The sequence below is a fragment of the Jaculus jaculus genome, chromosome 7 (assembly GCF_020740685.1).
Source record: "Jaculus jaculus isolate mJacJac1 chromosome 7, mJacJac1.mat.Y.cur, whole genome shotgun sequence".
Taxonomy (NCBI): domain Eukaryota; kingdom Metazoa; phylum Chordata; class Mammalia; order Rodentia; family Dipodidae; genus Jaculus; species Jaculus jaculus.
The window spans coordinates 150195116-150317011 of record NC_059108.1 but is presented as its reverse complement, the minus strand read 5'-3'; the positions used below and the strand labels follow the sequence as shown (position 1 = coordinate 150317011).

Sequence of the window (121896 nt, the reverse complement as noted above, 5' to 3'; positions counted from 1 at the left end):
AAGGCTATGCTTCCCAGGCCCACTCAGCCGCCCCTGCTCCTTCAACCCATGACAAGCTGGTTGAAGCCAGAGAAGGAAGAAGCGAGGTATCCTCCCCATTGTCTGTCTCCGCGGCGGTCTCCTGTTGTTAGGCTTGGGGCCCGGCTCCAGCAGGTGGTCGCATCTCCCTGAGTCCACATCTCTGCGCGCCCGAACTCCATGTTGCCTCTGTGTTCTCGGCCTGGGCTTCTCAGTCTCTGTCACCAGTTCTGGATTAAATGCACTCTGTTTTAAATACTCGGAGATGTTTGGTCTTATGTGGAGACCCTGACTCATCGCTGTTCCTGTTTAGGCCCCAGCCCCAGCCCTGCTGAATCTAAGCCACCCAGCCCCACCAAGCAACTCTGGCACCAAGACTCAAACTGGTTCCCCAGAGCAGCCTGGAGAAACGGAGGACAGGAATGTGAGCTGCAGCCACGAAGGACCCTATAGAAGTCTGGGAGAAAGGGTGGCTGGGTCCTCTTGGGCAGGGCCAGGGGGCTGGGTATGGTGGGGTTCAGGTGCATGTCTGTATATACATGCATATTTGTATTGGCGCATATGGGGGGAGGGTCTGCAGCTGGGCAGCAACTGCATATGGTCTGAGTTGGAAATTAACCCCGGGGCCACATCCATCAGGGCTTCCTATGGAAGGAGAGAGGCCTTCTGGGTCCTGGGCTGTGGAGGGCTTTGTTCCTTGATCCAGGAGAGGACGGAAGCCGGAGGCCACCTCTTCCCTCCCACTCCCAGGCTTCACTTTTTGTCAGACCCTGAACTCCAACACAGCCTGCCTTTTACACGACGCCCCCACTCTCACACTCCTGATCACCAGCTCCATCCTGTCCTCTGGCCCCGGGAGAAGTGGGGCTGGAACGCCTGGGCCTCCTGCTCCCCCCCTCCCAGGTGGTTCACTAGGGCTCCGGAGGAGGAAGCTGATTCCCAGAGGCAGCACCGCGAACCCAGAGGCCAAACCATTGCCACTGAATTTGGAAAGGCTCTGGGGCCCCCGGGGAGCTGCGGAGCCCGCCTTCTCCTCCGGCCCTGCGGGGTGCTCGCAGGCGGAGGTGACCCCTGGCGGGCAAGTCCCCACGCTCCAGCTCATCGGCCCCCTTCCCGGTTAGGCGGGAGGCGGGCTCTCGGGGCGCGGCGGGCGGCTCCCCCCGAGGCCGCACCGGCGGCTCGCGCGCGCCCTGCGCCTCCTCCTGCTCCTCGTCCTCGGCGGCATGGCGGGGCGGCGGGCCGGGGCCGGGGCCGGGGCCGGGGCGCTGCTGGCGCTGCTGGCGCTGCGGGCTCTCCGGGCCGCCGCGCACCCGCAGTGCCTGGACTTCAGGCCGCCCTTCCGGCCGCCGCAGCCGCTGCGCTTCTGCGAGCAGTACTCGGCCTTCGGCTGCTGCACGGCCGAGCGGGACGCGGCGCTCGCCCGCCGCTTCGGGGCCCTGGCGGCCCGCGTGGGCGCCGCCGTGTGGGCGCCGTGCGCCGGCTACGCGCTGGACCTGCTGTGCCAGGTGAGCGGGCGCGCGGGGCGGGCGGGGGCGGCCGGGCAGACTCGCACCCCCAGGCCGGCTCCGGGCGTGCCGCTCGTTGGAGGCGCGTCTCGGGCCTTCTTGGGGTCTGCGTCCTCCTCCCGGGATGATGCCACTACACCCCGAGAGGCCGGGGCTGTCCTTTCCCTCGACACCCGGAGGGGGCACCCGCTGTCCGGGTACCAGGGTGAGAAACGGGGCCGGGCCGGGCAGAGGGCGTGGTCCAGGTGAGGAGGGCGGCTTTTTCTGCGGTCTGGGGCCGCTGCTGCAGGCGAGGGCTCCCTCCTGGGCTCTGACCACTTTTGAGACCTCGTTTCTCAGAGCCAGGGGCTGCAGTGACCCCAGTGTTTGAAGTCCTCACCTCAGTGTCCTGCCCCCTGACCTGGTAGAGGCCAGGTCTCAAGGCCACCTAAGTGCCAGCCCTTTGGTGGCCAAACCCATGTCTGAAGGCAGAGAGCATGCTTAGGAGGTCACAGGACTGTGCCACCGTTTTTCCTTTCCGTGCGGGACTGAGAGCGAGGGACTGAGCACAACGCCCTGGGCCATAGCCTGGCTCGACACAGGAATGGTGGCCTGGCACTGCTGCCCTAAACTGGGCAACGAGGGGTACCGAGAGGTGGAGTCCCAGTTCCAGTCCCAGCCAGCAGGGGGCAGAGCATCGGGCAGGGCAGGAGGGCCGACTCGGAGGCCCACGTTTCGCCCTTTGCTCCTGGCTCTGCCGCTTCGGGGCGGTGTGACCTTGAGGCATGCAGGGACAGATTTCTAGCTCCCCTCCCCTTGCTGCGCAGCTTAAATGACCCACGGTTAGAACACCAGCAAGGCTTTGCAGGTTTTCCTCTAGCGCTTTCACCGCCTCTCCTCGCAGTCCTGGGAGGGCCTGAGTGGGGACCAGAGGCCAATTCTGCGAAGGCAGACACTTGCCCAGTGGTCATGGAGTCCAGGGGTGCGTGGGGGACCTGAACCACAGTCAGTGCCCCTGTGAGGAACACAGCTGGGTAGGAAGTAAGAGGCATTAGGAGATGAGGAGAGGGTTCAGGGAAGGCCGCAGTCCTCTACAGGGTGGCCTGTTCACCTTCTGGTGGATTCTGCCGAGTTCTTCAAGTTGTGCATCTCAAGACAGCAGGGTGGTGTGGCTGACCACTCACCTCCCTCCCCAGACCAGGCCCTCTGTTCTCCTCACTGGGCCCGGGTCACAAAGCAGGGTTCCCACATTCTTGTCAGTTACTGTGTGGTGCCCCCAGCAGGGCAAGAGGAGAGGAGCAGGTCCCAAGGAGGAGGGAGGTCCCTCTCTTAACTTGGGAACCTGCCCAGGACAGCCTGGCCTGAGCAGCCTGTGGTGGATGGAGTGTCTGCTCGCACCTCCAGCTGAGGCGTCTCTGGGGGTGACCTCATGTCTGGAGTGAGCTCGCAGCAGGCAGAGGGCCCAGGCTGGGGCAGGTCTCCCTGAGGGACCTCGGAAAAGTACTGGCAGGAGCACCTTGCTCATTGCCGCCAAGGCCAGGCCTGATGCAGACTGTGATGCGGAGAGTGACCTCCACACGGGGAGGCCCCATGGTGCCTTACCTACAGTTTTCACTCTGTGGCTCCATCGGGCCTCATACCCATCTTGCAGAGAGGCAGGAAGCTCTTTTCTGAGGCTTTGCCCTCCTCCAGAGAGGCCCGGGTCCCTGAGAGAAGACCGTCCGAGCGGGGTGCCTGATGGAGACCTGCGACGGGGCTTGCGGAGCCTGGGAAGGGGTCCTCCCTGAGCTCCTGCGGAGGCTCAGAAGCAGCTGACAAGTCACGGGCCGGCCTCAAACGTCGCCCCACCCAGTCCAGGAGACAGACATGCCACTTACTAGAACCCTCTGAGGGTACCACAGCGGCAGAGCGAAAAGAAGTCCGGTGTAGGCTGGACTGCAGGGGCCCTGGAGCTGCTTCCCATCACCTCAGCATTTACTAAACAAGCGTCCAGCTGCGCGAGGACGCTCACAGATGTGGGGGTAAGCACAGGGGGTTTAAAACCCGCCAGACATCCCACGGCGAAGGCGAGCGGTGCCTTCAAGTCCTTCCTCCTCGCCACCTCCGGATACTTCTTCCTGCCTTGAAGCCAGACTCTGAGCTGAGGCTTGACACGCCTGCCTTCAAGGGTCCCACAAGTTTGTGGGATGGACAGTCAGGCAAAAAGACAGTCAAGCCCTAGCCAGGCAGCCCTACCAGGCCACCTCCGTCGGACAGCTGCTCCTAAAAGTGACAGGGTTCCCACGTGGAGAAGCTGTGTGTGAGCCATGGGTGGAGTTTCGTGAGCACCCATGCAGCAGGAGCTGGCTCTGGGAGAAAGGGGGAGGGAGGGGACTGGTGGCCTGGGCCTCGCTTCAAGAAGAGGAGTTTGCCAGATGTAGAAGTGGAGGAGGAGACAACAAGCCACAGAGGGAACGTTGTGTACAAGACTCCGTCTTCCTGCGGGCGCTGTGGGGGGGTATAAGAAGCCTTTGGGGCGTGGGGCCATGCGTCATGAGTGTAACTGGCTGTTCGGTGGCCTCCTTGGGACAGTCAGGCGGCAGGTGCCCTGCTCTGGACACTGAGGCTCGGTGGCTGCCCCTCCCCCCCCAACAGCAGCAATCACTGTCCTCTCTTGTCATTTGTGAATTAAGGACTGCTGTGGTTCTGAACATCCTCTTGGCAGTGTGTGGAAGGCAGAGTACACAGGCCACCCGTAAGAGGCTGGGCCTGGCAGTGGCATGGATGTTGAGGTCTCCCCCCCCACCCCCCCGCCGCCCCATCCGTGTTTCTGGAGCCAAGAATAGTGCCTGGCCCACACACTGTGTTCAGCAGACACTGGTTGCTGAAAAAGACACCAGGCTGAGTGTCATGAGGCCTAGGAGTGACCCCTGTCTGGCTACGTTTTGGCACATCGCCTCTGCTAATGTAACTTCCTCATCTGTAAGACGGTCACAGTGACAATTGCTCTGCACAGAGGAAATGACACATCCCTCTCTGGCCCACTTGCAGCTACTGCTGACCACTGGGCAAGTGTCTGCCTTCGCAGAATTGGCCTCTGGTCCCCACTCAGGCCCCGGGGGACTATGGGCGAGCTGGCCCTGCCCAGAGCTCCTAGGCCTGGCCATCTGGCTTGTCGTCAGCGCTGTGGAGCATGTGAGATATGATCGTGGGCTAGGGGCAGTGACTGATCAGGCCCTCGGGCTGTCGGGTGGGATTCAACCTACAGCAGGCAAGGGAACAAAAGGACAGGCTGTGGAGTTATCAGAATCACGATCATGTAACAGTCCTAAGTGGCTTCTGGCCCAGAGCTTGGGAACAAAACCAGGAGGCTGCTGGTCTTTCCCTGCCTGCTAAGGTCTCCTGCCGAAACCAATCCTGCCACCCCCACCCCTGCCCACAGGAGACGACAGTGTCAGGCCTTCAGGGCTTCCTGTGTCCTGGAGCTGTGTCCCACAGTCCTCGCCCAGTAAAGACAGCATGCAGGTCAGGGTTCCACAGAAGGAGCCCTGGCCTGCTAAGAGCTCTGCTGTGGCAAGGTGGGGACAGGGAGGGATTCATATAGTGGGGGGTGGGATGTGGGTAGCTAGGAGCAGAAGCGGCACACTTACACCCTGCCCCCAAGCACCCTGTTGCACGTCACCTTGGCTAGTGGCTTCCTTCCTCCCCTGTCTAGTGGGAATAAGAACAGAGCCCCGGGCTGTAGAGATAGCTCAACCCAGGAAAGTACGTCCTGCACAAACACGAGGACCTGAGTTGCACCCCCAGAACCCACACAAAAGCAGCAAGGCATGGTGGTACACGCTTGTAGTCCCAGCACTGGGGAGGCAGAAACAGGAGGAGCCCTGGGTCTTACTGGCCAGCCAGTCTAGCCTACTGGTGAGCTCCAAGCCAAGAAAGTCCCTGATTCGAAAAAGGTGGACAGCCAGGCGTGGTGGCGCACGCCTTCAATCCTAGCACTTAGAAGGCAGAGGTAGAAGGATCGCCGTGAGTTCAAGGCCACCCTGAGACTACATAGTGAATTCCACGTCGGCCTGGACTAGAGCGAGACCCTACCTCGAAAAATGGAAAAGGTGGACACCAGAGTTGGGGAGGTGGCTTAGCAGTTTAAGGTGCTTGCTTGCAAAGCCTCTGGTCTGGGTTCAATTCCCCAGCACCCATGTAAAGCCAGATGCAAAGTGGCACATGTGTCTGTGACCCCAATGTGCCTATGATAGTGGGAGACAGTCGGGAAAATCTGAAGCTCAAGGACAGTTCATTTGCAGTGCTAAGAGACCCTGACTTGAAGAAGGTGGAGTACAGACACTTTGGAGCTGTCTTTTGATCTCTACACTGCTCTGTGGCTTGAGTACACACACACACAATACTAATAATTAACAATAATAATTATTATTAATGATTATGATGAAGAAAAGAAGATGGACAGCACCTGGGAAATGACACCCAAGGTTGTCCCCTGGACTCCATCTGTACACACGAATGCGATACAGCGTCCTCTGTGGATGACCTAGGGGGTCAGTGAATCCACGCAGAGCCTCCAGGGACACATATAAAAGCCAGGAGTCATGCAGGTATAGGTAGAGGCATGGCGTGAGAACGGAAGGTTCACAAGTAACCGCGGACTCCTCCCAAACACAGCGGTGCCTGGCTTATACAACCACCCGTGTGCCGGTAGTACTGGTAATGGCTGTGGTTGTGACAAGAACAAGCTCAGGAGATGAGAGTGAGGAGAGGTGATAATGGGCCAAGGGCTGCTGTCAAATTGAGGGTAATGATGGTGATAGAAAAAAATGCCCCTACTTGATGGATCAGAGGCAGGATGACCACCCGTGACCCCCACCCGGCATCTCTGAGTCCTCTCGTCTTTGCAGGAATGCTCACCCTACGCAGCCCACCTCTATGATGCTGAGGACCCGGCCACCCCCCTGCGGACAGTGCCTGGCCTTTGTGAAGACTACTGCTTAGACATGTGGCAGACGTGCCGGGGTCTCTTTCGCCACCTCTCCGCTGACCAAGAGCTCTGGGCCCTCGAGGGAAACCGCGCCAAATTCTGCCGCTACCTGTCGCTAGACGATATTGACTACTGCTTCCCAAGACTGCTGGTTAACGAGAACCTGAACTTGAACCTGGGCCATGTGGTGTCTGATGCCAAAGGCTGCCTGCAGCTGTGTCTGGAGGAGGTGGCCAACGGGCTGCGCAACCCCGTGGCTATGGTGCACGCAGGCGATGGCACCCACCGCTTCTTTGTGGCTGAGCAGGTGGGGCTGGTATGGGCCTACCTGCCCGATGGCTCGCGCCTCCAGAAGCCTTTCCTGAATGTGAGCCAGGCAGTGCTCACATCACCCTGGGAGGGGGATGAGCGTGGCTTCCTGTGCCTGGCCTTCCACCCCCGCTTCCCACACCCTCCCAAGGTCTACGTCTACTATTCAGTGGGGGTTGGTTTCCACGAGTGGATCCGCATCAGTGAATTCAGGGTCTCTGAAGATGACGCGAACACGGTGGACCATAGCTCAGAGAGGTGCTTCCATGGAGCCCCAGCCAGGGGAGGGCTGGGCAGCCACTTGGGAGGCCGAGGGAGGTCTGAGCAGACAGGCACCGGAGTGGCTCTGTGAGCCAGTCAATTGGAAAAAACTGGGAAGGTTTACTGTGCCCAGTTGGGGCTGAACTGCATGCTCCAGGGCCTGGGGAGGCACAGGTCTGCAAAAGAGACATCGTGTGGGGTCATGTCCTTACCCCTGTATCTGGATCTAAGGGCCAGACACTTCTTCCTAGTGCTTCTGGCCCTAGGTTCATGTCATTTGACTCTTATTTATTTATTTATTTATTTATTTATTTATTTATTTATTTATTTATTTATTTATTTATTTGAGGTAGGGTCTCACTATAGCACAGGCTGACCTGGAATTCACTCTGTAATCTCAGGATGGCCTCGAACTCATGGCAGTCCTCCTACCTCTGCCTCCCAAGTGCTCGGATTAAAGGCGTGTGCCAACACACTCATTCGCATCTAAAACATGAGGAGGTGGGAGCTCAGAGAGAAGTGACCTGTTAGGTCACACAGCTAGGAGGTACCGGAGCTGGCGCCCTGTTCTATCCCCAGAACACACCCCACTGCTGGGTCTTTGGCTGTAGTCCAAAGTCACCATTTGTATCAGTTACTTTCTGGTCACTGGAACAAAATACCTGGCAACAAGTATCTTATGAAAGGAAAGGATTTATTTTCGGTTTACAGTTTTTTTAAAAAAAATATTTTATTTATTAGCGAAATAGAAAGAGAGAGAGGCAGATAGAGAGCCTGGGTGGGTGCACCACGGCCTCTGGTCACTGCAAACGAACTCCAGCCATATGCACCACCTTGTGCATCTGGCTTACGTGAGTGCTGGGGAATTGAACCTGGGTCCTTAGGCTTCACAGGTGAGTGCCTTAACCGCTAAGCCATCTCTCCAGCCCTCAGTGTACAGTTTTGGGAGGAAGTCCATGGTGGAGGAAAGCATGGCAGGAGCAGGAAGCCAGTCACAGCATCACACATCACATCAGCCAGGAAGATGCCCGGAGTGATGGATGCTGCTTGCTCATCTAGTTCTCTCCTTTTTATACAATCCAGGAACCCAGACCATGGATTGGGGCCTCCCACTTTAACTCATCGAGTCTAGAAAATCCCAAATAGACACAGTCGGAGATCTGTCTAAACCCTGTCAGGTTGACAACCAGAGATACACCATTAACGCCATTCCTGACCCCACTGTCACCTTTTCCCTTCCTGACACCCTCTGTCTCCTGGCAGCTGGCTTTCCTGCCTCAGACTTAAAAAAAAAAAGATCGCAAGTAACCCAGGCTGGCCTCAAACTCAATACGTAGTCAAGATTAACGCTGAACTCTGATCTCCTGCCTGTACCTCTCAAATGCTAAGACTACCGGCGTGTTTTACCACACCCAGCTTCTGCTCATGGTCCCTCACTGTCTCCACACTTGTTCTCTCGTGTATTTCTGCCTCAACTGTTTTCAGAGTGGAGTTGGCCTGGCTTGATCACGGGGTATCATGTTAGCCTGGGTCCCTTGGAAAAATTACCCTGCCCTAGGGACTCCTGGCAAGACTGGATACTGAGGAAGAGGCCCTCGGGGATCATAAGTGATGGAAGAACAGCCTAGGCAGGGAGGCACCACTGGACAAACTGCCTCCAGCCTAAGGCTGGAGGGACAAAGGGAAAACTGGAGCATCAGAACCCTAGAGCCGGGGCCACCCAGTAGAAGCTGGATCATGTTAAGTCTGGGAGGAGAGTTGAGAACTTGAGACTCTGTAGGGCCCACCGTGTCAGGCATATTGGCCTCACCATGGAAAAGCTCCCAGCCTTGGCTCTGAAGGACCCGGGTCCTGAATTGAGTAACTTGACCTTTCTGTGTCTTGGTTTTTCTCACCTGTTTTGAGATACCTATCCTGTTAAGCCCAGACAACTCTGAGGCTCGTTTTTTATTTTTTTTTATTTTTTAAAATTTATTTATTTGAGAGCGACAGACACAGAAAGACAGATAGAGGGAGAGAGAGGGAATGGGCGCGCCAGGGCTTCCAGCCTCTGCAAACGAACTCCAGACGCGTGCTCCCCCTTGTGCATCTGGCTAACGTGGGACCTGGGGAACCGAACCGAGCCTCGAACCGGGGTCCTTAGGCTTCACAGGCAAGCGCTTAACCGCTAAGCCATCTCTCCAGCCCCTGAGGCTCGTTTTTATTGGAGGGAATTAGTATAGGGAGATGGCCAAGCAACATGCAGGAGGGCAGGGGAGGGCCAGAGACTCGAAGTACTGACTGCCACAAACAGCCGAGCTTCTGCTCTTGGTCAGAATGTCCCCAGCAGCCTCTTTGGCTGTCTGCACACCTGCTGCTTCTGCTGGAGGCAGAGCTCGAGGCAGGGAACAGCAGCCTCTTCCCCCTGCCTCCCCCTCTCCATGGCAAGCCTAACAGAAGCAGTTGACAGCGCAGAGTGGAAGCTGCAGTCGGGAGTTCCTGGAGTGTGGCGCTGAGGGCCGCCCACAGCACCCAGTCCACTGTCCTGAGAGGTTCACGGTTAACAAGCGAGGGTGTGCTTAGAATGTGCTTAGCTTCACACGCTGGCATGTGAGGAGTCAGTGTACGGTGGTGAAGTCAACAAGTTCCCACCACCATCACAGGACAGCTGCTGGTGCTGGAAAGCAGTAGAAAAACGCCAGACCACATTCCCAGTCCCAGCAATATGATGCCAACAGTCTGTGGACCTACAATAAATCTCTCAAGTTCTCTGAGTCTCCAAGTTCTTCTTGACACAATCCCTGCTTGCTTTGGGGTCATGTATGTATGGAAGGCTGATTTTTTTTTTTTTAAGAAAGAAAGAGAGAGAGAGAGAAAATAGGCACACCAGGGCCTCAGCCACTAAAATCAAACACCAGATGCTGCGCCACCTAGTGGGCATGTGCAACCTGTGCTTACTTCACATTTTGTGCATCTGCCTTATATGAGATCTGAGGAGTGGAACATAGGTCCTTAGGCTCTGCAGGCAAGCGCCTTAACCACTAAGCCATCTCCCCAGCGCCTGAAGGCTGATTTTTAAATTGGAGAATCTTCTTTCTTTGTAGGATAATACTGGAAATTGAAGAACCAGCCTCCAACCACAATGGAGGCCAGCTGCTCTTCGGGAATGATGGGTACCTGTACATCTTCACTGGAGATGGTGGGATGGCTGGAGACCCCTTTGGGAAGTTTGGAAATTCCCAGAACAAGTATGTCCTGCTTTTGCTTGGCTGGGACATTAGTTATACACTTGTGGGTTTCCTATACATTTCTGGAGGGGGATTTACTTCTGCCACTTGGGGACCCTAGGTGAGTCACTTACTCCCATTGATTCAAGGGAATAGACAACCTCAGGATCAGACACAATGACAAGATCAGACACAATGACCGGTATCAACGGTGCCTGGGAAGTGACAGCAGTGCACTCTGGAAAGATTCGGTTTTCTTCAAGGCCATCCTAGGGAATGCTCTCAGCCCAAACAGGGTGGGAGCAGATCTTTACAGCCCCATGAGATCCCGATGCTAAATGCAGTCTCACCTTCATTTACACACTTCCTGGCTTGAGGAAGCGGCCCACCCTCATCTCCCTCCTCACATGCGTGTTACACACACACACACACACACACACACACACGGAGTGCATATAAAGTTGGCTATACAGGAGTATCCAGCCAGCCTCCGCCATTCCCTTTGCCAACACGCACACTTGGCCCAGAAAGTAGCAATAGCAAAGGCAATGTGGGCTACAGTCTGTGGTTCGTGCCTTCCAGCGTGAGGGCGAGAAGCTGCCCAGGCTTTTCATGTTAGTGATGTTTGGAGCTGAGGCCGAGAAAGCAGAAATCCAGGATGTGGATAATCAGACAGACGCTAGCAGCCTTGTTTTACTGCCAGCGGTTTTTGCCTGTGCTTACGACAGCCTGGCGCGGGCGTGGGGCTTGGGAGTGAGCCGCTGGGAGTGCCTGGTGAAAGGGAGGCTTATTGCTGTGAAAGAGGTGTCTCCGATGCTCAGAGACACACTCGGGTGCTAATGCTGCGCGCCAGTGACAGGTACACAGATGTGCTGCCTGGGCAAACTACACCAGCCCTGCCTTCAGGGAAACAGGCAGCCCTGCTAGCAGAGGCAGGGGGAAGGGCGCATTAAGAGGGTGGCAGGGAAGCACCTTAAAATTTTTTGCTTACTTTTCTTTATTTATATGAGAGCAACAGACAGAGAAAGAGGGAGAGAGAGAGAGAGAGAGAGAAGGAATGGGCACGCCAGGGCCTCCAGCCACTGCAAAGGAGCTCCAGACGCATGCACCGCCTTGTGCATCTGGCTTACGTGGGTCCTGGGGAAACAAGCCTGGAACCGGGGTCCTTAGGCTTCACAGGCAAGCGCTCGACCGCTAAGCCATCTTTCCAGCCCAGGGAAGCACCTTGAACAGCCTGTTCTCCTCCACGCTGGCAGCAGGGGCATTGTGGATAGTTGCCCGTGTGTACCACTCTTGCCAAGTGATCAGTGAAGCCAGAAGGTACTCATGTCCACCACAGCCTGGGCTCTCCCCACTACTCTGGCGCAATCCGGCTTTGCCAGCGTTGCTTCACTGGCTCAGCTATACTTTTCATGGTCACGCACTGTGTGTCACCACCAGGCTGAGTATTGGAAAATAAAAGACACAAAAACCTAAACATGAGTCATTTCCCCAGTACAAGCTTCGCCCCATGTAAGCAGGCGGCACTGAGCAGCCCCCGGTGTTGCAACTGAGGACACTGGCCTTCCATACAGGGCAGCGATATAGAGCTTGGATTTCTGGGGTCGGGCGTCGCGGGGGGCCCCATCGCTACCAGTGCCCGGCTGTAGAACGGGACCCTGGGAGCACTGCCCGAGAAAAGCTGTGCGTGTGCGCAGTAGGAGGCGGGTTAGGTCCAGGGTTTCACACCCGACATGGGGAGGGAGATGAGTGAGCCGGAGGGTGCCGGTGGCCGAGGGGTCTGGACGTGGGGGTGGCTTGTCACTGCCACCAGCCACCGTGAGCGGGGGAGGGGGGACGGAGCCCGTGCCCCCTCAGCCCCCCACCCCCGCCGCACAGGGTGCCTGACCCCTGAGCCGGTTGCTCTCCTCTTGGTCCGCAGGTCGGCGCTGCTGGGCAAGGTGCTGCGCGTGGACGTGGACCGGAACGAGCGCGGCCCGCCCTACCGCGTGCCCCCCGACAACCCCTTCGTGGGCGAGCCGGGCGCGCGGCCCGAGGTCTACGCCCTGGGCGTGCGCAACATGTGGCGCTGCTCCTTCGACCGCGGCGACCCGCTCTCGGGGGCCGGCCGCGGGCGCCTCTTCTGCGGCGACGTGGGCCAGAACAAGTTCGAGGAGGTGGACCTGGTGGAGCGCGGCCGCAACTACGGCTGGCGCGCGCGCGAGGGCTTCCAGTGCTACGACCGCAAGCTGTGCGCCAACGCCTCGCTCGGTGACCGCGCGGCCCGCCCCCGCCCCGTCCTCCGCCCCTCCCCGACCCGGACCCGGATCCGTCCTCCCCATCCTTCCCCGCCCCGTCCTCTCCCACCCCATCCTCTACCCTCCCCCGTCCTCCCCGTCCCGGACCCGGATCCGCCCCCCTCCGTCCTCCCCCACCGCATCCTCCACCCACCCCCCCCCCGTCCAGGACCCGGCTCCAACCCCACCCCTACCCAGTTTCCCCAGATCTCCCCCAGCCCCCTACCCGAACCCCGTTATCCTTCTCCCCGTCCCCCAGCCCTACCCCACACCGTCCCGACCCGAATCCGTCCTCACCTCATCGCCTTCTAACCTCCGCCCCGTCCCCCATCCCCCGGGACCTTTACCCCCCACCTACCCCGCCAACCCCCACCCCGGATCCCCGACCCGAATCTGCCCCTGACTACTCTCCCATCCCCTACCCCTGACCGGGAACCGTCCCCACCCCATTCCCCGAGGACCCCACAACCCCAGTAGCCCCCACCAGGTCAGCCCTCCGCCTGCTGCGCGAGACCCAGTCTTCCACCCTCCTCCACAACTTAGTTATCTCCGACCTCTGATCCAGGCTTTGCGCTCCTTCTGGTGACCGCTTTTTGCCTCTCTCCAGCCATCGCCGTGGCTCTGGGGCCCCTCCTAGTAACTGTCTAGGACTTCCTCCCCTGACTTCTTCCCCACACCCCTAAATGCACCCTGTCCCCTGTCCTGCCCGCTCTGCGCGCAGCACCTCCTCCGAGTGCGCCTCCGCGGGGTGGCTCAGGCAGGGGTCCCTTCCTCTGGGCCTGGGGAACGACTGTCCTGACGGGTGCAGAGCCAGGCAGGCTCACCCGTGTCTCCTCGCTCCACAGACGATACGCTCCCGATTTTCGCCTATCCACACAAGTTGGGCAAATCTGTCACAGGGGGCTACGTGTACCGAGGCTGCGAATACCCCAACCTCAACGGTCTCTACATTTTCGGTGACTTCATGAGCGGGTAAGTGCCAAGTGGCCCATGCACCCAGTGCCCAGGCTGCTCCTTGACTGGAGCGAGTGAGCAAGAGAGAGAGAGAGAGAGAGATGAGAATGATGAGAGTGTGTGTGTATCCCAGTGCACACTTTGTCACGGTGAGCCCAGGCAGAAGTAAACAGGCTCCTCCACACCCAGGGCCACCTCACTCCTGTGGAAGCCAGAGCCTGTCACGGTGCTGACTGGCGGGACCAAGGAGGCCTTGCCCACCCCATCCTAGCCACAGTTGGAAATCCCTTGTACAGTTAACAGATTAGGAAACTGAGGCCAGAGAGGACAGCGAAGCCACTGTTCCGGGGAGAATGGGGCTGGCCTGCTGACCAGGCCCGGCCAGCATGGCCTGTGGAGCCTTGCCACCCTGCTCCCATGCTCACCCCAGAGCTACCCCCGCCAAGGCCACAGTGTGTGTGTGAGGCAGGCATGAGTAACACCCTAGATAGGGTGGTGGTGGGGGGTGACATACTTCCTAAACCTGTTGGGAATCAAGTTGTTCTCAGAGTTTATGGAGATCCACTACCACCCTATAGTCCCATTGTAAAGAAGAGAAAACTGAGGAGCAGGGAGGACCTGGGAAGAGATTAACCGTGCAGCTGAGGTGGCAAAGTCTGCATCCGCCCCCCCCCCCACCCCCATGCCACGCTGACTTGTATGACCTTGAGCCAGTTCCTTCACCTCCGAGCTGCCCTTTCTCACCTGGAGAATAGACCTGGTAACAGCACCCACATGCCAGGGGCATGCCGGGATGGAATCCACAGTATTTAGAAGCGATTTAGAGTCTGGCCCGGTGGTGCACACCTGTGATCCGAGCAAGAGGGAGGCTGGAGCACGAGGATCTCACGGGAAGAGCTCACCAGGCTGCACAGTGACACCTTGTCTCAAAAGGAAGAAATAGGGAAAGGAAATATGACTGGTCACACGCAGGACACAGTAGCTATGGCTGGTCACGTTCAACGCAGAGGACCGCAGCTCCCACTCTGGCCTCTCCAGTGCAGGAACCTAGAGCACCTGGTGTCTCCGGAGATAAGGAAGCCTGAGGCTTGCGGGGGGCTAGGACGTCATACCTCATCTTTTGGGGTTGTATATGTGATGCATGCGGTGTGCATCATGAATGCGTGTTTGCTCCTCCCCACTCTGCCCCCTCCTTGGAAATAGCATAGATACAGCCTTTGTTTTTTACCTGGGCTCGCCTTCCTCAGGAGTGGCCAACTCAGAAATTCACCTAGTTTTGCCAGCATTTCCCAAGTCCCTCTGCTTGGTCCCGAAGATTATACCAGAGCCAGGGCATCTTGCATGGTCATCGAGACCAAGTCAGGCCATGCTGTGTTCAGGTGGGACAACTTCAAAGAGATGGGGTAGCTGGCACTGGGAGCCAAGTGTAGGGGACAGTGAGGAGGTGCTTCACAGAGGAAGCAAATCTAAGCAGCGTCTGGAGGTATCTGTACGTACCAGCCAAACAGGAGGGAGTATGGGAGAGAGTGGTGGGCTGCTAGGATGCCCAGCTCCTTGTCATGCTCTGAATGAGAGGCAGCCCTGGCAGATGTGCAGAGTCCTGGGCTTCAGTCTTGGCTCTGAGCAGAAGCCAGCTCTCCAAAGTGCTTTGTCTCCTCCTGGCTAGGGGTCTAAACTGAGCTGAGGGGCAGGAACCCAGCTCATCTTGCTTTTGTGTTAATACTTCCTTATCACTATCTTGGAATTCTTAGTGACCTTTTGGACAAAGTGCCCTGCATACTCACTTTGCACCTCACCCTGCAATTACATGTGGTCATGTGCAAGTATGGAAAGGTGGTGGGTGGGTAGATGGATGGATGGATGGGTGGATGGGTAGGTGGGTAGATGGATGGGTGAGTGAGTGAGTGAGTGGATGGATGGATGGGTAGGTGGGTAGATGGATGGGTGAGTGAGTGAGTGAATGGATGGATGGATGGGTAGGTGGGTAGATGGATGGGTGAGTGAGTGAGTGAATGGATGGATGGATGGGTAGGTGGGTAGATGGATGGGTGAGTGAGTGAATGGATGGATGGACGGGTAGGTGGGTAGATGGATGGGTGAGTGAGTGAGTGGATGGATGGACGGGTAGGTGGGTAGATGGATGGGTGAGTGAGTGAGTGAGTGAGTGGATGGATGGACGGGTAGGTGGGTAGATGGATGGGTGAGTGAGTGAGTGAGTGGATGGATGGATGGGTTCTCCTGTGCACCATTCCAGGCATGACTTCACTGCTCATCTTCCTTTGCAGGCGACTGATGTCCCTCCAGGAGAACCCTGAGACTGGCCAGTGGCAGTACAGTGAGGTCTGCATGGGCCACGGACAGACCTGTGCATTCCCAGGCCTCATCAACAACTACCACCCCCACATCATCTCCTTTGGGGAGGATGAGGCTGGTGAGCATCCTGAGATGGCTCCATGCTGCGGTCCGTGCCCAAGGCTGGTGCTTCCTTTCCCCATGCTTCCAGCCCCTCATGTGAGAGATGGAGCTCAGGCCCAAGTGACTTTCCTTTTTTTTTTTTTAGTATTTTATTTTTATTTATTTGTTTATGAGAGAGAGAGAGAGAGAGAGAGAATATGGGCATGCCAGGGCCTCCAGCCACTGCAAATGAACTGCAGATGCATGTGCCTGCTTCAGCAGCTGGATAACGTGGGTCCTGGGGAATGGAACCTGGGTCCTTTGGCTTTGCAAGCAAACGCCTTAACCACTAAGCCCTCCCTCCAGCCCCCAAGATGACTTTCATGCTGGAGAGGGCACACTCTGTGGGCTTGGCAGCTTGCCCATGCATCCTTGGGTCCACCTTACCATCTGTTTCGTTGTCTGGGAAGTGGGATTAGTGACCAGCTCCCTTGCCTGTGGAGTTGCTGGGTGCGCTGTAGAGAGCTGATGGGCCTGGGGACATAAGAGTCACCATTGTTAGCAGGAAGGACTTGGAATGTAGGATTGCAAGCAGGTAGGGGAAGATCCTCCTCAGAGACCTCCACTGTTGTAGGTTCCTGATGGCAAACACATGTATGCCTTTGAGGGATGCCACCTTGTCGTTTTAGAGAGGACAGACGCAGCTTTCTTGCCTGTTACTGGACAACTCACTCGTGGACTTGTGTCCTCAGTGCAAGGAACAGAGAGGGGAGGGGAGAGGAAGAGGGGCCACGGAGGCTGGATCCCATTCCAGCCTCTTGTCTTTGTCCTTGGCCCCAGATTGTTCCCTGATGAAAGGCTGGGTGGGGGGGCAGAAGCCTCCGGTGCATACTTGTTGCTGTTTCTAGGCAACGCCCACCCGGGGCCTTTATGGGTATTCCCTGCGGGGCTCAGTGCCCAGAGCGCCCGAGACCAGATCTGGGAAACCTTTGTTGAACCGACTCTCCCTCCTCCTACATCATAATCTGAACTTCCCAAAGGGTAGCCCACCCCAGCCACAGCCGCAAGCTCCCTGGGCCCTTGGAAGCCCTTTCTTTTGGACAGTAGTGTAGGGGGGAGGGGGGACTTAATTTAGAAGCAACCTCCCACTCCAAATGCAGGGCTTTGAAGAACCTTTCCTTCAAAGTGTCTTTTGAGTGACACTGAGTGACAGGCAGCCTGGAGGAGGCGCCTGTGAACCTGCCAGCCCAGGAACAGCTTTGGGAAGTATTAGTGCCAAGGCAGAGACAGTGTCTCCTGCTCCTGCCCGCTAGCTGTGCTTTGGACATGTGCCATGGCGAAACAAGGAGCTCTGCTGTCCCTGTGACCTGCAGGAGTGTCCACGGCGTAGAGACCAAGGGGGCAGGACCAAGCTAGGCAGACTTGGTGGTGCCATGGACACCCTGGGCCGGTAGAATAGGCCTGCCTCACCCGTGTTACTTTCCACGTGGAGAAACGGAGGCTGACTGTTCTCATCCAGGGTTGAGGGCAGAGTACTGTGCCCTCCCAAGGACATAAGTTATGCATTGTTGGCCAGATAAAGATGGAGAAGGTCTGGAGAGATGGCTTGGCGGTTGGGGTGCTTGCCCGCGAAGCTAAAGGACCCAGGGGTGCTTTCCCAGGTTCCAGGTTCGCTTCCCCAGGACCCGTGTGGGCCGGATGTACTTGGGGGTGCATGTATCTGGGGTTCATTTGTGGTGGCTGGAGGCCCTGGTGTGCCCATTCTCTTGCTCTCTCTTTCTCTTCCCTTTCCTATTTCACTCTCTCTCAAATAAATAAATATAAATAAAATATTTTTTAAAAAGGTGGAGAAGGGCATTCAGGCTGAGGGAGCAGCATGCTTGGAGCCTCAGTTCTCCAAGAGGAGACCGTGGCTGCTCCCAAGGCCTTTGCAGAAAGAGGCCAGAGGAAGCAGGGGATGACTCCGAGTCACACAGCAAGTCCGTAGCCACACCTGTGACTCCGCACTGGGGACAACTTGCCAGGGCTTACATCATTGCCACCCACCATGGGGGCCTGCGCGCTGGCCCTCACTGCCCTCGTGAGGGGTTGGCGCTCCTGTGGAGGGCCGTGGTCTTCTCAGGGACCCCCTCCTCATGCTCCAGGCACAGCTGGGTTCACCCCAGTTACACAAGTCACTCCTGGAGGGTCTCCCCCTTGAGGAATCGACCTTGCCTCTCCGATCCCACCACAGAGAGACCCCCTGAGCGTGCCTGCCTGGAGGGATGTGCTTCCCTCCAAGTTCCTACCTCTTGTCTGCTGTTGCCTCTCTGGTGCTCCCTCGGTGCTGGGAGAGCTCTCCACTACCCTCTTCTAAGGACCAAGGTCTTAGTGCGGCTGTGGCTGGGACATGGATCTTCAGTCGGTGTGCACTTGACTGCTGAGTTCTGGGCCTGGCTTCACCATGCACCAGCAGCTGTGTGACCTTCTCTGAGCCTGTTTTCTTGCCTATTAGGTGGGAAGAACGCAGGCTCCTTTCTGGACCATGGGTGCCTCTGGCGGCAGGGGCTGGGGTAGGGCGAGGGAGAGCGTTCCCCAGAATGACTTCGTAGCACCGACACTAATGCCCTGAGGAGTGAAGGGAAAGGCTTAGAGCAGAGCCACCCCAGAGCTGCTGGGCACCACAGGCTATGTGGGGTTCAAACTGGAGACTCTTGACCAACTGCTCTTTAACTTTGCCTGGGTTGGCCCACTGGGCAGTGGAAAGGCCCTGGCCTCAAGCGTTGACAGGGCCCAGCCCCAAGTAACAACGAGAGCCAATAGTGCCCAAGCGTGTACCATAGCGTCTTAATCATGACAGCCCTGAGTCATGCCTTTTTTTTTTGGTTTTTCGAGGTGGGGTCTCACTATAGCCCAGGCTGACCTGGAAGTCACTATGGAGTCTCAGGGTGGCCTCGAACTCACTGCGATCCTCCTACCTCTGCCTCCTCAGTGCTGGGATGAAAGGCGTGCGCCACCCTGCCCGGTGACCCCATGTTTTTATGTAATGTAGTGTGTGTGCGTGTGTGGGTGACATGGGGTAGGGTGACACCTGACACTCTTTCACCAATAGCCACGGAAGCTCACCTTCAGTGGCCTGTGCAGAACACTGAGTGTCCTGGTCCACTGCCCCTCTGGCTGGTCTTTTAAAAAAAAATTTTATTTTATTTTATTTTTTATCTTTTCACAATTTTTATTGACATTTTTCATGATTACAAAAAATATCCCATGGTAATACCCTCCCCCCCCGCACTTTCCCCTTTGAAATTCCATTCTCCATCATATTACCTTCCCATCTCAATCATTCTACTTACATATATACAATACCAACCTATTAAGTACCCTCCTCCCTTCCTTTCTCTTCCCTTTATATCTCCTTTTTAACTTACTGGCCTCTGCTACTAAGTATTTTCCTTCTCACGTAGAAGCCCAATCATCTGCAGCTAGGATCCACATATGAGGGAGAACATGTGGTGCTTGGCTTTCTGGGCCTGGGTTACCTCACTTAGTATAATCCTTTCCAGATCCATCCATTTTTCTGCAAATTTCATAACTTCATTTTTCTTTACTGCTGAGAAGAACTCCATAGTACAAATGTGCCACATCTTCATTATCCACTCATCAGCTGAGAGACATCTAGGCTGGTTCCATTTCCCAGCTATTATAAATTGAGCAGCAATAAACATGGTTGAGCATGTACTTCTAAGGAAATGAGATGAGTCCTTAGGATATATGCCTAGGAGTGCTATAGCTGGGTCATATGGTAGATCAATCTTTAGCTGTTTTAGGAACCTCCACACTGTTTTCAACAATGGCTGGACCAGATTGCATTCCCACCAGCAGTGCAGAAGGGTTCCTCTTTTTCCACATCCCCACCAACACTTATGATCATTTGTTTTCATGATGGTAGCCAATCTGACAGGAGTGAGATGGAATCTCAGTGTAGTTTTAATCTGCATTTCCCTGATGACTAGTGACGTAGAACATTTTTTAGATGCTTATATGCCATTCGTATTTCTTCCTTTGAGAACTCTCTATTTAGCTCCATAGCCCATTTTTTGATTGGCTTATTTGATTCCTTATTATTTAACTTTCTGAGTTCTTTGTATATCCTAGATATTAATCCTCTATCAGATATATAGCTGGCGAAGATTTTTTCCCATTCTGTAGGTTACCTCTTTGCTTTAGTCACTGTGTCCTTTGCAGTGCAAAATCTTTGTAATTTCATGAGGTCCCAGTGATTAATCTGTGGTTTTATTGCCTGAGCAATTGGGGTTGTATTCAGAAAGTCTTTGCCAAGACCAATATATTGAAGGGTTTCCCCTACTTTTTCCTCTAGCAGTTTCAGAGTTTCAGGTCTGATGTTAAGGTCTTTAATCCATTTGGACTTAATTCTTGTGCATGGAGAGTGGGAAAAATCTATTTTCATCCTTCTAAAGATACATACCCAGTTTTCCAACACCATTTGCTGAAGAGGCTGTCTTTTCTCCAATGAGTATTTTTGGCATCATCTTTATTGAATATCAGGTGGCTATAGCTACCTGGACTTACATTTGGGTCCTCTATTCTGTTCCACTGATCTACATGTCTGGTTTTGTGCCAGTACCACGCTGTTTTTGTTACTATCGCTCTGTAGTATAGGTTAAGATCAGGTATGGTGATACCACCAACCTTATTTTTGTTACTCAGTATTATTTTAGATATTCAAGGTTTTTTGTGATTCCAGATGAATTTTTGGATCTTTTTTTTCTATTTCCATGAAGAATGCCTTTGGAATTTTGATGGGGATTGCATTAAATGTGTAGATTGCTTTTGGTAAGATTGCCATTTTCACAATATTGTTTCTTCCAATTCAGGAACAAGGGATGTTTTCCCACTTCCTAGTGTCTTCTGCAATTTCTCACTTGAGTGTTTTAAAGTTCTCATTGAATAGATTCTTTACTTCCTTGGTTAGGTTTATTCCAAGGTACTTTATTTATTTATTTATTTTTTTGGATGCAATTGTGAATGGGAGTGATTCTCTGATTTCATTCTCTGTGTGTTTGTTGTTAGCATATATGAAGGCTACTGATTTCTATGTATTTATTTTGTATCCTGCTACATGGCTGTAGGTTTTTATCAGCTCTAACAGTTTGCTAGTAGAATCTTTAGGGTCCTTTATGTATAGAATCATGTCATCTGCAAATAATGATAACTTGATCTCTTCCTTTCCAATTTGTATCCCTTTTATTTGTGTCTCTTGCCTTATTGCTATGGCTAAGACTTCCAGAACTATATTGGCTGGTCTTTTAAAAATTATTTTTATTTTTTATTTTAATTTTTTTCCGAGGTAGGGTCTCTCTCCTGAGTTTCCTTACTGACTCCAGAGTGTGCAGGCTTATGGTCTCCTCTGCAGGACTTGTGTTACAGGTGTGGGTGACCACGTCCAGCTGTTTACTTTGGATCTAGATTCAAGTTCTGGTGGTCTCAGGCCCTCATGCTTGTGCAGGAAGCCACTGAGCTACCTCTCCAGCCCCATTATGTTCATTTTAAAGAGGACAAGCCACACAAGCCTGCAGTACACCAAGAAACAGTTGGTGGGGAGCTGGGCCCTGAGTCCGCATTGAGCCTAGCGGCGTATGGCATGAACAGGCAGGGAGCAGAGTGGCTCCGGGTGGAGGTGAGGTCGGGGTGGGCAGGCATCACGATGGAGGTCCCTGGGATAGTGCTGTAGATGGTGAGGGTGTGTCAGGCTCCTCCCAGAGCCCAAGTGGAAGCTGGGATGAGGCAGGGATGGCCTGCACCATGTTCAGGTAGCCTGTTCACTTCTGCCCTTCTCTGTCCCAAGGGGAGCTGTACTTCATGTCCACAAGTGTGCCCAGTGCCACAGCTGCACACGGAGTCATCTACAAAGTCATTGACCCCTCCAGGTGAGTCCTTGCACTGACCCCACACTTTGTAAGGCACTTGTTCCATTTCTTCACCGCCCCCCCAAGTGGAGAAAATTAATTATCTCTATCCTCCATCCCTCTCCCAGCCAGCCTCTCACCTCACCTACTTCACTTCTTTAAAAAAATATTTTAGGGCTGGAGGGATGGCTTAGCAGTTAAGGCATTTGCCTGCAAAGCCAAAGGACCCAGGTTCCATTCCCCAGGACTCACGTTAGTCAGACGCAGAGGGGGCACACGTGTCTGGAGTTCGTTTTCAGTGGATGGAGGCCCTGGTGCACTCATTCTCTCTTTCTCTCAAATAAATAATAATAAAAACATTTTTTTTACATTTTATTTTTATTTATTTATTTGAAAGAGAAAGAGAGGAAGAGAGAGAGAGAATGGGTGCACCAGGGCCTCCAGCCAGGGCAGACAAACTCCAGACACATATGTCACCTTGTGCATTTGGCTTATGGGGGTCCTGGGTAATCGAACCAAAGTCCTTCGGCTTTGCAGGCAAGTGCCTAAACCGCTAAGCCATCCTTCTAGCCTCTGCTTCATTCTTGGCATGAGGTCACTTCCTTGGGACCAGGACCATACACAGAGCCACTTCTGTGTGTAATAAGTTTTCTCATCCACCCATTTTATGGGGGGGGGGCATAAATGAGTGCAAAGATAATAGTGACAGGCCAGGGTCTGAAGCGCCCTGCCCTAAACTCCTGGTGGCCTCCAGGGACTTTGCCCCAACTTACTTGCCTGCCTGGACCTGTCTCCATTGCCCTCGCTCAGCAGTAGACTCACCCAGCGCAGTCCTGTCTCTCACCTGCATGAGTCTTGAGGACTAAGGCTCTGTCTTCTCATCCCTGTTATGGCTCTGCAGAGCAGATAGGGGTGTGTTTGATGAATGAATGTGTAACGGGCTCTCTAGAATGCTTTTCCAGCTCATATGTTTTTGCTTTCCTACCAGTGAATCAATCCACTTATCCTGAACTTAGTGACATACTAGGTTTGGAGAAGTCCTAAAACGTTTATTTCACTTTTAAAATTTATTTTATTTGAGGGAGGACGAAGAATGGGCATGTCAGGGCTTCTAGCCACTGCAAACAAACTCTAGACACATGTGCCACCTTGTACTTCTGGCTCAGGTGGGTACTGGGGAATCAAACCTGGGTCCTTGGGCTTTATAGGCAAGCACTTTAACCACTAAGCCATCTCTCCAGCCCCTGTTCCACTTTTTAAAAAGTGGTTTTCTGCTTTATAGTGTTCTCTAAAGTCTCTGGAACTGAGATGTCTGAGGGGCATTTTCTCTTCCGGATGAACCTTCCAGGAGGGATGATGTGTTTTTTATTCTTTGCTAGAAAGACATGTCTCTCCCACAGCCAGAATTGACCCCAGTATTGTTAAAGCTATCTGTTTTTAAAGTGCAGAATAGTTTCACTTACCCACTTGTAGATTTTTTCTTTCTTTCTTTCTTTTTTTTTGGGGGGGGGTTTCAAAGTAGGGTCTTATTCTGGCCCAGGCTGACCTGGAATTCACTATGTAGTCTCAGGGTGGCCTTGAACTCTCAGCAATCCCCCTACCTCTGCCTCCCAAGTGCTGGGATTAAAGGCGTGTGCCACTACGCCTGGCACCAATCCCATTTTTAAAAGACTTTTAAAAAAATATTTTATTTATTTATTTGAGAGACAGCAAGACAGAGAAAGAGCAAGCAAGAGAGAGAGAGAGAGAATGGGTGAACCAGGACCTCCAGTTACTGCAAATGAACTCTAGACACATGCACCACATTGTGCATCTAACTTACATGGGTCCTGGGGAATTGAACCAGGGTCCTTTGGCTTTGTAGGCAAGTGCTTTAACCACTAAGCCATCTCTCTAGCACCTCCAATCCCATTTTTGTGAGATGGTATCTCAGATAACCCAAACTGACTTCAAACTGGCTGTATAGCTAAGAAAAACCTTGAATTCCTGACCTCTGATTCCTTGGTGCTGGGCTTACAGTGCTGTACCACCACGCCACTGTGCCTGGCTTTAAATAGTTTTAGATTTACATACATGGATTTCCAAGATGTCTTCTGCTGATACCATCGTCGTTATCATTTATTACTGTGGAGCATGTTTCAACTAATAAACTCAGAGTGGCACATTACTATTAACTAAGCTCTACTGACTTTGTTTTAAAAAAATATTTTGTTGTTTATTTTTATTTATTTATTTGAGAGCAACAGACAGAGAGGGAAAGAGGCAGAGGGAAAGAATGGGTGTGCCAGGGCCTCCAGCCACTGCAAACGAACTCCAGACGTGTGTGCCCCCTTGTGCATCTGGCTAACGTGGGTCCTGGGGAATCGAGCCTCCAACCGGGGTCCTTAGGCTTCACAGGCAAGTGCTTAACCATTGAGCCATCTCTCCAGCCCGTCTTTGATTGTTTTGAGACAGAGTCTTGATATGTCGTCTAGATTGGCTTCAAGCTATCCTCCTCTGTCAGCCTCATCTGTGATTACAGGGACTGCCAGTGCGTGGCAGCCATGGTAGTCTCTCGGCTTTTCTGAAAGACTCATGTCCTTTCCTTTGCATGTGTGTGCATGTATGCGTATTGTACAGTGTGTGTCGTGTGCTGTGTGTGGTGTGTGCACATTCGTAGGCAGATGCATTTGTCTTTCTGTTGTTGCTCATCTGCACGTTTCCTTGAGATGGGCTCTTCCATTGTTCAGGCTGGCCGAGCAGTGACCCCAGTGATTCTCCCGTCTCCACTCCCTGCAGGACGGGGGCTATAGGCCTGTGTGGCCCACACCTCGCTCTTTATGTGGGCGTGGGACTTGAACCCAGGGAGCACTGGGCCCTTGTGGCTGGGCGGCAAGCCCTCTTACCCGCTGGTCTGTCTTCTTAGCTCCCTGTGTGTCCTCTTCCTTCTCCCTTCTTCCTCTTTCCCTCCCCTCCTCATGCTCTCATGTGGCCCAGGCTGGCCTCGAACTCCATGTGCAGCCAAGGAGGGCCTTGAACGCCCGATGTGCCAGCCTTCCCCTCGAGTGCTCCCAGTCTCTTTCATGCCCTTCCTGTCCCGGGACCCCATAGCACAGCCTTATAGCACCTTGGCTTCCTCTGGGCCCCAACCTGTGGAGCCAGCTCCTCAGACTTCCCTTGCTCACTACATTTTACTTATTTAATTATTTAATTTATAGTGGTTTTTCGAGGTAGGGTCTCACCCTAGCTCAGTATGCCCTGGAATTCACTGTGTAGTCTCAGGGTGGCCTCGAACTCATGGCGATCCTCCTACCTCTGCCTCCCGAGTGCGGGGATTAAAGGCGAGTGCCGCCACGTCCGACTACATTTTATGATTTATTTTTTAAATCACGACTCACTGAAGTTCAAATACATGAATCAATGACATAAATTTTTATCAGAAAAACTGCTAGCTCCCTCTCTCCATGCCTCTGTCCTGGTGTCCCTGTGGTCCCATCATCCCTCGAGCCTTGTGTTCGGACCACACTCGGCCTTGTTCCCTTCCTTGTTTGTCTGCCTCTGTTTAACTGTTTCCACTTGGCAGCCTCACCAGCGAAAGGATGGTCTCGGATGCTTGGTCATGTCTACTGAGTCACTCAGCTACGACCTCCCACTGTTTCTAAAGAATGCTTCTCCAAGGACGCATCGCTCGTGCTGAGCACCCGAGGTCTACCCGATGTTGCCTTGGGTGCGCCAGGGCCTGTGGCCTCTGTGCTGCCCTCTCCTCTTGGCTCACTGTGCGGACAGAGGGCGCCCAGCAGGACCTAGGTGTCCTTCTGCTCAAAGTCCTGGGGCTAGGAGGCGGAAGTAGTATGCTTCCTCCGTCTCCCTAATCTTCCTCCCTGTATTTTTCTGTTTTGGAATAAGTGTGTCTTCTGACACCCCACACAGACAGCTTAGAGACCCAGTAACAAACATTTGGAAAATGAAAAAGGAGAAGGAGGGCTAGGGAAGAAGGTCACCCCTCAGTGAATAAACAAGAACCCCTGTGTTTTATAGTATGTCTCCCACTTTGTCATATACATTTTGTTTGTTTGCTTTTTGAGGTAGGGTTTCACCCTGGCTCAGGCTGACCTGGAATTCACTATGTAGTCTCAGGGTGGCCTCGAACTCATGGTGATCCTCTTACTTCTGCCTCCCAAGTGCTGGGATTAAAGACATATGCCACCACGCCCAGCCTCATATACAATTTTTTTTTAGGTTTTATTTTTTCTCAATTTTTATAAACATTTTCCATGATTATAAAAAATATCCCTTGGTAATAACCCCCCCCCACTTTTCCCTTTGAAATTCCATTCTCTATCATATCCCCTCCCCATCTCAATCAGTCTCTCTTTTATTTTGATGTCATGATCTTGTCCTCCTCTTATGATGGTCTTGTGTAGGTAGTGTCAGGCACTGTGAGGTCATGGATATCCAGGCCATTTTGTGTCTGGGGGAGCATGTTGTAAGGAGTCCTACCCTTCCTTTGCCCCTTACATTCTTTCTGCCACCTCTTCCGCATTCGACCCTGGGCCTTGGAAGGTGTGATCGAGATGTTACTCAGTACTCCAGTCACTTCTTTCCAGCACTATGATACCTTCTGAGTTATCCCAAGGACACTGCCATCATAAAAGAGAAGATTCTGTACCCAAAGTGAGAGTAACGTTAATATAAGGGTATGGATATTAAGAGAAGTGCTTACTGGGCAGTTTGATAAGCACAGTATATACATTTTTCCAGGCATCAGCAGATGTTACACCCCCAGGGCTCATGACTACCCCTGTTTTAAGTTTTCAGTATCAGGGATGTATTCCCCCCATGGAGCGGGCCTCCAGTCCAATTGGAGGGCAGTTGGTTTCCACCATGACAGAGGTGCCACTATTGCACCCGTTGGCTCATTTGTCCTGGCTGGCCAATTATTAGGCTTTCAGTGTCCTCTGTTGAGTATCTTCACTGGTGGTATCTCTTTCTCCCATTGAACTACATGTAGAATGGCTTCTTCCAGCTTTCTGTCAGCTGGTCTACATGGAGAAGGTTATCAGCTCAGTTCCAGTAGGATTTCTCAGTGGCCTTGCAGCCCAAGTATGTGGAGTCTTCAGCAATAGGGTCTTACCATCTATTTCTGGTGGGAAACCAAGGGCCTTGGCAATGGCCTATAATGTTTTGGGGGCATCAGGGACTTCCCTGGCCAACAACTCACTGGAGGTATCCCATCCCTGGCACTGAAAATTTCTAACAACGATCTATGGCTCCTGAGTGTTTCCATTGTCCAAAACCAGAGGATTCCATATGATTTATTTGCATCCTCTAAGATTTTGATTAGCCCTCCCTCCACCTTTCTTTTACTCAATCTCTTCCCCTGACCTCACTTTGGGCCTTTCCACCCCTGTTAATCTGTCACAGTTTTAATGAATATTCTGTTTCCTAAATACTAAAGTTAAATTTAAGCACCTTCTATGTAAAATAAAATACAAATAGAAGGAGGAAAATAAAAAAGGAACATGAAAAAGGAAACATATGTATAATAAGCAAATAATAATGATCAGTGCATGCAGTTTTTGTTTCTGAAATAGATGAGGCTTAGACTGAACTCCACTTTAGATTTGCAATGGCTGCCTATCACTGGAGGGTAGGCCATATAAATCAAGGAAATCATCCATTTCTTTCAGATTTTCATACTTTGTGGAGTAGATGCTTTTATAGTATGTCCCTATGATTTTTTTGAATTTCTCTGAAATCTGTTGTGATGTTACCTTTTTCTTCTCTAATTTTATTAATTTGTGTCTCTTCTCTCTTTCTTTTGGTCAGATTTACTAAGGGTTTATCAATCTTGTTTATCCTTTCAAAGTACCAACTCTTTGTTTCATTAATTTTTTGGATTTTTTTTTGTTTCTATTTCATTAATTTCTGCCCTAATCTTTATTTTTTCTTCCCGTCCACTGATTTTTGGTTTGCCTTGATCTTCTTCTTTTTTTTAAATATTTTTTATTTATTTTTTTTTCGAGGTAGGGTCTCACTCTAGCCTAGGCTGACCTGGAATTCACTATGTAGTCTCAGGGTGGCCTCGAACTCACGGTGATCCTCCTACCTCTGCCTCCCAAGTGCTGGGATTAAAGGCATGCGCCACCACGCCTTGCTGCCTTGTTCTTTTTCCAAGGCTTAAAGGTGAAGCATTAGGTCGTTTACTTGTGACCTTTCTAATTTCTTAATATAGGCACTTAAAGCTATAAATTTACCTCTTAGAACTGCCTTCATTGTGTCCCAGAGATTTTGGTATGTTGTGTTCTCATTATCGTTTGACTCTATAAATTTTCTGATTTCCTTCTTGATTTCTTCATTGACCCATTCATTGTTTAGTAGTATATTGTTTAGTTTTAGTTTCCATGATTGTGTGTATGCTCTATAGCCTTTCTTGCTATTGATTTGTAGTTTAATTCCATTGTGGTCAGATAGAATGCAAGGAATTATTTCAATTTTCTTGAATTTGTTAATATTTGCTTTGTGTCCTAATATATGGTCTATTTTAGATAATGTTCCATGTGCTGCTGAAAAGAATGTATATTCTGTAGCATTTGGATGAAATGTCCTGTATATATCTGTTAGGTCCATTCCTTCTATGACCTCATTTAGTCCAGATGCCTCTCTGTTTATTTTTTCCCAGGATGACCTGTCAATTGATGAGAGTGGGGTGTTAAAGTCACCTACCACCACTGTGTTTGGTGTTATCTGTGACCTTAGTTGTAATAGTGTTTGTTTGATGAATTTAGGAGCCCCCATGTTAGGTGCATATATGTTTAGGATTGCAACATCCTCCTGTTGGAGTGTGCCCTTAATCAATATAAAGTAACCTTCCTTATTTTTCTTGAGTAACATTGGACTGAAGTCTACCTTGTCAGATATTAGGATAGCAACCCCTGCTTGTTTTCTAGGTCCATTTGCTTGAAATACCGTTTTCCAACCTTTCACCCTAAGATAATGTCTATCCTTTGTAGAAAGGTGAGTTCTTTGGAGACAACAAATTGTAGGATCCTGCTTCTTAACCCAGTCTGCAAACCTATATCTTTTCGCTGGGGCATTGAGGCCGTTGATATTAAGAGATATTATTGAAAGGTACGTGTATTTATGTTTGCCACTATGTAGTCTCAGGGTGGCCTCGAACTCATGGTGATCCTCTTACTTCTGCCTTCCAAGTACTGGGATTAAAGACATGCGCCACCACGCCTGGCCTCATATACAATTAAAAAATATTTTTTTTATTTGTCTACTTGCAAGCAGAGAGATAGAAGAGAGACAGACCAAGTGAATGAGCATGCCAGGGCTTCCAGCCACTGCAACTGAACTCTAGATGCATGTGCCACTTTGTGCATCTGGTTTTACGTGGGTCCTGGGGAATAGAACTCCGGCTGTTGGTTTTGCAGGCAAATGCCTTAACTGCTGAGCCATCTCTCCAGCCCTCACATACAATTTTTTATACATTTTGTTTCTCTGTTTGCATGTGTGTATGTGGATGTCTTTGCACCAGCACGTGTGTGGAGGTCAAGGGAAGACTTTGAGGTGTCTGTGCCCCACCTTCTTTGAGACAGGCTCTCTTGCTGCTGCAAACCACCTGCCAGACTGCAAGTTGTCACAGTAGCTGCCCGTCAGCTTTAGAGAAGCCTTGGACTGGCCTGGCTCAGCCTCCCTTTGTCAGGGGCCATTTGAGATCATAAATACATGTGCCACTTTTCATCTGGCTTTGAGTGGAGATGCCGGGGAATCGAACCTCGGCAGTCAGGCTTTGCAAGCAAGCGCTTTTAACTGCTGAGCCATTTTTCCTAGCCTGAGATGTTTTTTGAGGTACAGTCTCACTCTAGCCCAGGCTGACTGGAGCTCACTCTGTAGCTCCAGGTTGGCCTTGAACTCATGGTGATCCTCCTATCTCTGTTTCCCAAGTGCTAGGATTATAGGTGTGAATAACCATGGCTGGTTTAAGATATTTTTAAAGAAATATTTTATTTTATTTTATTTTATTTAGTTATTTGAGAGAAGAGAGAGGGGGGAGAGAAAGAAAGAAAGAAAGAGAGAGAGAGAGAGAGAGAGAGAGAATAGGCACGTCAGGGCCTCTAACCACTGTAAATGAACTCCAGACACATGTGCCACCCTGTACGTCTGGCTGTATGTGGGTACTGGAGAATTGAACCTGGGTCCTTTGGCTTTGCCAGCAAGCACCTTAACCACTAAGCCATTTCTCCAGCCTCTGGTGTAAGATTTTTAAAAATATAATTTCTTTAGGAGACAACACTCCTGCACAGGCCTGTGGCAGTCAGAGCACGGAAAAGCTATGCCTCTAGCTTTGAGATGCTTGTGTACCTCATAATGTCTTCAGCCTCTGGGAAGCTCTGTGCCCCTCTTCTGCCAAGTTTGTCTGAAGGCCATCCCCCTCTCACGTGGCTGCTCCCACCCCTTGCTGACAGGACCCTATTGAATTCCTTGGCCCACATGAGGTAGTCTGGGAATAGGGTCGAGTCCATTCAGAGAATCACAGATCAACAGCCAAAAACTAATTAAAATGGAATTCTAGTCCTTCTTGTGTCCCAGAAGGATGGTGGAGGAGGCCAGTTCATACCCTGGCAACACTTCTCAGACTCTACATGCAGTTTTCTGAAACCCCAGGCCCTGAAGCTGTGCCCCAGCCTCCAGAGGCTAGCTTCCCACAGTTCCTTTCTCATGCCCACTCTGTTTTTTTAACTTGCCTTAACTGTCCCCAAGTCCTTCCAGGCTGAGGCCTGGCCAGAAACCCAGTGGAGAGACGGGCAATCCATAAAGTGGAAGGGGAGGGTGAAGGACAGGGCAAGAGTGGGCCAGCTACTGGACTGGAGCTGGCACTGTGGGGAAAAGATTTTCCATCTCCCTGAGGACATGGAGAGGCAAGGGTGCTGAAGGGCCCATGGTAGCAGGCACTCAAAAGCGGACATTTGTTACTGCTGTCCCCATGCACACGTTGCCCTCTCTGCCTGGCTGGGAAGGAGGATGGTAGGAGAATCATCTCCCAGGGTGGAGCTCATGACATATTGTGTGTCCTTGGCAGACGGGCACCTCCTGGCAAGTGCCGGATCCGCCCAGCACAGGTGAAGGTGAAGAGCCGTCTCATCCCTTTTGTGCCCAAGGAAAGTAAGTGCCTTCCCGGGGCTGTCGGGAGGAGCTCCTGCTGTCCCTGGGGCCAGACCTGGGATCCCAGAGGGCCCTTACACCCATCACTGTGTCTGATGCCCACTGGGCCCTCAGTGAAAGTCGGTGGGACTCTAACAAGTGCATCTTGGTGGACTGGCCTCCACTCCCTAAATCCAGTCCAGGTGGTGGGTAGGTGGCTCCAGGGGGCTTCAGTCTCAGGCAGGACATGGCAAGGGGGAGAGATATCTGTGCCAGCATGGAATGCTTGTAGAACTTGGGAGTGGCAGAGAGACGGTGTCTCCGTGAAAGCATAGGATGGGCTCACCCCACGTCCTGAGGGTCAGGCACAGCTGAATTGACCACCCAGGCCTGGAGCCATGAGAACAAGGGTATGTCTGGAAAAGGAGCCCATTTCCCTGTGCTCAAGCAGGGGAGGAATAACAATATGGTGTCACAAAACATTTTGCATTTTAAAAGATGGAGAAAATCTATCTGTTCATCCACCCACCCATTCATCATCCATCCATAATTCACCTATCCATGTATCATCCACCTGCCCATCCATTATTCATCCATCAATCCAGCCATCAGTCACCTATTCATCCATCCTTTCATTAGCCCACCCACCATCCATCCATCCATGTGCTCTGTACACTCCGGGGATATAATGCTGAGCAGCACAGCTCTGATCTTGCCTTTTTGGGGGGGTCTTGTCCCATAGAATTTCCCAGTTTGAAAATATTCCTCTAACTAGTTCAGAATTTAAAACTCCACTCTGTCGGCCAGAGGAACTAATTCAACAGAGCAGGCTGCAGGTGGGAGCGCTGGGCACGCAGACAGACTGGGGGCGGGGCTCCCCGTGGAGGGGCGGTTGGAGGTTGGAAGGAGCACGGAGGCTGGAAGATAGCCAGCTTTCCCTCACTACTTCAGCAGCGTCTTGAGTCAGCCACGTGGTGCTGGGTGCAGGAGGGCACAGGGAGAATCAGACAGGCCTTGTCCTGGTTGGGAGACACAGGGACGTCATCGACAGGAATCTGGGGAGAAGATGAGGGGCACATGGGGCAGGGTTGGGGAGGGCGTAGGTGGGGGTGGGCTGAGGGTGAGGGTGGTTAGGCAGTCTAGGTAGAGGGAAGGCAGGAGCAGAGAGGGAGAAACACGGCTCTTTGGGGACCAGAAAGCCCTCTTTTGCGGGTGGAGGGCAGCTGTACGGCAGTTGGAGAGGGTTCCTCAAGACTTGGCGCTCGGAGCCCTGGCCGGTGCCTGGCCTTTATCCTCAGAAGCATTTCGTTGGTTCACATCTCTGTGGTTTTGCAGTGGAACTGACTGAAGGGAGGGTGGAGATTGTAGGGACTTAGTGGTTCCAGGGTCCTTCCAAGGGGAAGTGACTGTCGTTTGGGGGTTCAGCGGTCCTATGAATCACAAAGGGCGGCGTGTGGACAGTGTCTGATACGGACTGCAGCTTGCCAGTGTGGCCTGTCTCAGGCCTCCAGTAACTTCCTGTGGCTGCCCAGGAAGATAGATGTGCTTGGAGTCCGGCTTTGGGCCACTCCTACCACACACTCGGATTGTTCACATTGAGTCTGTCGTGGCAGGCGACAGGGCCAGCAGCCTTGGGATCCCAGAGGAGAGAAAGCCGTCCTGATCCAAGGAGGTCGCTTTGGGTCCAGTAACCTAGGATGTGCTGGCTGTGGACCCTCAGCAGCTCCTGTGTGCCTATGGACTCTGCTTCTGCACCCTGAGAAGCCACTGGAAGCAGAAAGGGTCCTCTGCTCTTAGAAGCTTTCCAGGCACCACTTCTCCCACTGTGCTCCAGTTACAGGGCCTGGCTATCTTCTCATCACCTTAGTGACTCCTGGAGGGCAGGGTTGGGGGTGAGAAGACCCACTAGCAGACTGGCACAGAGCAGCTCCCATCCAGGGTTTGCTGAATGAAGAGCCTGGCACAGTTCTAGGTTGGCATCCTGTAGGGCCAGGATGACCTGAAAGTACCGCTGGTGCCTGAGAGTTGGGATGTGAGTGGGGTCCTCAGTCCCAGGGATCCACGTGGTGCTGAATGCTGGAGGTCACAGAGGAAGCAGACAGACCTTGTGGTGGTTGGGAGACACGGAGAAGTCACCTGCCAGGAATCTGGGGCCCTTGGTCTATTCCAGAATCACCAGGGTCCCTGGTGGCCGCTCCTCCTCCCCGGGGTAGGAGGGCAGCGTGGGAAGGCAGCTGAACCGGGCTGGGGCAACTGGATCCCTCTGACGGAAAGCTCTTCCTTTGCGCAGAGTTCATCAGGACACCAGAGAGCACCCCGCGCCCCACAGAGCGCCCCAAAGCGCGCCCCAAAGCGCCAGCATCTACCAAGTCACCCCGCCGCAGCAGTCCCATAGCCACTTCCCCGTCGCCCAGCCCGCCTCCTGCCCGACCCACGCGGCGGCCAGGGGGCCGGAGGGGCAGCGGGCGGCGGCGGGGTCGGCCGGGCACCACGGACCTGTCACTCCCAAACGGCGCGGTGCGCCTGGTGCGGCCCTCAGGCCTGAGCTCGGGCCGCGGCCGCGTGGAGGTGTTCGTGGACGGACGCTGGGGCACCGTGTGCGACGATGCCTGGGATGACAAGGCTGCTGCTGTCGTGTGTCGCCAGCTGGGCTTTCCCCACGTGGTGCGCGCCGCCAGGCGCGCAGAGTTTGGCGAGGGCCGCGCGCTGCCCATCCTGCTGGACGACGTGCGGTGCTCCGGCGATGAGCACAGCCTGCTGGGATGCAAGCACGCTGGCGTGGGCATCCACAACTGCGGGCACCAGGAGGACGCGGGCGTCGTGTGCAGCCACCAAGACCCTAACTTGTAGGCAAGCCTGACCCTGCCATCCGACAAGGCTAGAGCCTAGCAGGGTCCCTTCGCCTGGTTCAACCCACACAGGGCGTGGCGGAGGTCGTGTGGCGCATGTGCAGAGCTGTCCCATTGGACCCTGTGGGCATGCAGGACACTGTGTCCTTGGCATCGCCGCCCACGTGCTCCATGGGCCAGAAGAGCTCTTACCTGCTGGCAGGAATGATCTGGACTCGCAGGCAGAGGGCATCTGTGTCAGAAGCAGACACACCCCCGTTTACCTTCACAGATACACAGCTGGCAGACTGAGGGAGGGGCCAGGCTTACCCTGCCAGGGCCTCTAGAGTGATAGGTGCCAGACCAGCTGAAGTATGACCTGAAGGATGTGGCTGGAGGAACAAGGCCCAAGAATGGACAGGTGATGCAGCAGTTAGAGTCTCTAGAGGGTAGGAAAGCAACTGGGGGGAGGCAGAGAAGACATCAAGACAAGTCCAGTGGGGCCTATGACCATGGCTGCCCACGAGGCATGAGGCTGCTAAAAGGAATCAAGCACCCATCTCCTGGGAGAGCAGACTGAGAATCCTGGATGACCTCTGAGGCCACTTAGGAGACCTTCGCATACCTGGGGAAGCTCTGGACCCCCTTCATCCCCGAGACCTGGCTCCTGCTTTGTGGACAGAAATCCCCTGATAAGCCCACCTGGCCTCTCTGGTCCCTGGGTTCCAGCAAAGGAGGCCCCTCTACTCCCATGGTTGTGTCTGGGACCTTTGGGGGCTCCTGTCATGTCCCCATCAATGCTCTGAAATCTCAGGGGACCCTCTAAGGCCTCCAGCCCCACCTAGGGGCTTCCTAGGCTATAGGGCCAAAAAGACTACTAATTCTGTCACCATGGCTGTGCCAAGAATGTGACTGTTTACAACCCCTCCCTTCCTCGGGACCCTTAGCCTCCCTTGCCTGGGAGTTGGGGTACAAGGTTAAGGGGGTCAGCAGATTGGAGGCAGGGCCTGCAGCCAGCCTGCAGTTAGGAAGGTCACTTGTTCAAGGAGGTCCTCAGCCTTTGACCTGTGCCACAGCGCTGGACGGGGAGCTCAGGACTGCTGAGCTTAAGGTCAGATGGGTGCGGGGCTGGAGAACAGATGAGTCACTGGGCAGTGAGGGCAGGATGTGGTCTGTGGTGGGCAGGAGTGGCCAGGGGTCTGAGTGAGACTCCCTGCCCAGCCTTGTGGGAAGAGGCCCCATCCACACTGAGTTCTGAGTTAAGCAGGTCTGGGTGGTATGCCAGGCAGAGGAACTGGCGCAGGTCTGGGTCCAGGCTCGTCAACGCCTGCTCCTGTTCTGTGCAGCTGAGTGTGGAGCGCTGGGATGTGGAGTGAGGTCGAGGGTCACCCTCGCTAGAGCAAGCCTCTGGAAGCTGGTATTCTCTGAAATAAAAGGGTTTTCTGAGCAGTTCCAGAAAAGATTACATCCTGGAGCAAAGCTGCTCAGCCTCCAGCCCTAAGACCTCGGAACAGGGGAGTCTGTGTCCTCGTACCTGGGGTGAGGGCCGCCCTTATGATACAGTGAGGGAGGAGGCCGGGTTGTCTATACCAAGCCATCCTGGCACAATCCAGAGCAGGAGACTTGGGCTCAGTGGACAGTGCACTACACGGATCCGCTCAGTGCTTCAGAAGGGGTTGAGGCTAACAGGAAACTTCCCTGAGGTTGACCACTGTGCCCTTGCCTCTGGCTGGGTCAGGGCCCCAGGTGGCAACCCTTTTCCCTATCTCCAGCACCTGCAGTCTGTGGCTCACGTCAAGCAAGCTAGTGTGAAACCTCGAGCTCCCCAAGGTATTGCATCTAACCCCTTGCAAATTTTCAACTGGGATGTCTGACTAGTAGGTTCAAGGAGGCTGGAGAGACAGGGACCAGTCCTGACTGTGTCCTTGTGACAATCACACTGTCTTATCCTCAGTGGAAATTGGAAGTAATCAGCAGGATTACTGGAAGGTAATACTACACATGTTCTCAGGATGTCCCAGATAGCTCCTGGACAGAAAGCTCTGCACTAGGCTGGTGGCATCCATGCTGGCAGCTGCCACCTATGCAAGACAACGGGGGAGGCGTGCTCTTGTGAAAGAACCAGCATCAGATCAGAATGACTGGAAGGAATCCCCAAAATGGGGAAGAAAGAAGCCCCCTCAGCCTCAAACGGGACACCCAAAAGTGGGCACTTGTTTTCTCATTGCTTTCCTGTGAAGCACCCACCTGTATGTAGGTAACACCCTTCTCACGCCACGGGCTTTGGTGTGTTGGCTCACTGCATCCCAGACACCCCCAACATCGCTATCCCTCCCTCTGTCCCCAGGGTGGCTACTGGCTGGTATCCAGGGCTTTGGAAGCCCTTCTAGCACCTGCCCCGCCCCCTTCCCCTGGGCTCCTGCTGCGTCTCCCCAGTTCCTCTCAAGGAAGCCATGTCCTACAGCATGTCCACATTGTCGTTTGTTTGCAGGTCTGAGCAGAATCACCACCACACAGGTGACAGGACCCCACTGCAGCTTTGAATCCGGAGGCCTGGGGCGGGCTGAGGGCTCGCTGTTTTAGGGCCTGGGTGACGTGGGGATAGACTCTGGGGCTCGTTATTTATGCTAGCGCTGCCCCACAGAGACACCATGTTCCCAGAAGCCATATTTTAAAAGTTTTTTTTTTAAAGGTGCAGGTAAAAGTAATTTTATTTAACTTATTCAAAATATTTTAACAGGCAGTCATATGAAATGTAATTGACTCAATATTTTTATGGGTGTCAAATTTGTGAAATCTTTTTTTAAAAATTTTTTTGGTTTATTTTTATTTACTTATTTGAGAGCGACAGACAGAGAAAGAGGCAGAGAGAGAGAGAGAGAGAGAGAGAGAGAGAGAGAGAGAGAGAGAATGGGCGTGCCAGGGCCTCCAGCCACTGCAGACAAATTCCAGATGCGTGCGCCCCCTTGTGCATCTGGCTAACATGGGACCTGGGGAATGGAGCCTCGAACCGGGGTCCTTAGGCTTCACAGGCAAGCGCTTAACCGCTAAGCCATCTCTCCAGCCCAAATTTGTGAAATCTTAAGTGCACCTGACACATCCAATTTGGGATAGCTCTGAAGCACTGGACAGACTCATGTAGTCTGTGGCTACTATATTGGATGCTGTTAGGGTGGTCTCCGGGCCTTACCCTTCCCAGAGAAGGGCCAGGTGGCTGGTCATGTTGCAGGCATTGCTGCCCGCTGGCTGCTGGCTGCCTGTCCTGGGGAAGGGCTGTCAGTCAGTCCTGGAACCTGAGGTGTGTGTCCATAGCTAATAACAGAACAGGAACTGCAGCAGGGAAAGCTGACACACCTTCATGCGAGGACAGGAACGGGGGAGCAGGTCATACCGAGCCACATCACTAATGTCTCCTGCCCCGTCCTCTCAGCCCTGGCTGGACAGGCTCAGGTTGATTAAAGTACCTGATGCTTGCTCGATTCAGGCTTCATAAGGACCCCAGTCTGTGCTCAGAACTGGTTAGCATCTGGCCCAAGAAGCCATGTTCACGGTACAGAGAGACAAGGCAACAAAAAGTCAACTTCACCCAGCCCGATACATCTCATAAGGCCAGGGTGCAGTTCCATAAACCGGCTTACTAAAAGCATGAATATGAAGACATATATACATATATATATATGTTTTTTCTTTTCCTTCCAGTACTGGGTGTTGAACCAGGACCTTGCCCTCATATTGCTAAGCAAGCACTCTACCATTGGGCTATATAGCCCAGCTCTATTTTTTTGTGCAAAGCTGGCCCCAAACTCTCTATGTAATTGAGGCATTCACTTGGACTTTCTGATCTTCCTGCCTGAACCCCCGAGCATTGATCCTACAAGCATAAACCACCCAGTTTATGCTGGGGTGCTTGGGAATCAAACCCGGGACTTTGCACGTGCTACGTAGGGTTTATATCAACTGTGCCACATCTCCAGCCTCTCAATCCTATTTAAAACCTTTTTTTTTTTTTTTTTGAGGCACTGTCTTAAGTAGCCCAAGCTGGCCTTAAACTCTATGTATCCAGAACTCTAGAACTTGCAATTCTCCTGCCTCAGCCTCAGGAATAGCTGGAACTACAGGCATATGCCACCACAGCTGGCTCTTTCTGCCTAGCTGCCTCAGCTCATCTCAGACCATGAAAGAAGTGTACCCTTCCTTGAAGCCTCAGCCTCTGTCCCCCTTACCCCGAAACCTAGAAGTCAAGGGAACAGGTTTACTTCCCTGCACCTCTAGTAAGGTCATCTGGGTCCCACGTGTGCCCCTGTCGCCGCTTATCGCTGCCACTTGGGGGCGAAATGACAAGCCAACACCCCCCTGCAGACTCCTAGGCCCTGCCGTCCTGGGTTGAATGCCTGGCTTCGGGACCTGCTCAGGCTTCATTGGATCCCGAGGCAGAAATCTTGGCTCGTCTGTGCTGGACAAGCTTAGCCCGTGGGGGCTGTCCATGCTATGTCTTGGAAAGGAGGAGGCGCACAACCGCCCCCTCCAGGTTTTGCTACCCCCCCCAAACCTCTCCAAGACCCGCCCAAGGCAGGGGAGGGATTTGGCCTGGCATCTGCCCTCCCCTAGCCGGAGGGTCCTCTCGATCCACGGCTGCCACTCTGCAAGGCCCCCCGGGGTTAGGCCTGGGAACTGAGACATCCAGGTTGCGCTCTTCCATCTCCCTCTAGTAGGCGAAGCAGGATGCTGTTTCGTAATCACCCTGTGGCCACCCGGCGCGCTTCTCGCTGTCGCCGGAGGCCGCCGCCCTCTGGACCCAGAATTTACCAAGTCCAGCTTCTGCAGACCCACGTTTGGGACCCGGGCTTTCCGAGGTGTGGAAGGCCCCGGCGGTTCCCGGGACTCCAGCCCGAGGCCCCAGAGAGCCTCAGTCCAGACGCAGTCGTCCTGCGTCCCGCCGGGACCTCGGTTCCCTCCGCGCCTACGGCGGGAAGGAAGGCGGGCGCTCCGCGTGGACCGGCCGGCAGAAGAAACCAACTTTGGGGGCGCTGGGGGTCCAGGGAGAGGTGTGGGAACCGCCGGCGCTGGATGGTCAGGATGGAATTTCCAGGAGGCTCGAGCGAGCGCTCGGAGCACGCGTGGAGGGACGAAGTCTTCGGCGGCGCCGAGGGGGAGGAGCCAGCGGGCCGCACTCGGCGCCGCCGCCGGGCTGCACGCGCTGGGGAAACCGGGGTTGCCAGGGACAACGCGTTCTGGGAGGGGCTGGCTGCGGGGCGGAGCCTGAGACCGAGAGTGGCAGAGAAGGGGCGTGGCATCTTGAGGGGCGGGACTCAAGCCCAGAGCAAGGTTGTGATTGGTTACGACTACCTGGAGTGGGCGGGGCCGGGGCCCGGCCAGGGGCGGGGCTCCTGAGGGGGCGTGGTCGCGCGGGGGCGGGCCTTGCGAGCCGGAGCCGGAGGCGGAGACGTGGTTGGCAGGTCCGCACGCCGGGGGAGGGGTCGAGCCGGCGGGGGCGGTGCTGGGGAAGCGCCGGGCCTGGGGCCGAGGCGGCGCGCGGCGGCGGGCGCTGACAGCCCAGTCGGCTCGCGGCCTCCCGCCCCCCTCGGCAGCCGTCGCCGACCTCGGCCCGGCCTGGCCCGGAGCCATGAGCCCTGGGCTGCTGCTGCTCGGCAGCGCCGTCCTGCTCGCCTTCGGCCTCTGCTGCACCTTCGTGCATCGCGCTCGCAGCCGCTATGAGCACATCCCCGGGCCGCCGCGGCCCAGGTGAGCGGGCGGTGGGGGCGGGGGCCTGGATGGGGCGCGCGCAGCGGAGGTGGGGGGTCATCGGGGCACCGCGTCCAAGCCCGCGTCGGGGCCGGGGGACTCCAAGCCTCGCCTCCTGCGCGCGGCCGCGGGGAGACGGAGGCCGGGAGAGGGGCGCTAACTATTCTTAGTAACAAATTACTCACAGCCGCAGCAGCAGCTGGGCGCCCACCGCGCCCGGCTGGGCCCCGCAAATGTGATGACAGCGACAGTCCCGTCAGGTAGGCACTGTTGTTACCCCATCGTCCAGACCGGGAGACTGAGGCACGCAGAGGAGAAGTCACCTGCCCAAGGTCACACAGTTGGTAAACCTAGATTTAGACCCAGGTCAAGCCTGCCTCCGAAGTGGGTGCTGTTAACTTTGGGACTTGGACGGGGTCCACCTGTCAAAGTACAGATCCCACTGTTCTTTGGTCACATTCCTTTGTGTCTGTGTTCCTGTCCTGGGATGTCACATTTGTCACTTCACTGCTTCCATTTCATTTTTGGCCCTCACCCAATTTACCAGTCCCCCACCCCCACCAAAAGCCAACCTTTTGGAATCGTGGCTGTTCCGTGTCCTTGTCCCAAGGGCTTGCCATCACTTTAGAACTAAGAACCCAGTTCAAATGAAGCTCACTACATGGCCAGGAAGGCCCCTGCTGAGTTTGAGATCCCCCTCAGCACCTGACCGCTTCTCTCCCCTCTTGCTTACTCGTCACCGCCCCAGCCGGCTTGCTTTCTACCTTTCTCCCAGGGTTTTTTTGAGCCCCTTTCTCAAGCCTGGCCTTGGAGGCTTCTTCCTGGGCTCATGTCACATATGCCTTCCCACCCACCCTCTGTAAATCCCACAGAGACATGAACTCCCTTTCCACCTGTTGACTGTGCCCCCTTTAGAATGTGAGCCCCACAAGGGCAGGGATGCTGCGTGTCCCTTTGCGGATCCCCAGTACCTGGCATGTTGCAGTTGCTCAATAAATATTCGTTGAATGAATGAATAAATGATGGTATTAGATACACTTTTTAAAACCTCAGGACATGAACCTTCTGGAAGGCGTCAGGTCCAGCACAGAAGCCGGAATTCCTGTCTGATGGATTTAGGCATGATCTCTGTGTTTGGTGACACAGGGTGGTCATTGTCCCCTCCCCCCTCTTTGCCCTCCCTGTGCCCTCTCCAACCTGGGGGTCTTCCCTGGGACCTCCTTTCCCTTTCCCTCGCTAAGCATCTCTTTATCTCTGTTCCCTGTTCTACCGAGATGAGCCTTCTCCCAGCCTTCCAGGTTTGGATGGGATACTAGCTCCTCGGGGAGACCCCTCCTCTGGACCCCTGAATGCATTGACGATACTCGAGTAGTGCACTGCTCAGTGATCTCTCATAGCACAGTGGTAACTGGGTAATTATCCTTGTCACATCTTGTTACGTGTCTGTCTCCTTCATGGGCCCCATGTCTGTCTTATTCACTGCAGAGTCCCCGTTTGTAGCCCAGCAGCTCCTGGCACATGCTCAGTGAACCAAGGTGTAATCTCCAGGTTCTGTCAGGCACACCACTACCCTGCATCACATCCATGCCAGTGGCCGGCAGCTGGGGTGTGAATGGCTCCCTGCTTGCTCTCACAGTCTTGTTCTTGCTGGGTCTTCTATACCCGGGGCCTTCAGGATTTGCAGCTTTGGTCAGGCCTGCATTGGAAGAAGGCAGAACTGAACTTGAGCCCTTCTGCTGACATCTCTTCTTAAACATTGAGCTGTGACTTGCATACCACAACGCCTACCCTTTGGAAGTTTCTAGCGTAGTCACAGAGTTGTATAACCCTTGCCACAAGTTCTAGAATGTTGCCATCACCTCAAGACGAAACCTTCTTCTTATGAGCCATCACACCCTAGCCCCCCACCCCACCTCCACGTGCCTAGCACTGATCTGCCTTCTGTCGCATAGATTTGCCTCCTGTGGACATTTCAGATAAATGTAATCATGCAATATGTGGCCTTTTGTCTCTGCCTTCTTTCATTGGCATAATAGTTTCCAGGGTCAACCATGTAGCAGCACGCATCTACCTTTCTCTTCCTGCTGTGGCAGAAATCTGTCCATCTCTTCTGGCACAGGCTACCTGTGATCTTCCGCTGGGTGGAGGGCAGAGCGTGGGAGGAGGCTGACTATAGCGACAGGTGGGCTCTTTATTCAAGGAGGTGATCGAAATAGTGCAGATGTAAAAGGATTTTGGATTAAAACTTGCTTGGTGGTCAGCTATAACACTGACCAAACAAAGCTTCAGAACTGCTTCTAGGACAGAGAAGATGTTCTGGCATGAGGAACCTGAGCCCCCAAGCTGGGATCGGTAACAACAAAAACCCTTGTAGCGAGCGTCCAGGAGCCGCACTTGCTCCTCGCTGTCCCCAGGCCTGGCCAGCTTGAGGCAAGGAACCTTCTGCCTTCAGGAGACAGCGTCTGCACCCTCAGTCCACCCTCCTACTCTGCAGGAGGCCCTTTCTGCCAGGATTCACTCCCTGTATGTGCCTTCTCTGTGTTCATTCTTTTTTGAGTCTGGGTCTCCCTCTAGGCCAGGCTGACTTGGAACTCTTTCTGTAGTCCAGGCTGGCCTTGAACTGATGATCCTCCTCCTCAGCCTCACAAGTGCTGGGATCATCGTTGTGTGCCATTATGCCCAGCTCCTCCTCTGTTCTTATTACAGCATCCTACTTCATGACCTACGTAAGAGCTGAAAAGTTAAGCCCTACTTGCTGATCCCACACAAACACCTACGGCTGCTAAACTCACTGACTAAAGTTCCCTTTCCCTGCTGTAAACTTCCTCACCAGTTCCTCCTACTCTGGTTATTTGTGATGGATGTCAGTTTCAAAAACTGAATGGACTCTCTCGCCTAGTGCTTATTAATTTTGGAATATATATTTTTTAAATTTTTGTTTATTTATTTGAGAGTGACAGACAGAGATATATAGAGAGAGTGGGTGCACCAGGGCCTCCAGCCACAGCAAACAAACTCCAGACGGGTGCGCCCCTAGTGCATCTGGCTAACGTGGGTCCTGGGGAATCGAGCCTTGAACCGAGGTCCTTAGGCTTAACAGGCAAGCGCCTAACTGCTAAGCCATTTCTCCAGCCCATGGACTATATATTTTTTGACATTGTCTCCTGGTAACTTCTAATTTCTCTTCCCATCTCAAAGTGCCAAGCTGCCCACTGTGGAGGGGGGCTGTTTTACAAAGAGCCCCACTCCTGGGTCCTGTTGGAGTCCAGTGGATTCTGAGTACACATCTGAGAACTCACCACCCTGATCCTCTGACACCATTCACAGACAGCCCGCCCACCTCTAGGGAGTAGCTATTTCTCAACTGTTGTGGGGACTCCATCCATCTGGCAGCCTCACAGTGGGCCCTTCAGATGCCCCTGCGCACTAGTAACTCACACTGTTACCAGAAAGTGAGTTTGTTGGGAAACGCCAGGTAGAGGTTACTCTGCCCTACAGCGATCTCTGCCCTGCCCTGCCTTTGGTAATCTACCACCAGGGCATAATTGGGCTACTCCCTGTCAGGGCTTCCAGTGTTCTGCCGTCCCCCAGTCTTTCCATTTCTTCCTGGTGTTGGGCTTGTCCTCTCCCCAGCGCCCCCTGCCGGAAGCACAGGGAAAGGGCTTTGATTCTGTTTCTTGCCTGGTCTTGGGTGCAGGTTCTGGGGTCTGACCGGTCTGGGGGGTCAGGAAGACCCAGACTCACAGAAATGACTCAAAACTGAGGGCACACCCCCGCCATTTATAGACTGGGAAGAGACAGTCGATTATTGTGGAACTATGGCCAGTCGTGTGGCCACCATCAGGGCTCACCATTTTCCAAGGCCCTTCACCTGGAGTGACCTCAGTGTCACTGGAAGCTGCCGTACACTTCCTGTCCCAGTGCATTCACCCGCCCTCTCTCCAGGCGGCTTTCTTGCCTTCTCTCAGTCCTGTCACCGCCCCCTCCATCCACATGCTCAGCTTTTATTCTCGCCTCCTACTTCCCGGAGAAAATAGAGCAGGGACAACTTCCTGCCCTGGGCTCCACAGCCACAGCGCCCCGCCCCGCCCCGCCCCCGCGCCGCAGCCCGCAGGTGCCTCCCAGCTGCTCCAGCCCTGGCCACTACTGCCCTGGGCAGGGCCAGTGTGCTCCCTCCGCCCAGCGGCCCTGCCCAGCATCACCCGCAGCCTGCTCACACTTCTGCATCTCTCCCATCTTTATATAACACACTGTAGCAATCCCCGGCTGGAAGAGCCTGCCTCATCCTCTTGCTGTTCCCCACTCCCCACACCCCAGCTCCTGCCTTGGCAGACCCTGGTCTTTGGCTCCAGCCCTTCCTTCCGCTTGCTCTTGAGCCCATCTCCATTGGACTCTGGCCCCCTGCCTCTCCACGCACCTTGTTGGCTTCCATGTTACTGAAGCCAGCGTCAGTCCTGGGTCCCCAGCTTCCCAAGCCCCCCAGCCTCGTCCTTGTGCTGCCCTGCCTGGCTTCCTTCTCGGCTCTCCGCTCTCTTCTTCCCTCCTGCCTGCGCTCTTCTTTGCAACGGCTCATCCACTGTGGCCTCACTGGACACGCCAGCTGTCCGCTGTAGGCCTTCAGCCTGGAGCCTGCCCTGCGCTCCAGACTTCAATTGCCCTGCGCTCCAGACTTCATCTCTGCTTCCTGTCCCATGAGCCCCTCAGTGCCCACTGGCCGAACCAAACACCCATCCTCCTGACCTTACCTGCCTCAGCGCCCCCACCCGAGGCAGTCCCGAGTGAGACGAGAAATGAGGTGAGAGGAGCTTATGGGGACAGGGCCACCCAGGTTGGGGAATGTAGATAAAGAAAAAAGGTAAGAAAGCCAATAAAGCCGGGCATGGTGGCGCACGCCTATAGTCCGGGCACTGGGAGGCAGGGCTAGGATGGTCACTGTGAGTTCGAGCCTGAGACTGCCTAGTGAAATCCAGGTCAGCCTGGGCTAACACAAGACCCTACCTCATAATACCAAAAGAAAAAATAAAAGCCAGTAAAGCCGGTGGCTTCTGGGAAACTGAGGCACAATGGCCCTAGCTATTTCAGGAAGCGTCAAGCACTTCTCTGGAGCTGCCTCACAGGCACGGAGGGAGCAGGGTCACCCATGGGTCTCTTCCTTGGTGCAGAGCAGAGAGGCCCTGATTGCATTGCACCCGGGGGGTGCTTGGTGGCTCCTCTGTGCCCCACAGGCTGCTCTGGCCTGATCTGCTGAGTAGCCGACTGCTCCCTCTGCCAGCCTAACCCTCCTCACTGCCCACACCTACATGGTCAGCCTGTCCCATGGGCTTTGTCTTCAAGAGATCCACAACCTGACCCCTGTCGCCATGGCTGTCCCACTTTGTTCTGTCATTTGTCACCTCATACGGTGCCCCTGCGTTCCGGGGCTCTGTCCTAGTTGGTGCTGTCACGTGGCACAAAGTCAGGTCAGAGGCTGGCGTTGCTCTGCTCAGAGCCCAGCAGGGGCTCCCCCTCACTGCGGCCAGGGCCCACAGAGGTCTGTGTCATCCATCCTCCCACCTTGCTGTCCCCATTCTGTCCGCTTTCCCTTCAAGCACTCTGCTCTAGCACTTGGGTCTTCTGTGTAAGCACAAACACCCTTCAGGGCCCCTGTACCCGCTGCTCCCTCTGTTTGGAATGCTCTTCCCCAGACACAAGTGTGTCTGAATCCCTCACAGCTTTGAGTCTCAGCTCACGGGCCGCTTTCTTAAAGGGTACTCTGAATGAATGAAATGGGCCATCCCACACCTAAGCAACTCTCTGGCTTACTTGTTTATTTCATTTATTTTCTTTCCATTTGAGAATCTGAGTTCTATGACCCAGAAAACTCCAACTGCAGTTTCATTGTGATCCATTCAGGAGGCTACAGAGAGCAGGATTGAAACAAAACCACAGAGGGGACAAGACATCACAGGCATCTGAAAATACACTTCAAGGTGACACCAAGTAGACTTGTTTATGAGCTGGTGGTCACACTGCACACCTATGTAAACTGTCCCCTAGTGAGAAGGAGTGTACGGTGGTGCCGCTGTGGGAAAGTGGCCTCACCCCTCTCTCCTGCTGCAAACAATGTGGTCATGTTATATGTTGGCCTGGTGGTGGGGGAGGACCTGTGGGTGGGACTGGGCATGGGCTCTGGCACATGGTACATGTTAGAAGCAACTCCACGCTCAGTGCGCTAGCCCAGACCTCTAGCTAGGGGCCAGCGAAATAAAACTGCTCTCCCAGGAGGCCTTTGGCAACCACTGGAGCTGCCTTGCACCTGTCTGCAGAACTGGTAGGTGTCACTGAGTTGGTGCCGTGCCTCCGGAGGCCTCGGTTCCTAAAGCCACGGCCTCTTCTGGTCCCGTGGGAGAGGGGCCTCTTCTCACGTGACTGCCGCTGAGCCTGACGTCTCCATGTTTCTAGCTTCCTCCTAGGACACCTCCCCTACTTTTGGAAAAAGGATGAGGTTTGTGGCCGTGTTCTCCAAGATATGTTTTTGGATTGGTACGTTCCCACTTGTCATGTGTTGCCCTTACTTGGGGTCCCCTGAGGGAGCCTCACTCCATCAAGCCCAGCATACCGACTCCCAGCCCTCCCACCTTGGCCCAGAACAGCACTAGCGCCCTCCCCGGCAGGTCATTCCTGCCTCAACCCGTGCCCCTGGGGAGAGAGGTAGACAAAGCAGATTTGGAAGCCACTGACAGACTGAGGGGCCTTAAGCCAGCCAGTCGATGCTCTTTGAGCCTCTCAGTTCCTTCAACCATAAACTGGCATGGGGTGGGAGGGACCAGGTAACAGTCGTTGTTTTGGGGGGTCTTTACACGTTTCAGAGATCTTTAAAGTTGGCTGGGCATGGTGGCCTTTAATCCCAGCACTTGGGAGGCTGAGGTAGGAGGATCGCCATGGGTTTGAGGCCAGCCTGAGGCTACATAGTGAATTCCAGGTCAGCCTGGGTTAGAGCAAGACCCTATCTCAAAAAACAAAACAAAACAAGCAAACAACAACAACAAAAAGATCTTTAAAGGTATGATATTAATTCCCAGCACAGACTTTTGGGGCACTGAAATGAGAGGTGTTTCAACTCTGTTTTATGGTTGTGGAAACAAAGGCCTTGTAGGGGATGTGACTCAGCAAGAGTTAGCAACAGGATAGAGTGATCTCCCCAGAACCCTTGGCCCCAGAACAGGCTCTTGTGGCTGAGTGTCTTCTATTATGGGACACTCTTTTTGTTCTGACAGTGCAGAGACCCACTGCATCAGGGCTGACAGTCACATCTTGAATAGGTGACAGTCACTTTGGTTTTCAGGGCTAAGAAGTACGGACCGGTTGTGCGAATCAATGTCTTCCACAAAACCTCAGTCATCGTCACGAGCCCTGAATCTGTCAAGGTAGGAAGTGGAATGATCTCCAGTGGCGAAACCCCTCCCTTTTCCTGGGGTGGGGAGGGCCACTGGATCTCAGGAGTGGCTGTTGGTTGTCCGATTAACCCCTCCACCACCTTTGGGGCCTCCCCAAGCCCCATTGGGTGATGGGAGGGTGTGGGGGCTTTGCTGGTGTCATCTAAGTTGGGAATTCTACTAAATGGTCACACACATCTCATTTACCTGACTTAACTTCAGTTCTTTCATACGTGAGATGGGAATTGTAACTACCTCCCAGGACTCCGGTGAGAATTTACCATTGGTGGGTTTTATCTAGCAGAGCATCAGCAGAGCTTCCTGCAGCCAGGCGCTTTTCTGTGCCCGCCAGCCCTGCGAACGTGTGCAACACTCCCAGAGAGAGGTTTCACTAGCACTACTGAGATGGGCACTGGGACCGTGTGGGTCCTGGGAATCTGTCTTTAGCTGTTACTGCCTCAGGCACAGAAGTGTACCAACAGTGGAGGCTACCACAGACAGAGCCAGGATGCCCCTTGTACCTCAAGCTCAGTTTAGTGGCCAATTATAGAGTCCCCAGGCCCTGGGACAGCAGGGCATTGGGGACACCTGGTGATAGAGACCCTAGTTCAGTTGGTGAGAGGCTGGCATAGGTCTTAGACTACTCAGGGTTTTTTTAAGAGGGGCTGAGAAGTGGCATTTATTGTCATGGTCTTAGTGGAGTGGGTTGGTGGCAGAGTTAGGCATTTTATTTTGTATTTTATTTGTGCCATGTGTAAAGGCATGTGTGTGTATGTGCGCATGCATGTTATATGTGCCTGTATGTGCAGATGAATGTGCCTCATGTGTACCTGCGCAGCAGCCAGGGGAAGATATTGGCATCCTCTTCTATTGCCTTTTGCCTTATTTCCTTGGCACAGGGTCCCTTGCCAAACCTAGAGCTTGCATTGTTTTCCATTAGACTGCCTGGCCAGTGAGCCCCCGAGACCCTCTTATCCCCACCCCCCTCAGCATTGGATTTACAGATGTGATAGGCCACATTTAGCTTTTTAAAAAAATATTTTATTTATTTATTTATTTATTTATTTATTTATTTATTTATTTGAAAGAGAGAGAGAGAGGAAGAGGCAGAGAGAAAGAGAGAATGGTCACGCCAGGGCCTTCAACCACTGCAAATGAACTGCAGACACATGTGCCACCTTGTGCATCTGGCTTACGTGGGTCATGGGGAATTGAACCAAGGTCCTTTGGCTTCGCAGGCAAATGCCCTAACCGCTAGGCCATTTCCCCAGCCCCACACCTAGCTTTTTATGTGGGTGTTGGAGATTGAATTTGGGTGTTCAAGCTTGCGTAGCAAGCACTCTTATCCACTGAGTCATCATCGTCTTATCTTCCCAAACTTACTTTATTCTCAGTACACTGCCTCATGTAGCCCAGGCTGGCCTCAAGCTTGAGTTTGACCTCGAGCCAAAGACAATTTGACCTCTCCATCCTCTTGCCTCCACCTCCCCATGCTGCTGGGGCTCAAGTGTACGCCACGTGCCTGGTTTAGATGGGATGTTGGACTTGAACCTGGGGTTTTGTGCAGGCCAGACATACACCCTACCCACTGAACCACATCCTCAGCCCCAGAACTTGGTTTATAAATCATGTTTAGGGGTGGGGTTGGGGTCTCTGTGGGAGCTCATGATGCAGTCAGCACCTCTGTGGTCCTGTGGCTGAACATTTGGTGTGAGATCCTTGTAGTAAACTCATAGAAGTCACAGCCCTTATGCTAGCAGAGGAATCCCCCTGTGGTTTCCAGGACTCGTAGGATGTTGAAGTCAGGTTCTCGTTGCTGGCAGAGAACACAAGACCAAGAGCAGCTTGTGGGAGGAAAGGGTTTATTTTGGCTTACAGACTCACGGGGGAACTCCATGATGGCAGGGAAAACCTATGGCATGAGCAGAGGGTGGACATCACCCCCTGGCCAACATCAGGTGGACAATAGCAACAGGAGAGTGAGCCAAGCACTGGCAATGGGTAGCTGGCTATAACACCCATAAGCCTGCTCCCAACAATACATGCCTCCAGGAAGCTTTCATTAATTCACAAATCTCCATCAGCTGGGAACCTAGCATTCAGAACACATAAGTTATGGGGGACACCTGAGCCAAACCTCCACATAGGACCATGCTTAGCCCATGGCTTTTACCACCTACCCTGCAGTCCTCGCCACCACACATATCCACCCATCGTTGCTGGCGCTGGTTCATTCAGTCTGGACTGGTGACCTCTCCTATCTCCTGGATCGTTGCTGGAGCTGGTTCATTCAGTCTGACCTGGTGACCTCTCCTGTCTCCTGGATCGTTGCTGGAGCTGGTTCATTCAGTCTGACCTGGTGACCTCTCCTGTCTCCTGGATCGTTGCTGGAGCTGGTTCATTCAGTCTGACCTGGTGACCTCTCCTATCTCCTGGATCATTGCTGGAGCTGGTTTATTCAGTCTGACCTGGTGACCTCTCCTATCTATCTCCTGGATTGTTGCTGGAGCTGGTTCATTCAGTCTGGACTGGTGATCTCTCCTATCTCCTGGATTGTTGCTGGAGCTGGTTCATTCAGTCTGCACCCGGTGATCTCTGCTATCTCCTGGATTGTTGCTGGAGCTGGTTCATTCAGTCTGGACCCGGTGATCTCTCCTATCTCCTGGATCATTGCTGGAGCTGGTTCATTCAGTCTGGACTGGTGATCTCTCCTATCTCCTGGATCGTTGCTGGAGCTGGTTCATTCAGTCTGGACTGGTGATCTCTCCTATCTCTTGGATTGTTGCTGGAGCTGGTTCATTCAGTCTGGACTGGTGATCTCTCCTATCTCCTGGATTGTTGCTGGAGCTGGTTCATTCAGTCTGCACCCAGTGATCACTCCAATCTCCTGGATCATTGCTGGAGCTGGTTCATTCAGTCTGGACCCAGTGACTGCTTCTATCTCCTGGTGGCAAATTGCTTGGGTTCAAATCCTGTGTCTACCATGAGCGTCATCTTGTGTTAGTTTTTTTTTTCTTTTTCCTGAGACATAATCTGGCCTTGAACTTGCTCCATAGCCAAGGCTGACATTGAACTTTGATCCCGTCTTCACCTCTCCGGTGCTAAGGTCATAGGTGTATGTCACCATGGCTGTTTTATGAGGTGCTAGGGATCAGTTCCAGGGCTTCCTGCATGCTCGGCAGGCATTCTGCCAACTGTGACATCCACTCAATCCCCTTGTTTCAGTTTTAAATTGCATTTTCTGGCTAGGGGAATAGCTCTGTGATTGAGTGTTTGCCTAGCATGCACAAGGCACTAGGTTTAATCTGTAGCTCTACCAAAGGAAAAAAAAAGAATATTAACTATCAGTTTCTTTTTTTCCCTCCTTCCTTGTGGTGTGTGTGTGCATAGTGTGTGCACCTATGCTTTCGGAAGTGCGCGCTCATGAGCATGCATCTAGAGGTCAGAAGAGAATGTCAGTTGTTTCCCCTCTCTCTCCTACTTCATTTGAGATGGAGCCTTTTATTGAACCCAGAGCTGTCGGGTGTTAACTGTTGTTGTTTTGTTTCGGCTGACCAAGGAGCCCCAGTGACTGTTGTTCCTACCCCCTCAGCCCCGCGATCGCAGGCGTGTGTGGCACAGCCAGCTTTTCACGTGGGTGCTAGAGTTTGGACTCGGGTGCTCAAGCTCTTTCTTACCTGCTGCAGCGTCTCCCTGGTCTCTGGGTGTTGATCTCTCTGCCTGTGTGCAAGACAGGCATAAAGCAGCCTGTGTGGGGCGAGTTGCGGGCGGGGCTGCGTACTGACTGGGCACCCACTGTGTGCCAGGCACCGTCTCTTGCAGAACTAACGTACTCCTCACTTTTCAGCGCCGTCTCGTATGGTGTGGACAGTGAGGGGCGAATGAGGTGACTCATCTGGGGGGGTCGGGTTCACAAGTGGTGGAGGCTGAGCTCAGACTTAAGCGGAAGTCAGCTGATTCCAGCCCAAGCCACTCACCACTTGGCTACACTGCCTCAGGGGCATTTGGTTTGGGAGGCAAGCAGGTCTTTCCTCCAGGAAGTCTTTCTTGACTTTGGAGGCTGACTCGGGGCAACAACAGTGACCTGAACTGAGAGTCTATTCTGTGTCCTGAGGCCTGTCCTTTCCTCTTCCCAAGTAGCATGGACCTCCGCCTTGCTGCTTTGAAAGGCAGGTTTGGCATGGGGTCCTTGTAACCCTCCAGCAGTGTGGCCACAGGAAATCCCTGGTCCCCTCTGGGCTCCACTGTCCGAACCCCTCCGTGATGGCTTCTATGTGAGGACAGGCTTCCTGAGTGATGGACAAGGTTCTGATGTGTGCAGCGGGTTCCCGCTGGGGCTGTGCTCAGCTCGTGCCCAGCTCTGGGCACAGCCCCCAGGAGTGCTTTGCAGCCTCTCGTGACTTGTGCTGTTTCTGGGGCTGTTTAGAAGTTCCTGATGTCAACCAAGTACAACAAGGACTCGAAGATGTACCGTGCTATCCAGACAGTGTTCGGTGAGAGGTAAGGAGCAAAGATGGGGCTCCCCGGGGAGCAGGGCAGGTGACAGGTGCCTCTCCTGTGGTGACCCTGATCTCCTGATCTTCTCACTGGCATTGTCCTCCTTCCCCTCTAGGGATAGGTGAGAGCATAGGGGTTGCTGAGATTGGAGCACATGGTCGTGCTTCCAATTTATCAATTTCTAGTAGACATACAAACACTGCATGTTTATGGGCACCAAATTTTGATACATGCATCCTATTTATTGGGATAAAATGGACATAACTCCATGTCGCCAAAGTCAGGACATACAAACTGAAGGCATTTACCACATTCATGGTGTGGGACAGCGCCCCCCCCACCCAGTCCATAACCGTTTCACCATCCCCAAGGAGATCCCATGCCCACCAAGCAGTCCCTCCCGCTCCCTGCCTTCTATGTGGCACCAGTACCTGTCTCCCGCAGACTGTTTGGTCGGGGCTTGGTGTCTGAATGCGACTATGAGCGTTGGCACAAGCAGAGAAGAGTCATGGACTTGGCCTTCAGCCGCAGGTGAGCGTGCCAGGAAGGGACACACTTCATGGGGGGGGGGCCCTGGCACTGGGTCCTTGGGTAGAGGAAGCTTCCCACAGCCGGAGGGGGAGGGAGAGCATTGATGCTCAAAGGGAGAGCAAGGCGGCCAAGCCAGTGGGCTGGGGGTGGGGGAGGGAGGCCAGGAGGCTTGGGAACACCAAGGCTGCGTGACCTCTATAGCCAAAACTGCCCAGCTCGGACATCATCATCATCATCATCGTTATTTGGGTAGGGTCTCACTCTAGCTGAAGGCAACCTGGAACTCAAGCCATCCTCTACCTCTACCTCCTCTACCTCCTGAGTGCTTGGATTAAAGGCATGTGCCAATGTGCCCAGCTGGGCTTATTTTATTCATCTTAGTTTTTATTTTTGGGGTAATAACTTATTTTCTAATAACTCTTGTTTATATATTTTTTACATGACAGACACATACTCCCATTTAAAATGTATCCTCCAGTGATTTTGAATTTCACCATGGGTTTGTGCTGCCATCACCCATTTCTTCCCAATGCCCCATCACTTGGCAATCACTAATTTACTTTTAAAAAATATCTTATTTATTTATTTGAGAGAGAGAGAGAGAGAAAGAAATAGTAGATTGTGTGTGTTTCGTGTGTGTGTGTGTGTGTGTGTGTGTGTGTGTGTGTGTGTGTGTGTAGAGAGGGAGAGAGAGAGAGAAAGAGAGAAAGAGAGAGAATGAATATGGGTGTGTCAGGGCCTCCAGTCACTGCAGATGAACTCTAGATGCATGCACCATTTTGTGCATGTGGCATACATGGGTCCTGGGGAATAGAACCTGGGTCCTTAGGCTTCACAGGTAAGCACGTTAGCCATTAAGCCATCTCTCCAGCTCCTAATTTACTTTCTGTTTCTTTGGGTTTTAATAGTCTAAACATTTCATATAAATGGAATCACACTACGTGGTCCTTTGTATCTGGTTCCTTTCACTTAGAATAAAGCCTCATGGATCATACATGCCACAGCCCATATCAACATGTCATTCCTTTGTACTTCTGCTTGTATTGCTGACCAGTATTTCCACTGTATAGCTACTGTATATTACAGACTCATGCTTCAGTAAATAGACTTTGGGTTCTCTCCACCTTGGAATTGTTGCAGTTACCTTCACGTGGCCAGACAAACACCCCACCAGAAACAGCTTATGGGGGCAAAGTATTTATTTTAGGCTTACAGAGTCCAGAAGTTCCACTGCGGCAGAAGATGGCTCACTCCAGCACGCACCAGAGCGCACGCGTGCACGCACACACACACGCACACACACACGCACACACACACACACACACACACACACACACACACACAGAGGGAGAGAGAGAATATATATCCAATCCCAGCAAACACTAACACCCAGCAAAGCATGAGCTCAAACCTCTCTGACCACACCTTAGGACTAGACTTTTACATCTGTCCCTCACTGACCCTCTCCCTCAGGCTGCTGGAGACTTAAGTTGCAAGCTTAATTAAAAAGACCTCCAGGTTGTGGGGTACATCCAGTTACATCCAAACTACCACAGGCGCTATCATGAATAATGTCACTACAAGCCAGGTGTAATGGCGCACACCTTTAATCCTAGCACTCAGGAGGCAGAGGTAGGAGGATCACTGTGAGTCTAAGGTCACCCTGAGACTCCACAGTGAATTCAGGCCAGCTTGGACTAGAATGAGGCCCTACCTTGAAAAAACAACAAAAAATATGAATAATTTCACTATAGACATATCTACACAAGATTTGTGTAGACATGTCTTCATTTCTCATAGGTATATGCACCTCGTGCAATTGTGAGGCAATAAGATGACTCTGTGTCTAACATTTTGATGGAGGTAATGTTTTACTTTGATGTATTTTTTAATTCATAGAAAAATTATGGGCTGGTAAGATGATTCAGCATTTAAAGGTACTTGCTTGCAAGCCTTCCAACCCAAATCCAATACTCCAGTACCGTGTAAAGCTAGATGCAGCTGGGCATGGTGGTACACACTTTTAATCCCAGCACTTGGGAGGCAGAGGCAGAAGGATTACTGTGAGTTCAAGGCCAGCCTGAGACTACAGAGGAGTTACAGGTCAGCCGGGGATAGAATGAGACCCTACCTTGGAAAGAAAAGCCTGCTGCAAAGTGGTGCCCACTTCTATGACTCCATTGTGTGTATGGTAATGGGAGGTGGAGCCAAGAGAATCCAGAAGTTTGTGGGCCAGATAGTCTGGCACACGTGCATCAAAAAAACAAGGGAGACCCTGTATCAGAAAGGCAGAAAAGACGACATGCATCTGAAGTTGTCCACTGACATCCATACATGTGCCATGATGTACACTCATGCACATACACACAATAAGAAGAAACAAAAGCCGTAGCTGTGTAAGGCACTTCATACATCTTTACTCATATTCACTTATTTGTAGCTAGAATCATGATTTGCTGTATAATTTATCTCTCTGTCTTGAGATACACACACACACACACACACACACACACACACACACACACACACGGCATGGGGGTACAGGCCTGTAATCCTATTACTGGGGAGGTTGAGATGGGAGTTCAGGTGCTAGGCCAGTCTGGACTACCAAAGGAAACACTGACTTTAGAAACCAAACAACCAGGATGGAGAGGTGGCTTAGGGGTCAAGGTACTTGCCTGCAAAGTCTAAGGACCCATGTTCAACTCTCTCCAGATCCCACATAAGCCAGATGCACAAAGGTAAGGCAAGTGCAAGGCCACACATGTCCACTAGGTGGCACAAGCATCTGGAATTTGAGTGCAGTGGCTGAGGCCCTGGCATGCCAATTCTCTGTCTCTCTCTCTATAATAAAATAAAATACAACCAACAAAAATTCTATATATACATAGGCATAGATACAGATCTATATCTGTATTTTTCTCTCTCTCTCTATACACACACACACACACACACACACACACACACACACAGTATTTACCACTCCTTCTATGATGTATACATAGATTTATGCAGTTTCCATATGCTGCACACATTAAACTGAGAGTTAGAGTCTTTCTGCTCCTGTCAGTTCTCCTATGTGCATTTCTGTTTTTGTTTTTTAATGTAAATCTTTATTGTTGCCTTTGAGATTTTTTGTTTTGTTTTTCAAGGTAGGGTCCCATTCTAGCTCAGGCTGACCTGGAATTCACTATGTAGTCTCACAGTGGCCTCAAACTCACAGCGATCCTCCTACCTCTGCCACCACGCCTGGCTCCTGTGTGCATTTCTTTCTTTTTTTTTTTTTCTGTGTGCATTTCTTAAGGACAACAACACAACTGTAGCTTCAGTTCTGTTATCAAAATGGGTATCGATAGCCGGGCGTGGTGGCGCACGCCTTTGATCTCAGCACTTGGGAGGCAAAGGTAGGAGGATTGCCGTGAGTTCGAGGCCACCCTGAGAGTACATAGTGAATTCCAGGTCAACCTGTGCTAAAGTGAGATCCTACCTTCAAAAGCAAATAAATAAATAAATAAATAGGGAACCAACATTACTCCCACCCATAGAATCACCCCCACCTGCGTTCCTGCATTGTCACGGGCGCCCTGCTTGCTGTCTCCCTGTGTGAGGTCCAGCTCGGGCTCAGGCTGTAGCTCAGGCCCCGGCCCCCAGCTTCCGTATTCCAGGACTGTCCTCAGTTGCATCTTGACCTTGGGGGCCATGTAGAGCGTCCTGCCAGGCTTTGTCTGTGATCTGAGATGAGGCTGCAGAAGGAACAGAGCAACATCCCATCCTCCTCCAGGCAGAGTCGGGCCGTGTGCTGCTGGTCTGCCCCACAGCTGGCCGTGTTAAGCTTGCTCACGGGGCCAAGGTAGGGGCTCTAGTCTCTTGGCCGTGAGGTTACTCTGAAACCTGTAATCTGGGGGGGGGGGGGCACTGCACATACTCTGCTGGACTGGTCATTTTGCCTCCTCACTTCCCTCCTGCCTCCTGCCTCCTCCCCCTCGCTGCCCTGGAGAGCTCTGGTCTGCACTACTCCATTGTTCAGAGGCCTTGGGCAGCTCCTGGCGGGTCGCCCTCCTGTTCCCGTCCGCCTTGGTCTTGCTAGCCTCTCGCTGCTACCTCCTTTGCTCCTAGCTAAGATGGCAACTGGGGGGCTGATATCATGTCCCCTGCCCACTCCTGTCACACCCAGGGCAGTGTTCTCTTTCCTATCACCTTCCTCCTGAGACAGGTGCCCCACCCCAATTCCTGTACCTACACAACACCAGGTACCCTGCCCACAAAAGAGAGTTGAGGGAGTGCGTGAGCCTCAGGCTCACCAGCAAGTTGCCAGAAGTGAGAGTGGGAAGGAGCAGAGGGAAAGGGACAGGCGTGCAGCCGCACAGGCTGGCCAAGCCCGCGTGGTCCCTGCCTTTGGCCAGCTTCAGGGTTATGGGGGTGTACATCCCACCAGACGTCCTACAGGCCTGTGACACCCACGCCGGAGCAAGGTCTTCACTGCCCCTCACAGGCACAGGGACCCCTTGGCTCCGTGAGGGCTTTTCACTCAACCGCACAGGAGAGATGGCTTAGCGGTTAAGGCACTTGCCGGCAAAGTCTAAGGACCCATGTTGAACTCTCCAGACCCCAGAATTTAAGGGTTTTCATTGTCTGCAGACAGCACATCAGAAAATGTCCCATTTAATGCCACCGTCCATGGTATTACGTTCATTTGCATTATTAAGCAACCCTCACCAGGCATCTTTATTATTTTTAAGTTAATACTAATTAAATCACTAATTTTGGGGTTGGGAAGATGGCTTAATGGTTAAAAGTGCTTGCTTGTAAAGCCTGTCAGCCCAGGTTTAATTCCCAGCTACCTCTGTAAAGCCTGAAGGGTGTTCCTTTGCAACAGCAAGAGACCCTAGTATGTCCATTGTCATACACAGACACACAAGTGCAAATAAATAAAATTTAAAAACACAAAGATTATTAATCAGATTGACTAATTTGGTGGTACTTGGATTGAGCCTAGGGCATTCTCTACCACTAAGCTGCAACCTCAGTCCTGGCATATTCATTTATTTATTTATTTGAAGCAGGATCTTGCTGTAGTCCAGGCTGACCTGGAATTCATTCTTTAGCCCATGCTGACCTGGAGCTCATTTTTTAGTAGTTTGGCTTAAGCCCATGTTGATCCTACCTCAGCCTCTTGAGTGCTGGTATTATAGGCATGAGCCAACATGCCTGGGTTAGCATTTTTATTTTATTTATTTAATTTATTTAGTTTGGGTTTTTCGAGGTAGGGTTTCACTCTAGCCCAGGCTGACCTGGAATTCACTATGTAATCTTAGGGTGGCCTCGAACTCACAGTGATCCTCCTACCTCTGCCTCCCAGTGCTGGGATTAAAGGCGTGTGCCACCATGCCCAGCTTCTTTTTAAGTATTTTATTGTTTATTTGAGGGAGAAGAATGGGCATACCAAGACCTCTTACCACTGTAAAGGAACCCCAGATGTATGTGCCACCTCGTGCATCTGGCTTATGTGGACGGTGGGGAATTGAACCTGGGTCCTTAGGCTTTGCAGGCAATCTCCTGAACTGCTAAGCCATCTCTCCAGCCCCTTCATACCCTTTTTAATGTTTAAAAACTTTACATTTTAAATAATTCCAAATTTCCAGATAAAATATCAAGACCTTGAACAGGACAGAGTCCCCTGTATCTTTTACTTAGATCGATGTTAAAACACTTTTAATGGTGTAAACAGTGCTTCCTCTTAGTCAAAACTCAGAAGGATACGGTGGGGAAACGCTAGCCTCCTCCGGCTCCTCCTAGTTGCTGCTCTTGTGTGTCCGGACTGCATCTCTCCATACTACATCTTTCTAAACTGTGCCTAGGAGATGAGCTGTCCCGGGATGGGGAATGCTGAGGGCTGGGGGCTCTGAGCTGCAGAAGGCACCCGAGGTCATATTTCCACATAGACTTGAGCCTGTGAATGCTCAGGACAGGAGCAAATGAAAGGAGGAAACAAGGCTTCAGACAGTGAGTCGCTTGGGGCAAGGCAGGTAAGGAGAATGGATAGTGTGAACAGAGGGGCAGGAGGAAGAACCAGGGTGGCTGTGCCTAGGACAACTGGAGACTCCAGAATTCCAGTGTCATCATGTCCCTGTGAGGTCAGAGTTGAGGGGACGCTGCAGCAGAGGGTCTAAGAAACCACTGAAGCAAGACAAGGGCGGATCCACCCCAGGGAAAGGGAATGTTCAGTTCTGACCGCAGCCTGCGATGTGGGGGTGGGAGGCTGGCCCCGGCCTTCCGCCTCGTTGCACAGGGACGCCTGTGCCGTTCCCCAGCTCCTTGGTCAGCCTGATGGAGACTTTCAACGAGAAGGCCGAGCAGCTGCTGGAGATCCTCGAAGCCAAGGCCGATGGGCAGACCCCGGTGTCCATGCAGGACATGCTGACCTGCGCCACCATCGACATCCTGGCCAAGGTGATGGGTGATGCTGGGCTTGTGAGGGTGAGGGTCCTCTTCCCGCCCCTTTGCTTGGGCTCTCCTCGCCCCCACGCCATGGCTCAGCTACCCTTTCCACAGGCTCCATGTTTTTTTTTTTTTGTATTTTTGTCTCCTTGACAATTAGTGTGATATTGGGGTTCCTACTCATTCTCTAGAAATGAACCCCAAGGGTGTGGGGCTGGGCTTGTCTGGTCAGAGGGGAAGTAGTTCCACTTTCAGGCCTATCTGTATTCCTCCCTCCCCCTCATGGATGTGGCTGAGGTGGTCACCAGCAGACGTGGCCCCAGATCTCCCCAAAGCCCCTCTAAAGGCAGGTGCAGGCGCCAGGCGTGGTGGCGCACACCTTTAATCCCAGCACTCGGGAGGCAGAGGTAAGAGGATTGCCTTGAGTTTGAGGTCACCCTGAGATGACACAGTGAATTCCAGGTCAGCCTGGGCTAGAGTGAAACCCTACCTCAGGAAATAATAATAATAACAATAAATAGAGGCAGGTGCAGGTGACTATCGTGCAGAGCAGTGATTGGAGAGGTGACAGTCATTGTCATTATTCCCACAATGCACTGTGAAGCTGGGTGGCCTGAGCAAAGGTCAGGCACCGGGCAAGGGAAGAGGCCAGAGCTGTGTGGGACTTAATCCTCTCCACTTCCCATGGGGCTGGACGCCTCTTTAGTCCGGAATGGAGGGCCACACTCTGCCTGCTCCAGCCGTTTCCCCAGTCCCTGCGAATGACCTCAGCCTCCTCCTCCCGCAGGCAGCTTTTGGGATGGAGACGAGCATGCTGCTGGGTGCACAGAAGCCTCTGTCCCAGGCAGTGAAGGTGATGCTGGAAGGCATCAGCGCGTCTCGCAACACCCTGGCCAAGGTACTGCCTCGGTGCCTCCCCTGCGGCCCTGCGTTGTGTCTGCATTTGCTGAAGCTCCGCCCTCAGGGACTTTTTCAGACTGGGTTTGAGGTGTCCTTGTGAAGTGACTTGAGTCCAGATCTGCATGCAGTGCCTAAAAGTGGAGGCACAGACTCAAAGTAGCTTCATGTAAATTAGGACTTAATCTTTGTCTTATGTTAAATGATCCCCAAAGCAGGCATTCTAGGGTGGCTAAGATGACTTCACCATGTCAGCCGTTCCTGGAGTCTTCTGTCTTTGTGTTCCACTGTCCTCAGCACATCACCTCATTGTCATAAGATGGCTGTTGTAGCTCCAGGTGTCACTTCCTTATTCCAGACGCGAAGGAGGAAGAAGGGGGAAAGGTGATTCCTGAGTTAATCTCCAGGTTCCCTTCTGTTCCCTGGGACTTCGGCCTCTGAGCTTGCAGCCCCCAATGCCACCCCATCTTTTCAGCCGTGATTTCACTTCACTTCCCTCTGGCCATGACTTCCTCCTTTGCCATGCAGCCCTGACTGCTGCCCTCCCGCAGGGGCCCTCTCTTACCTCCCAGCGCTGCATGGAGGTCCCGAGGCCTCTCTCCCATCATTTCTAAGGATTTGGTGCAGGAGGGGGAGTCCGCCATCTCGACCTGGTCTGCCTGGCTGCTTTATCTTTTCTAGAGTTTCCTCACGTGCTCCTGGCTTGCCAGTGCCGCTGTGGATGTCGGGGGAGGGGCGGGGGAGGGCGCCACCGAGGCTCGGGCCACCTCGAGCTGGTGCTCTCGCTTAGTTCATGCCAGGAAAGAGGAAACAGCTGCGCGAGATCCGGGAGAGCATCCGCCTTCTGCGCCAGGTGGGCAAGGACTGGGTGCAGCGCCGCCGGGAGGCGCTCAAGAGGGGCGAGGATGTGCCCGCAGACATTCTCACGCAGATTCTCAAAGGTGAGCTCCTGGGGGCGGGCGTGGGCGCGGGCAGCCATCCCACTTCTGCGCCACCATCTCCTGTCTTTGCCGCCTTTGCCTCAGGCTTCTGAGGAGAAAGACGCTGGTGGGGAGGCCAGGGTAAGGCAAGGTCTTCCCTGGGGGCTGAGTGTGTCCTTGTCTTTCAGCTGAAGAGGGGGCCCAGGGGGACGAGGTCCTGCTGGACAACTTCGTCACCTTCTTCATTGCTGGTGAGTCACTTCCACCGCGACTCGGGCCGAGCTTGACTGTGAACCGCTGAAGCCGGGTGAGAACGCAGTCTGGGCTGCTGTCAGGGACTGGCCCAAGGCTCCTTGCTGGCTTGGCGACAGAGCTGGTGCTAGAACCATGTGCAAAGTAGCTTCTTTGGCTGTGTGAGCTCAGGGCACCGCTCACTCAGGATGTGTGCACCGATCTGAGGATCAAGTATTTCCAGAGTGTTAGTCCTCACCCAGAAAGCCCCTGCTCTCGAGAGCTGGCAGGTGCCTCCTCCTCCGGGAAGCCCTCGCTGAGTGGAACAGGCAGTGCTCCCAGAGCCTTCATTCTGCGTGGCCGCCTCTCGGTGTGAGGCGGCGAGTCACTGAGGGCATTTGCTACAGGCTGATGGTGTGGTCATCTGCGCGCTCCGGGACTCCGCGCAGCAGGGGCCCTGTTGTAGTCAACTCCCCTTTGCTCGGATGAACATCCAAACCAGACACAGCATGGGAGGAAGGGACTTATTTCAAGCGTACACATTCAGGGGAAGTTCCACCAAATGGCAGCAGAATCCGGCTCCCATTCATAAATCCAAGCAGAGAGATACCTCCAAACAGCCAGCACCACAGGCAAGCCAGCCCGAGTGCAAAACCTCTCTGCACACCGTTAGGCTGGAATTCAGCTCTCCCCAGGGACACCTCTTCCAGTCAGGTGACTGGAAACCCAAGTCACGAGCTTAATAAAACACCTGAGTATGGGTGGGGGCCCACATTCAAAGTGCCGCTGATGGGCTGTAGTGCATGCGCAGTTGAAGGAATGCTGGGTGCCAGGAGGGCTCAGAGGATGGCCAGGGAAGCGTCTTTCAGGGCATCAAATTGGAGGCACTCCCTGCTCTGGCTGGCAGAGGTGATGCCAAAGCAGACTTGCTCCTTTATATCACAGCCATGGGCAGGGGGGAAGGAGTCCCAGCTGCCCTCGGGAGCCTAAGGTTGGCCAGCAGCAGCCTCGGGAGCCCCTTGTAGAGCCATGGCTCTCCTTCCACCCACAGGTCATGAGACTTCTGCCAACCACTTGGCTTTCACAGTGATGGAGCTGTCTCGCCAGCCCGAGATCGTGGCAAGGTATGAAGGCTGCCTTTGTGGTTGGCAAAGGGTTGATGTGATGTCTTGCTCCAAGGGCTGCCAGCCCTACCTCTCATGGCTGAAACCCTCCGGCAGGCCCTGCCTGTCTTCACCCATGTCCTTTGTACTCACTGTCCCCGCCAGCTCTGCTCCCTGCCTTCCTCCTGGAGAACACTCCATCTCCTCCAGGAAAACTATCTTGGATCCCTGACATTCTGTAGTCTCCTCAGCTCACATGATTCCTTCCAGTTGTATGCCACTGTGCACCCGTCCCAGGCTGGCACTGGCACTGAGCACAGAGCATCAGAACTACAGAGTTGAGGGCACTGCCCACCCTCAGGTGGTAGGCTCAAGGTGGGGGAAATGGTGATGGAGTTGCTCTGGCTCCAGCCAACTTCCTTCACAGTGGTGTCAAATAGCAGACAGGGCCAGGCACAAAGCCCCCTGACCATGTAGGCCCTGCAGAAGCTCCAGAGGCCCTATGTACAGAGTGCATATTAAAAAATGGAGGGCTGGAGGGATGGCTTAGCAGTTAAGCACTTGCCTGTGAAGCCAAAGGATCCAGGTTTGATTCCTCAGGACCCACGTTAGCCAGATGCACAAAGTGGCACATGCGTCTGGAATTTGTTTGCAGTGGCTAGAGGCCCTGGCGTGCCTAGTCTCTTTCTCTCTCTCCCCCCCATTTCTCTCTGTTAAATAAATAAATAAAAATAAAATATTTTTTAAAATGGAGACCAGGAGTATAGTTCAGTGGTGAAGCACTTACCTAGCACTGGACATCTCCAGCACCAGAAAAATGTTTACCATTTTTACTTTTTATTTTGTAATTTCTTAAACATTTTTATTTATTTGAGAGTGTGAGAGGAGAAAGAGGTGGGTAGAAAGAGAAGGTGTGTGCCAGGGTCTCCAGCCATTGCAAACAAACTCCAGATGCATGCACCACCTTGTGCATCTGGCTTACATGGGTCTTGGGAAATCAAACCAGGGTCCTTTGGCTTTGTAGGCAAGCACTATAACTGTTAAGCTGTCTCTGCAGCCTCATTCTCACTATTAAAATTTTTTTTAAGTATTTCAGTTATTTATTTGCAAGCATAAAGAGAGAAAGAGAGAGTATAAATGAATATGAGACTAGGTATGTCAGGGCCTCTATCCACTGCAAATGAACTCCAGAGGCATGTACCACTTTGTGTATCTGGCCTTATGTGGGTACTGGGGAATCAAACCCCACCTGTTAGGCACTGCAGGCAAGTGCCGTAATCGCTGAGCCATCTCTCCAGTGCAGTTTTCACTCTTTTTAAGTATAAGTCCAGGACAGTGAGTACATTGACTTTGTGCAGACATCACCACCACCCAGCCCCGGGACCTTTTCATCTTTCCCACTTAAAGCTGTGTCCCCATTAAACCACTCCCCACCCCCAGCAATCAGCGTTTCCTGCATTTATCCACTCTAGATGTGTTGCGTAAGTGGCATTGGACAGCATTTGTCCTTCTGTGCCTGGCTTATTCTCATAAGTTCTTCCCTGTTAGAACACATGTCAAAATTCCTTCCCTCCCTTCTTTTGAAAGTCTGTCCCCTACACCATGCGGATGGACGGACAGAGCGGCATTGGGTGGCTTCTGTCTTTTGCTGTGGATGTGTGCCGTGGATGTTGGTTTACAACGAGCTCTCCGTGTTGCTGCCTTCAGTTATTTTGGGTTTGTGCCCTGACATGGAAGTGTTGGGCCACACAGTAATCCCATTTAGTTTTGTGAGGCACTGTCCTACTGCTTTCCGTGAAAGTGGCAGTGAAGCCACTGTGTGTTCCCTGATGGTGAGCCTGGGTTCTGCTTCCCCGTGGCCTCACCTGCATTCACTGCTTGCTGATGTTACCTTATCACAGCCATCCAAATGGGGGTGAAGTGGTCCCAGTTCCTCTAACACTGCACCCTCAAGCTCACCCAGCACCCTCCTTGGTTCACTCTCACTGCTTTTGGCTGTGGCTACTGACAGCCAAAGTTATGCTGGGCATCCTCATGCCCGGGCCAAGCTAATTCCCAGGCCCGAGTGCAAGGAACAAAAACCCAAAGACAGTTGCTCTGAGGCCCAGAGGACATGCTTCCTCATTGCGGTGGGATTCGGCAGACAGGAGTGTGGGCCGGTGGCTTGTTCTTCAGTCGGCCTTCCTCCCCTTTCTTAACGCTGCTGTGGACCGAAGTCTCTCTCCAGACGTGAACTTGTCTTCCCTGGCAGGCTGCAGGCTGAGGTGGACGAGGTGGTCGGTTCTAAGAGGCACCTGGATGTTGAGGACCTGGGGAGACTACAGTACCTGTCCCAGGTGCGCAGCAGAAGAAAGAAGCCCCTGGGCAAAAGTGGGTGACTGAGCAAGCCGGGTTTGCTACTCAGCTGGGCCCCCTGGTACAGTGCCTGTCAAAGTGCATCTCTGAGAGTCCTCCGGGGCCTGAGGTGCCCCAGGCTCATGATGTCTGACTGGAGGGAACCCCACTGAGCAGCCAAGGCTAGAGAGTGGTGGTTTTAAAAAACCAGGCAAGGCAACCTGACTCAGAGGGCCACTCCCCACTCCAGCCAAGGGCATCGCTGGCCTCAGGCTGCCCCTTCTGGCAAGGGAAGAGCCTTCCTGTGCCTCGCCCCTCATGGCCTGGATAAATGCCTTCTCCTCTGGGCCTCAGTGTTGCTCTTGGTCACACAAGGAGCTACACATCACAGCAAGGCTCACATCTTGGTGGCCCATGACGGGAATGAGATGGGAACAGAGCAAACCACCACACACATCCCATGGTGCCATCTGACTCTTCCGGTCTCCCTTGGTGACTTTTATAGGTCCTCAAAGAGTCATTGAGGTTGTACCCGCCAGCATGGGGCACCTTTCGCCTACTGGAGGAGGAGACCTTGATTGATGGGGTCAGAGTCCCTGGCAACACCCCTCTCTTGGTATGTGGGGACTGAGCTGAGTTTGCCTGTTTATTTCCAAGGTGGCCAATTTGGGACTCTTACTGAGGTCAAAGAAGCCATGGGCCTGTTGCCATCTCAGCACCAACTCCACTGGCACCCCGTACTTGTCCGAGTCTCACTGTGACCCTGTCAGGTCCTCTTCTCCACCTCCGCACTGTCCAGCACGAGGCCACCGTAGATAGTTCTGGAAAGTTTTTTATATACAGCTGAGAAAGTTTGAAGGGTTTGGAGAGGTTTGGTACTTTTGTGGGATCACAACTGGCAAGAGGGAGATGTGAAATGTACCTGGATTCATGTCTGACCCGAAATTTTCTTAGTTGTTTCTCTCTCCCTCTCTATGGCTCCTCCTCCCGCTCTGGCTCTGTTCCTTTGCTGCCCCCCGTCCATCACATCTGTGTCTGGGTTCTTACACGCACTTGTCCGTCCATTCATTCACGGAGGCCTTTCCTTAAACCCACCACCCACCTGCGCATGGGTCACTACTTGACTCCCCGACGTGAAGATTGTCCTGACTTCCACTTGCCGTTGCTTTTCCGGTGTGCTTCCACATGTGCGCATGCTGTGCACACGTGCATGTGTGTGTGTGCTTGTGCAGTAACAGCCTGCAGGAGGACAGGCTTTGGGCTCGGTGTCACAGACTCTCCAGCCTGTTACTGGCTGAAGATGCCACTCTCAGCACTGCGTCAACAGGCCACTGCCGTTCTGGGCTGCAGGCAGGCCGTGGGGGTCTCGGCTTGCCGTGGTCAGCACTGCAGCCCCCGTGGGCCTGTCTGCCCCATGTCCTGGCACATTATGGGAATCTGCTTCTGGAACAAACACCTGGGGGTCCTATGTAGGACGGTAAACTTCCAAGCTGCTCCCCAACTGTTTCTTCAAGTGGCTGTGCCAACTCAAGATGCCCTGAGAACCCGTTCTTCCTTGTTCCCTCCAGTTCATGGTCAACTAAACAGGTGTAAGAACGTTCTTCAGGGCGAAGCCCCTCAGTCTGATTATGACAGCCCCAGCTCCCTGCATGCCTCTGGGCTCATTCGACTTCTTAAATTCAGGCCATTGTCCTTTCTGTTGTGTGTGTTGTATCCTTTCTACACAGTCTTCACGCATGTGGTTTAGATGATCTCATGCATGTTTCAGGGTTAGTTTCTTTGTTTTGTCTCATTTAAGAAACCCTTCCCTTTCCTGAGCTCAGGAGGACGTCCCCTGACACTGCCCTCACGCTATTTCCCACTTTTCTTTAGAAAGCTAAGCTCTTGGGCACCTGGGATTGACTTTGTGTGTGGCTGTGCGGTGGGGATCTAGGTGCAGATGAAAGCGGTGGGGCCACGGTGCCCCAGTGCCAGCCTCAAAGGCTGGCAGAGCAGCAGCAGCCCCCGGGGATCAGGAAGAAAGTGCCGGGGCTGAGTGTCAGTCTCAGGTTCGGCACATAGGTGCTGGGTGACTTCAGGCAAGTGACCAAGCCTCTTGGACCCTCGGTGTTCTCCTCTGTTAACGTGCAGTCGAGTAGCATACCTCATTGTTCATGGTATACAGTGCTGCTCACTCCCTCCTCTGTGAGGTTTCCCACGGGGCCAGTGAAACGTCACCTCTGCCTGAATGGGTGGAGGGGCACTGTGTTCTGTGAGGGAGGGCTTCAGTGGGTCAGGAGGCATGAGGGGGGCACAACCTTGGACCAGAGACAGCAGTTCTTTGCCCGGCAGTTCAGCACCTATGTCATGGGGCGGATGGACACCTACTTTGAGGACCCGCTGACTTTCAACCCTGACCGCTTTGGACCCGGAGCGCCCAAGTAAGTCCCTCTTGGAGCTGTCAGGAGGGGGCTGGTGGGAGCAGGACCATCAAGGCAACTTCTGGTCTGAGCCATGTGCACCCACGGAGCCCACAGGGTCTCTAAAGTCCTGGGGGCAGGCATGGTGAGGAAATCACAGCTCCAAGAGACTTGGTCACCTGCCGGGTGGTGGTCTGCTGACTCTGGGCTCCTGGTCCCCTGGCAGGAGCAGTCGCCTTGTTTCCCCTGGTGACCCTGCTGTGTCTTTCTCTGAGCAGGCCTCGGTTCACCTACTTCCCCTTCTCCCTGGGCCACCGCTCCTGTATCGGACAGCAGTTTGCTCAGGTAGGAGGCGCAGGGCTGGGGTCCCGCCCAGAAGTGAGCCCAGGTTGCCTGTCCTGATCGGTTCCGGGTCCCTGGGCAGGGAGCTGGGGGTGAGGTTAGGATCAGTAGGGAGATCCCTGGGGAGCCTGTGCACCCCTCCACCGCCTGCCTCTTGCCTCGTTTGTGCCCCTCCCAGATGGAGGCGAAGGTGCTCATGGCCAAGCTGTTGCAGAGGATCGAGTTCCGGCTCGTGCCTGGACAGCGCTTTGGGCTGCAGGAACAGGCCACGCTCAAGCCACTGGACCCAGTGCTGTGCACCCTGCGGCCTCGAGGATGGCAGCCTGCGCCCCCGCCCCCGCCCTGTTGAACCCTGGGCAGGGTCAGACATCTGGCCAGGGCCTCACTGCCAACTGCTGCCGCCCACACAGACGCTCACCTGCGCCCGTGCCCCTTCCTCAGCTGCCCTCCACGCTGGCTCCTGGTGGGCTCTGTGCCTACGCCTGCTTCACACCCCCAGCATTCCCTGTCGCCTGCTGGCTCCTCAGCCCTTCCTGGTGGGCCCTGCCTGACTCCCAGACACCAATACCGTCGACTTTCCCATACTCTGAACCTCTGCTCTGGCCACGCCCGCAAAAGAGACACCCTAACTCTTGCTCAACCCCCAAAGTCCTTCTCAAGTGATGCCTCCCCAGGAAGCCTCCCTGCCACCCCGTGAGGTCAGGGTCCCTCCTCTGTGCTCCCTCGGTCACCTGTGCTACCTCTAACTCCACACTGACCACACTGTATTGTGAATTCCGCTGACGTGACCAGCTGCCCGGCCAGGCTGTGACCACCACAGGGCAGGGTCTGCGTGCACTTTGCCTCTGAGCCCCCTGTGGTCAGGCAGGGCCTGGCACAGAGTCAATGCCCAATAAATATGTGTTGACTGCATGAACGAATGGCCATGGGCCAGGGTGCTCTCCCTTCAGTCTGTTCATCTGTGGAAGGGGGTGGGTGGTGGGGTTGGCATCTAAGGGGTGGCACAGCTCCAGAAGCTACCAACTTACAGAGGGTCCCAGAGAGGTCCAATGAGTGCCGTCTTGGGAGAACCCGGCCCCACTTATGAGAAGGGCCTCACAGCAGTGGAAGCCAGTTCCCTATGTTGAATATGAGGCTGGTGCTGAGTGACTCTGAGATTACAGGAGGGATCCTGGCTTTGAGGGAATTAGGGTTCCAAGCAACTTTACAAATATCCAGGTAGAGCTGGCCACACAGACCTGACTTGTACCCGGCAGCATTTGTGGGCCCCATGCTATACCTGCTGTCCTGGCCAGAGAGGGCAGTCAGCTAGTCCCAGGGGCAGAGGGGAAGCCGCCTGGCAGACACGGGGCGGGAGAGAGGCTTCTGCCTGAGGCTTGGGCCAGCTGTGTGCTCTAGTCCCGCTCAAGGGGAAGGGCCTGCCCCAGGCTTCTCCGCCTCACCCTTTGCCTGATGCCTGTCCCACCAGGGGTCTTCTCCACTCCAGGGGAGGCTTGGGTTTGTTCTGATGCTCACTGTACCTGGTCTTGTTTAGTCCTTGGCAGTCTTGGACAAAAGTAGATAAAGAAACAGGCTCGGGGGAGGCCATGACAGGCTCTGTATCATGGGGCCTGGGACAGAGCTGGGAAGGGGCAGGACATGTGCCTGGTTCCCAGCCATTAACCGTGTGGCAGCCCAGGTGGGCCTGAACAAGTAATCTGGTCTCCACCTCTGGAGCTACGGGAGTGTGGCCCGGTGAGCCCCTCCTGCTCCCGCGGTGCCTTGCCCGACCACCTGGGCTACTCCTTCCCTGGCCTTTCTCTTTCTAGAACCAGTGCCCACTTTGAGAACAGCAGGCAGGGCCCAGTCTGTGCTTGCTTTATGTCCAAAGCCACCCCTTCCTGGCCCCCTCCCCACACACCTCCCTAGACTTTCCACCTCACGTGCAGCTCTCATCTTGTCCTCAGTCCTGCCCTGCTGTCACCCCTCCCCCAACTCTTCTCTGAAATCCACCCCCAGGCCCTCCAGCTCCTGCCATGGCTGGTCTTGTCCCCACAGGACAGCCCCTTCTTTTCACCATCCACCCAAAAGGGCATGGGCCCCTGTACTTCAGCATGGTAATGGCACGACCTGGTGTTGTTTGGAGGGGTCAGCTACATCTGGAAGCTTCAAGCTACCCACTTTACTGTCTGGAGCTGGCCCGCTCTGGGCCAAGCGCTGTCCACGTGCCATGCTCCTAACGCCTTCATTAGCCCTGAGGAGTGTATCCTGTCATCTTTCCTCCCTTCCAGATGGGGAAACCTGGCATGGCAGAATCTGAGTATTCATACCATTTCTCCAAATCCCCTCAAGGGACAGAAGTATGAACATGTCCCATTTCACAGACAGAAAAGCCAAGACCATGGAATATTCATACCATTTCTCCAAATCCCCTCAAGGGACAGAAGTATGAACGTGTCCCATTTCACAGACAGAAAAGCCAAGGCCATGGAATATTCATACCATTTCTCCAAATCCCCTCAAGGGACAGAAGTATGAACGTGTCCCATTTCACAGACAGAAAAGCCAAGGCCATGGAATATTCATGCCATTTCTCCAAATCCCCTCAAGGGACAGAAGTATGAGCATGTCCCATTTCACAGACAGAAATGCCAAGGCCATGGGCACAATCAAGTCATAACAGAGTCAGGACTCAACCCCCATGGCTCCTTCTTTCCAGTGACTCTATCACTGGAAGCCTGAGCTGGCTGGAAGTGTTAGAACTCCAAGGGCTGGAAAGCTGAGGACCGGAAGGAACCCTGAGGACTAGAGAGGGAGAGGACTTAAAGGGTTCCCTGCCACTGCCTGTGGGGCGCTGTGCTGTTGTGACCTCCTGGGCCCCTTCATCTGCCACACAGTGGGCTCTCCATGAGGGGTGCAGGCTCGCAGACCTGGCTGCGTGAAGGAGTCACCTAGGGGTGTGATGCACCCTCTAGGGTAGAGCCCAGAGTCTCTTAAGCCTCCTTCAATTTCCCTCCCTAGATGTGGGCAGACTTCACCCAAAGCCTTGGCCCCAGGCAAGGAAGATGCCATTAAACCCACAGCTCTGTAGCCAGACTGCTGCTGTCACTGGCTCCAGGGCTTGGGCCTCCATTTCCCCATCTGGAAGGGAGGAAAGATGACAGGATACACTCCTCAGGGCTGATGAGGGCGTTAGGAGCATGGCACGTGGACAGTACTTGGCCCAGAGCTGGCCGGCTCCTGCTAGCTGTTCAGTATTTATTACTCGCCCCTTGCTGGGAAGGCTGGGCTTAGACAAGGCCTGCAGTCCCTGGAGGTGCCGCACGGGGCCGCTCTGGCGCAGCATCGGGGTGGCCAGTGCCCAGTTTGGCAGAGTGGAAGGTGCTATCTGCTGCACCTTCCTGGAATTGGGAGGATCCTGGGGACCCCGGGTCAGCCCTCTATAGGCCCACGAATACCCATAACGGCCCCTGGGGATGTCTGTGTCTGGCGGTGGGAAGCTGGCAGGCCAGTGGAGGGGGGCTTAATGGGCTTCACCTCTGAGCACAACACACAAAGGGAGGGGTGGGATGCAGGCTCTTTCCCGCTGCCTGGGATGCTCTCCTTAGGGACTCTAGAGCATCCTGGTGCATCTTCTCTTGCCCCTCCTTCCCTGTGACATGGGCAGTGGTGGCTGCTCTGCATGGTCTCTCTTGTAAGCTTGACCATGAGAATGTAAGAGGGCACGGGGCTCTGGATCTGCACTCTGGCCTGACAGGAAGCTTCCAGCGGGCACACCTCTGGGTAGACAGCTCACACATCACCAGTCCTGCCCCAGGACTGAGTCCCCTCAGGCTGACCTTGTTCCCTGGAGTTGTGAGGAGGGGCCCAGAGCTGACTTGCCTCTTGCAGTTAACTAATAGCCCAGGCTGGTTGGGACGGTCTCTGGCGGCCTTGGTGCATCCTGGCCTAGCTGTGGACAGGCAGGCGGGAGGTTTTCCTCCTATAAAGTATGAAGTCAGGGAGGGAGGGCTGGTGGCTGGTGTTTCACTGAGCTGATGTGTGTAGACAGAAGACCACGCCCTACACCTCAGAAAGCAGCTGCTCGTCAAGGAAGGTTCCAGATGGCTGCTCACCGCACCTCTCCAGGAACTTGTGGTCCAGTGACTGAGTTCTTTACACTGGTCCAGAGACACACTGGCGGTGTCCATACGTACTCAGGCTTCCCGGACTTCACACAGCCTCAGGCATCTCTGTCTGGATGTCCAAAAATAAGCCTAGCTTGCGAATACCGAGATGAAGGGGAGACGTTCTGTGCACGGAGGGTCTGTTCTCTACATCAGGGCACTTGCTAGAAGTGAGAGGGTCAGCTCTTGCCTCTCCAGAATATGGTCTGTCTCGCACAACCTTTTCAGTGGAGGAAAACATAGTCCTGTCCCTCCCCTTGGGCAGTCCCTAATGGTGGATGAGACCCATCAGCCACCCCAGCAGGAGGCAGGCTGGTTCTGAGTACCCAGAGGCTAGAGTGCAGGAGAAAGTCAGAAGCCAGGCTGGGTGGGGGTGGAGCTGTGGAAGGAGCATTGGGGTCTTCCATGGAGTCCGCAGGATGATGCCAGGGCCTGGACTAGCAGAGATGGGGACGAGGAGTAGGGTCCGAGGGGTCATCTCCCCTTCCTGCAACTTTCCTGGGGCCCAGCTCCTCTTGGCTTGGTTTAGGGGCCCAGACCAAGGGTCGGGCCTATGACCATGCTGCTTGGTGGCCCTGGACTAAGGGCAAAAGCCTGTCCCTGAGTGGGAGACCCTGAGAGGAGGGCTATTGGGAGAGAGGCAGCCCTTGCTGGCTGGCCTGGGCCAACTCTGGTAGTACACACAGCTTCAGGGGGGCCTGCCCCATCACCAGGCAAGAGGGTGTGGCCTCAGTGTCCCAGGGGCCTGCAGAGCCTGGTAGGTCTGCTCAGCTTTGTGCTCCATGCCTCCTTCACCACAGCATGGTGGCTCCCGGGACCCTATGCCAGATGTGAAGGCCTTGACCTAAGGAGCCCAGGGGCTACTTACTCGCCCACCCAGCGACATCAGAGCAGCTGAACAGGCCTGTTAGCCTCTTTCCTGGCCTGGAGCCTGGAGGCCACCCAGGGGCTGATCTGCTTAGAGGTGCCCAGGGTGGGCCAGAGGTTTGGGTGTGGAAAATTAGTTTCCACAGCTGTGCTGGAGGATAGTGTGTGTGTGTGTGTGTGTGTGTGTGTGTGTGTGTGTACGTGTGTATGTTATGTATGTGAGCTCTATGTAAGCATTGCAGATGCTCATGTGTGTCTGCTGTGTCTCCCTGTATCTCTGTTCCTGTGGTTCTGTCTGCACACGAGATACATGCATGAGTCTCAGCGTGTGCATGTGAGCGCAAGTGGGAGAGCTCTGTGTGCCTCAGTGGGTCTGACCTGGCCCCAGCTGCAGGTGGTGACTGCGCTAGCCACAAGCAGTAGAAGATTGGGAAGTACCACCTTGGGCTAGGACTTAACGGAGCAGACTAGATCCATGCTCAGCCCACAGCCATGGAAGTCGGGGGACCTCTTCAAAGCCACCCAACCAGGAGGCAGTTCCCTTCACTGTGGCATGTACCATCCTTCAAGTCCTGGCCACTGAGGTTCCAGAGGAGGGTCCACAGTCTCTGACTTCCCAGCCCCTCCCGAGGAATTTGAGGTCCAGGGAAAAGGGCATCTCCCGCAGGAAGGAGCCCCAAAGCCTGGTCAGGCCAGATGAATGTGCAGAAAGCCACTTCCAGCAGGGGGAGGGGGAGGCAAGAAGTGCTACCTCTTCTCTAACCCCACCTTTTTCAGACACCAGTCTTCAGGCTGGGCCCCTCTGCTGTCCAGTAAATGGGTGCCCACCCATGCCCTGCCCCCCCAAATAGTCCCAACTCATACCTAACCTAATCCCCCATCACTACCCGCCAATCTCTCCCTAGTCCTGGGGTTCACTGAGGGCTTTCCTACCCCAGACCCTTTCCTGTCTACATATGGCCTGCTCCTCACCTCCACTGTGATTCCTCCCGCTCTGCCTTCCTCGCCTCGGCCCTTTCACCAACGGCCAGGGATGCTGAGTGGCTGCCCCCAGGCCTCATTTGGGCCCTGAGAGCAGCACCATGTTATGTCACCGACTACATTGCTGAAATTGGCATCAGAAGCTTCTGAGCACCAGAGGCTGGTGTACACAGGAACGGTCACCTGGAGGCAGTGGGAGCTGCAGCGGGGTTGGGAGAAGCGGCTAACATGTGTGCATGTACTTGTCATGCACACACGTGCACATGCTCCCTGTGCATGAGGCATCTGCGCATGAACATGACAGTGTACGTGCTGTCTCAGGAGCACACACTGGTTGCAGATACATGCCGCCTCCACACACACACACAGCGTCTCATGCACATCCTCTTGTATACAGACTGTAACATACACAGTGGGCCCATTCACTGCTACTCTGACCTCAGAAGCCAAAAAAAAACCAAGATTTTTTTTGTTTTGTTTTTGTTTTTGTTTCTCCCAACACATGTTCCCACAATAAAAAGGACAGGAAGGGGCTTGGGGCCAGGACAGGAAGGGGAAGTGTCCTGCATACAGGGTTGTCCCTCTGGCTGGGACACAGGGCCAACAGGGTACAGGGTTGAAGGTAGAATGCTTCTTTGTGCCATCTCAGCCTAGAGGGCATTTTTCATGGCAGCCACTTTCAGGGCGAAACTGAGGCTGGGACCAGGTTTGTCTCAGTCATCCTTGGGAACCTGGTGGAGCTGGCATTTGACTTGGTCCTACAACCCACCGCTAGCTGCCAAGATGAGCATCTGCATGGAGTTTCCTTTCTGAGTCCTGGTTTTTGTTGTTGTTGTTGTTGTTGTTTTTCAAGGTAGGTTCTCACTCTAGCCCAGGCTGACCTGGAATTCACTATGGAGTCTCAGGGTGGCCTTGAAATCACGGCAATCCTCCTACCTCTGCCTCCTGAGTGCTGGGATTAAAGGTGTGCGCCACCACGCCCGCCTCTGAGTCCTGTTTTTGCCTGGCATTAAGACACGCCTGGTCAGTGTCCTCCCTGGCCTGGAGAGTGGCAGTCTTCTGGACCCTTGGCTGTGAGTCACTCGACCTCTCTGTTGAATGGCAGGCTTCCATGGAATGAGCCCCTCCCAGGAAGCCCAGAGCAAGTGCTTCAGGAGACAGGACCTGAGGCGGGACAGCAGGGTCTGCCAGCATCACCCCTGATGGTTCGTGACTGACAGCCTGGACTCTATGGTATTCTCCAGCCTGGCCAAAGGCCTGCCACACAGACCATGCCCATTAGTACCCCCAGTTGTGGAAGCAGAGGCACCAAGAGGGGCCACAGCATGACCAAAGCTACACAGCGTGGCAGGATCCAAACGGCAGTTCCAACCTCTTAGCCAGCATCCATTTGATGCCTGAAACTGGCCGCATCTCCAGGGAGTCAGATTACCCCTTTCCTGGTCCCACCTCCTTCCTGGGGACATAGCTGCCACCTACTGTAAACTGCTGCAAACCTGAAATCTGTGGATACCATCACTGCTAATCTTTACCTTCCCCTCCACACATACCTCTGCAGTAGGTGAGACTCCTCCCATCATGAGATGAGATACAGAGGGGCCGAGGGGAAGAGGTGCTGTCCACCTCTCACCCTTCCCCCATGCCCATCTTCCCCACCCCTCAGGCCCAGGGCCCAAGAGGCCCTATCCCCGATAATGCCTCTGGGAACCCTGATCCTGTGCTGGACCTGCTGGCCACTTTGTGAGGAGCCAGGAGTGAGGCCAGTCTGGCTCTTAGCCAAGCACACAGTAAGCACATACTAAGTAAGAGTGTGTGGCAATGTGTCTCTCAACCTTATGTTTCTGGCATGCTACTCAGTGCCAGATGCAGAATCACTCTGCCACCTATATGTGCTCCTCTCCAGCCTCAGTTCACTGACATGTGTGGGGCAGTGAGCACGTGAGCGTGTGCACGTGAGTGTGGATGCTCTCAGCCAAACAATCAAAAGCACTGCTTCCTACGTCTTGGAGACAGACAGCCTGGCTCCAGATCCTGGTCACACCCCCAGAGGGCTGGGCTCCCTTCAGTGGGTCACACTTAACTCCATCTGTGACATGGACGTGATGCTGTGGTTGTCCAGAGGGCAGAGTGAGATGGCGAGTGTGGCCATGCCCAGCTTGGCTCCTGGTACCAGCATGCACTCAGTGGCAGCATCCCCTTGCCGTTCTCCCTCTCTCAAGCTCCATAAATGGCCCTGGCTCAGTGGGTGGGACCAGTATCTGGGAGGGAGGAGGCATTTCTCAGTCCCCGGAGCTGGGGTCCTGAGGACCGATCTAACACCCAGGGGTGTCGTAGCTTCTCAGACAACATTCCGGGGCTGCCTGGGAGAGGCCCCAGGCAGGGGAGGGCAGTACCCAGAATTATCCACCAATCGCATGGGCTCCTGGCACCAGGGCATGCTCTTATCTGCCCAGCCCAGCATGGGGAGGTGGCCAGGCTGGCCGAGGCAGGACACTGCTTAGGAGCCGGACACAGGGCAGCTCCAAGCCTGGTCGAGTGGGTGATTGCTGCTGAAGGCTGTGAGTGTCCCTACAGGCTGGTGGCCAGCTGGCCGCCCAATTCCCCTACCATGTCGGACGGCGAGGGCCCCTCAGCCGGTGAGTGGCGGTGCTATATTTACCCTCCATGGCTCCGGTTGCAAAGCCCAGGCCTCCGGTCACCAAGGGCACCGGGGCCCCCACAGGCTGCAGGCAGCTGTGAGGCAGGACCCTTTCCTCCTGGCCTGATGCCTGGGGGCTGCAGCCCGGCGGGGGGACTTTGACTTTCAGAGCTCTCCCGTGCTGCTGCGCCCCGCCGGCCTCTGCAGGAAGCCGTGACCACACATTTCAGCCTGTCATCCCTGGGAGGGGCAGGGCTGACCACAGGGTGCTTGGATCATGCTGGGTCTGGGCCCAAGGTGGATGCAAGGTATATGTGTCCCTGGCACCAAAGGCACAGGAGTGCATGCAAACACTTACGCGGGGAGAGCCTAGAGGTCCCAGGAGGTTCCTAGGATCCTCCGTCCCTGGTCTACGTGCTTGAGGTTGGATCCCTGTGAGCTCCAAAACTTCTAAGTTGGAGGTGGCCAGGGACATAGGTGAGTGTAGAAGTGGTCAGGTTCTGGGTCTCTCCTACAAGTCCTGCCCTCTCTTGGGCACGAGTTGTCGGGGGTGGGGGGCGCAGGTAGGTATTCCAGATAAAGAACAACCTGTGGTAAGGACGTTCCTTGAACTAGCCTGGGGAGGGGCGGGGGCTGGAACCATTAATCAGGGCTTACTGTAGAGGTGCTGTGAAGGCCACTCAAGTTTAGTTGCAACTTCCAGGTTAGGTGATGTCGGACATGTGGTGTACCTCCTCTGAATCCCAGTGTCCTTGTGTGAAAAAGGGTCAGTGCTTAAGGAAAGTGTCTGGCGGGAGGTAAGTGTTCAGTGGCTCCTTTGTGGCTCCACAAGTGGCCTTGAGGGCAAGAGCCAGGAGGCACGAAGAGCCTGGACGTCTTCTCCCAGAGCCTCCTTAGTAAGCCACTGCTCAGCTCTGGACCATCCTAAAAACTCCTCTTGGCAATGCTCGGGCATGCCCAGGTGTGCCTGGCTCTCCCAGGAGGCACTGGGATGTCTGATAGACAGTTGTGGTGTCCGGCCCTGGCTCTCTGTGCATGTGTATTGGAACAGAGACACGGGCAGAAGCAGCCTGACCTCGCCCTCTTCCACCAGACGCCAGCTGATCTGGCTGCCGGGCATTGCTGCCACAGCTATGAAGGCTCCCAGTGCGTGGGGGGGGGGGGCGGTGGGGGGAGGGCTGCCGCCCTCAGTCCTCTGTCTCTGGCTGGCTGGGCCTACACCTGACACGAACCCGGAATAGCTCTCTCCAGGCACCAGGGATGTGGCCCTGGTTTTAGCAGTTTGTAAAGCCACCCGCAGGGAGACGAGTATTTCAGGAAGGCCAGGACAATATTTAGCCTGTCGGGGCCATGGCATGGTGCTGAGTGTGCATGTGTCAGGCCTGGAGATGGGAAGACACTCAGCCTCCTGTCCCCTCTCTGGTTAGGAGAGGACATTAAGCAGGGAGGCAGGGCCTGGGGTCCACACTGGCTGGCTTTGTCCTGGCCGGGCAGTGGTCCTGGGAAAGCTTAGCACTTCATTTTCTTGGCTGTAAAATACTGTGTGGTGGACCTTGTCTTCCCAGAGTGGGCCGAGATGTATCCTATTCTGTGGGAATATAAACAACCCCAGCTGAGGAGGCAGAAGCAGAAGGAGAGGGAGTTCAAGGCTGTCCTCCACCTCACAGAATGACCTTATCTTATAAAACAAAATAAACGTCAGGGAGATGGCTCGCTGGATAAAATGCTTGTCATGCAAGCCTGAAGAAGTGAGCTGGGATCTTCGGTGCCCATATAAATACCAGGCAGGCAGAGCAGCCTTCATGTCATCCCAGCATGAGGGAAGCGGAGACAGGATGCCTGGGACACGCTTGCCAGCTCGACTGGCCGAATCAGCCAGCTCTGTGCTCAGTGAGCGACCCGACCACAACAGGGAATGAGGAGAGCAACTGAGGAAGACACACAGAGTGTCAACTTTGGCCTCCGTAGGCATGTGTGCACACATATAAACACGCATGCTGCACACGTGCCTACCTGCAGAAAAGAGGCCCAGAATAGTACAAAACAAAAACTACAAACAAAATAAAACAAGACAAAATGACTCATCCTGGCTCCCGGGTGCAGCGTGTGAAGCTCTGCCCAGGGCAGAGGTCTCCCGCGGAAGTTGCCTGATTCCAGGCTTGACTAAGATTCCTCCCCGCAGGTCGAACCCATGACGCTGCTGCAGAGTCCATGTACCCATTTCTTCCTAACTGAATCCTCCAGCCTGTGTCAGCGGTGGCCACGTTCTCAAGACCTGCCTGGCTTTGGGCACTGTGTCTCTGTTTTCTCATCCGTTCAAACAGGGCACCTGCATTATTGGTTCTAGACGCCCCAGAGCAAGTGGCGCACTTACTGTGGCACCCGGCACAGGGGTGGTGCTAGCTGCTATTACTGCTCTTCAGCCAGGACATGAGCTGCACCCCAAAGAAGGAAACGAAGGGACCCAAGTACCTGCTGGGCCCTGGACATTTCAGTACAGTGTGCTCCCTGGAAGCGAGTGGCATCCATTGCATTATTTAGTAAGGGAAACTGAAGCTCAGCGAGGCAGACGGTATGCACAAGGTCATCCAGCTGCCGCAGGTTCCAGCAGAGATTCAAACTCTAGCCCCCTCCGTCTGTTTGCACAGAATCTGGGTCCTCTGGGGCCTTCCACCCTTCGGGCTCAAGGCAGGCTGACCATCTTGGCTCCTGTTTGCAGCAACACCCTTTCTTTCGGGGATAGCTAAATAGCTCGATGGTGCTTTCAATCATTTGGAGACTGTAGAAAAAAATGTGGTACCTTGTTAGGGCACCAGGAAAATTCTGTCGAGCAGGAGCGCAGCAAGCAGTGCAGGCTCCAGGTTCATGGCCCTGTGCCTGGGCGGGCACCCTGGGGTGGGGGGGGAGAGGCTAAGGTTACCTGGGAGTCAGCATCATATTTATAGCAGGAATTGCTGGCCCACACTGGGCCGACAAGGTGTGGCCTTTACAGCATTCTGGGCTTGGCTCTGTCTCCTGGCTGTGGGGGAGCCTTGGACGTGCCATTTCACCTGGCTGGGCCTCAGTTTCTTTTTTGGTAAAATGGTAGCTCACCACATCCCTCACTGGTCTATAGCATCTGTCAGGCATATCAAGGGCCCCAAAAGGGGCTGGCTCCACACATCCTGGGTCTGTGATTGTCTTTTCCTGCTGTTGACCTTGGGACAGACATACCGTCCCTCTCAACAGGAAGAACATCCAGGCCTCTAGGCTGTCAGTCTGCCCCATATGTGGGAAGGATTCAAACCAAGCAACAACTCAGCTCTGAATCCCAAGAACAGGCGACTGCATTTGCAAAAAGAGATGGATGGGATTCATACAAAGTTTGTTCTTAATTAAAAGAAAAAAAGGGGGGGGGAGATGAATGGGGCTTGAGAGATGGCTTAGTGGTTAAGGCACTTGCCTGGAAGTCTAAGGACCCAGGTTTGAGTCCCCAGTACCCACATAAACGATATGCACAAGGTGGCTCATGTGTCTGGAATTAATTTACAATGGCTAGAGGCCCTGTTGTTCTCTCTCTCTCAAATAATGAATACAAGCCAAACAGATTTAGGCTTCAAATATTTTCTCTAATGCTCCCTGGCTCTGTGGTCTTGGCAAGTCCCTTAACCTCTTTAAGCCTGCATGATGGGTGAGTGTTTGCCATGCAGGGAGGGAATAGTAAGGATGAACCCCAACCTGAGTATGTGCCTGGCCAGCAGGGTGACCTTTCTTCTCCTCTAACTTCTGCCAGTCCAATCACCCTGCTGTGGGCCAGTCACCTGCTCGTACATGGAGAAGTGACGGAGCTTGCTAGTGCCATTGAGGGCAAGTTGCTCCCTGTCTACACTGCCTCTTTAAACACTCCATTGCTAAGAGATTTGGCAAGGAGAGCCCTAACGTCCCCCAAAGTCCTGCTGCCCCTATGCTCATCTCGCCAAGCCCTTGGACCTCTGAGTAAGTTTACAGTCGTTTATTTTCCCAAGGGCAGAGCGTGAAGACATCAGGGTCCACCCATAGCTTGCCCAGCTCCTCAGGATACTGACAGCACCAACTTCGTACCCCCAAGGCCTCATGGAATGCGTCTTTCCATCAGGGGCCAGAGCAACCCCCACCTTCTCTCATCTTGGCATGTTCTGCTCCTGTCTTAGTTTCCCGAGGGAGACTGCCCCCTCCCGGTTCATGCCATCCCGACTCGGGGAAGTCCGGCCTCCCGCTCCCCTGAGCATTGAAGAGTGCTGGCCTCTTCTGCCCTCCAGCCGTATTGCTTGCGTGTTCTGGGGTGACTGGGCCCTCATTGCCATCTGGCTCAGGACAGGCATCCACTCTTTTTGGACTCAGAAAGGTTATTCATTTTCATTCTAGGCAATGACCAGTCTAGCACGTCACAGGCTAGCTGCACATACCCATGTATATCTGCCCTGAGCTCGGTCCACACCTTCTCAGCAACGCCTCACGTATGCGCCTGACCTCCAAGCAGTTCTCACTGCCAGGGCTCTGCTCCTGTGTCCGAAGTGCCTCTGAGCAATTGTGAGAAGAATTCACAAAGCAGTTAGGAATGCAATTTAGGAAACAAATTACCTGCTTCTTCTTCTTCTTTTTTTTTAAGTATCATGTCAGTTTGAACATTGATGTGACAGCAAGGTGTTTTATTTTTTATTTATCAACTTTTTTGTTTTTTTCTGAGATAGATTCTCACTTCAGCCAGGCTGACCTGGAAGTAGGTAGTCTGTAGTCTCAGGCTGTCCTCGATTCACAGCGATTCTCCTACCTCTGCCTCCCAAGTGCTGGAATTAAAGGTGTGTGTCACCACGCCCAGCTTATTGTTTCTTCATATAAGACAGCCAGAGTAAAATGCAGGGGCTAGGGAGATGGCTCACTGGGTGAAGTACTTGCTGTGTAAGCATGTGGACCCGAGTTTGGCTCCCCAGCACCCAGTGCTGGTATAGAGGGGGTGGAGATAGGAGAATCACTGGGACTTGCTGGCTAGCTTTTCTAGCCAAATCCATGAGCTCTGGGTTCAGTGAGAGACCTTATCTCAAAATAAGGTGGAGAGCTATAAAGGAAGCCACCTGATGCCAATGGCTGGGCTTCACACATATGGACGTGCATCCACATGAACACACTTTACACACACACACACACACAAGTGTGTCAGGATGGGCTTAGTTTGCTATGGAAAATACAAGTTGCAGTGGATTGGAGGAACAAATGCATTTCTCACTTATGCAAAGCCCATTTTCGGTCTGGTCTGCGCAGGGCAGGCCCCTTACATGGCAGCTTGTATTACGATGCTGCCATATGGACCTCTGTCCACAGCCATTGCATCCTGGAAGTCAGAGACTCCAGCAAGCACAAGAAAATGTTCCCACAGGAAACAACAGGCATTTCTGTGACTGTCATTTCATTGACTAAAGCAAGTCACATGGCTGTGTCTACAGGCAAGCGGGGGGGGGGGGGTAACAACCACTGCTACTATTAACAGTAGTTTTTTCTTAGATGTTATTTTTATTGACTTATGTGAGAGAGAGAGAACAAACTCCAGATTCATGTGCCACTTTGTGCATCTGGCTTATATGGGTCCTGGGGAATCAAAGTTGGGTCCTTTGGCTTTGCAGGCAAGTGCCTTAACTACTGAGCCATCTCTTCAGCCCATGAACAGCAGTTTTACTCACCCTCCACTGACTTCCCCCATTGGAATGTTTTTAAATTTTAAATCAATTCATTTTAGTTATGAAATGTTCAGAGCGCATTATATAAGCTGTGTCCAGCAGGCATTCAAAATATAGATTGTGTGATTTTTTTTGCACTATGCAAATCACAAAGCAAGGGGCAAGATTCTTCAAACATCTTTCTCACAGACTTGAATTTGCACTTAAAAGCACAACAGTATCCGTTCATCTGTTGCTGGACGCTTAGCATGATGGTTCCATTCCTTGGCTATCATGAAGCGTGTGCTACAGCGAATGTGGGAGTGCAGATGGCTCTTGACACGCTCGCTTCCTTTCCTCTGGATGCATACTGAGTGGTGAGGTTGCTGGGCTGCACGGTACTGCTATTTGTGATTTTCAGGAAGCCCCAGGCTGATTTCCATAGTGCTGGACTGCTTTCCATTCCCACCAGTAGCAGAGGAGGTTCTTCTTTCTCCGCCGTCTACTCAACACTCACCTTTCTAATAACAGACATCCTGACGGCGTGAGATGACATCTCATTGTGGTTTTAATTTGCATTGCCCTGATCATTATAATGATGAACATTTTCCCATATAACAGTTAGCCATTCCTGTATCTTTTAAAGGAATTTTATGTATTCATTTATTTATTTGAGAAAGAAAGGGGAGGAGAAAATATGGGTGTGCCAGTTTCCAGCCACTGCAAATGAACTCCAGATGCATGTGCCACCTTGTGCATCTGGCTTACGTGTGTCTTAGAGAATTGAACCTGGGTCCTTTAGTTTTGCAAGCAAGCTCCTTAACTGCTAAGCCATCTCTTCAGCCCCATGTCTTAAAAATATTTTTACTTGTTTATTTGTAAACAGAGAGAGAGTTTAAAAAAAGAAGGAATGGGTGCATCAGGACCTCTTGCTACGACAAATGAACTCCACATACATGCACTACTTTGCACATCTGGTGTCATGTGGGTACCGAGAAATTGAATCCAGGCTGTCAGGGTTTGCAAGCAAGTGCCTTAACTGCTGAGCCATCTCTCCAGCTGTTTCTTCTTCTTTTATATATATTTATTTGTGTGTGTGTGTGTGTGTGTGTATGTACATGTGTGTGGTGGAGGTGGTCTGTAATTAAGCCTCATGTGTTTGTAATCAAGCTTCATCCTTAATCTCTAGCTAGTGGAGTCTTTGGGAGGTGGAGCCTTACTGGAGGAGGTGCGTCATCAAGGATAACTTGGGATTTTATAGCCTAGCTCAGTTTACCAGTGCTGGATAGCTCACTCTTGCTGCTTCCTCCTAGCTGCTATGACAAGATGTGATGCCCCTGTTGTCTGTTCTTGCCAGGCTTTCTCTGCCATGGTGAAATTTCCCCTTGCAACTATGTCTAAATAAACCCTTTCCTTCCATGAGCTGCTTCTGACAAGGTGTTTTGTCCCAGCACTAAGAAGTTAGCTGCTACAGTTTACGTGTATATGTGGACATGTGTGCCAGAGTTTCTTACCACTGCAAACAAGCATCAGATGCTTCCATGACTTTTTGCATCTGCCTTCCTGTGGGTGATAGAGAACTGAACCCCAGCCAGCAAGCTTTGCAAGCAAGTGCCTTTAACAATGGATCCATCTCCCCACTCTCTATATGTCTTCTTTTGAGAAATGTCTGCAGAAGATTTTTACTCTTTTTGTTGTTGTTGTTGTTGTTTTGTTTTTTGAGGTAGGGTCTCACTCTAACCCAGGCTGACTTGGAATTCACTATGGAGTTTCATGGTGATCCTCCTACCCCTGCCTCCTGGGTGCTGGGATTAAAGGCATGCGCCACCAAGCACGGCTTCTTTTACTCATTTTTAAATGAACTACTTGGTTCTTTGCTATTGAGCTATTTGAGTTTCTTTTCTTTTTGAGATAAGGTCTCATACTGTATCTATCTTAGTTCCTTTATTGTTGCTGGGACAAAACCTCCAAACAGAAGCAGCTTGTGGGTGGAAAGGTTTTGTCTTATAGTTCTAGAGGTGGAGGCCATTATGGTGGGAGGCACGGCAAGAAGAGGAAGCTGGAGTGGCATCTCACCAGAGTCAGGAAGGGGGGGCACATGGGGCCCAGCTGCAGCACCTCAAGGCCTGCCTCTCACTGATATACTGTCTCCAGTCAAGTTTTACCTCCTAAAAGACTGGGTCTCATATGCAGCCTTAATGGCAATCCTCCCGGCCCAGCCCCGGTGGTGTTAGGGTTACAGGCATGAACCCCCACACCTGGCCTGAGTTTCTTATATGTTTTGCACATTAACCCCTCAGATTCAGACAATCCTCCTTTGAGGACCCCTTCAAGACCCCTGAAGATACTGGAATCTAAGGGTGCCTAAGAGTCCTATGTAAAACGCACTGTTTGCACGTAACCCAAACAACCCCTGAATACTTACTCAGGTTCACCTCATCTCTGGGTGACCTAGTAAGGCAAGGGCTGGGGAAATAGCCACCATGCTGTTGGTGTGGGAAGGGCTGGGCAATTAGCCGCCACACTGTTGGTGTGGGGAAAGGACAAGAACATAACCTGCACGCGCCCAGTAAGATGACCCCTCTGAGGCCTGACTACATAGCGCCTCCAGCAACAGTACCGCAGTTAGGGTTCGAATATGTCTGAACCTCAGGTGTTAGAACCACAGACACTGGAGCCAAGGGTGCAGCGGCAGACTCATGAGCTTTGTCAGCATTTCCTCCCATACTGCCTGTGATGATTTTTAAACATGTCCTTCTGTCCTGTGGGTAGCATCTGTCCCATGGATGGTGCATGTGTCTAGAGTTCCTTTGTGGTAATGGGAGCCCTAGGGCTTCTCTCTTTCTCTCTCTCTCTCTCTCTCTCTCTTTCTCAAATGAATAAATAAATATCTTTAAAAACTTCCTGGGCAGACTCCATGAATGAAGTGCTTGCCTCTGAAGCTGGAGTATCCAAGTTCAATTCTCAGATCCCAGGTTAAAAAGCTGGAAGCCATGGAGAGCTTCTGTAAGCCTAGCACATAGGCTCTGAAAGATGAGAGCGGGAGAAGTTTCTGGGAGCTCAAGGTGAACCCAGCAGAGAACAGCTGAAGGAGAATCCAGAGGGAGAAAGCTTACTCCAAATGAGGTACGCAGGTGAAAACCAACCTGAAGGTTGTCCTCTGACCTTTATGTGTGCACCATGGCACAGAACACACACAAACAATATGGAAGGCAAGGCTTTGAACTAAAAAACAACAAACAAATAGGGCCTTAAGAAAGTATTCCTTATTGAGATTGATGTGTCTATCAGTGGATGAATGACTAAAGAAAGAATAGGCTGTTGCAGTGGACTGCTAGTTGACCATGAAAAAGAATGACACCTTGCCATTTGTGACCACATGGAAGGCACTATGTGAAGTGAAATGAGCAAATGAGGGACACAGAGGCAAATTCTGCATGATCGCACTCACAGGATAGTGAAGAATCAACCCAGAGGAGTGCCGCACAGAGTGGTGGTGGCCAAGGGGGCGGGTAGTGAGGTGTACGAAGTTCCTGGGGTCTGTGGCACCACCCACAGAAGCGGCAGCCTCTGTTCACATGAGGTGGAGGCCATGGCAAGCCGGCAAGGGTTTGTGGTGCAAGTGTGAGGCCCTGGACTCCGACTCCCAGGACCTGCGTAAACGCCGAGTGCGGTGGTGGCGCCTGCAATCCCATGCTCAGGGAGATCCCTGGGTCAAACTGGCTGGCTCGTGTAGCTGAACTGGTGAGCTCTGGGTTCAGTAACAGACCCTGTCTCAAAAAAAAAAAAATTTGAAAGCAATTGAGGAAGATACTCAATATGTACCTATGGCCTCCACACACACACACACACACACACACACACACACACATGTGTTCCCACCCACCCCCACACATATACACATGCAAAAAATCACACACTTTTGCAGCCTGTCAGGTGTTCATGAAACCTTCCCTGCAGAACTGATGTGTCTAAGTCACTAGAAATAGGCCTGGGATGGCAGCTACATTGTGAGCTCTGCTCTGGGGACAGGATGCTTCTGCAGTCCCAAGGCCCTTGCTCAGCCTTGAAGGCAGGCTGTGCAGACATCACTCTACCAGGTTTAAACACATCTTCTAGGAATTCATTTCCAGTGGGGAAAACATGTCAAGTGCTGGTGCAGTTGCAGCAAACCTCCTTCCCATGCCCTGGAGCCAACAGGACAGGCTCATAGTCTGGGCTGACATACGAACTCCATGGGGCTTGTAAATCATGTGTTCTGTGCCCAGGGTGCTGTTGATGTGAGACAAGTACAGAGGCTCTACCCATGGGTCTCCCCTTTGGGGTTTGTCTTCATTAAACCACTTTGCTTTTCTCATCAGTAGGGCTAATAGACTAATGTTCCCAGAGGCTGAACGATAATCTATACAGTAGGCATGATACTCTCATAGACTGTGCAGTAAACACAACCCCTCCATTTTACAGATGGAAAAACTAGGCTTAGAGAAATGGAGGGTTTTTTCCTACCATCACGGTGACTGGGAGAACTAGGACTGGGATCCAGGTATTCTGACCCCAGCCCGGGACCTTCTTCTGTTTTTAAAAATATTTAATTAATTTATTTATTTGAGAGACAGAAAGAGAATGGGCATGACAGTGCCTCTAGCCACTGTGAACGAACTCCAGACGCAAGTGCCCCCTTGTGCATCTGGCCTGGGGGATGAACCAGGGTCCTTAGGCTTTGCAGACAAACACCTTAACCACTAAGCCATTTCCCCAACCCCTGGGACTTTCTTTTGAGGGGCATTCCTTCCCAAAGAGAGAGACTGAGGTGACAGAGTAAGGCAGGCCTAATAGGAACTAGCAATGGAGACCTTCTCTGGGTGTCCTTGGAGGTCAGGGTGTAGGGAGAGACCTGGGTTTGGAGTTGGAGGCCTAGCCTGGAGCTAGCTCTGTCTCAAAGCCCCAGCCTCAGGCAAGTCCTTTGCCTCTGCAGAGGTTCTCATTGCCACATAAAGAGAAACACATCTCTTCCCTCTGGCCAAGCTGAGGCCCAGCAGGCGTCTCCAGAGCACCGGCCATCTGCTGGCCGTCTCTGTTTGCTCACAGACAGCAGCCTCACGCTGGTCCCCTGGCACAGTCCCATCACCACGGAGGACTGAGCCACACCAGTGGCAATGGGAGGCTCCCTGCAGCTCAGGGCCTCAATACCATCCCAGCCACAGCCCAGGGCTCACAGTTCTCCCACAGACAGGCACGAATGGCCCTGGGCTCCCATTCTTGTGCACAGGCTGGTGTGCCCTGCCCTGGGCCACTCCTTCCCATCTGTGCGCTCATCTGGACTTGTCATAGCCTGCCAGGTGACACTGTGGCCATCTCACAAGCTCCAATGCCTGGAGTGAGCACATTAAATAGATACAAACAGCTACCATTTTTAAGGGGAAAAAAGACAAAAATAAAAGAACCATGAGATGTTAGGGTTGCTTTCTCCCCTGGTACTGTACAAAAAATTTTTAAAAGCTTATTTGCACCTGTGGGTGCACACACATGTCTGTGTGTGTAAGGGCATACCGGAGTCTACTGCCACTGCAAAGCAACGCCAGATGCTTGTGCCATTTTTTTTTTTTTAATCTGGCTGTATGTGCCATTTTTTTTTGTATCTGGCTGGGGAATTGAACTCAAGCCATAGACTTTGTAAGCAAGCACCTCTAACCATTGCGCCATGTTCCTAGCCCCAAGTTAGAAAGCTGGAGGACACTAAGGGGTTAAGCTCTGGTCAGGGCAGGGTGCATGGAGGAGTAGAAACGCAACACGGGGGTTTAGGGAATGTCAGCTGTATGGCTCAATGGCAGGTGGGGTCTTTGTGGAGAAGGATGCGCTCTCTTCCGAGGGAGCACAGGGGCTGGCCTGTGCTTGGAAGATGGCTTGGAAAGGCCATGGCTCGTGGACCGGTCCTGCAAGGTCCTGAGGGCACTCCATCTGGACCTATTCATCATCACTCCTGTGCCAAGTCTGCACAGAGCCAGATTTAGCAAGAGGAGCTGAGGGGCAGGCCCCGGCACCCCTTTACCATAGTGTCATGGGAAAGGGTGTCAGCTAGTCCTGGCAAGGCCTCAGTGGAGAAGGTAGGGTACGACTAGCTTGGCACTCATGGTTAGAAGGCAGCAAGCTGTTCCTTGGAGCAGACAACAGCCACAGGGTGGGTGCCTCCCGGGGTGGGAGCGGGGCTGTGGGGTCTCTCTGAAGGAACATCAAGGCTCAAGGGAAGGAGATCCCATTCCATGAAACCAAAACACATTCCCTTCAGACTTTTTGTCCCTTCTCTTTTCTCCTGAAACTTGAACTTCAGCCGTGTCAAAGCACCATAGACAGGGGCCACCAGGGCTGGCAGGTGGGTGACAGGGTTTCCTAGCTCTGGGGTGGCCCAAAAGAGGAAATTGTCTTTGTACCACCCAGGGCAGCCAGGGGAGCCCACCACCTGGCAGGGACCAAGGCTCCTGCCTGCTGAAAGCATGTGGAACCCTGGTGCGAGCAGCGGCCAGGGGAGCTGGTCCTCCCAAGCCCTCTGAGGAGACGAAGGGGACAGCAGGGACATTCGCAGATGCAGGTTCTGTAGGAAGAGTCCCGAGTTCCAGTTCTGATTCTGTTGTCTTTGAGGGGAGGAACAGCAATATTGAGAAACAATTCATCTGCTGTAGGTCCCTCTTTAATTTTTATTGTTTCTATGTATGTGCGTGCATGTGTATGGGGGTGTATGTGCATGTGTATGGGGGTGTATGTGAGTGCTATAGCATACCTGTGGAGGTCAGAGGGCAATTCCAAGGTGTCCACCTTCTCCTTCCACCTTCTTTAGACAAGCGTGTTGTTCTGCCTCTGTGTACCGGGCTAGCTGGCCTAGCCTCCCAAAGCTCCAGATCTGCCTCCAGTTGTAAATATGTTGGGGTCATAGATGTTTGTGCCACTTTGTGCCCAGCTTTACGTGGGTGCTTGGAAGGATGGAATTCGGGTTGGCAGGCTTGCAAGCAAACACCTTTAACCATCTCTCTAGCCCCAGACTCCCCCTTTAATTTGCTCATTCAGTGGTTGGTGGCATCATCAGAAGCTGTGTGACCTCCCCACCGTCTCAACCCTTCTTAGAGCATTTCGTCACCAGAATAGTCCCGCAGCCATCAGCACTCACACCACTGCCCACAGTGCAGCCTCCGGGAGCCACACATCTGCTTCCCGCATCCCCGGACTTGCCCCTTTTTGACAGCTTATGGCGCATGCAGTTGGATGGTATGAAACCTTTTGTGCCTCTTTTACCTAGGGTGACTTGCCAAGCACACCCGTGCTGCAATCCGTGCCAGAACTTCATTTCTTTTCCTGTTGTGCAGACCTACCGCATGTTACCCATCCATTTATGAGTGGGTGGACATTGGGTGACTTCTCTTTACTAGTTGTTATGATAAAGGGTGCCATGGACACCGGTGTGCAACTTCTGAGAGAACCTCATTCCATTTCCCTGGTTGCATATGTAGTAATTATGTAGTAATCTGTTGAACTTTTTTTTATTTTTAAAAAATATTTTTAGTTATTTATTGAAGAGAGAAAATGGCATGCCAGAGCCTCTAACCACTGCAAACAAACTCCACATGCACTTGCCACCATGTGCATCTGGCTTTATGTGAGCTTTGGGGAATCCAACCTGGGTCCTTAAGCTTCGTAGGCAAGCACCTTAACTGCTAAGCCATCTCTCCAGCCTTCTGTTGAACTTTATGAAAAACATTTTGGTTGACAATTTTTCCATGTGCATATAATGTATTTGACAAGCCCCTCTCGTTCCCTTCTTTTGTCTCACCCCCTCCATCTACTTCCATGGGTCATCTTCTTCCCAACTCGCCCCTCTCCTGCTTTGACGTGTTATTGTTTGCCCTCCTCCATTATCCAGGACAAGATGTCAATGGGCCCAACATCAGGCAGGTCTTGTGCAGGTAACTGCTCTTAGTTCATGATTGCAACAGCCACCTTGTGTCCAGAAGACAGCGTTCCAAAGCCTTCCTTTCTATCCTCTTGCTGTTTAGTTCTTTTATTTTTCTTTCAGTTTTTCAAGTTAGGGTGTCACTCTAGCTCAGGCTGACCTGGAAATAACTCTGTAGTCTCAGGGTGGCCTCAAGCTCATGGTGACCCTCCTACCTCTGCCTCCGAGTGCTGGGATTGAAGGCGTGTGCCACCATGCCCAGCTGGTTGTTTCTTTCTTTCCATCCCCTTTTGCTCAACAGTCCCTGGGCCTTGGAGAGCATGATAGAGATGCCATAGTCAGGGCTAAGTTCTCAATAGTCACTTATTCTCAGCACTTTGATGACTTTTTTTTTTTTGAGAGGCTGGGGGAGAGGTAGAATTGGCGTGCCATGGGCTCAGCCACTGCAATCAAACTCCAGACACTTGCACCACCTAGTGGGCATGTGCGACCTTGTGCTTGCCTCACCTTTGTGCATCTGGCTTACATGGGATCTGGAAAGTTGAACATGGGTCCTTAGGCTTTGCAGGCAAACGCCTTAACCACTAAGCCATCTCTTAAGCCCAATTTTTGAGTCTCCCCAGAAGTCACTGCTGTGACTCAAATGGGTCTCACTAGGAAGTCCAGGCTGGTCTTGAACATGTAGTGTTCATGCCACTACCTCCCAAGTGCTGGGTGACAGATGTGAGCCACCATGCCTGGCTGTGCTGAGTCTCCTGAGGACTTGCCAGTCAGATTGTCTTCCACAGTGGCTACAGATTTTGCACCCCCATCAGCTCTGTGGACTGGTTTCTCCACCTGGTCCCCAGGTGCCCAGCTTGAGCTGCCCATCGTGATCACGGTCACCCTGGTCACCTCACTGAGGTCTTCATTTTGCTTCTCCCGTGGCTAAGGCTGCTATCCTTTTTCTCACATTTTTATTGGCCAACACCTCTTGGGTCTGTGATCTCAAACCTCAGTTTCCTCATCTGTAAAAGGGGGACAATGATAATATCTGCTTCACGGGTTGTGGTGCTTGGCCAACTGCTTGGAGCTGCAGGCGGTGTGAGGGTCTCCTCTCCTAAGAGCTGCTGGCAGATGAAGCTAGAAATTTTCAGGTTTCTTTGTGTTCTAACCCCACCAGTAAAGGTGCTTCTTACGTGGCCCAGTCCAAGGCAGACACGACCAGTGGAACAGAGAGACAAGCCTGGCTGGCACCGGGCCTCTGGGGATAGCCATTTCTATGTTCCTATGAGTGCTTTGGCCTTCATCCCTTGTCCTCTCCCTGTTCTTGCTGCCATGGCATGGCCAAGCTTGGGCAGGTCAACGGAGAGCTCTGGAGCCAGGAGCATCCTCTGGTGAGGCCCTGTGGCTGTGTTCTGTGTTGGGGCAGTGCCCGCGGCCTGGCAGAGGTGCTGATGGTCAGGCCGATTGTGTAGCGGTAACCTGAGCCAGGCATGAGGTAAGGGACCATGAGCAGCTGATGCCAGTGGAAACCAATCCACCTGGGAACAGCAAGCTCATTAGACGACTCAGGGGAGCAAAACCCCCGAGGGAGACGTGAGAAGAGGTCCCGAGGGACCGTGGGTATTCAGCTGAGCTTATTCACTTGAAAGGCAGATGATCACCTGATGGGAGATTCCGGACTCCAGGCTGGATGTGGGGGAATACTGGTCAGCGGGTGCCAGGCTCTGTCTGTGTCCTGGCACTGCATCACGAGCCACAAGGAACACAGGGGACAAGCTGGGGAGGAAGATGGGCCTGAAGAACCACATGAACACTGGTGTGATGCCCGAGATCACACCTGGTGCTGTGCAATCTAGAATCCTGGGCCTCCGCCTGTCTGTGTTCAAGACCCTGCTGCTGGTATCGGCCGTGGCTTCAATGGGAAATGGCTCCTGTGGCTTGCGTGTCTGAACACTGGGTCTCCAGCGGGTGGTACTGTTTTGGGAGGTGAAGGGCTGCTTTAGGAGGTGAGCCTAGCAGGACAAAGTGAGTAGCTAGAAGGACCATGAGGCCATCTCAGCTTCTGGCCAGAGCTCACTACTTCCTGAGACTGTCACTGCGACGTGAGCAAGCCGACACGTGCTGCCGCCACAGCAAGAGCAGCACGTCTCCCACAGCCTCGGGCTGCCCCCGGTGCCGGGCCTTTCCCGCCACAGTGAACTGGATCCTCAGACTGTGGGCCACAATAAACAGGCCTCAAGTTGCTTCTGTCAGGTATTTTACCATACTGATGAGAAAAGTGACTGGCCCATCTAACCCGTGGTGCTATGCGCAAACTATAGTCCACGTGGCCAGCAACAGAGCAGGGGTCCGAAGGTGGTTTTGGATTGACGCCCCTAGAAGCAGAGCTTCCGTGCTATATGTTTGCTTGCTTATTGAGACAGGCTCTCGGAAGAAGCAGTATAGGAGGGGAAAGCAGGTAGGGCTCCTGGTGAGTCTAGCTAGCCTCATTTCATCCCATATCTGTGTGACAGCTTCTCCTCTTTCCTCCCCTCCCCTCCCCTTCTTCCTGCCCCTCCCCTACCCTCCCCTCCCCTTCCCTTTCCTTCCCTTGAGTGAAAGTCCCCCGAGGACAGCCTGAGGGACCCTTTGCCGCTGAGCAGTGGATGTTTGTTGGATGACTGACTCCTCATTGCTGCTGCGCTCCCGTCTGTGCCAGGTGGGCCTCCTACTTGGCTTGAGTGTCTGGGGAGCTCTGGTTACAGGTAGCAGAGTCATCACAGAGCCCAAGACAACAGGCTAGACTTTGCTGAAGCCCATGGGAATCGGGCTGCTCCAGTCCCCAGAGCAGTCAGGTTGTCACCATCTCCCGTGTCTCTTGCTCTCATGGGGGCTGTACTTGGTGTCAGTTCTTGGAGACTGCTATAGCGAACCATCACAAGCAGCAGCAGAAAACTACAGAAATGATTTTTTTTCCCACCACTCTGAAGGCCAAAAGTCTGGAATTATATGACTGGGCCCAAATCAAGGCATCTCAGGGCTGTGTACCCTCGAGGGTCAAGTTCATTTCATGTGTCTTGCAACTCCAGGGAACCTTACCACCTCTGCTTTCTCGATCTCTTTACCTTGTGTGTGTTCGGGTGTGTGACCGTGGGAGGACCAGCTCAGGTGCTGGCTCTTGCCTTTCACCTTGCTTGAGGGAGGGTCTTATACCTAGCAAGGTCCTTTTCCTACACAAGGTCAAAGTCACAGGATCAGGGATTAGAATCTGGCATCTCTGGGGGCCACCACTCCTCACTGATGTCAATATGGGCTTCCTAGAAAAGTTACAGCCCTCCTGGGCTAGGGCCAGGGAGCCAGAGAAATGGCTAGAAGGGTTCCTATCTGCTCAGGTGACTTGCCTCAGGGAGATCAGCACCCACCTTACCTGAGACACCTGCCTGCCTCCTTCCTGCCTGCCTCGACTCCTCTGCTCTAACTCTCCTTGTGGCTGGAAAGACATCTGCCCACTGGGTGACCTTCACACGCTGTGTCCCTCCACACTGTGGCTTAGCCCTCCAGGCTCATCTCTGGACATAACAGGGGATGTTTTTGGATTTAGAAACACTTCTCATCCTTCTAGAAAGCCTGAATCCACAAGGCTAATGACACCAGAGGTCCTGGATTTTGTGCCCCACCTGCCTTCCAGCCCATCTAATCCTTCTGTCTGGTTTAGGAAATGTTTGCCTTTAGAGAACAATGAAATGCATAGCTAGCTGTGTGCAATGGTGCTTGTAGCCAGCTACTCAAGAGACTGAGGCAGGAGGATCCTTTGAGCCCAGGAATTCAAAGCTAGCCCTAGCAACAGAGCGAGATCCTGTCTCAAAAAAAAAAAAAAAAGTTTTAAAAAACTAGACCTTCAGATAAATGGTGATAACAGAAAAATGCAGCTGGCCTCTGAATCAGCAGCTCATGCATCCCGGCCTCCGGACAGCGTGCTCAGCAGTGCAGCAGCCCGTCTCTGCTTTCTCTTGCTGAGTAAGTGTAACGACAATTACCAGAGCAGTCACTTTGCAGTGGGTGTTACAAGCAATCTGGAGATGGCTGAACAGAAGGATGGTGTGGGTTCTAGACAAACACACCATTTCAAAAGAGAGACTTGGGGGCTGGAGAGATGAATTAGCAGTTAAGCACTTGCCTGTGAAGCCTAAAGACCCTGGTTCAAGGCTCAATTTCCCAGGACCCACGTAAGCCAGATACACAAGGTGGCACATGGATCTGGAGTTTGTTTTCAATGGCTGGAGGCCCTGGTGTGCCCATTCTCTCTCTCTCTCTGTCTCTCTCTTTCTCAAATAAATAAAATAAACAAAAAAGGAACTTGGTATCTGGAACCAGTGCCCCATGGACACAAGACATGAATGTATACCCCCAGCACCCTCCTTCCAGGTCAGACCTTTGAAGCAGGAAGTGTCTGGGTCTCCTGGGTGAGGGAGTTGGCCTGAGTAGCTGCTTTGCTGAGGTCCTGGGGGAGAGGCGGTTGCGTGGCTTCGGGCCTGGGACTCTGCTGACCCTCTGGCCTCCAGAGCCTAGACCTGCTTGGCCGGTGAACCATCGCTTGCCAAGGACAATTGTCCCTGTGCTCCCACTCCGAAGGCCCTCTTTAAAGGAGGTGATTTACAGCCCTGAGAAAGCAGGGTCTGTGGGAGGGGACACATGGGGCCTGGGTCCAGAGAAGGCAGCAGCTGCTACCTTTAAAAAGTGCACATTTTCAAGCCTCATGCTTATAATCTCAGCACTCTGGAGGCTGAGGTAGGAAGATCACTGTGAATTTGTGGACAGCCTGGTACTACAGAGTGAGTTCCAGGTCAGCCTGGACTAGAGTGAGACCGTGACTCAAAAAAAGAAAAGAAAAAAAAGGTTACGCACATACATTTTAACACTTCATTGTTTTAAGGCAGTGAAGTCAGAATAAGGCAATGCAGCCTGGAATGCGTGTGGATGACACAGTGAGAATCTGGGAAGAAGGGGGAGGAAGCAGAGACCTGCGACTTGACCTCTCAGCGCTGTCATCTGTGGACTGGCTCTGCCCAGGGCCCGGCCTGTGCCCCATCTGTGCCTGGAAGCCTGTCTTGGGATAAATGTGAGAAGGAAGAAGGGAAGTTGGAAGAGTGGGCACAGTGTACATGGGCACCTTCTCTCCCAGAGAGGCGCCAGGACCCTCTCCCCACCTTTTCCCAGAGGCATTGCCATCTCAGCCCAGGGGCCCTCCTCCCTGGGCTCCTGACGCTTCAGGTACTGAAGTCAGCTATGCAGAGAGCGCCTCTGCCTGGCATACCCTCCATGCCTGATTCCTCCTGAGGGCCCCTCGGTCCCTCCTGCCCCTTAGACCCCAAGTACAGCCAAGGCAGCCATAGCTCTCAGCCCACTCGGAGGTGGTTCATAACCCCTGGCTCTTGCCATTGATAGCCTTTCTTCCTGGAATGTGGGTCATTCCCAGCACAGCCCTGGACTTCTCCCGTATCCTTCCCTATGGAGTGGGGCCTCCTCTGCTTGGTGACAGCCTCAAGGAGCCTCCATCACACCACATGGTCCTTTAAAAATTTTTTATTTATTTATTTATTTATTTATTTATTTATTTATTTATTTATTTATTTATTTAAGAGAGAGAGATAGAGAGAAAGAGGGAGAGAGGAAGAGAGAGAATGGGCGCTCCAGGGCCTCCAGCCGTTGCAAACGAACTCCAGATGCATGCTCCTCCTTGTGCATCTGGTTTACATGGGTCCTGGAGAATTGAACCTGGGTCCTTTGGCTTTGCAGGCAAATGCCTTAACCGCTAAGTCATCTTCTCCAGCTCACACATGGTCCTTTTCCCTAGAAGATAGTGACGTCTGAGGACAGGGTCTGTGTCTGAACTCCGCCCCCCCACCCCCTGACCCATAGTAGGTGCTGACCGTGTCTCGTATTCTCCATCTTGCTGCTGCTCACTGTTCCTGCCACACCCTCCAGGAAGTGCTTAGCATGAGGATCTATCTACCGGGTCCTTTGCAAACACATGGCCTCATCAGCTACAGATGATTCTCACTCCTACTTTACAGACAAGGGAACTGAGGCTCCCAGGGTACGGGTCATCGTGAGGGCTCGTTCCTGGAGGTATGCTCGCAGGTTCAGCTGCAGAGATGATGTGAGACAGAGTCACGGGGCTTGCCACTAAGTGCTTCTACTCAGCTCAGTGTCTAAGGCCCTCATTACTGAAATTCTTTCCTTAGGCATGGGCCTCAGTTTTCTGACCTATAAAATGGGATGCAGAGCTGCTATTGATGGTCTCTAAGTCCCTCATCACCAGAGGTGGGAGACACAGGACAGGCTTTACTGGTGTCTGGGACCCTGGTGTGCCCCTTGGAGACATAACACTGCCTTAGCGTTATAGCAGATAGCAGCAGCAGTTTGGTCGAGTCTGCTAGGGTAAAGAGTAAAGAGGGGTCCCCATCTCCAATCCAGGAGTGTCACCTTCCCCGCCCTGGCCTCCTGCCACGGTGGCACACACGACTCTGGCCCTAGAGGCCTCTTGGGTCCTTAGGGGGCTCCGTCAGACCTCTAGGGGAGCCTGCTTGGCTCCCTGTGCTGAAGGCAGAGGAAGGGTCAAGGAGGTGGCCACAGAATGACCTACAGGGCTCCCTTTGGTAACCTTTCATTTTCATTTTCTGCTGTCAATGTCTGACTGACTGCTGTAGTTAGGACAGAGGCGTGGGTGGGCAGGGTGTGCATGCAAGAATTCACTCCTTCCAAGTCTTGTTTTGGGGACAAATGAGTCAGCTTGGCATCCCAGCACAGAGCAGAGAGTGTAGACAGAGCCAGCCCTCGGTTGTGGGGGTCTGAGTACATGGTTTACCCTTGTTGGGCCTCAGTTTCCCAGCCTGTCCCTTAGGAGGTATAGTAGTGACCTTGTGAAGAGGTACATAGACTTTTCCAGGGAAGGAGTTTGAAGCCCAGTATCAGGAGGGGTTCCATGAAGTCCCCATACTCCCCAAGCCAGCAGGTGCACCTGCCTTTTGAACTGTGCTGCATTACAGGAGGGGACAGGTGGCCTCGAAGAAAGCTGTGAACCTATCCAGCTATAATCCCACTAATGGTTTATCTCCCTTTCCTGAGGAGGAAGCCAGGCTTCCCGCATGGTCCAGGAACAACAGGCTTTTGTGCTTGCTCTTTCGGGAAGAGGAGGCGTGCAGCCTAAGAATCAGGTGTTGGGCCTTATCTTTCCTGGCAAAGCCGGGCCTCTGGGCCAGGTCCCTGCTGGCAGCCGAAGGGAGTCATGAATAATAGAAAAGCTGGCACTGGGATCCCAGCCACCCGCCTGTGTTGTGAGCCAAGAGGGGCGAAGCAGAGGAGGGGCAGCGTGGGACCTTAGAGGCTCACAGCAGCACAGAGCCGGGCAAGACATGGCGGCTGCAGTGTTGCCATGATGGCTCGGGTTTCATCTTAGGTTAGAGACTGAGTCCCTCGCTACATCACCTCACCTCTCTGAACCTCCTCACCTGGACATCTCTTTGTGTTGGTGGTGGGCTACAGGACAGATCCTGGTGCATGGTAGATACTTGGCAATGGATGCTGACTGGTCACTCCATTACTGGCCTCCCAAGGGACAGCAGGGACAAGCTGGTGCACACCTGGCCATCCATGAGGGCCAAGCAGAAGCTGATGAGGAGGTGTGGCTTGAAGGAGACAGGACAGGAAATCAGCCCTTGGTCGGGACAAGCTCCAGGCCAGAGATCAGTACAGGACTATTGCACTAATGAGGAAGTTGAGGCTCAGAGAATGCCAGTCACCTGCTGGTAAGTGTTACATACCTGCTGCCCTTCATCTAGCCAGGTGGGATCCACAAAGGGACATCTTGACCCTGGGATGGCTTTCAGAGACACAGAGCCAGAGAGCAGAGTACGTTAGGGGATACCTCAGGATGTCGAGGAACTGGTCAGCATCTGTGGGCTCCAGTCAGGCACTCTAAAGACCATTGTCTGTGCTGCTGGGAGTGACATCTTGATGACATCATGCTATGGCATCAGGCCTGGAAACACCAATAAATGCCAACCGCATCTGATCTAAGGGCGTCTAAGAGCTGGGGAGGGGGCACACTGCATAAAGTATTTGCTGTGCAAATATGGGTACCTGAGTACCCACCTAAAATCTAGGTGTGGTGGCACGTACTTGTACTCCCAGCCCAGGTGAGGTGGAGATCCCTGGGGCTTGCTGGCTAGCTAGTCTGGGCAAATCAATATGCTCCAAGTTCAGTGAGAGATTCAGCTTTTAAAAAAATAAGGTAGAGGACTGGAGAGATGGCCTAGTGGTTGCCTGTGAAGCCCAAGGACCCAGGTTAAATTCCCCAGCACCCACTTAAGCCAGATGCACAAGGTGGCACATGGGTCTGGAGTTTGTTTGCAATGGCTGGAGGCCCTGGTATGCCCATTCTCTTTCCCTCTCTCTATCTGCCTCTTCCTCTCTCTCTCTCTCAAATAAATAAATAAATAAAATTTAAAAATAAAAATAAGAAAAAATGCTGGGCGTGGTGGCGCACGCCTTTAATCCTAGCACTTGGGAGGCAGAGGTAGGAGGATCGCCATGGGTTCGAGGCCACCCTGAGACTACATAGTGAACTCCAGGTCAGCCTGGGCCTGAGTGAGACCTTACTGCCTTACCTCAAAACAACAACAACAACAACAACAACAACAACAAGGCAGAGAGCAATTGAGGAAGATACCTGGCATCGACTTCTAGTCTATGCATGCATGTATACATATGAGCTCACACTCATATGGCCATGCACACACACATGCAAAAAGTAAAAACAAAAGTCAGGGGGTCTTGGCAGGGGAAATGCTACGCTGCCTGACCACATGGATAGAGAAGTTGCAGGCGGCCCGCCCTGGCCCTGATGCAGGGCCATGAGGGTGGGAGGGGTGCGGGCCAGTAAGGCCGCTCTGTCCAGCTCTGTCCTCTGTGAGTCACTGGCTGGCTGGAGGCCCAGGCAGAGGCTGGGGGAGGCCCGTGTTGAGCTCCTCTGTGGTTAGCAGTTCATCACCGCCCTTGTGCCCCTGGTGGGCTTCTGTCCCTTGGGAAATTGGAATGTGCCATCACAGAGTGGGTGGTCGGGTAGTTTGAACTCTGTGAAATTCTAAGCCCATCCTTAAAGCACTTCTGATCCATCAGTTCCAGTGGTCAGCACATGAAATATTTGGTCAGTGGTTCTCAGCCACGGTGGGCACTAGAGACTACTGAATGGTCCAGAGAGCTTGTGCAAATGCCATGTTCAAGCTAGGTGTGGTAGTGTGCACCAGTAGTCCCTGCTTCTAGAAGGACGAAGTGGGAGGATTCCGTGAGCCCAGAAGTTCAAGGCCATCCTGGGCAACACAGTGAGAGTCCCATCTCAAAAAATAAAATGAAACCACATTCTAGAACACCATTGAATCTGAATCTCATGGTTCCCTGTGTGCTCCTGTGCCCCAGTCCATACTGTCTGTCTCAGGTGTTCTTGAACATATTCATAGAGACCTCTCCTCTCCTCTCCTCTTTTCTCTTCTCTTCTCCTCTTCTCTCTTCTCCTCTCATGTTAACCTTCTAAGACCCTCACCCACCCACAGAGCCTGCGCCCACAGGACACAATAGTCATGCTCCAGCAGAATGAGCACAAGAACACTTGTGCCCACTTGAACATGCAGGCAAACATGCACTCCCCACTCCACCAGTCCTGGGCCCTGTGAAAAACGAACATGTGTAAGAATTGTTAAGGATTTCAAATGGTGACACCAGACTATCAAACCAAGCCAGGACCTGTGGGACAGCACAGGTCACTGGTCAACAAAACTGGACTCGGGTCTACATTCAAGACCCTCACAGATGAATGTGCCCCATGGCACAGATGCCCATGGACACACATTCATGGGCAAGCACACCGAGCAGTCTCACACACTCACAGTTAATGAGGCTTTTAAAATGGATTGTGATGGGGATGGGGAAGTGTGCTGGTTCACATTTAATAAGAAAAATCAAAGTTGAGTCATATGTGAGTTGCTTGTAGCAAGAAACGCCAGATGGAGTATTATGTGAATCACTGTCTTGGGTTTCATGAGTAACATTTTAATTGGGTTGTGACTAGTTTGGGTAAACTTTTAGGTTTCCGCCACCCCAAACCCAAATTAAATTGGCAATAATGCTTCCAAAGCCATGAAGCTCCCTGAATAAAACACAGACATACTGGGTTTTGCGAATACCTTTCCTTTCCAAACAAAGTAGAAAACACGGGGCAGCTCTTTCTTCCTCTGAGCAGGAAGGAGGAAACTCAGGTTTGTGTGGCAGCCGGGTGCTCACTGCTTGCAGATATAATCTGGGCACGGAGTTCCGAAGTGCCAGGCACAGTGCCTCGCGCATAAGCGAATGGTGGCTTTTGCTATTTCTTCAGTCAGGATGCGATTAACTGCAGAGTGCACATATTTTCCAGGCCTCTAAGAAAGAAAAAAAGTCCTGTCATTTAAACCCTGACATTCACCAGGACACATGGGAAGAACACCTGCCCCAGTCTCAGAGGTGCGTGGAAAGGCACAGAGTTATGGGGAGCCAAACTCCCTCCCCAGCCCACAGAGGGGAGCGCCGGGGCCAGTGACCTGCCCGGGGGGATTCCGGCTCTCAAGGTCATGTTCCTCGGAGGCTGAGGAGGGCTTGTTCCTCAGTTCCCACAACAAGAGCACAGAAGTGCACGAAGGGCTGCTTTGGGAGAGGAGACCTGCTTCAGTGCCCCCTGAATCACTGTTTACAATCTCCAAAGTGGACAGCCTGAGGGCCAAGGGACTCCCCACAATGAAAATTTAATTTCTGGGGTCTCCCACATCTGAGCAAAGACGGGCACAGTTGGGAGCATTTTCTTCAAAGCGAGCGTTGGAGACGGGTAGTGCCGAGGACTGGAGCCTGCCCAGAGCAGCGGCCACACCCGTGTGCAATAATCCATTATGCCGGGATTCCTCACAGCTGGCAACTGGCCTTGGAAGGCAATGAGCTCATGAATATGCATAGACTGGTCGCATCAATTATGCATTCCATGCCAGTCTTCTCTGGGAGAGGCTGAGGAGGTCTGAGTGAATTTTAGCCCCAGGCGACAGAAGGCTTGCTCATAAGGACTTCTTGGAGCCATACACCCCTCTCCCCCTCCCTCCCCACCCACCACAATGAACTTTCAGGTACCATCCCAGCTCTTAAACCCTGGGCTCTGGACTTGCAAGGCCACTGGGCTTTCCTTCGTTGTGGCTTCGACAATGGAGATGGATGCTGGCTGGTCTGCAGGGGGCTCTCTGGGTCTGAACTGGCTTGAATTTGATTAGGCGCAGGCCACGTTAGATGTTGAAAGCTATTTGACCTCACAGAGGCCCCAGCGGGTAAGCGCAGTCAACCCAGGCATGAGCTTTGCATGGTCTGCAAGCCGGAGCTGCCCACGTGAAGATGGCGGGGCTCCATGGAACAGGCACCAGGCCAGGGTGAGAGTGAGATCCAAATTCCAGCAGGACCCGCAGGAAGGGAAGCCCTAATACTGGTGCCTGGGCTGGGCAGAGGACTAAATTCTGAGTCTTCTCTTCCCCTGGCTTGGCCTCCTTAAAGCCAGGCTCTGCTCTCTCCCAGAGCTAGGCACACAAAGGGCACGCTGTCAGCCAGGGTGGGGTCCTTGGTGACTGCATGGCATGTGTGCCGGGGCTTGCCCTTTGCTGCTCTGCCCTTCCTCTTCCTGCCCACCTTCCTGGGTATCCATTGACTTGGATGGGTCTATGGGACAGCAACCCTGGGCAGCAGGTTTCGATTGTTTTAAAAAACTTTATTTTATTTGAGAGAGAGAGGCAGAGAGAGAGAGAGAGAGAGAGAGAGAGAGAGAGAGAGAGAGAGAGAGAGAGAGAGAGAGAATGAGCTCACCAGGGCCTTCAGCCACTGCAAATGAGCTCCAGATGCATGTGCCATCTTGCACATCTGGCTTATGTGGGTCCAGGGAATCGAATGTGGGTCCTGGAGAATTGAACCTGAGTCCCTTGGCTTTGCAGGCAAACAACTTAACTGCTAAGCCATCTCCCCAGCCCATCAATTCTTTTGTATCCCTTTGGTGACCTCAGAACCTTTGCTGTTATCCGAGGTCACGTGTGTGGGTACTCCTAGCCACTCAATGCCACCTTCCCAGACGCCTGAGAAGAACCTATTGTACAGTTTACAGCCCAGGCCTCAGACAGGGAGGGAAGGGCCATCCTGGTGAGCAGAAGCAGCCACTGTCTCCAGATCTGTCACTTGAGGTAGCCAAGCTTCAGCAGGGCCTGAGAAAGGAGCCTCCAGTGGTTACCTAAATGCTTGAACCAAGAGACATAGGGCCAGGCTCAAGCCACTCCTTTTATGCAAAACCAAACTTGCAAATGTGTGTGAAGCAAAACCTCTGCAGACAAACGGAGAAAGGAAATGAAAACAGCCGGAGTCCCGCCACTTGGGATCCATCCATTAAAGGACACTTCCCTTTCCTTCACAGGACATCCTGGTGACAGGATGCCCAGTGTGTTATCAAGGAATTACTGTTTTGAAGGACTGGAGTGAAATAAGACAGACTCCTGCAACAGACTGGTCTCCTGTTGGCATTAGTGAGTGATGGCTTCAGCTGTGGTTCAGGGGCTGGGCCCCAGTGGGTAAAGCACTTGTTGAGTAAGTGCTAGTACTTGAGTTCGAATCCCTAGGCTCCACGTAAAGCTGCATGCTGGAGTACTGGTGTCTGTAATCCCAGCATGCCTAGGGCAAGAAAATCACCCAGAAGCTTACAGAGCGGCTGGCCCAGTGAACGCAGGGGTAAACAAGAGAGGCCCTGCCTCAGACAAGGCGGCGGGTAAGGACCGATAGCCAAGGTTGGCCTCTGACTTCCACATGCACACTGTGACATGCACACCGGCATTCACACTCATAGCATAGGCCCTGAGGCAGAATCCCAGCACCCATGTAAGAGCTGGGTGTGTGGTACATGTCTGTAATCCCAATGCTGGGCGACAGGAGGATTTCCCAGGACTTGCTGGCTAGTTGTCTAGGGAATCATTGAGTCCTGGGTTCTGTGAAAGATCCTGTCTCATAAAAACAAAGTGGAACTGGGTGTGGTGGCACACAGCTTTAATCCCAGCACTGGGGAGGCAGAGGTAGGAGGATCACCTAAATTCGAGGCCACCCTGAGCAATACAGTGAATTCCGGACCAGCCTGGGCTAGAGTGAGACCCTGCCTTGAAAAACAAGCAAAAAGCGCAGAAGCAATCCAGGGAGACACTTGATGTCAACTTCTGGTCTTCACCCCCACATGCATGCACACACACACACACACACACACACACACACACACACACGTCACTATCTAAGAGGAAGTGACTTTTCAGCCTCTGCTGATGGAGTTCTATGCCACATTACTAACCAGGGATCTAAATGGACTGGCCCCTCCAATCAGCCTCCAACTGCATGCGACCTACTTGTCTCCTTGTGAGGCCTTGAAGATGACCTGGCAGCCCGCTCCTAAACATGCACGGCAGTAGCCAGCAGTAATCTTGGGGTAAGTAAGCACCTGTCTTGGGCCAGACAACCCTGTGCGTGGCTCACTAATCACTGGGCAACCAGGATGGAGCCAAACACCTACCACACTTAGTAAGTGAAAAACTGGGGTTTGATCACTGCTGCCCCATGCAGGTACTTCCTGTGGATTTTGCCCTGTGGGACCAAGGACAATACCAAGGTGCAGCTCTAAGGAGCCCCAGGCAAGGGAGGAGAGGGGAAACGAAGAACACAGAGGCTCTTCCCACCAGACACTGATCAGAGACCTTTACAAACTAACCTGATCCTCACTGCACCCTCAGGAGGCACCACTGTGATCGTCACCTTACAGATGAGGAAATGGGCTCTGAGCAGCCTGATGACTTAGACGGAATCACACAGTCCTGGGGCAGAGTTAGGAGTTGAACACCCTGCTCTTGTCAGCTCCGAATGAGGCCTAGCTTTACCCACCCTGAAGGCCGGCCACTAGCACAGGGCATCCTTGTGGTAGGTTGACAAAGGTCACACTTTCACAGCAGGGTGGCCATCAATGATCTCCAGGTATTGTGGGGCCTGGCTGTCCCCTCCCGGGTAAAGTTGCCCAGGGTTTGTACATGAGTGTGCAAGTATATATGGCGGCCAGAGGACAAGCCTGGGTGTCATTCCTCAGGAAGGCTGTCCACTTCTTTCTGAGAACAGAATCATCCACTGGTCTAGAGCTTGTGGCTAGGCTAGACTGGCTAGCCAGTGAGCTCCAGGGATCCTCCTGTCTCCACTAAGTGGACACTTGGCTTACAGGCATGGATCACCATACCTCCCTTTCATGCAGGTTCGGGGGCTCTGAGCTCAGGCCCTCATGCTTACAAGGCAAGCACTTTGCTGACTGAGCGACCTCCCCAGCCCAAGAGAGCTCTTACTGGATTAAAAGTGGACAAACCTCAGGGAGTTGAGGCTGGCACAGCAGAGAGGGCCGAGAACCCAGGGTCCCCCATGGAGGCTTTGTTGAAATGTGCGTGAAAACTTCATGGCACTGAGGGTGTAAAACCCACACTTCAGCTCCCAGAGCCAAATGAAGAAGAAATAAGCACCTTCTCTTATTGTCAGTTTTAACATCATGGGCAACTAAAGGCTGCTCTGTGTGGCACGAACCTCAGGACGGGTGTTTGGAACAAGCGACAGCTGCTGGGTGGTCAGCCAGGGGCCGGGAGGTACAGGTACTTGCATTTGCCAGCATCAGTTCGCCCGCGGCCTCTGGGGCCACTTGGGGCTCCCAGCTGCTCCTCTGGTTCATTTTTAGCTAAGCAGTGGCAAGCAGTTTGAGGATACTTGCTGAAATGTCCATGTTTGAAAGCTGAAGCTGCCTCTTTGGGAATCTGTCTCCTCTTCCAGTTCCCTAATTCATGGACAGTACCACCAATGCTTGATAAAAATGTGCCCCCTGGTTGCTTAGAACGCTTGTGATTTGGGGGCTGGGAATATGGCTCAGCTGTTAAAGGTACTTGCTTATAAAACCTGCCAGGCCTGGGTTCAATTCCCAAGCTGCCCATGAAAGCTAGACACAAAGTGGCACAAGCATCTGGTGTTTGTTTGCAGTAGCAAGAGGCCCTGGTGCACCCTACCTCCCCCCACATAAATAAATAATACTAAAAAAGATCTGTGACGTGACTGGGAGTGGGTCCAAAGCAGTATACAGAGAACCATTGTTCTAACCATGTCTCTACTGGCAATTTCTTTTCTTTGTCTCTTTCTTCTTCTTCTTCTTCTTCTTTTTTTTTTTTTGCATGTGCATATGTGTGTGTGAGTGTGTGTGTGTGTATGAATGCTCATATATGTGTGAACACACATGTATGGGCTTGTGTGACGGCCAAAGGTTGACATCTGGTACTTCCTCAATTGCTATCCACCTTACTATTATTATTTTTTAACTTTTTGAGGCAAGGTCTCACTGAACCTCAAGCTCATCAATTCAGCTAGATTAGTTAAGTAGCAAGTCACAAGGATCTGCTTGTGTCCATCTGTCCTTCTCTGGGATTACAGGCGCACACTTCCACCCCACTCCCCGGCACTTGTGTGGGTACTGGGGATTCAAACTCAGCTTTTCATGCTTGAGTGGCAGGCACTTTGCAACTGAGCCATTTCCCCAGCCCCAGCACTTTCTCAACGTGGTAAAAGACACAGCGGAGCTGCCTATCTTTACCACCGCGCATGGGTCAGCTCAGCGAGACCAAGAACACTCATGTTTTGGCAACTGTCACCCTGATCTCTGCGCAGAGCTCGGCTTACTTTGCAAGATGGGAGGCCTGCCCCCAGTGGACGACTTCTCATGCCCCCTCCCACTCTCACCCCGGTGCCCGCTATTCTGCTTTCTGTCTTTGAGTTTGACACTCTAGGTATGCCATATAAGAAGAACAAAATACCATCTGTCCTTTTGTGTCTGGCTCACTTTACTCAGCGTGACATTCTCAAGGTTCGGCATGTAGCAGGTGTCAGAATTTTCTTCCCTTTTAAGGCTCAATAGCATTCCACTGTAGGCCCACACGGGCTCTTGTGTACGCAGCCTTCCTGCAGTGAGTACCTGGGCTGCTTCCATCTTTGGGCTGCTGTGACTACTGCTGCCAGGAACATGGATGTGCAAATATCTATTCATGCCCCTGTTTTCAGCAGTTTTGGGCATATATTCAGAAGTGGAATGGCTAAACAATACTATAATTTTATTTTTAATTATTTCAAAGAACTCAACCAGTAATTTTGGGGGTCATACTTAGATGGAATAACAGTTTCAGGAGGGCTTACCAGCCCCAGCATCAGCCGTTCTATCCTCCTATTTACCGTTGATGCCGCAGCTCCTCACGTCAGACCCCAGACCCGGTTTCAGCCCATCACCATCGAAATTCTGTTGGACAACGCTCAGTGTCCGCCCAAGTCAACATCAATAATTTGTTTCACTTGGCAAGGAAAAATGTTTAAAAATTTAATGACGCCAGCAGATTTCTACAACCCATGTTGCCAGCAGCAATTGTGCTAATAACTGGCCAGCGCTCCTCTTGCAGGAAGCATGTTTGCATGGAAAGACGGGTTGGTCCCTAACGCCGCGAGGCTGGCTGGGGTTTCTCCAGGAAGCCAAGCGCAATCCATCATTCTGGGGAGTTTACTTTGAAAAGGCAGCATGTCCCCTGGGACTCGCAGCCTTCCAAAGGACCTCTTGATGCTTCTGCTGATTCATATTCCCATAATTCCTCCACCACATAATATTTTCCCATCACCATGGTGACTGTGAGGAGAAGGCCGGGAGAAAAACTTCTAGGTTTGCTTCATATTTCCAGAGCCAAGGTTCAATATCTGCTAAGAGTGGGCTACGAGTTTAGACTGCAAAGGAGAGGTGGGATTCTCTAAGGGGTCTTGCCATAGATGAAAGGTAGCTCAGGCAGGAGTCACTGCGGGCAGCCGGGCAAGTTCTGGCATTTTTCTAGCTGTTAACTTTGAGCAAGACTGCCTCTCTGAGCCTCAGCGCCTTTCTCTGTAAAATGGATGGAAAATCAGAGCCAGCTGATAAAATGCAAGACATTTGCAAGTTGTAAAGCCGTATACAAAACTAAACAAAACGCAAGCACAGACCCCCCATTCTAGGCTAAGTGATGGTGCAGCATGCTTACTGTTTCTTACCACTGATCCCTTCATTATGGGCGCCCTCTGGCCCTCCCTTTACACATAAACATCTGTGACATCCTAGGAAACAGGAACTTTGCTTTGTATTTACTCTGAACCCTCCCCTCCAGCAGGCTTCACAAAATACTTCAACTCAAATTTGGATCTAGCAGATGCTTGCCAAGTCCAGTGTGCACCGGGCTGGGGGAAGGGCAGCACTGCCCTGATTTAAAGATGCATCTTTGAGTTCCCAGTAGCTTAGTGCTGGCTGAGGTGAGGGAGAATCTCCCCACATTATTACATGTGAGTCTAATGGCAGATTAACTCTAATGTTGAACACCTTTAGAACCAAAACATTTTGTCTTTTAGGTGAGAAAATATAGTCATCACAATGCCACGTGTTAAGGGAACCCCTCACAAGGGTGTGCGGTTCTCAGATAGGACTAAGAGGAGGGAAGAATGCATTTGGGTGGTGAGGTAGGAGCTCAGAGGGTTTTCCAGAGTGGCCATCTGAGCCAGGGTGGTAATGCCTGAGCCAGGGTGGTGATGTCTGGCGGGAGTGGGGGATGATGCAGGACCATGGCATTGATGAGCTGCCTTAAAAGAAGAGGCTTCAAATTGGGTGGAAGGATTTGTGTACAGATGCCCCTGGTATTAATGCCCAGGATTGCTGAGGACATTTAGGTGGAATTCTAGATTCAAATGGACAGAAACTTCCTCGGAAGCTGAATCTCCCAGGGAAGGGATCCAGGGAGTGGTTAAGTGTGCAACCTCCTCAGACCCTCCTTTACTTGCTCTTGTCCTTTTCCTCCCCTGGGTAGGTGCAGAAATGGATTCAGCTTAGTGAGATCTCACCCCCGATCACTTCTAGACACGTTACCCACAAGTCCCTTCTGCCTCTTCTGAATTCTCACCACCTGATATCCCATAGCTGTCACACACTTTCTCACCTGTGATGACTAATCTGTCAATTGGACAGGCTTTAGAATCGCCATGGAAACAAATCTTTGGTCATGTTTATGAGGGGTTTTCTAGATTATGTGGGAGGACCTATCCTAACGATGAGTGGCATCATCCAGTGGGCTGGGTCCCTAGACTGTAGGAAGAAGAGAAGGATGGCTGGGCCCCGGCATCCATCTCTCCCTATTTCCTTCCTGCTGGTGTGATGCTGGTTTCCTGCCTCTGCCATCTTTCCCTGCCATGATGAAACTTCCCTTTGAAACTATTAAGGTGAAAACGAACCTTTTCCTTTCTTAAATTGCTTCTGGTTGGATAGTTTGTCTCAGCAATGAGAAAATAACTGACATAGAAAATCCGTGCTGAGAATGAGGCTGCTGCTATGACAAACCATGCGACTCTTAAGTCTTTTGGAGCTGGTTTTCAGAAAGGAAATGTGCAAGGATTTTGAATTTTGGACTAAAAAAAAGCTTTACAGGGCTGTAAGCAGAGCTTAATGGACCATTCTGATAAGAGTTTCACAGAGGTATACAGACCCTATTAGGAACTGGGGCAGAGGCAGTTCATGTGATATTTTGGTAAAGAATCTGGCTGCATTCTGCTGGTGACCTGAGAACTTGAGAGAAGTTGGATTTAAAAGGAATGCACTAGTGCATTTGGTAGAAGAAATTTCAAGGCAGAATGACAATGAATTTGTGGTTTGGCTTCTCTTTGCTGTCCTGATTCAGATCTATAATGAAATACAGAGCCAAAAGATATAAAAAATATGAAGTTTGGCATAGAAAGAAATGTGAGCAAATTTAAAGTCCCTGGAACAAACTGCAGCCTTTCAGGCTACAATTGACGAGATTACCACAAGTGAGGATAAGCCAAGTGCTCTGCCCCAGAACAATGGGAAGAATTCCCTGAGGGCCAGGCCCAACCCAATGAAGGCCCAAGCCTGTAGGGACGTGAATTCTTTTGAAAGGAAAGGACCTGAAAGGAAGAAATCCTCTGCTTCTCAAGGTCAACAGGAGGAGACCACTTCAGTAGTGTTCCGCAGGTGCTAGGCTTTATCCTGGTCTGATGGCAGAAGTTGGCACCACCACCCACATGGTACTGGTTTTAGAAGAATGAAAGACACAAGGTGGAGGAGGTCGTGGGTCACTTTACATGGTTCCAGAGAACCACCACGAGGCCAAGCAATGTGGAGCAGGGCCTAAGTCCCTGCAAGTAGGCCCTGTGAGGCCACTTGGCGCGGAGCTACGAAGGTGAACCAGAAGTTCCAATGCAAACCTCAGGATGCGAGAGAAGTCAGGACCATGGGACATCTCTGAAGAAAAGGCGCAGGCTGCGGGAGGCTGCAGCACAGGGATGGCAATAGCTGGAGGGGTGGAACTGCTTCACTTCAGAGCCCAGATGATCCCACTTGTGAGGCCCAGATGCCAGGTGCTGAGCTACAAGATTTGAAGCTTGTGCTGAAAGGTTTTGGTCATGCTTTAGTCTGACTGTTCCTTTCTATGTCTCCATTCTTCCCTTTTGGGTTGTTTGGGATGTCTACTTTGTGCTGACGCATGTAACTCAATTTTTGATGTCATAGGAGCTCACAGTTGAGCATTTGTCCTGGTTTCAAAAGAGACTCTGCACTTACACTTTGGAAAAGTGTTGTGACTATAAGATGTGAGTACTTTTGAAGGTGGGCTGAACGTCTTTTGCATTATTAGATGACCTATGGGGCCTACAGGGATGAGGGGTTGAAGGTCATGGCTTGTAAGTGTTGTGTTTGAGTGTCAGCTTGACAAGGGTGGACTTGTGATGGTGACTCTCTGGTTATCAACTTGACAGGAATAAGAATCAGCACAGAAACAAATATCTGGTCATTTTCTAGATTAGCTTAGCTGTAGTGAGAGGACACACCCTAAATATGGGTGATGCCATCCATGGGCTGGGCTCCTAAACTGTATAAGAGGAAGGAAGCTAGCTGAGCAAACAGCATTTATCACTCTGCTTCCCTCATGCTGATGTGAAGATGTGACACTTGGTCCCTACTCCTGCTGTGCTTTCCCTGTCGCGATGCACACTTCCCCTTGGAACTGAAATTTGAAAATAAGCCCCTGCCTTCATTAAGCTGCTTCTGTTCAGGTATTCTGACCCAGCAACGAGAAAGTAACTGATATACTACTTCTTCTTCTTGGCTTATTTTGCTTTTTCCTCCTTGTCCACCCAGCTCTGATACCTGTGGCAGACAGCTTCAGGTCACTGAAATGAACTTCCAGACCAGGCACAATTATGGAGTAAGGGATTTACTGAAGATGGGAGGGGGGAGTTCCAGAAGAAGCTGTCATGTTTTCACAGGTCCAAGCAGAGAGAGAAAGAGAAGCCACAAGACAAAACCCAAAAGCCACACCACACAGCACACTGCAGGAATTCCAGGCAGAACTCAGGAAGTTCGCATATCTTTAGACTGAAATGCCAAATCCACCATCACACTTTAGGGCTGGACCCTAAGATCTTCCCAGTGACACCTCCTTCAGCCATGTGGCTGGAAATCCAAGAAGCTTCAATAAACTCCTGAATTGACTGGCGGGGAGGGCGGGTATTCAAGCTACCACAACACCGAAACTTTGCTGTGCTATTCTTCCTCAATTTCCGCTAAGATGAAGGAATTACCTTCTCTGTTCTCCTGCATCATTTCCCAGGAGTCAGTGCTGGGTTCTCATACTTATGGCCTTCATAGATACGGACCGTCGTGAAAGAGCATGAGGCTCGGGCTTAAACAACAGACGTCCATGTCTCACAGTTGGGGAGGGGGTCAAGGCACTAGCAGATCCAGTATCTGGCAAGCGCTCTCTTCCTGACCTACAGATTGACTGACGGATTTTGAGGCTATTGACAGTGTGGTCATTCTTTTATGAAGACTCCATTTTAAAGAATGTTGGCATTTTTGGCAATTGATTTGGTTAGGCTCAAAGTTCAAACTCTGTGACCTTGTGGTAGGTGAAGACTCAAATCTTGGTTTAGATTTTTTAAAATTTATTTGCCAGCAAAGAGAGATAGAAGAGAGACATACAGACAGAATGGGTGCACCAGATCCTCCAGCCATTGCAAATGAACTCTAGACACATGTGTCACTTTGTGCATCTGGCTTCACATGGGAACTGGGGAATTGAAATGGGGTCAAATGCCTTAACTACTGAGCCATCTTTCCAGCCTGCTTGGCTTAGATTTTTTTTTTTTTCATTTTAGTTTTTCAAGGTACTGTCTCACTCTGGTCCAGGCTGACCTGGAATTCACTATATAGTCTCAGGATAGCCTTGAACTCACAGTGATCCTCCTACCTCTGCCTCCCAAGTGTTGGGATTAAAGGCGTGCGCCACCACACCCGGCTTGGTTTAGATTTTTGTATCACAGAACATAGTGATTTGGGGCTCACCAGAGAATCTAGTAGGATTCACACACAAAATTTGGGATTCTCTGTCTGTGGCTCTCCTTCCTTGGGTCACCCCTCTCATGCCCCAAGAACATTGGTTGTCTGACCCTCCTTCTTCTGGTTCTTCTGTATTGAAGGATATCAGGCCACCTATTGGAATCTAGTGACAGAGTGCCACCACCATAAATGTGGCTGCTCCCAGGGAATGAGAAATTCACTCTTTGGGTTGCTCCTTCTAGATTTTGATGCTTCCTGCCTTTGTGACCTCCTGGCCTTTGGAATGCGGCACCTGTATGTTCTGAAGGATCTAGCAGGGCTTTTTTCCTCTATACCAGAAGAGGAACAAAGGCTTAGAAATGAACATATCTCCTGCTTCTTCTCTTCTTAGCTATATTCTGATATGTTCTGCTGTATAGTTAATGTTCTAGATGCTTCTCTCAGACTCTGCTAAATTGATTTTATGGTTATTAGTGGGTGCTAACTCACAGTGTGAACCATGTGCTCTGGAGCCTGACAGACAAGGGGCAGGTGCTCCTCATGAGGTGCCCATTGTAGTAAAATGCAGGAGTTTCTCCCTGCCCACCCAATGTCCAAAAGGCCCTGCATTCTGAACATACTGGGTACAGAATGGTCGCATACTGTCTCTCCAGACTGGGTCACAATTGTGTCCCCTCCCCTCCCCTCCCCTTTCTCTAGTGACCAAAAGCCTTTCAGGGCTCAGGGCTCAGGTTAAACAATGATTTGCAGACTTTCCCACTTCCCTGTCCCCTCTAGGGCAGCAACAGAAGGCTGCCAACTTTTTATTTTGCTATTTTGAGTAAGGACATTAAATAGTGGCTGGGGAGACAGCTTTCCGGGTAAAGCGCTTGCTATATAAGGCTGAGGACTCTGAGATCGGACCCCCAGCACCCATGTCAAAGTTGAACACAGCAGTGCACACCTGTAATCTCAGTAGACACACAGGAGGATCCCTGGGGCTCACTGGCTGGGAAGCCTAATGGAATTAGTGAGGGACAGGCTGTGATGGAGGAACTCATCCACCACTGACTTCTGGTCTCCACATCCATACATGTACACGCATGCCTGCACACACGTGCATGCTCACATACATATCACTGTACATTCATGCACACATATGCACAACAAGAGAGAGAGAGGGGAAAAGGGAAGAGGAGCAAGGGGGAGAGTAAGAGAAAAAGAGACAATTCCCTCTTTGGCCATCATTTTCTAAAAGGAAGATTATTTATCACCCAAAATACTGGATGAACAATCTCAGAGTGGGGCAAGGTCCTGCAAAGAAATACATTCGTTTCCTGACAAACTTCATTCCACATTTCCTCACCATTCTGTGGACAGGCACTGGGGGCCTCCACCTAGCCAAGGCCTTGGGAGGCAAGGCCGGAAAGACCCAGAAGCTTCCAAGAGTCCTTCTGTGTCAGCCCCACAGAGAGAGAGGGGTCAGAACCAAGCCAGTCAGAGAACGAAAGGCTTCTAGTTTCTCCAGGTAATTCTCTGACTATAGAGATGCGAGTCTAACTCCCAGAATCCTCTCTGCTCCCTAGAATCCCCAGGCCCAGGAGCTTGTTTCACGAAGTGCAGCCATTCCCCTGAGGCAGCTCCATCTGCCCTACTTGCAGAAAGAGTCTCACAGCCGAGAGCTGGAGCCAGGATGGGAGAAGAGTTGGCCTGCTGGGGTGGCTGCGTCTTCCTCCTCAAGACCCCACCCTGTTCCCGGAGCGGTGCTGGGGTCCTGGAAGCCCATTAGAGCCTGAATAATGTATGACTTCTTCTAATGGCCAAGGGAAGTGATGTGCACACACTGGTAATAAAGCCAGCTCTGCCTCTCAGCTCCCCCTCAAGGAGGAACCGCCGGGTGGCTCACACAGGGGAGATACGGCTTGATGTCTTTCTTCTGCTTTGAGCAGTATGGGTGAGCATCTTCTCCAATGCCTGCAGTCTGTCTGCAGGGACTTGGGATGTTGGGCTGTGGAGGTACCACACTTGGGATGGGCAAGAACAGCCTGTATTCTTAGGAGACCCTGGCAGGACCCCAGAGAAGCCAGGGTGGAAAGGAGAGCAGTGGGGTCCCTGGAAAGCAGAGGGTGTGGAGCAAGAGAGGGGAAGTGCGATTCTCAGAGCAAGGGGGCTTTTTTTTTCCCCCCTCCAGATACCAAAATGGTTCTGGCCACAGAGACCAGTGACCTGGTGGCCTCAACATTCACCTGTCTCCACTCTCTTCCGGCGTTCTTAGGCACCTTTGGGACGGGGCCACATTCAACGGTAGCATGCTGGCTGCCACCGTGAATGTGTCATGCCTTGTATTTCTGTGTTGCCACCTATCCCCACCCAAGCGCACTGTTCTTTAGTGCACCCAGGCGGCTCTCCTGAGATCCCTCAGACCTCAATATTACCGCCCAATGTGCAGCAACTACAGAGTCCTTAGCTGGCACACCAGGAGTCCTCTGGCTGCATCCCTGGAAACACAGGTTGCTGTGTGCATTTAATACTTCCCCTGGGACCTGGTAGAAGGTAGGTGTTCAGCTGTGCACCCAAGGGGTGCTTTACAGCCATGAGCATGCACCTTACCTATCTGAGGGGAAACCATGAGTAGTGGCCACGTTCACAGGTACTCTGCCACCCTAGAGGGAAGGGACCATCTTCCCTGTCCACTTGGAGCCTCAGGTGGAGGAGAAGCTGGGCAGGAAAGGCAGGGGAAAGGATGGCTTGGCAACATCTCCTTGGAAAAGAAAGTTAACGTTTTAATTGCGAATCTCGCAGATCCCACTGACAGCTTGACTTTAAGGGAAAAGATGAGCTAAATTTAACTTAGCCAGTTAAAGAGCCAAAAACGCAATTTCCTAATTAGCTTAAAATGGAAAGTAGTCCAGTGATCATAAAGAGATATTCTGGTTTAAAAAAATTCAAAATGTTTCTCTCTTCACTCTGTGATACACTTGAGTATCAATATGGAATCAGAAACATAACTTGTGGGTGCCCAAGACACAGAGGCATAGGGCCACAGTGTTTACAAGAGGGGGCAGGACCCTAGGCATGATGCTATAATCCTAGCCAGACCAAGTTGTACCCCTGAGCACCAGGAGGGGTCCAGTTTCTTAGGGAGCACAGAGCCCAGTGAGTAAGCCAGCCAAGTTCATGAGGACCAACAGGCCCCTGCCTGGCCCTGAGAGCTGTGCAGTGCAGAGGTGGCCGAGGACGCAGCTGTGGTGGGGAGGGGTTCTCGGGTAAGGAGTACTGGGGTGAGCCTTGAGCACTGGTGGCTGGGAAAACAGAGAGCCCAGGTGTGAGGTAAGAAGTAGAGGCAGGTTCAGAGAAGAGCAAGCGGCCCGCCAGGCAGGTGAGCTGGCATGGCAGATGTGACCGGTCTCATGTCCATACTGTGGTGGGCTCTCGGGTGTGGCTTCCTCTTTGACTTAGACCTTGAGCTGGTGCTGGGTTGAATCGGAGCTGTACTGTGATAGGTCAGCTTGGCCAGTGTGGAAGAAACTTTGTTTTTTAATCACTGGGGTTCATGCTTTAAAACAATTACAATGTAGTATTAGGAAGTGCATACCTAATGCATGTGTATAACCTGCTGTAGAAGGTGTGGATGGTAACAAGGGTTTTGAATGAAACACTTTGCGGACTCCCCCAGGACTCGAAAAGTTCCAGCACACAGAGGAACAGAGAGAAACAGGGAGAAAGAGCGTCTCTCCAGTGCACTCCCATGATAAATTCATACACATGCTCTTTCAGCTACAACAGGCGGGCTTTGTAAACCATGCCTATCTTTGGAGAATATGTTCCTGTTGCTTTAAAGTGGTACCAGAAAATGTCCTACAATCAGAAATGAAATCCTAACAGGTGACGTAGGCTAAGTAGGAGGACATCCATGTCTATGGTTCCACATCTATAAATTCAACCAACTTCTGAGTGAAAGGTCTTAAAAAAACAAGTGTGTAAATGAACCTGTACAGACATTCTTGTCTTGTCTTGGTTCTGTAAGCAGTACTGTGTCACACCTACTTACACACCGCTGGTGTGGATTAGGTGTCTTCAATCTGGATGTGACGTAAAGCACAGGGCTGAGGACATAGCTCTTTGGTAAAGCACTTGCCTGGCATGCTGGGCTCAATCCTTCAATAATGGGGGATTTGTGTAGGTTCTGGACAATCCACCAGCACTCTATTCAAAGGTGTTAAGCATGTGTGGGCTTGGGGATTGGCAGGGGTCATGGAAATGTCCCCCTCAGATAAGCAGGGATGACTGTAGATGTAATGACTGTCCTATATGCAGCCAGTGTCCTTACAGACGAAGCAGAAAGGAAGTAGTTACGTCTGCTACAAATGGGGGAAAGTGAAAACCTGTGAAATTACTTAACGTGGAATCCCCATGCTGCGTAGCTGCGCATTTTGCTCTCACATGTATTAGAAATAGTCAGTTTTCATTATTTTCATTACTACATCATGAAGAGTACAGTGACTGTATTACTCATGGCAGTAAGTTACAATTATTCATTATCATATACTAAGATGTGACCCTAAATTACACTGTACTCTTCATGATGTGGATGAGTCCCAGGCCTTTCCATGTTAGCTAGGATGGTCATACACCACGTATATCATCCCCACCAGAGCACTTCAGCACATCAGAGGGGATAAGGGATGACTGGCCACTAGCCAGGACCCAGCAGGGAGCCGGCTGCCCCAGACACACTGGGATGAGTGCAGCTCTAAGATTAGCTGCTTTGCTCAGTGGTCAGCCTGCAGTATGCCAAGACCTGCCACGAAACCTACAGGAGCGGATGAACAAACGCCTTGAAAATGAAATTGTCTGGTGGAAAGTTCACAATCTGAAGTTCATGGGCTATGCCCTGTGGTGCCTACGTTGTAGGTATGATATATAGATAACCACAACATTGAGCTTCCTGAATGCAATGACTTTTTTTTTAAAACAAAGAAAGCCAATAAATAAATAAAATTTAAAAATAATAGAAAGCCAGGGGTCTGGGAAGATGGCTCAGTGAGCAAGAGGGCTTGCTGCATAAGCATGAGGACCTGAGTTCCATCTGCAGAACCCACCTAAACGTCTAGGAGTGGTCACGCATGCTTGTGGCCCCAGCACTGAGTGGGCAGAGACAGGAGGATATTTGGGGCTTGCTGGTCAGCCAGTCTGGCTGAAAAACAGTGAGCTCCAGGGTCAGGGAGAGACTCTGTCTCAAGGAAGAGATATGGAAGAGCAACAGAAGGGGACACTCTTGTACGTCTCTGGCCTCTGCATGTGTGTGTGAAGGGCATGTACCATACACACATGTGCATACTACATACTATACACATACCAAAACATTTTTATAGAATTAAAAAATAGAAAACCAGCCATATAGTGCTTTATTTCAGATACTTCAAAATGTCTAAGTTTATTTGATGAATTCAAATTGTTAAGAAGAATATTATTTACTTAATTAATTAATTTATTTGACAGAAAGAGAGAGAGAGAGAGAGGGAGGGAGAGCACGCCAGGGCTCTAGCCACTGCAAACAAACTCCAGACATGTGTGCCCCCTTGTGCACCTGGCTGATGTGGGTCCTGGGGAATGGAACCTGGGTCCTTTGGCTTTGCAAACAAATGCCTTAACTGCTAAGCCATCCCTCCAGCCCAAGAAAAATGTTTTTGAGGACATGACCTACTTGAGGGACAACAAAAGAATTATCTGTGGAAGGCTCCAGAAGGGTTCTGAGATAAGAATTCTGCAGTGTTAATGTTCCTGTGACAGGATCATGAACTTGAACTGGTCCAGTCCCTGATAAGGCTGTCTCGTTTCTTGACCAGTCCCTTCCCCCCTCCTGGGCCAGGAGCACCAGGCTAAGATGTGTCACCTGTGTAAGATGAGTGACCTGCCACACCCATGGCTCACAGATGGACTGGAAAGGCATCTCCAGCAGCAGTGTCAGGAACAAAGTTCCTTGGGCAGACAACTGTGGGGTGTCTGGGAAGTGAAAAGCATCATGGGAATGGTAAGGACCAGGGCATTCCAGCTGGGGATGGGTGTGGTGACGGACCCTGCACGTCAGGCTGCATATTGAGGACTAGGCTCCTGGGTCTTCTTTCCTCTGCACTAGGGACAACATTTTACGATGAGGGGTTAGAGGCATTCTACAAACGCAAAACCCAGGAAAGGAAAGAGATGTCAAGAGACTAGTTTGTTATCACGAATATGGTTTCAAGCCCTCAAAGAAATGATCTTCAGTTTTGCCAGATGGGATCTAAAACTGGAGATGGGAAAAGGTCACCATTTTCCAAACAGAAGAAAAAGTTGGATTCTGGAAAATACAGATGCTATTCGATATTAATATTGGTTCTGAGCAAAACTTTCAACAGATCTTTGAAGAGCTACCATGTAAATACTTGGCAGGAAAGGTAGTTACTAAGAGCCAAACCTTCCCCACTTCATCTTTTCCTGGTGCTTCCAGACTGGATTTTGCCAAGCGGTGGTTAAGACCTTTTGCACAATCCTGTGGATGAGGTGTAGGGAAATCAGCTGAGTGAGTCAATAGTTGAGGTGATTTCGTCCTCAACCAGACAAACATATCCAAACTACTGGTAAACAGAGAAGTGACTGGGAGCCGCCCCTTGCTCAGCCCAGGGTGCTGCCGCATCCTGCGCTCTGAACGTAGGTGTCATTGACAAGGACAAGGGAGACACTGAAGAAGTTCTTATCACACAGTTACTGCTGTCACCCAGCTGATGAGTTAGATGCCAGATTTAGAAGTTTAAGAGATTTTGGTTGGCTAAAAGGATGGATAGAAACCAACAAATTGACATTTAGCAGAGATAAGATAAATCCTATCTTTAGATTAAAAAAAACCCATAAAATTAATTAACTCAGTGCAGGATGGTGAAAATCTCACACTAGTTCCTTTGAATAAGTCTGATACGCTTGTCATTGATGGGGTTATTCTCAGCCAATGGTCCACCTCCATGCTGCTGAAAGAACATGGTGAATTTCAGTTGCACCAGTAGAACCATAAAATCCAAAGTATTTTTAAGAATATTTTATTTATTTGCAAGCAGAAACACACACACACAGACAGAGAGAGAATGGACACACTAGGACCTCTAACCACTGCATATAAACTCCAGACGCATGCACCCCTTTGTGCATCTGGCTTTTATGTGTATACTGGGGACCTGAACTCGGGTTGTTAGGCTTTGGAAGCAAGCACCTTACCACTGAGCTATCTCTCCAGCCCTGAATTCCAAGTATTTAAAGGGTAGTGTCATCCAGGGAGGGTTCTGAAAATTAATTTATTCTTAGCAATTTTTAAAACTTATTTATTTATATTTTATTTTTTAACATAGAGAGATCATGCAAGGGAGAGAGGGAGAGAGCAAGAGAGAGAGAGAATTGGGCACCAGGGCCTCCAGCTACTGTAATCAAACTCCCGATGTGTGCGCCCCCTTGTGTGCACACACCCCATTGTGTGCACTTGCTTCACATTGTACGTCTGGCTTACATGGGACCTGGAGAATCGAACAAGAGTCCCTAGGCTTCAGAGGCAAGTGCCTTACCTGCTAAGTAATCTCTCCAGCTCTATTATTGGCATTTTTATTATACATGTATGTAATGAATTTTGATCATATTCATGTACCTTATTAACTTTTCTCTCCCCCTCCCCTTCCACTGGACCCCCTTTTTTTCCTACTAGTCCCACTTCTATTTTGATTTTGTGTATGGGTGTCCCTCTGAGTTTAATTAGGGTTGTTTGCATGAACATAGGTAGTGGTTTACCAGAGTAGGGTAACTTACCACTGACTGACTACTCACTGAAGAAAATGTTTTCCCTTCCCCAGAAACTAACTGCCAACAACTCCTCCTCAGGGAGGAGCGAGGTCTCATGAGCTGCTCTACCACCCATAAGGAATATTGACTGACCCAATCTTTTGCAGATCTTTTTTTTTTTTTTGGTTTTTCAAGGTAGGGTCTCACTTTGGCTCAGGCTGACCTGGAATTCACTATGTAGTCTCAGGGTGGCCTCGAACTCATGGCAATCCTCCTACCTCTGCCTCCGAGTGCTGGGATTAAAGGCGTGCACCACCACGCCCGGCTCTTTTGCAGATCTTATGCAGGTAACAACAGCTACCGTGAGGTCATGAATGTGATGGCCACTTCATGTCCAGAAGACAGTATTCCACACCACTCCTCCCTTCTGCCTTCTCTTCCACAATGTTCCCTGAGCCTTGAAGAAGGTGATATAGATGTCCCATTTAGTGTTGAACACTCCATAGTCACTTACTCTCTGCACTTTGACAAATTTTGAATCTCTGCAGTAGTCATTGTTAACTGCAACAAGAAGTTCCAGTGAAGGCTGAGAGCAGCGCTAATCTACGGGCATCAGCATCAATAGTTACAAGGCACCATTTGAGGTTATTCTGTGCTGGAGATGGGCATATATGCCGATCGACAGTCAAGAAACCATGTCCCATGGCATGTGTCTCGACATGGAAATGGAGAACACGACCCTGGAGACGTTCAGGCTCTCGTCCACCGTTTGAAAACCTGTCACGTGTCACTGCTCTTCATTGAGAAGATTCATTCATTCACTCCCTCATTAGCCTTTACTCACCTCCTACTACATTCCACATTCTGTGGAGCACTAGAGGCGTATACTCTTCCAGGAGAGGCGAGCACACACACGGTTCTCACGAGCCACTGGAGTGCAGGGGTTATACACACACTTGCCTGTATATGCGGATGCCCACCAAGGCAGTCTTAGTGCTTTTAGGGAAGGAAGATGGGCACTTGGGACCAGGAGAAGTGCTGGCAAGGTCCAAAGCACTCAAGCATATGGCAAGCCTGGGATCCGCCAGCAGAAGTTCACAGACAGCATAGCGGGGCTGGGGTATGTTGGATACTAAAGATAACATTTGTAGCAGGAACAAAGTCTATGCCAAGATGTTTGCACTTAACGAAAGGTGGCTGGTATGAAATGGCATGGATTAACTGTCGCTGGGCAAGTTAACTCTAGAATAATTTAGTTGAGCTGGGGAGGCCAAGACATGGGGTATCTTTAATATTTCTGAATAGACACAAGTTTCAGCCAGGAGACCAAACAAGCCAGACAAGAGTAGGATCAATGATGTTTTGGCAGTGGCATTTGGGATAAAAATTTTAAAATGGATTTAATCACTGACGCTCTGCCTCTCTCTCTCTCTCTCTGACTTTGACAGGGTCTGTGTGACTACTTATCAGAAGTACTATAGGAAGGACATCAACATAGTTAGGCAGGTAGAAAGCTAGAGTTTTATGCTCTTTATGGATGCTAAGAATATTACTGCCTCTTATTTTACACAGCAGCATTTTTGTCATGAATAGGCACATTTACCTATATAATATACTGCAACTATATTATGTATGTTTTAAAATTTTTATTTATTTATTTTCAAGCAGAGAGAGAGAGAGAGAGAGAGAGAGGGAGGGAGAGAATGGGTGCACCTGCAAACAAACTCTAGACACATGTGCCCCTTGTGCATCTGGCTTATGTGGGTCCTGAGGAATCAAACCTGGATCCTTTGGCTTTGCAGGCAAATGCCTTAACTGCTAAGCCAGAGAGAGGCTGGCCTCAAACTTGTTATCTCCTGCCTCAGCCTCCTAAGTGCTGGGATTATAAGAGTGCCTCGTCAGTAATGAAAGATGGAGTATATGGGGTGCCCAGTCCTTGATACTGAGGGTCTCTGATGGCTACATCTGTTTGCTAGGACTTCCATGGCAAAGTACCACACATCAGGTGGCTTCAGCAATAGACATGTGTTGTCCTCCTCTGTGGAAGTCCAAGTTCAGGTGTAGGCAGGGTTGGTTCCAATCAGAGCTATGAGAGAAAGTCAGTTCCAGGTGGCTGTCCTTGGCTTGGAACTGTTGTTTCCTCCCTGGGTCTTTACTTCCTTCCTCTATGTGAATATGTCCAAATGTCCTCTTCTCATAAGAATAACAACCTCAGGCTGGAGGGATGGATTAGTGGCTAAGCACTTGCCTGCAAAGCTGAAGGACCCAGGTTCGATTCCCCAGGACCCACGTTAGCCAGATGCACAAGGAGGCACACGCCTCTGGAGTTCGTTTGCAGTGGCTGGAGGCCCTGGCACACCCATTCTCTCTCTCCCTCCCTCTTTTCTCTGTCCAAAGGGGGGGAAAAAAAAGAATAGCAATCTCCTTGGATGAGGGTGCACTGTAAATAACTTCCTTGTTTTCACTTGATTACCTCCTTAAAGCCCCTCATCTCTAAATAGCCACGTTCTAAGGTTCTGGAGAATAGGATTTGGCACAGTAGAATTCACCCCATAATATGAACTTAAGGTCAACCGCTGTTTGCTTTTAGAACAAAATCGGATGTCTAGTGGATCTCTGAGACCCCCATGAATGGGCTGTCCCCTACGGTGACACCCTCTGCCCCAAGGGTGACTCTTACTTGCTGGTAGCGGCCCTTGCTCAGCCTCTATCCCTTGACCTCCTCCCACCCTGGTCCGGTCCAGACCCTCCAGAATAACATCCTCCCTTTTATTTTGTGTTTCAGAGCACTTACAATTTGTAACATACACTAATTTGTGTATTCACTATGTCCTGAATGCTGCCGGGAAAGATGAGTTTTACATTGCACACATAGGTACGTTTCAAGAGAAGACCAGTGCTCTAAACAAAAATTTGACTTGTGTTTGATGCCCTCTGATTTTTTTCTATTCTGTTAAATTACAGTCACAGAGTGTTGCAGTCCGGTTCACATTGCTGGTAGAAATCACCCAACCAAGAGTAGCTTCTGGGAAAAAGAGATTTATTTTGGCTTACAGGCTCGAGGGGAAGCTTCATGATGGCAGGGGAAAACGATGGCATGAGCAGAGGGTGGACATCACCCCCTGGCCAACATAAGATGGACCACAGCAACAGAAGGGTGTGCCAAACACTGGCATGGGGAAACTGGCTATAAAGCCCATAAGCCCGCCCCCAACAATACACTCCCTCCAGGAGGCATTAATTCCCAAATATCCATCAGCTGGGAACCTAGCATTCAGAACACCTAAGTTTATGGGGGACACCTGAATCAAACCACCACATTCCGCCCCTGGCTCCCATAAACTGATAATCATACATGATGTAAAATGCAATGCATTCATCTCATTTTAAAAGTCCCCATAGTTTTTATCAATCCCAAAGATGTTCATACATCCCCTAGTCCAAGATCTTTTAACTGAGCCATAATACCAAAACATAACCTCAAAAAACCCATAATGACACAGAATAAATATTCACACTGCAAAAGATGGCATTGGGCATAGCAAAGAAACATTCAACCAATACAAGATTTAAAACAACCAGGGCAAACATCAAACTCTGTAGCTTCAAGTCCAGCAACTCTAGCCAATGACAAATCTTCAATTCCGATAATTCTAACCAGCAGCAAGTCTCTGGCATTCCAATTCCACCCCTCCAGCTAGGCTACTCACAGTCCTGGAAAACTTCATCGGGGCCGGCAGCTCCTCGGCAGCCATCTTATGGTCCCGGCATCTCCACT

The 121896-nt window shown here is 52.1% G+C and overlaps 2 protein-coding genes across 3 annotated transcripts; both read left to right on the top strand.

Annotated features, from left to right (window-relative positions):
* The first annotated feature begins 1241 nt into the window (after nt 1-1241).
* Nucleotides 1242-35245, top strand: Hhipl1 (HHIP like 1). Its single transcript, XM_045155060.1, has 9 exons — nt 1242-1523; nt 6392-7038; nt 10125-10268; nt 12169-12497; nt 13369-13495; nt 15763-15908; nt 21717-21798; nt 30845-30927; nt 33197-35245. The coding sequence occupies exons 1-9, from the start codon at nt 1242-1244 to the stop codon at nt 33754-33756; spliced, it is 2400 nt and encodes a 799-aa protein (XP_045010995.1). The 3' UTR covers nt 33757-35245.
* A 4108-nt stretch (nt 35246-39353) lies between these two features.
* Nucleotides 39354-67495, top strand: LOC101606119 (cholesterol 24-hydroxylase). 2 transcript variants are annotated; one of them, XM_004665600.2, is made up of 15 exons: nt 39354-39476; nt 45918-45998; nt 46801-46882; nt 51318-51391; nt 51833-51919; nt 58231-58369; nt 59145-59255; nt 60045-60195; nt 60363-60425; nt 61457-61529; nt 63760-63844; nt 64348-64458; nt 66174-66262; nt 66520-66586; nt 66762-67495. In XM_004665600.2, the coding sequence occupies exons 1-15, from the start codon at nt 39358-39360 to the stop codon at nt 66930-66932; spliced, it is 1503 nt and encodes a 500-aa protein (XP_004665657.1). In that variant the 5' UTR covers nt 39354-39357; the 3' UTR covers nt 66933-67495. The 2 variants fall into 2 exon arrangements, with proteins under 2 accessions (XP_004665657.1, XP_045010749.1); XM_045154814.1 differs by lacking the exon at nt 39354-39476 and adding an exon at nt 45378-45445.
* The last annotated feature ends 54401 nt before the right edge of the window (nt 67496-121896 follow it).

Coding starts and splice junctions, on each gene's coding strand:
- Hhipl1 (XM_045155060.1), top strand. CDS start 1,242: ATGGCGGGGCGGCGGGCCGGGGCCGGGGCCGGGGCCGGGGCGCTGCTG. Junction 12,498..13,368: donor GTGCGCCAACGCCTCGCTCG/GTGACCGCGCGG, acceptor CTCGCTCCACAG/ACGATACGCTCCCGATTTTC. Junction 13,496..15,762: donor TTCGGTGACTTCATGAGCGG/GTAAGTGCCAAG, acceptor CTTCCTTTGCAG/GCGACTGATGTCCCTCCAGG.
- LOC101606119 (XM_004665600.2), top strand. CDS start 39,358: ATGAGCCCTGGGCTGCTGCTGCTCGGCAGCGCCGTCCTGCTCGCCTTC. Junction 64,459..66,173: donor CTGGCAACACCCCTCTCTTG/GTATGTGGGGAC, acceptor TTTGCCCGGCAG/TTCAGCACCTATGTCATGGG. Junction 66,587..66,761: donor TCGGACAGCAGTTTGCTCAG/GTAGGAGGCGCA, acceptor TGCCCCTCCCAG/ATGGAGGCGAAGGTGCTCAT.